Source organism: Gopherus evgoodei, chromosome 17 (genome assembly GCF_007399415.2).
Source record: "Gopherus evgoodei ecotype Sinaloan lineage chromosome 17, rGopEvg1_v1.p, whole genome shotgun sequence".
Lineage (NCBI taxonomy): Eukaryota > Metazoa > Chordata > Testudines > Testudinidae > Gopherus > Gopherus evgoodei.
The window spans coordinates 19,658,905-19,776,199 of NC_044338.1; the positions used below are offsets into that span (position 1 = coordinate 19,658,905).

Here is a 117,295-nt window from a genome sequence, read left to right on the forward strand (position 1 = left end):
GGCAGATTATCAAAGTGCTGAGCATCTGCAGCTCCCATTGAAGCCAGTAGGGGCTGCTGGTGAGCAGCATCATTGAAAACCCATCCATGGATCTCTACCCTTGCATGGTAAATAGGTACTTTACCAGACACACAGTTTCAATAGATAAATATGTGATACAGAATTTCAGCAGTTCAGGAATTCATCCATTACAAATCCATTCTCTCAGATGTACTGTCCAATACCAAGATGGAGTTATGCCTTCACACATGCATGTATCTCCCATTGATTTATTTGGACCCAGGCTCTCCAGCCTGCCTCCTACTTGCATCCTCATATTGCAACAGTCAGACTTCTTTGAAGTTCTATTTGACGCTCCAGTCCCATTATATTAAGCCAAATTAAACTCCTGCCCATCACCAGAATAGCAGTAAGATGGACATCTGAAGGCAAGCGAAAACAAGGCCACCTGAAAACAACACGGCAAAGAGCTATGGAAGCCGAGCTGAAAAACCTGGGGCACAGCTGGAGAACCATTGAAAGCCTTGCCAGAAACAGACAGGAGTGGAGGAGCTTCATCACTGCCCTAAACACCAGAGGTGTAATGAGAATATGATGATGATGAAGCGCAGTACCATCTATCCCCTTATAGCATTGTAAATTCTATACATTAGCATCAGAGTATAAGAGCTTATAGAAATGTTATGTAGGCCTTACACCAAATATTGACCTCCCTTCCCAACAGTTATAATATGTCCTTCATTTTAAATCTTCATCCTAGAGCTGAACCTTCAAAGGTTTTTTGACAGGTTTGTACCAAAACGTTACAGCCTCAATAACTCTAGCCTGGGACAGAATTACTCAACCTAGACATTCTTGCTAATGAATTTAGACAACTAACTACTGCTGAGTGCTGAAATGTGTATGCTTTGCGGAAATTGGATGACCAGAACTAAACAGCAGTGCTGTAAATTGGCAATCAGAGTAAATTTTCTGTTCTAATGTCTTTTCACTGCAGTGAGATCTATAAATGGGTCTATCGGTTTTGTACATTGCTTCAGAACCATTTTTTAAGAAAATACTGTGTACTTATGTGGCACCTTATGGTCCAGATCTTCAGCTGATGTGTATCAGCAGAACTCCATTGACTTCCAGGGAATTATGCCAGTTTACACCAGCTGAGGATCTGCCCTTACTTCCCGGATTTCCCGAGCAATTTATAAGGTGGATCTCATTCTACTCATTTTGCATAGGGGAAGCAGAAGCACAGAGTGGTTGTGACTTGTTTAAGATCACTCTGTGAGTGAGGGTATGGCTACACTGCAGTATGTCAGCTGACTTGGACTCACAGCACTTGGGCTGCAGGGCTGTTTAACTGCGATGTAGATATTCAGGTTCAGGCTGGAGCTTGAGCTCTGGGAACCCTCCCGCCTCACTAGGCCCCAGAGCTCCAAACTCTACATCTACAGAACAGTTTTCCAGCACCACAGCCTGAGCAAGCCCAAGTCAGCTGACACGGGCCAGCTGTGGAGGTTTAATTGCTGTTTATACCCTCAGTGACAGGTGGAACTAGGACTCAGGCTTCCTGATATTCAGTTCCAAGCGCTAACCACTTGGTGGCACTTTTCAGTAAAGGACTTACAATTCTTTCCTTTCCTTAAAGGGCCACAAGGCTTGTGCAGTCTTCCAGTTTGCCCTGGAGCGAATGTATAGACTGGATTTTCAAAGGGGCCCCAGGGATTTAGACACTCTTCTCTCATTGTATTTCAATGGCGTTTGGATGCCTAACTCTCTTAGACTCCTTTGAATATTCCTAAGTCTTTTTGCATTAGTATCTCAAATGTTCTGATTCCAGTGTCCCTCCAGAAGGATTTCCAGAAGTGAGTACTGTATGCAATGCCGAAGGCACGTGCTGATTTACAATGAAAGGGAAAACAGTCGATGAAGTTAGCACCCTATGAGGAAAATACGCAAGGAAAGAACATCCAGGATCCTCCCAAACACTGCACAGGGATCTGAACAGTTTCCTCACATTAAAAAATAACTCTAATCGAACAAGAACATCAAAATAACACATTGTGGGGGAAGGGGGGCTGAAGACGGACTTCACAGTATTGCAGATATAGCCACAGCCACAAGGAAACAACAGGGAAAGGAAAGAAGGCAGATGATGGAGGAAGAATACAAAAATCCCCAGCAGGCTCAGAGGAAGAAGGGGAAGAATATAGACCACATGTGACCTATAAAATGATGATTTTGTTGATTTTGAAATTGATGTGAGTTAAGTGCTTAAATACATCTGAGGATCTGGGCCTCAGACACTGTGGTGATAAGTGTGGTATAAGGAAACTGGGCCAAAGCCCATTGAGATCAATGGGAAGATTTCCACTGGTTCAGCATACTTTGGGTCTGGCCCTAGAGATAAATACCCCACCACCCCTTGTGCCTCACAGATTGTATTACTGTTCAATACAAGGCAAATCTTTTATGGATGGGTCACGGTCAACTCTCTGTCAAAAATCAGGAAGGTCTGTAACAGTTGGAGGTACAAAGTCTACTGTTAAACTGGTGCCTTGCGGTCTCTACATGAGGAGGAGCAGAACTCAGGTTTCATCTGTTGGATTCATAGGGAGGTTATTTGTCTTTTTATAATATTTGTTTATTTTAAGAACAGTACTTAAGAGTAGTCAATGCACTTTGGGGTTTGCTCTCATGGGGTCTCCCAAGGTCAGGCCAGGCTAGTACTTCACAGGAACAAGTAGAAAGGAAAACCCAAGATACTAAGAAGAGGTTGCTTCTGTGGTGCTGTGTACCGTCTGCGTCTGTACTATGCCAAAGCCCAAGTTAGGGGCACTGTGCGGCTGGAGATGCCATCTGGGATGTGAAATCAGAGGCCAACCACCTGCAGCCTGAGACCTGTGTCAGTTCTGTTCTTCCAGTTCAGACTTATCAGCATCGATCACTTCAGACTGATTAGAACTGATGAGACTTCTCATTGAACTGCAGTGAGAAAATCTGTGACTGACCATAAGGGAAAGGAAGGAAATATCCCCATAGATACGCCCCCATCCAGGCTACTCCCCCAGCTCCCCACCACCACCAGCCACCCCCTGGGCTGCCCAGTCACCTCCCACAACACCACCCCCCGGGCTTCTCCCCCAGGTTCCCCCCCCAGTGCCACCCCCCGGGCTGCTCCCCCAGGTCACCCCCCCAGCGACACCCCCCCCGGGCTGCTCCCCCACGTCCCCACCGCCACCCCCTGGGCTGCCCAGTGACCTCCCGCAACAATGCCACCCCAGGCTGCCCCCCCAGGCTGCTCTCCCAGGTCCCCCCCACCAACGCCAGCCCCATAGGCTGCCCAGTCACCTCCCGCAACACCACCACCCCCGAGCTGCTCCCCCAGGTTCCCCCCCACCAACGCCAGCCCTGGGCTGCCCAGTCACCTCCCCCAACACGCCCCCCGGGCTGCTCCCCCAGGTCCTCCCCACCAACGCCACCCCCTGGGCTGCCCAGTCACCTCCCCCAACACCACCCCCCGGGCTGCTCCCCCAAGGTTCCCCCCGCTGCGCCACCCCCCAGGCTGCTCCCCCAGGTCACCCCCCCAGCACCACCGCCCCGAGCTGTTCCCCCCGAGCGCCACCCCCCTCAGACTGCTCCCCCAGGTCACCCGTCGAGCTGTTCCCCCCCAGCGCCACCCACCGGGCTGTTCCCCAGGTCACCCCCCCAACGCCATCCCCCGGGCTGTTCCCCCAGGTCACCCCCTAGCGCCCTCCCCCGGGCTGCTTCCCCAGGTCACCCCCCAACGCCATCCCCCGGGCTGTTCCCCCAGGTCACCCCCTAGCGCCCTCCCCGGGCTGCTCCCCACGTTCCCCCCCAGCGCCACCCCCGGGCAGCTCCCCCGCGCCACCCCCTCCCCCGGGCTGCTCCCCAGGTCCACCCCCGCGCCACCCCCCGGGCTGCTCCCCCAGGTTCCCCCCTCAGTGCCACCCCCCGGGCTGCTCCCCCAGGTTACCCCCCCACGCCACCCCCTCCCCAGGTCCCCCCCGGGCTGCTCCCCCAGGTTCCCCCCTCAGCGCCACCACCCGGGCTGCTCCCCCAGGTCCCCCCCGTAACCTTCCAGGCAGTTGTTGCCGCAACCTTCCCCCAGCGGCACGTGGCGTTCGGAAGCACCACCCCGAGCGCCGATTGGTTGTGACGTCAGGACGGCGCTGGCCGCACCCCCGTGACGATTGGTCGCGGCGGGCCCCGGAAGTGCCCCTGCCCGGAGGCCGCTGAGAGCGGAGCGGCGCTGCCGGTTTGTGGCGCCCGGTCACCGCCATGAGCCTCCGGGCCTCGGTCAGCGAGTGTCTGCGGGACTGGGAGGAGCTGCAGGGCGGCTTCCAGCACGTGCAGGTGCCAGGGGGGCAGGTGCCGGGGAGCTAGGGGGGGCAGGCAGGTACCTGGGCGGCGGGGGCTTGCAGGGGAGCTATGGGGGGGAGGCAGGTACCTGGGGGCGGGGGCTTGCCGGGGAGCTATGGGGGGGCGGGCAGGTACCTGGGGGGCGGGCAGGTACCTGGGGGGCGGGGGCTTGCCGGGAGCTATGGGGGGGGAGGCAGGTACCTGGGGGGGGGGGGCTTGCCGGGGAGCTATGGGGGGGCGGGCAGGTACTGGGGGGCGGGGGCTTGCGGGGAGCTAGGGGGGGAGGCAGGTGCCGGGGGCGGGGGCTTGCAGGGGAGCTATGGGGGGGCGGGCAGGTACCTGGGGGGCGGGGGCTTGCAGGGGAGCTATAGGGGGAGGCAGGTACCTGGGGGGCGGGGGCTTGCCGGGAGCTATGGGGGGGGAGGCAGGTACCTGGGGGGCGGGGGCTTGCAGGGGAGCTATGGGGGGGGAGGCAGGTACCGGGGCGGGGGCTTGCCGGGGAGCTATGGGGGGCGGGCAGGTACTGGGGGGGGGGGCTTGCCGGGGAGCTATGGGGGGGAGGCAGGTGCCGGGGAGCTATGGGGGGGAGGCAGGTGCGGGGAGCTATGGGGGGCGGGCAGGTACCTGGGGGGCGGGGGCGTGCCGGGGAGCTATGGGGGGGAGGCAGGTACCTGGGGGGCGGGGGCGTGCCGGGGAGCTATGGGGGAGGCAGGTACCTGGGGGGGGGAGCTTGCAGGGGAGCTAGGGGGGGGAGGCAGGTGCCGGGGAGCTATGGGGTGGCGGGCAGGTACCTGGGGGGCGGGGGCTTGCCGGGGAGCTATGGGGGGGCGGGCAGGTACTTGGGGGCGGGGAGCTTGCGGGGGGGGGGCTATGGGGGGGAGGCAGGTGCCGGGGAGCTATGGGGGGGGCGGGCAGGTACCTGGGGGGCGGGGGCTTGCCGGGGAGCTATGGGGGGGGGGCAGGTACCTGGGGGGCGGGGGCTTGCCGGGGAGCTATGGGGGGGAGGCAGGTACCTGGGGGGCGGGGGCTTGCCGGGGAGCTATGGGGGGGGGAGGCAGGTACCTGGGGGGCGGGGGCTTGCCGGGGAGCTATGGGGGGGAGGCAGGTACTGGGGGGGGGGGCTTGCAGGGGAGCTCTGGGGGGGAGGCAGGTACCGGGGGCGGGGGCGTGGGGGAGCTAGGGGGGGGCAGGTACCGGGGGGGGGGGGCTTGCAGGGGAGCTATGGGGAGGCAGGCAGGTACCTGGGGGGGGGGGCTTGCAGGGGAGCTATGGGGGGGAGGCAGGTGCCGGGGAGCTATGGGGTGGCGGGCAGGTACCTGGGGGGCGGGGGCTTGCCGGGGAGCTATGGGGGGGCGGGCAGGTACTTGGGGGGCGGGAGCTTGCCGGGGAGCTCGGGGGGGGAGGCAGGTGCCGGGGAGCTATGGGGGGGGCGGGCAGGTACCTGGGGGGCGGGGGCTTGCCGGGGAGCTATGGGGGGGGGCGGGCAGGTACCTGGGCGGCGGGGGCTTGCCGGGGAGCGGGGGGGAGGCAGGTACCTGGGGGGGGGGGCTTGCCGGGGAGCTATGGGGGGGGGAGGCAGGTACCTGGGGGGGGGGGCTTGCCGGGGAGCTATGGGGGGGAGGCAGGTACTGGGGGGCGGGGGCTTGCAGGGGAGCTCTGGGGGGGAGGCAGGTACCGGGGGCGGGGGCTTGCCGGGGAGCTATGGGGGGGGCAGGTACCTGGGGGGCGGGGGCTTGCAGGGGAGCTATGGGGGAGGCAGGCAGGTACCTGGGGGGCGGGGGCTTGCAGGGGAGCTATGGAGGGGGAGGCAGGTACCTGGGGGGCGGAGGCTTGCCGGGGAGCTATGGGGGAGGCAGGCAGGTACCTGGGGTGCGGGGGCTTGCAGGGGAGCTATGGGGGGGGAGGCAGGTACCTGGGGAGCGGGGGCTTGCAGGGGAGCTATGGGGGGGCAGGCAGGTACCTGGGGGGCGGGGGCTTGCCGGGGAGCTATGAGGGGGCGGGCAGGTACCTGGGGGCGGGGGCTTGCAGGGGAGCTATGGGGGGGGAGGCAGGTACCTGGGGGCGGGGGCTTGCAGGGGAGCTATGGGGGGGCGGGCAGGTACCTGGGGGGCGGGGGCTTGCAGGGGAGCTATGGGGGGGCGGGCAGGTACCTGGGGGGCGGGGGCTTGCAGGGGAACTATGGGGGGGCGGGCAGGTACCTGGGGGGCGGGGGCTTGCAGGGGAGCTATGGGGGGGAGGCAGGTACCTGGGGGCGGGGGCTTGCAGGGGAGCTATGGGGGGGGAGGCAGGTACCTGGGGGCGGGGGCTTGCAGGGGGGCAGGTACCAGGGGCGGGGGCTTGCCGGGGAGCTATGGGGGGGGAGGCAGGTACCTGGGGGTCGGGGGCTTGCAGGGGAGCTATGGGGGGGAGGCAGGTACCTGGGGGGCGGGGGCTTGCAGGGGAGCTATGGGGGGGAGGCAGGTACCGGGGGCAGGGGCTTGCCGGGGAGCTATGGGGGGGAGGCAGGTACCTGGGGGCGGGGGCTTGCAGGGGAGCAATGGGGGGAGGCAGGTACCTGGGGGGCGGGGGCTTGCAGGGGAGCTATGGGGGGGGAGGCAGGTACCGGGGGCGGGGTCTTGCCGGGGAGCTATGGGGGGGGGCAGGTACCTGGGGGGCGGGGGCTTGCAGGGGAGCTATGGGGGAGGCAGGCAGGTACCTGGGGGGGGGGCTTGCAGGGGAGCTATGAGGGGGCAGGCAGGTACCTGGGGGGCGGGGGCTTGCCGGGGAGCTATGGGGGGGGCAGGCAGGTACCTGGGGGGCTGGGGCTTGCCGGGGAGCTATGGGGGGGCAGGTACCGGGGGCGGGGGCTTGCCGGGGAGCTATGGGGGGGCAGGTACCGGGGGCGGGGGCTTGCCGGGGGCAGGTACCGGGGAGCTATAGTGGGTAGTTCCCGGGGTAGGGCTGCATGTGCAATGAAGTTGCGGGGCTGGGAGGTGGTGCACTGGCCCGCAGGGGCTGGATAATGTCTCGGCTCCCTCAGGCTCAGACCTGGTTTTTTATCTGCCTCCCCCCGCCCCCCTCCCGATTGTCCTGGCGCGGTGCTGCGTGGTGCTGAGGGAGGGTCTTGTGCCTCTGCTTGGGGTGGCCACAGGCTGCCTGTCTCCAGGCCTGCCCTCCCCACCCCCCGTCAGTGATGGGCTGGGAGGACACAGTGCTGGGCTCCATGCTGCAGGCCCAGCTGGGGGGGGGGAGGCGACCAGAGTGTGGCCTCTCCCTGCCATGGGGCAGGTGCATGTGGGAAGCAGCCACGAGGCCCCAGCAGCGAACCCAGCAGCCTCTCCAAGCTCTGAGGGCTTCACGCACCTTCAAACTTACTGTCTGGGTAAGACACTAACTGATCCCTGACCTATATGTGGGACACAAGATGTGACTTTCTAATGGTTTGAGCATTGGTCTGTTCAACCCAGGGTTGTGAGTTCAGTCCTTGCGGGGCCATTTAGAGATTTGGGGATTTAGCTGGGGATTGGTCCTGCTTTGAACAGGGAATTGGACTAAATGACCTCCTGAGGTCCCTTCCAACCCTGATATTCTATGATCTGTGAACCCAGCGATTGTGCTGCCACCCACAGCCTCTCAACTGTACCCTACATCCCTGCAGAAGGCTGACCCTTGCACTGTGCCCAGAAGGGTGGTACACCCAAGCTCTGGTGGACAGAGGGGGACATACATCTTGGAGTTGAGGACCCATCAAAAATACCGTACTGGCACCCCCATCCTGTCTGAGTCCCAGGGGACTCCAGCGCTTCCACTGATCACAACCATTGGGCTGTGTAGGGGCAGAGGCAGTAAGGCAACCAGATGACCAACAATTAACGGTTTCATAGGATAGTTCCCAGCACCGTACAGTCCCCTCAACAGGCAGTCACTACAGGCTGGCACTGCCTTGGGAGAGGCATTCATCCAGTCCCGTATTGTTCAGGGTGGATGTGATGCACGAGTAGCCACTGGTTTTGGAATATCTCTCGTCTCCATTATTTTATATGTTGCCAAAGGTTCTTGCCACAACAGATCCAAATATTTGCAAAAGAAATGTCTTATAAGAACAATCTGTAATCTCTGGCTCTGGAAGAAAGCGGATATTCAAGACATGCAAGAGTGGCCATTTGGAGCCTCTATTCTCATTTATTTTCATATCGAATATTAATCATTCTACCTCAGCCACCCATCGGGATCAGGGCTCTGCTGTGCTGGGGACTATATAGATCCATAGTGAGAAATGGTCCTGCTGTGGCCAGCCAAGCTTCTAGCCTGGAGGGAATTTTGATCTTGACTTTATTAATGCCATGGCAGGGGGTGAGGGGAATGGTGACCTTTAATGGAAGTGTAATGCTGCTGCTCCAGCGATGTCCTTACTCTGCCTCCATTGGCTGCTGAGTGAAGTATGACTCTGTGACTCTTATAATCTGTTGTCAAAACACCCACTGGAGGTGTGATCTCAGGCAAGGGGAGAAGAAAAAATTAATGGAGGTGAAATAGCAGAGAGCCGTTCAGCCCCCATGTTGTAACCCTGTCTATGGGAAGCAGGAGGATTTCATTGCTGCTGGGCTTCTCATTCAGTAACTGAGTCTACCGTGTTTGGCCGTCAGTTTCCCTCACGTACACTTTGTCAGTCAGTGATCAGTGGAGTGCTGGGTGACCTTCCCCATCCCTGTTCACGCTTCCTTTACTCTCTCTCCTGCGTTGGCACATACTGGTTAGTGGGTGTCCTTGGCAACCAGGACTAAACAGTTTCATTGGCTGAGGAAGCCCTCCTGTCTTTTTGGGCTGAGCTGTTTGGGATTTACATCGTGTGCGGCTGCAGCTGGAAAGGAAACAGCCTCATTTTAAGGTCTGTTTCCGAAGGCTGTTATCTGTGGACAGGTTCAAAGATGCATCTGTTTTACTGGTAGGCTCCTGCCTCGTGACTGTTTTCCTTTCGATAAATGATTGAATGCTTTAACGTGTTCACTATGGAGTGAATACACTACAGTGTGTTTGTCCCACTGCCTGGTGTGACTTATATTACACATACTGTCTTGTACGTTGTTCTCCAAAGCATTTTGTGATCTACATTGTATGAATACTTGTCACCTTAACTCCCTCCTCTCCACTTGGTTCTTGTCCATGGTACTTGGGTGGTTCCTGTGTCACTTAGATTGGAGACCTACCAGTTGACATGCTTCATGGGAGAAGATTCCTCTATCCATGTCCTTTTGATGGAGACCATGGGTGTAGCGTATACTCAGGACAGCCTTTCTTCACTGGCTCCTCTCAGATGCTGATGGCTTTTTCCCTCTTGGGACAGTCTGTGAAATTCCTAATCAGTCACTCTAGTGCCCTTGACAGAATAAGATTTATTAAGACTAGAAAGAGATCAGATTCAAGGAGGGCTTCTCAAAGTCATCTCAGTGACAGAGCAACACGTCCTGCTTTTAGAAATCCCACCTAGAACAATAAAGCCGGTTTGTGTGACACATGTAGCGCTGTGCTCTACAGGAGGGATGTGGTATAAGAACACTGGACGAGGACTCGGGAGACCTGGGTGGGGTTTTGGCTCAGCTGCGGGCTACCTGTGTGTCCTGGGGTAAGTCAGTGTGTTCTGTGCGAAATGAGATACAATTTCCTTGCCTTACAGCTAGTAGCAGATATGTTCTACCAAATAGTAGATGAAATGGCATATTTATGCCAAGGTTCTATCTATTTTAGGTCCCTATTTGGCCCCTGTCACTCTAGCATCTGAGTACCTCGTAATATTTAATCTTCAGCAGCCCTGTGAGGTAGAGAAGTACCACATCACGCATGGGAAACTGAGGCATAGCAAGACTAACTGACTTGCCCAGGGCCACACACAAGTCTGTGGCATAGCGGGGAAGTGAACCTGAGCTTCCCGAGTCCTAGCTAGTGCCCTAACCCCTAGGACTATCCTGCCCCTTAATAGTTGCAATTAGTGACAGTAAAAATTTGCTTCTGCTGCGACTACACGGAGGAGTTAGACGTTGTGCCTCCTGCTAGGAATCCCCAGTACAAAGTGCAGTGAACCTTACCACAGATTGCCCAATGTTCCCGGTCCTGGCAGGGCGCACAGGGCTGAAGTCAGAGCTGTTGTCAGCGGAGCTGTACTTTATTACACGGACTCAACCTTGTTCTGGAGCTGTGACCACAAATGACTAACCCCTATCAGGGCCGTGATTACAGGCTGGGCATCCGTTGCTGCAGGGGAAGAGGTTACACTCTAGGACAGTGGTTTTCAAACTGCAGGTCACGACCCAGTACTGGGTCGCAGAATGTAAGGCACTGGGTCATGGCGGCTCTGGTCAGCACCACTGACCGGGCCATTAAAAATCCCATCAGCGGTGCTGCCTGGCTAAGGCAGGCTAGTCCCTACCTTTTCTGACACCACGCTGCACCCTGGAAGCAGCCAGCAGCAGGTCCGGCTCCTAGGCGGGGGGCCACGGGGCTCTGCATACTGCCCCCGCCCAAGCACTTGCTCTACACTCCCATTAGCCGGCTAATGGGAACTGGGAGTGGTGGTGCCTGTGGGCGAGAGTCACACAGAGCTGCTTGCGTGCCTCTGCCTAGGAGCTGGACCTACTGCTGGCTGCTTCTGAGGTGCAGCGTGGTCCGCAGTGCCAGGACAGGTAGGAATCCTGCCTTAGCATCCCCACTGCTCCGCTGAGTGGGAGCTGCCCAAAGTAAGCTTGTGCCCCAATCTCCTGCCCCAGCCCTGAGACCCCCCCTCAAACCCAGAGCCCCTTCCTGCACCCCAAACCCCTTATCCCCAGCCCCACTCCAGAGCCTGCACCCAGAGCCCTGACCCCTTCCTGCACTCCAGCCCTAGCCCTGAGCCCTCGCAAACCCAGAGCCCCCTCCTGCACCCCAAACCCCTCACCCTAACCCTGAGCCCCTTCCACAACCCAAACCCCTCATCCCAGCTCTGTTGGGTTGTGGGCATCAACAATTTTCTTTAACTGGGTCACCAAAAAAAGTTTGAAAAGCACTGCTCTAGGAAGACACTCAGCCTGGGGGAGGGGCCGTGAATGGAATTGCAGCATGGGGCCACACTAGGCGTCAGTGAGGGGCATTTGCATTTCCCCTGTGTAATAGCGGGAAGTCAGGAAAGCTGCGGGTGTCCTGGCTCAGAAACAGCTGTCTCTGGTACTGTCAGTGTTTCCTGGACATCCGGCTGCTGATGCATCTGCTTTGAAGGACTGCGGTTCTTGCCAAGTACTGTGTTCACTTGTACTGGCTCCTGCGAAGGCTCTCACAGCTGCTCCTAACTTCTGAGTGTTGTGGCCAGGTCCCACTAACACACCCCCAGAGCACATAGGAGTTCTCCAGGAGTTAGTCATAGAGTGGGGGGTTTTCCAGCCCCATTGGTTGTTCATATTCCCATTCAGAGGCTCGCTGCCAGAGCCGAGGGGGAAGCAAGCTGCTCGGAGAAGCTCTCCAGAAATCAGCATGGCTGTATTGCTTGGCACAGGTTACAGCCAAGAATGAACTGCTGCAAACTTTCCTGTGTGGTTACAGCAATTCACCTCTGGCCTACCCCCCAGCATTCGAAGACCAGGGACTCTCGAGCACAGACTGCCTGATGGCCTCTTGATTGGGGCAAATAGGGGCACCTGAGTGACACCAGCCAACTCGTTCCACTGGCATCTCAAGATGTGCTGGACTCCAAGCCCCCTGCTTGGTTGAGGCCCTTCTGATTACCAAGCGCATGTGTGCGCTCTCTCCTGTGCTGCTACCCAGACTCAGAACTACGCCTCCCATCCACTGATTCCCACGGCCTGTCAACGAGAAACTCTCCTGCTCGTTCTCCTGCGCAGAGTTGCTGCCCGGCGAGCACTGACATTTCAATCCCTTGTCCACACATTGCGGCAGGGGTGTGATTGGTAGAGTGCTCTAACTGCCCGCTGTAGGCTCTGCTGGTGGGAACTAAATGGCAGCTGGTTTGCGTTAGGACTGCTTTAGAAGGCCCTACAAATCCCCCACCTGCAGCCTGCTGTAGACAAGCCCTTAGTCTATCCTGGAGCCAGATTCCTCCCAGTCGCTGTGGGGAAAGGGACGGGTGTGTGGCAAGCTACCATCTGTGTCTCAGAACTTTCTCAAACCCTGTTTTATTTAACTCCCTGGATATCTCCTGTCCTGGAGAAGGCTTGGTGAAGCAGGCTCAGTTAAGAGAGACAGATCACTTGGCGAAAAACTCCTTAAACTCCTCTACTGGCTCGGATCCCACATTAAATCAACTGCATCTACTCTGCTCTCCTGGTGCTGACCCACAATTAGGTGTGGGGAGTGGGAACGGAGGGGAGCCTGGTGCAGAGACCTTGAGGAAAAACTTCATCTTGGCCCAGAAGAGTTAAGTGAACTGTACCAGAGTTGCTGTGTGAAGAGTTGAGGAGGCGGCGTGAGAAAGTGATGTAATCTGCTCTCTTCCTTCACCCTCGGAATAGAAGGGACACTCTCGTGCTTGGGAAAGCGACCTGCTCCTGCGAGACCTATCCTCGTTTTGCTCATGATCTGGCCATCTGTGAAAAGTGGGCAAAGGGCTAATCTAACATCTTAACAGATTCAGCTCCTTCCTCTTCCCTGCTACAAGCAGTGGGGTAAAGAACATGCGGTTTAAGGAGCAACTTGCGAAATAACAGTGCACTCAAAGCTGGTCTGCTTGCACCACAATGGGCAGATTAAAAGGCAGCAAATTTAAATTGGGTGGAGAATTGTTTTTAGCCATGTAGAACTAACCTGAGGGACTCCCTGCTGCAGGACACAGAGAAAAGTAATTTTAAAAGGGAGTGGCTAGAACACTGGGCTAGGGCTCAGACTTTGGTTCTGTCACTGACCTGCTAGGTGACCTTGGCCAAGTCATTGCGCCATCTGTGCCTTGGCTTCTCCAGCTGTAAATGAGGCTAATGATACTGACCTACTTCCTAAAGTGTTTTGAGAGCTGCTGATAAACGCTGTAGAAGAGCTTGGGATTCTAGATCTGCAACTGACAGGTCATTATAAGCCTAACTGTGAGCTCGGCTTTAATTCCGTAGCTGAAGGTGCTATTCTGAATTGTTCATCAATGTCAAAAGTAGCATCTCTCAGCAGGCTTTGAGGAGAAGGGTGAGCATTGACTTGGCAAGGGCTACCACTGATTTTCCAACCCTAAAATGAGACTGGCACCTACACAAGGCAGGGCAGCATCTCAGAGACAATCGGGGCCATGCTGCAAGGCATCACCCATGATCACCAGCTGGGGGAAGGCAGGGGCTCCTTCCTCTCCCAGGCCATGTCAGTCAACACAGTACTGGACCAGTCGTATTACAGGGACACCTTCCCCTGAACCACCTGCCACTGCTGGAAGCTGGGCTCTTCCCGCATGCCTGGTCTCTAGGGCAGCTTTTAGTTCAGCAGTTTCCCCTCTGTCACAGTCAGGTCCCCGCTGAGTGAACTTCCTCTTGGTCTGGATGGGAGGCTGCTGGGGAATGCTGAGCCAGCTCGTCCCTTCTGGTTCCTGGGGTCTGGAAGCTCAGCTGTCTGTCTGAAATGGAGGCGCAGGGCAGGGTGCGGGAGGGAGATGCCGTAGGTCACCCAGCAGGTCAGTGACATGCTGGGAAAAGAAGCCAGGGTCTGAGGCCTAGTCTTGGCTTTGGCGAGAGGTGGCTTCTTGCCAGCCATTCGTTCCCCCTTCAGCATGGTGAGGCGCAATGGAACAATGGGCAAGCTTATTCCAGCCGAACAGCACCCCCTACGGTGTGCGTGAGAACCAGTCTCTAAGGAAGCTGAATCCCAGTTTGGGACTGCACGACGTGTGGGGTGAGACTCTTGGCTCTGGGCTCACCTACCACTGCTTGTAAAGGCTGCATCAGGCCAGGGAAGCAAACCCCACTTCTCCGGTCTCAAAGCATTTACCCAGTGAGTTTCCCAGGCCCCTCCTGAGGTGGGGGTACCAACCCCATATGGAGGGGCAAATACGCTTCCCAAGCGGATGCCACGAGTCAGCGGTGAAGTTGGGGATAGTTCTCAAAGGTCCTGCCTCCTGTTCCTCTGCTTAAATCCCCAGCCCAGCCTCCGAGAATTAACGGGCTCCCAGCTGAGGCACCTGGGCTCACCCCTGGTCTGTCCTTTCCATTGCCAGGAGGCCCATAAGCTGTACAAGCAGAAGCTGGAAGAACTAACCAAGCTGCAGGATGGGATCTCCAGTTCCATTGCACGGCAGAAGAAGCAGCTGAAGGAGCTGTCTCTCGCCTTCAAAAAGTAAGGAGCTACATGGGGCAACATAAGGAGATCCTTGCGGAGTCCTGCTCAGAGGGAGTGTGGGAGTTTAGTGAGGAGCATTCCTATGCCGTGGAGTGCTAATCAGGGGAATGGTTTGGGTGGGTGAACCATGGGGGCGGGGTAGGATGAAGGAGCTATTGCTTCTCTCATACCCTCCTTTTCCAGTAGTTCCTTCGTCCCCTGCCCACGTTAGACATCAGCCCCCCGTGCTGACTTCCTGGGCTTAGAAAATTGGTAGTTGCTCGTTCATGTTGGTTTCCCCCCTGCTGCCTCTTAGCCAGGTCCCATTCTGAAACTATGGGGCAGACCCAGGAATTTGCTCGCAGGTTTCATCCCCCTGTTAGTTCTGAATTAATGTCTCAGTTCCTGCTGTCCTGCGGTGGGACAATGTCAGCAGCAGAAGCTGCTGGTCCATCTTGTCAGACTGAGTCACGTTCCTTTCCCCAGCTACAAGTCCTCCATAACCGCCGAACAGGAAGTCCATTCGGGAGATCCAGAGCCTCATCAAAGAGAGGCAGAGCATCTTCTTTGAAATGGAGGCGTATTTGCCAAAGAAGAATGGGTAAGAAGCCGTTCCATGGTCTTGGGGTCTTAGCCAGCAGTAAAAGGACTGAAGCTATTGACTTCTATGCAGCAGTTACCAGAGATTGCTTGGGTTACCAGCCAAAAAACTGCCCAGACTCGATCAGCTTTGACTCTGGCAGGATGTCAGTGAAAGACCTGATACACAGCTGGTGCTAGTTAATTTCTCATCGCTTCTTTTCAGTCTCCATCCTCCTGATTCAAATTCCAAGACCCCATTTCCACTGGGCTTGGGAAAATCTTGCAGTGACCAGCCAGAGACAGATTAGGGTAGGGGCCTTGGCACAGTGAGTTGCCAATTCAGAGCAGAGTATAACCAGGGGACTGGTTCCTTGGAGCAACAGTGTCTTTGGACATGAAGCTCACTCTCCAGCGTGCACTGGTGTTGCCCCATGGCCAGCAGCTTGACCTCCTGCTGCTGGGCAAGAGGCCCATTAGTGCAGTGTTTGAACAGATGTTTATTCTAGGGTAACAATCTTCCATTAATGCAGTAAAGTCGGGGTGAACAGTGGCAAGTGCTGCTTAGTATCAGATGAAGGTGAAAGCTGGGGGTGGAGTTAAGGTCCCACACAGGATGTTTTGGGTGTGTTACCAGGCAGCAGAGCACAGGCCTGCCTATGTTCCTGGTTCCCCGCACAGCATCAGTAATGTGCTGAATGGAAGGCTCCTTGCAGGCTGGCAGAGCGGGAGTAACCATCCCAGTCCCGGGGCGGGAACTGCCCCATATTTTCCCTGATGTGCTGTGTAGGGTTCCCCTTTCCATAACCCCACTAGTGCTAATGGCTGCCATTTACTTGGTTGTGACAGTGGTGGCCCCTCTATGGTCCAGTTGTCAGCAAACGCTACTCACTATCCGGGGACCCTCGTGAGCATTGGGGGGGTCCTAGGGAGCACAGGTTCTGTGCTTGGCCATACTTCTCCCAACTGCTGCAGGTGCCTGAGGCAGCCTTGGGCAGAAGCCGCCTTCCACTGTGTTAGTGACAGAGCTGCGTCTGCGTCATTGACAAGTGAAGGATGGGCCTGTCACAGCCGGCGTTCCCGCAAAGGGACCAACAGAAGGAATGAGGCTATGTACCTGCGCAGTAGAGCGTGAGCGTAGCAAAGCGTGGGCGTTGAAGCCCATACGATGCGTGTGAGATAGCTACACGTTAGCCATGCAGCAGGAGCCGATTCAATCTCAAGTACTGCCACGGTCAGAGCGGTGCAGCTGGCCCCTGCCCCTGCGGCAGCGGAGGGGCTGGATGCCTCCTGTGTATGTTCTCACTTCTCCTTCCATTCTTGTCTAGGTTGTACCTGAGTCTGGTGCTTGGGAACGTGAATGTGACTCTACTCAGCAAGCAGGCTAAGTAATGCCCCTCTGCTGTCCAAGGGCTGTAGAATTCCCTTTACTCTTGGAGAGGAAGGTCGTCTTCTGCTGGCATATCTGGCACTGACCCTTGCCAAAGTCTTCCCAATCTCAGCATCCGCAGAGACCCTCTTCCACCGGCAGACTGATCGTCACATTGACCCTCCCCAGGGCTGGGTTTAGGACACTCCCTTCCCCAGAGTTAATCTCTGATACCTGACCTTCTCTTGCATGTTCTTGCAACTGTCCTGCCTCTGGCCGGGGTCTTTAGGTCAAGCCTTGATGGGAGACCTACCAGGAAAGCACAGGCTTGTTAGTGGTTCAGTAGGTGGTGGTCTTCCTCCCAGTTAGGGTTGGTGGATTTGGGCTGGTCTAAGGGCAGGCGGAGCCTCTGGCAGCACAGAGCCCCTAATGCCATGTTGGGACATCATCCAAGACTTGCTCCACCAATAGCCCCAGCACCCTTCCCTACAGCATCTTGGGTCTCCTGTCTAAAACCCAGTAGCTCATGGTCCAAGCTGGTATGGCCGCAGAGTCTCTCAGGTTTACCCGCTTGGAGATGGCCCTTGTCCACTGATGGTTGCCTGAAGACTTTGGGATTATTCTCTGTACACCATGACCCTTCGCTGTGCTTCCCTGCAGGTTTGCTTATAAAGATGAGTACGAGAAGTTCAAGCTCTACCTCACCATCATCCTGCTCATCATCTCCTTCTCCTGCAGGTTCCTTCTCAACTCCAGGTGAGTCTGTAGCGCAGCAAGATGCTGACCCAGCCATGTGGGCAGCCTGACAAGAGACCATCTCCTGGGCTGGAAACCAGGGTCTGCTAACACCGCTTAGGTGATATGCATGGGATCTGCGTGGAAGGTGTCGGGTTGAGTAGCTTCTGACTTAGGCTGCCATCGCCAATGATGGGAATGAAACTGCAGACTGGTGCCTCTATTAGGATCCTTCAAGGACTGTGGGGCTACGATAGGATTGCTGGAGGTAACCAGATCTTGAGCTGAAACGTTCTGGTGGGCTGGAGATGGGACCCTGGATAGTGGACTGAGCCGATCACGTCTCACCAGCTTGGATCCGGTTTTCAGGTGTGCAGCATCGCTGCTGCTAGCCCACTGGGTTCTGATGTGGTTGAGGCTGGCCGGCCATGGGGAATGGTACCCACCTGGGTGAGCAGTCAGGTGCTGAACAAGGCTCTTCCACAAGTTGCCCCTACTGTCCCCCCCGCAGTAGGGTGGGATTTTCCTGGGGCCTGTCCTGCAGTAAATTTCTATCTCATTGAAGGAGTGAGGAATGTAGCATCCAAAGGGCAGCATAGCTGGCCTGCGCCAAAGGCTTATGGTCTGTAACTGACTTGGGGATCAGGACTCTCCAAACAGCCGGTGACCCTTCTGCGCGCACACATCGTGGCTGCTCAGTGTTGCTGTACCTGTCTCAGCATCTGGGTTTCTATACAAGAGGCTTCCACTCCTCTCCATGTGGCTGGAGCAGCTCCTGACTGAGACCAGAGCTGGTGGCCCCTGCTGAAATAACAGCAGACTTGGAAATGCCCATTTAGGGGTGCGGTCAGTCCCCTGGCTTCTCAGGAGTGTGCTCCTCTTTTATTGCAGAGCCACGCCATCGCTTTCACGTCCTTCCCAAGGAGCTTGACCTTACGTGAGCAGGACAGGTGGCTTCATGGTTTGGGTTGTTTCAATGCCACACTCTTACATTCCCTGCCCTTGTTTCTGCAGGCTGGGCAGGCTTCGCCTGTCGTGAGCCCCCCCATGCCATGCCCCTAGAGGCTATCCCAGAGCTTGCCTCCCAGCAGCAGGGGAATGCACCAGAAAGCTTGCGTTGCATTGCATCCCTTCCTCCCCGCAGCGCTGGGGTGGCTGTTCCCAGCAGTTCTAGGGTAGCAGGAAGCTGCTTCATGGGCCAGACCCTCAGCCCAATCGGTTGCTCTGCATGAGGGCTGAAGGAGAAGCAGCACTGCGGCTGAACTCTCCTGCAGGGGGACATTCAGAGCCGCCCTGCAGTGAGCTCTGCCTGGTTCCTGGGGGAGCTGCAAAGGCCCTGCTCTGCTCCCCGTCTTCACCGTCCGCTTTGGTGTGACAGGGTGACGGACGCTGTCTTCAACTTCCTGCTTGTCTGGTACTACTGCACCTCACCATCCGTGAGTGCATCCTAATCACCAACGGGTCCAGGTGAGCAGGGCCCCGCCCTCCCACTGCCACAGCCTCGCCCAGGCCGAGCAGACTGCCCCTGACCTGCTGCATTAGCCTCTGCTCCCTGGGCTCCAGGGGAGCCCCCCACTCAAGGTCGCCTCTGCTAACTGGGGGAACAGCTTGCTCAGTATTGTGACGCGCCCCTGGGGAGGGGCCATAGGAGGAGATCCAACAGCTGCTCGCTGATTACCGCAGTCCCTGCTTTGTGCCACGGTGCCAGCTGAGCCTCTGTCCTGGCTGTTTTCCTCTCACTCCTTGTGAGCACTGGGGTGCTGCTGGCCTGTCTTCCTTGGCTGGAGGGCCAGCCTGGCCTTCGCCTCCCTTGCAAGCCTAGCCCCACCTGTGTGGAGGTCTAATTCTAGCTCCCTCTTCTCTGCTCCCCCAGAATCAAAGGTTGGTGGGTTTTCCATCACTACGTCTCTACCTTCCTCTCAGGCGTCATGCTGACTTGGTGAGTCTCCATCTCTGCCCATCGCTGGGGATCCCGCATCATCCTGTTTCCCTGTCCTCTCCTCCCTGGCTCGCAAGTTGGGCTGTGAGAATGTTAGAGGACAGATTTCACCTGGGTGGGCTCGTGCCAGCCTCCCCCTAAATTGGGTCCCTGCAGCCCTGGGGGCCTCACAGGGAGTAGCCAGGGAATCTCTGACATCACCCGGGGCTTTGGGACACTCGCAAATAAAACCCATAGAGCAGGCTGGTGCCCTGAGCGTCTCCCGCTGTCTCTTCTCTCCTGCAGGCCGGATGGGCTCATGTACCAGATGTTCCGAAACCAGTTCCTCTCCTTCTCCATGTATCAGAGTGAGTGTCCCTGTGTGGGCGGGGGGCGAGCCTGGGTGGTGGGCTTTGGAAACCCAGCAGGAGCCTCCGGAGCCACGAGCTCCGACGAAGTGGGTATTCACCCACGAAAGCTCATGCTCCAAAATGTCCGTTAGTTTATAAGGTACCACAGGACTGTAAGCTGGCGGCTGCCTCCCTCTCCTGTTAGCCTGTTTCAGCCGTGCCCTCTGGGTCCACAGCGCTTACAGGGGGATTCTTTGATGGGCTGGCAAGATCCCCAGTAGCCATGAGACGGTTTCTCCTCCCTAGTGCTCTGCGAAGCTGCAGGCTTGAGAAGCGGTGACAGAGCACTGGCCTGGCCTGCATAGGGCACTGCCCGGAGCTGGAGGGCCTGCGTGGGGAAACACTGCAGGCCAGTGGCTCGCACACTGGCAGTTGTGCAGGAAGCTCTCCTCTCCTTGCAGGCTTCGTGCAGTTTCTCCAGTATTACTATCAGAGCGGGTGCCTGTACCGGCTGAGGGCGCTGGGGGAGAGGCACAACATGGATCTCACTGTGGGTAAGTTGTCTCCTGTCTCCCTGCCCGTGGCCAAAGCCGAAACAGACCCCACCACAGTCTGCCCTGGCAGAAGCTGCAATCTACCACTCAGCTGCTGGTGTAGCAGCAGAGACACTGGCTTGGAAATGATCAGGCCCTGAGCCTGACTTCATGCCCATGGGGCAGCTTGGCCCATCTCCAAACTCAATGCAGACAGTCGGGAATCGGGGGGCCGGAGCAGCCCCATGCTCTCTCCCTGAAGCTCAGTTGACTCGGGGCTGGTTGCATGGTTGGTGTTCCCCTTGCTGGCGTTACGGCAGGGCATGGGCTGGGTCGTCCCACCAATGCCTAGCTCCCTTGGGGCCGCTGGGCATGTCTCTAGGGTACTTGGCTCGGTCGCTCTCGGCACACCGCTTCTCCCCTCTGAGTGCCGGGAGGGCACGTGTCAGGGGTTGTGCAGGTCAGTTGTGCATCAAGGGAGATGTAGTCCGGCCAGAGGTCCCAGCCCCTAGAGGAGAAAGGGAGTGCAGAGCATCTGAACTACACTCCCATGAGGCATTGGCACCAACTGGAGTGGGAAGATTTTGGTTCCTTATAAAATTTTCTGCAATCAAGTTTTCTTGTGGATAGAAACTTTCCACCAGCCCTCCCATTCACCCCCCGTGTGCCACATGCACCCCTCCTTGCTTTCCAGCACTCTTCCCTGGCTCTCAAAGCTGCTGCTCACCCAATCTCCTACAGCGGGCAGCCCTGCCTGGCCAGCCACCTGGGAGCAAAAGCCTGTCTCGGAGCTGTAGGATCCTTTAGGACACCAGGGTTTTCCCTGATGTCTGCGTCCCTTGTGTGTCCAAGGCTGCATGGCTGAATCCAGCCCCGTATTCACAGCGGTAAGGCACAGAACCCCCCTGTTGCACTGGGTTCTAAGGCTCCCTTCATATGTCCCGTCTCTGCAGAGGGCTTCCAGTCGTGGATGTGGAGAGGCCTCACTTTCTTGCTGCCGTTCCTCTTCTTTGGCCAGGTGAGTCCGCACCATCCGCCCTGGGCGTCTCTGGCATGGGGGCTGTGCCTGAGGATTCGAATGGATTTTGTGGTGCTCGCTCGCAGCCTTGGAGATGGACGAGAGGGAGGGGGAGCTATCACCCATGTGCCTGTGGAGGAGAGAGTCTAGGCTGCGTTTGTGAGAGCAGAGTGCCTGGGAGGTGCAGGAAGCTGGGGAGTGAGAGTCTGGATGGCTTCTCCTGATAGAGGCCTGCATAAAACAAGACCCCTTAAATACTTAAATCGGTGTCTCTGCTGAGCAACACCTGCTCTTGCCTTGTGAGTTGGGCTTTTCAGAGGCGGAGCTGCCCCAAATCCCAGCAACACCCAGAAGAGCTGCTGGGTGCCTCGGGCTGGGTATTTGGGTAGCAGGCGGCAAGACCCATGGTGCTGGGTTTGCTGGGGACCACCTTACATGAGTCTCCAGGAAAACTCCCCCTTAACCCCGTGTCTCCTTCAGTTCTGGCAGCTTTACAATGCGGTCACCCTCTTCCGTCTGGCCAGACATCCGCAGTGCAAGGAGTGGCAGGTGAGCCAGCGGCTTGGGCAAGCGTATCCTGGGCAAGCGTATCCTGTATCCCAGCCCCTAGAGGAGAAAGGGGTGGGGTGGGGTGGAGCAGAGCATGCAGCTTGAGAGAGAGAGAGAAAAGTGTGTGTGTGGCCGGCCATTCTGCTGTGTAAGGATCGCAGCCTCTGGCAATTTCTCCTCCTCCATTTCCTGCTGCTGAATGTGCAGTTTGGGGCTGGGTGCCAGATTGCAGGGGTGTCAGAAGAGGGGGGAAGGGCCCACCTGTGCCCCCCTCCCCCCCGCAAAGGCAGAGAGCCATGGGGCTGGCTAGGAGCTCAGGTCTAGTCCCTCCCCCTGCGCTGAGGCAGGAAAACGTCTACATGCAGCAGCGAGGTCTGAGTCTGGCTGCTGGGAAGCGACACAGCTGAGGGTGACTGACTGGGCTGTGGCCCCTCCTAGTGGCTAGGAGATCCCAGCCCAATACAGCCTCTCGGGCTCCTGCTGGTGGGTTAATTCTAGTGTCTCCTGTCTAACTCTCAGGTTCTCATGTGCGGGCTCCCCTTCTTCGTGCTCTTCGTGGGGAACTTCACCACCACCCTGCGGGTCGTCCAGCAGAAGTTCCAGAACCAGAACCAAGAGGCTAAGGCCAAGTGAGAAGAGGAGCTGATGCTGAGACTGGGCGGGAGAGGGGCTCTCCTGCCCCCCCTCCCCAGCCTTCAGTCTCCTAGCCATGCTCCAGGCTGTGCTATCCGACCCTTCTCACCCCTTGACGTGTGCCCTTTCCTCAGGGGCAGGCCCACAGGGACCTGACTTGGTGCTGAGCTCTGGGGCCTGTCCGGGGAACCTCAGGGGAATGTGTGTGATCTAGTAAACCAAGCTGCTGAAATCTAATGCACCTGCCTGGGGCGAGGCTCCCTCACAATCCTGGCCCTGGGAAATGCTGCCTTTGGCTGAGCTGCTGTGCACGTGCTGCCATCTCCCCAGAGGGCACCCTGGCCAGCCAGGTAGCCATCCCACTCTGCCTTAGAGGGCATTCCCCTCCCTTTGCTCCAGAAGTGGGTGACTAGGGCAGGTACTCAGATGTTAATGTGACCCCTTCCTTGGGGGTCAGGCTAAAGCACTACCATGAACAGCAGCTAGCGCCAAGCAACCAGAGCACTGAATTGCCCATGACAGCTGGTGGGGCAAAGCCTCTTACCTGGCTTCTGCTCTGAACCCTCCAGTGCGGCCAGCTTGGCTTATTTGAAGCTCCCCTCCCCCTGGACAGTGCTGCTGAGACAAGGGGCAAATAGCTCAGCAACTCTTGCTTAGAAACCCAGCCCACTGCATGGAAACAGGCTCCTTGCTTATTTGCTACTGAGTCCCTGCTGGAAGCCCTCCGGCTGGGAGAACCAGCTGCAAAACTCTCCCAGGCCCATCATGGGTGTGGATTCCCCAGGCCTGACTCTTGTGCAAATCACCTTCTAGGGATGGAAACGCATGCTTTAAAAGTGTCTGACCTCTTTACTACAGTGCTCTGCATCCTGGGGCCACTATGCAGCCTCTGCTCCAGCAGGATGCTTTAAGGGGACTCTGGAGCATGATCCTGGAACTGGGGCAGCCTAATGTCCTAACCTTCCCCCAGATCAATTCATTGGGCAGCAGAGGGAGAGAAGAGATGCCAAAAACTGTAAAGGAAGCAGTGGGTGTAGCTGGTGCTAGAAAGTTGCTTGGGGACTTGAGCTCTGACTTCCTAGCCAGCAGGTTCCCTGTCTCCTGCTGGAGCAGCTGTGCTTGGCTGGCTTGTGAGCTGCTGGGGGAAGTCTGAGCAGTTACCAAGCTTTGGTTCGGGGAAGACGTGTCACGGAGGGAGTTGTCGTAGCTGTATTAATGTCTGTGCCTCCTTTGATAGGAAGCTCACCCATAATAAAGGGAAGAAGGGGCGATCCCTTCCCATGACAGAGCTGTCTCTGACCCCAACTGCTCTTAATCCACTGGTGGGATGTTTTGATGGAAGGAAGAGGGCTGGGGGAGAAGAGTCCATTCTCACTGCCTAGGCCCTGAGCTCTGCTGCTGAGGGAGATAACTTGGCAGGGGTAAGTGTTGCAGTGAGGCTCTTAACTAGCAGGAGCAGTTTGTCCTCCCCTCTGCTAGCTTGCAGCAGGCAGGATATTCCTGTGACAGGGAGGGAGCTGCACAGACCTGAGCTAGCACCTGCCGCAGAGCCTGACTTCTAGCTGAGGGAGGGGGCTAGGTCCTTGCTCTGTACTGGAAACAGAGCTGGCTCTGTTTATCCCTTTTAGTGATGACGTACCTGGCATTTGTTCAGCTGCCACTTCCCTGCTAGTGTTGAAGCTAGCCCAGGTGGGTCTGCACTTGGGGCAGTTGCACCTCGAGCGGCAGCAAAGCTGTACCAGAACCTGCCTTGGTGCCAGCCCACCTTTCCTTCTGCCAGGGGAAGTTAGTGTTAATCATACTGCTGAACATGTGACCTTTGTTTTCCATCAACTCTCCCCTGGAAGCCTGTTTGGAAAGAGAGTGGAGCTCTGGGCCTGCCTGAGAATGAAAAGAGGTGGGGCTAGAGGGAAGGAGAGAGGCCTAAAGTCAGCAAATGAAGTGAGAAACTGCCTCAGTTCAAACTCAGGGGGGCTGGCTGTGCTGCAAGCAGACCTGAGCTAGCTCGGATCACAGCAGTGAGCTGCACATGTGAGACTAGCCCAGGTTGCTGAGGGTTCACAGCTACTGGAAAATGAGATCAGGTGGAGCCTGCATGCGCAGCTACCAAGGAAGTGCAGCCACTTTGGGAAGTAAGCTTTAAACACACCACAGCCAGGATGTGTTTCGGCTCCCTCCCCACATCTCTGCAGCACAGCCAGAGTCTAAGTGACTTGCCCAAGATCTCCTAGGAAAGGCTGTGGCAAAGCAGGGAACGGAAGCTGGGGCTCTTGGTCTCAGATTAGCACCCAAAGCGCAGGCAGGTCACCTGTAAAGCTGGTCTCATAAGGAAGTTGAACCTTGTGACCTTGGCTTTGGGGGGTGAAGGTGACACCCAAGCCAAGAGGAAGTTACTGGCTGGCAGCAGCCCCCAGCTCTTGGGTCTGTTTCTCACTGAAATGAAGCAGGAGGCAACTGATCTCACGAGGCAAAACAAAGACCCTGTTTTATTCCAAGGGGACAGTATCTTTAAAATTATTTACATTCAGGGGACAGGCTGAGCTTTTCCACGAGCTGGTCTCAAGCAGGGTGAACAGGAAACACAGATACCAGAACTGTGCGTGGAGATGCTGCGAATGGGGTTCAGTTCACGTAACCAAGCACAGGGGGCCCCAGTCATTCTCCTGGCTCCCCAGGCTGACTGCAGCTGCACCTTCGTGACCCTGCAGGCCAGTATCGAATTCCTCCCCTCTCACAGGAGGCAGCTTCAGCCATCTCCTGTCCCCTCTGCCTAAGGAAACAAGGTTCAGTGCAGGCAAGCCCTGCAGTTCAGTCCCTGACCCACACTGACCTCTTGGCACATGACTCAAGGCCCAGGCAGCAGCCTTGCTAGTCCCTGGAGGCTAGTGACAGCTGGGAGCAAGCCGTCCTCGGGCCCAGGCTTCCAGAGGGATTGTCTGGCGTTGGGCTGGGAAGTTACATAGCCAGTCACCACATTGCTGAGACCTGAGCATTAAGCCACTGGGTGTCAGCTCCCCACCCCCACTAGCCAACTTCCCTAGGCCCATGGGCCAGAGTGGAAGTCAGGGCTGGCCCCGGTGGCAGCAGTTACTGGCATAACTCTCACTAGGCGCTAACAGGTTGAGAGAGCAGGTCTCTAGCCAGCCCCAAGCCCCCCTCACAGCCTGGCCAGGAATTTACAGCAGTGCGGCCTAGCCTAGGTCTCGCAGGCTCTCAGCTGGCCAGGGCTGGTTTCAGGCCACAGAAGAATTTCTTAGGGCACTGACTCTGGTGTGCAAAGCCCAGGCTGCCCCGGCACAGTGCCTATGAAACAAGCAGGAAGTGCTGCAAGTCTCATGGGGCAAGGGAGACATGGGCTCAGCATCCTGGCCTTGGCCAGCAGAGATCTCCTGATGCCCTGTGAGGGAGCCAGGCAGTCTCTCCAATTTGCTGCCTCAGCCCTGGGTCTTTCCACACCAGCATGCTCCAGGCTGGATCTGTTAAAGCTGGCCAGGACTGCAGCACTGCTGCTGCCCGCTCATCACCAGGCCATGCCTGAGCTGGGGGCGCACCTCTGCTTGAACTAGTTAAAAACCAAGGCAGCTCCCTGGGAGAGGAGGCGGCCTTGGGGCCTACGTGACTAGGCCGGGGGTACAGGAAGAGCATCCTCATGTCACAGTTTCCACCAGAACACAAAGCAGCTCTGGAGGAGGACGGGGTGAGTGTCCTGCAGCTGGTTCGCTGCACAGACAGCAAAGCAGAGCAGGCAGCCCCACCAGCTAATGGCTTTGCCCTGTGCTGCAGGAGAGGGGAACCCAGGGGGGTTCATCAAACCCTGGCTCCTGTTGGTTCAGGGCCGAGCCCAGCCATCCCACTGGAGACGCGTGTTCCCCCAGAAAACCCAGGGGGATTCCAGCAGTCCCTGCCCTGCCCTTTGCAGGGCTCTCAGGAGCAATCTAGCAAAGGGGGAAGAGGTGGGTACAAAAGGGCAATTACCAGGTGAGGGGATCTAAGATTAGGTTTGTTTCAGTGGCATGTTCTTGCAATGGCTGGGGCAGGTGCCGTTCATCTCCCGTCCAGCAGCCGTCTGGGAATCCTTCCCTCTCTCGTGCCCAGAAGCCCGGCTTAGCTCCAGACATCCAGGGAGTAGCGGCCCTTGGTCATCAGTTTCTTCACATAGTCCACAGCCTGGGGCTGGGTCATGCTCCCGAACTCTGCCACATTTCATAGAAGGTGTTCTGCACTCCCGCGCCATGCTGCGAGCATCACTGGAATGACAAGGACGTGAGTGAGGGCAGGCATCACTCCTCCACCTTTTTGGGGAAGGGGAGACTGCAGAGGCCAGGCTGGCCTGGCCAGGATTAGCCCCAGTCTAAAGAGCTAGGCTACTGGATCAGAGGGACACTGAGCAGGGAAACTCCACATTATGGAGTGTGGGCAACAATCCCCGGGGGCCAGCGGCCTGCACTGCCTGTTGGCCTCGCACCCGCAAATCTGCACAGCACCCCTGCGATACAAGGAGCTAGGAAATCAGCAGAGGGGAGATGTCAAGCCAAAGGCTATTTGACAAGTCCGTGGCAGAGCTCAGGGAGACCAAGTAAATCAAGGTGCAAGGTCCTTGTAAAGCCACATGCCAACCCCCCTCAGCCGCCCCAAGAATAGGGGCCAGCAATGGGGAACTCCAGATTATCCCACAATCCAGCCAAGGGCCTCGGTGCAATTCAGCCTGCGAGGACCCTAGGCTGGCCTTACCCCCACGTAGATGTGAGCATTCCCCTCGTGGATCAACTTCCAGACCCCCTCTTTGTTCTTCTTCAGCAAGTGCTGAACGTAGACCTGGCAGAACAAAGGCAGTTGGGTTTAGAAGAGCAGGGAAGGCAGCAACGTGGATTCCATGTGCCAAACTCAGCCAGCAGCCGAGTTGGCTGCTTCGTCCCGGAGCTGCTGCATGTCCCTCCAGGAGGGAACCAAAGGTTCAGAGGGGACATCAATGGGCCTGACCCTCTCCAGCAACAGCCCAGGGGGTGGGAGACATTAGGGCAGGCTCTCAAGCCAAGCTGGAGTGCAGACTGGCACTCCCCACTCATGCCCAGCCAGGTGCACTCTGCAGGGCATGAAGCCGCCTTGCTCTGAAGCACGGGGTACAGGCCGATGCTGCCAGGATGCGGTTGGAGCCGTAGCCTGGGCTGGGGCTGGCAGCTCCCAGGGCCTCTCCTCCTGCAGCACCCTGACTGCAAGAGTCCAGCCACCCGCACCGGGCTGGAGGGAGGGAGGGACTGGAGCCTCTTTGCTGGGCTTTACCTTCTGGGCTTGGTCCCTGGAGAAGGCGACATTGAGCTGGGTGAGGGCTCCCTCCTTGTGGAACTGGGCGAGCTCCTCTCGGTACAGGTAGTCCTCGTTCTCATGGCGACAGCCGTAGTACAGCACCGTCTCGCCAACATCCTTCCCTGGGACCCAACGTGACAGCTGTCAGCCCAGGCCCACTACCTCCACGTGGCTAGCTGGCCAGCTACTGACGGGACTTCATGGCAGCCTAACTTCCATTGCTTTCAAAGGGATGTGGGCCTAAGTGACTTGGACAAGGTCTGTGCCAGAGAGGGATTCGAAGCCAGGTCAATGGCCATCCTTCCACCCTACCAGGGCTAGCAGAAGGCAGCAACCTTCCCCATCCACAGCCACATAACACCTGCTCCGAAGCGGGCCAGGTCTCTAAGGCACTGTTACCTAGCTCCACCTGTCACTGATTCCGCAAGCGTGAGCCAGTTCGGTGAAAGCAGCAGAGCAGCATCTAGTCACAGGAGGTTGAGTTGAAAACCTCTTCCCTGCTACTGACCACGACCAGGTGCTCTCATCCTTTTCTGGGTGGGGGCCCCTCCAGACACAGCCACAATGGTCTTTAAATCCAACCTTCCCCAGCTCCCCAGCGCTGCCATACCCACCATGCTGCCTGCACCCCCACGGTGGAAAGGGAAGCGACGCTCCCTCCTGCTTTCCTGGCACTGAATGGCCCGGCTGTGGGTGCTGGACCGAAGTGCTGCCCAGCGGCTGGGCCCACATAGGAAAAGGGACCTGCTCCCCTCCAGCAGTGTGTGCTGGGTAGGAAAAAGGGCACCATTTAAGTAGGGCAAGGGAGCAGTTACGCCTCATTATCCCAGTGACTCCGGCCCTCGTGTCGTGCAGCTTTCCCGGGCTGCAAATGAAACACAGAGGAGGGCTGCCACTGGTGGCCTTGAGAGGCACCCCAGGGTTGCTCCATAGAGCCCCACTATCATGAGAGAGTCGTGATTGGCCCACGGTGCTGTCAGTCACCACCAGGTCTGGGTGGGAGGAGGGTGCCCCCTACAAGCCTGCAAACTGCTGACCTAGGTGACTGGGGGTGCACGGAGTAGGGGGGTTTACAGGAAATCATCAGAACGATGCTCCCCTAACAGACGGACTTTTACATTCTAACCTTCAAAAACTCCAAACCCTTAACGGGTGCTGAAAGTCTCTCCCCTCTCACTCCCCCACACGTACTTCTGAAGCCCCCTCAGGAACGAGCCACAGCTGTACGGGAGGGGGCCCACCTCTGGCAGCCACTGGATACTGGCACTATAGCCAAGAGGCAGCACATCCAGCCGATGGCTACTCCCGGGACCAGCTGATCTGGCACCGCTGCTGCACACTCACCTTGCGGCTTCAGCCAGGCTCGTTCTTGAATGAAGCCAACGAACGGGGCGATGCAGTCCCGGGCCCGATCATGATGATAGGTGTGCTGGGTTTGAAAGGCAACCGGAACTGTGACTTCCTGACGTACATAGGCACCATCACCTTGTGCCCGTTTTCATTGGGCACCTTGTTCTTCAGCCAGGTAGTGGCCACTCCTTTGTTCACCCGGCCTGTCTTGGTCTCGTATTCCACAACCACAGCGCAGATGTGGATAGAGTGAGGGTGACCTGGAGCAATACCAAAATTGGCAGCAGCTTTAGAGAAATGCAGTCACCCGTTTGGCTTCAGGGCAGCCCCTGTGGGGTAATGAGTCCCATGGGCTGTCCATAGACAAGAACCAGCAGCCACTGGAGCGGGAAAGCTAACGAGAACAGTTACTGCAAGCCGCTCTTTCCTGCAGCTCTCAGGATCTCAGAGGACAACCCAAGTGGACCTCCTCCTAAAGACACAATTTATACCCCGTCTATCTCACACGGCTCCACAGGAACAATACATATTCCATGCAGGATACATCTCCATTGCCTCAGAGGTGTGACTGCAGCACCAGCTTTGCTCTAGCTAGCAGTGAAGTCATGCAGCATGGGCTATGCAGCCCATTTGGACCTTGGGTTTGTACGTGAGCCACCTGCCAATGGTGTCTCAGCTTCCCTGCTGCTATTTGTTCAGGCTCCTTAGATCAAAGCTACAGATGCTGTCACACCTCTGAGTGCAGAGCAGACATGCCACAGGCCATGCTAATTAGAAGCACCAGGACAAGATGCTATCAGGGGTAATCAATTACTTTTTGTCAAGGTCCAAATTTCTTGGTCAAGATCTAGTCAAGGTCCAGACTCCAGAGAAGAAGAAATAAAAAAAACCAACACATTACAAAATTTCAGGGTCTGTGCAAAAGCATCTGGGGGTCTGGATTTGGCCCATGGTCCACCTACACTGACTACCCCTGTGCTAGAGTCTGTCATCAAGGGAGTTGTCCTTTAGTGCCCTGCTTGCAGGAATGCCAGAGCCGTGGTGAGCGGATCCCCGTATCTCCCGTCCCCTGAGCAGATGCTGCACTAGTGGGGTTAGTTGCCCAGCAGGAGAGGGAGGAGGCAGAGTGCTGCTATGATGATCTCTACTGAATCCAGTGCCAATCCCATCTCTCTGCATTGTAATGTAATATAAATATATGGAGATATACCTATCGCACAGAACTGGAAGGGACCTCAAAAGGTCCTCAAGTTCAGCCCCCTGCCTTCATTAGCAGGACCAAGTACTGATTTGCTCCAGATCCCTCAAGTGGCCCCCTCAAGGACTGAAATCACAACCCTGGGCTTAGCAGGCTAATGCTCAAACCAGAGCTATCCCTCCCCCCATTGCAGGAAGAGTTGAGCGTTAGAGATGAGACAAGGTTTTGCTGCACCCCAAATTATCTCTGTTAGAGCTAGGGCTCCAGCCGGAGGTCAGCAGGGGCTATTTGGTGGGACGCAGGATGCGCGGGGGACGTGTAACTGTGAAAGGATGCTGTGATCTGCACCGTGAGTTCCAGAGGATGCACCTCTCATGCGAAACCATGTCAGATCCCTGGGCTGAGCTATTCCTCTGCTTCTCTCCAAATTACAGCTGAGGACATTTTAGATTCAGTATCCCATTATCCTGAGCTAGCTCGCAGGACACTGATTACTGCAGCAGGACTACAGCCAGTCATCTCAGCTATGGCTTCGGCCTAGAGCATGCTCAGAGTGGAGGTATTTTGAGTTCCTGGTACAAAATGTGAATGAAAACAATCCCAAGGCCCGGAGTATTTACCTCCAGAACCCACCTTGCTACCATGCCATGGAAGCAGGGCCATACAGCAGCGAGAGCGGAGCGAGGCAGCCTTAGGGCACCAGAGTGGTAGCCGTGATGGAGACACTGATTCTGCATCCCATGTGTGAAAGACCAAGTACTGTTTGCCTTTGTGACCAGGAATAACAGGGAGTCACCTGTGCACAGGATGTGTTTCCTTAAAGGGTAAATCTCTGCATTCCCGTCCCAGCCCCCAGATGCCCACCCATGGAGGGATGTGTCAGGATGGCTGGGGGGGTTGGAAAGGGAGAGGACTCTCTCAGGGTGCTCAGTGGCCTAGGTCACGCCAGAAACAAAGTCCTTCACCAGGGCTGATAGACCTGCCCCGCTCCTGGAGACAGGGAAAGGACTCACCTTGGAAGAGGAGGCATCGAGTAGTAACGGGCCTGCAGGCGAGGCAGCAGCTCACAGAGGTGGTCGATGGGTGGTCGGAGAGAAGATACATCCTGCAGGATGGCTAATATGTTCCTTCTGGCCTCCAAAACCCAGCTGTGATACAGCGTCTAGGTGCACAGAGGGTGTAGACAGGAGCACAAGGCAAAGGTGAAACCCTATGGCCTGTGTGACACAGGTAGTCAGACTACAGGCTCACAGCCATCCCTCGTGGACTTAAAATTGGTGACTATTGGACATGAGTCACCAGGTTTCCTTGCACTCATCCCTTCCTTCGGCGCAACGAAGGAGCAGCTCTGTCGGGGAGCTCAGCAACATGAGAGGACATTGTAGCAGAAACTTAGGGACTTGCACCGAGATGGATGGCGCTGAGGGAAGTTATTTCTGCAGGGCAGGTGGGAGCCCTCTGCCTGCCATCAACAGGGATACCTGCACTCACAGCCTTTAACTTCTTCCCCAGAACACCCCTCCACCCACCCTGCAAGGTGCTACCTCCCTGCCCGGTCACGTGGCACAGACCAAGCATGATAGGACTCATGGGGTTCATCCAGCCTCCCTTCTAATAACCAAGGCAGGCCACCGCTAATGCTTCTGTTCATTCTCTCCACTGGCACCTGGACACTTGGCACCGACAAAAATTATGGGCAAAATTTTCAAAAATGCCTACTCCAAAATCCCATGTTCAGAAGTGACTGAGACACGTGGGTGCCTGAGTCTCACTGGAGGTCAGTGAGATTTAGGCTCCTAATGCCGACATTTTGGGAAAGAACAGAAAACACACACCCGTCAAAACTTTCCTTGTCTTTTTCTCCGGTCGACCTGCTGCTGCCCAAGGCTCGACAAGGATTCTGAATACAACTGGCTGTCTCTGGTGGATATTCAGGGGTTTAACTACTCATGACACCTAGTTAACCTTTTCCCAGTGGCAAAGCCAATTACAAGGTTTGTGGGCTGTTATTTACTTTAAATACGATCTTCCCCCTCCATGTTTTCCCTTAACACATCAGCAGCCTTGGAAGGAACTTCTACAAACAAGATACTCCCTTGTTATCCACCCACGTGTGCAGGGTTTCCTCAGACCGTCCTGTGAAGGATCCAGTAGCAGCCAGAGTCAGAAAGAGGACATTGAGCTGGACAACCCGCCACCAGCCCACGCAGAGAATCCCCGTTAAACAGCCTCCTCGCCCGCCGAAGCAGAGGCGTGCTCACCTTCCCCTCAGCAGCGGAAGACGCCATCTTGCGGAGGTGCTCCTGCTCGTTGAGGTCTGTGGCATACTGAGCCAGCTCGTACAGGACGTTGGTGCGCGGCGGGTTGGTGATGTCCAGGTAATAGGTCAGGGCTGTCCGGTACGTGGTGGGGCAGGGGAACGGATGCTTCTTATTGGATTCCTCTGGGGAAGGGAAAAGAGGTTGAAATTCAGCGACACTGCTGAGACGCTGAGGCTGTTAGAAAGGAAGTTCGCAAGGAAGACCACATTTATGGGGAAACAGACACAGAAAGGGGAATTGACTTCATGGAAGGCAGTGTGGCCTTGTGGATCAAGCAGCCTCAGAACCAAAGTGTAGTTCACTCTAATCACCAGCACAAATGCTCCGTGACTGCCCCGATGAGCAGCCATGTAAGCTGGAGTTAATTCAGGTTAGCGAGCTAGGAACGAGCCCAAGGTACGCTGCCTGTGGCTGTAACAGACAGAGAGGGCACTGCAGGCCGGGATCTTGTCATCAGTACCTGCATGTTAAAGAAGTGGACAAGCTGCTTCACTTTCTGGAACCTGGGGCACTGGTTCTCGGCCATCAGGAAGTTTGGGTGTCCCTGCCCTATAACAACCTGTTTTCAAGGAGTCCAGGCTAGGCTACTGCCTAATACAAAAGAACAGAACGATAAGTGGGAAGGCCGCACGCCCCACACGGTGTCCTCTCATAGCTTTTACATGCTGTCCTGCCAGAGCGCTGTCGAGGAGGGTCAGCAACCTTGACTGACTCTGCTGAGAATGTGTGTAAGTGCTGTGCTGTGCCGTGCCGCGGGCGTTATCACTGCAAAGTTCAATACACTGCAAGTCAGAGACGAACCCTTTGATTAAATCATGGTGCTAGGGCACAAGGGCTGTTCTGGCGCTGCAGAGCATCAGCTAACGTATAGGAAGGACACAGCAGACACGCTCTGGTATCCTATAAGTAGGGGCATGTCAGTTGCCTCACTTGTACATACATCTGCGTAGCACATTCACAACAGAGCTACTGCATTCTGTAACAGCACTCAAACTGGGCAGTAGTAATGCCAGTTACCCTTAATCCTGCCTCAGTGCAGGGGGACTGAACTGATGACCTCCTGAGGTCCCTTTGGGCCCTACGTTTCTATGACAAATTACTTGTATTTTTGTGGCACTAAAAGCCACGGTCTCAGACCAAAACTCAACAGTATTAGATGCTGGACAAACAGAACAAAAACATGGTCCCCGCCCCACAGAGACAGCAGGATCTGACATTCTTCCTAATCTGGGTCCTGACGGAAAGACAGAAGGAGCAAAGCCACGGCCCTGACTCGGAGAGCCTCAGGCCAAGTATGATCCCAACCAAAAGATCCTTCCCTGCCAAAATACTGATCGCATGATCAAAAGCAGTTCTTCAGTTCGTCTCATCTAGGAATAACCCCACTCTGCATAAGTAACACACAAAAACTCAGACACACAAAATTAAAAGGAGCGATTTTCCACTTGGCTGCTGGAAAGATGGCTCTTGTTTGGACTACTAACCATCCAGGTTGTTTAAGGACATGATTATATCCAGATCTACGCCCAGAATCTCGCCGATCTGGTTCACTAGTGATGTGTCGTTGGCTGGGTACACAGCAACATGGTCCCCAGACTCGTACCTAGGGAGAGGAAAAGGATGTCAACATGCAAGACCAGCAGTGATTCACGTCCGTCAAACAGGTGCAAGCACACCAGCTAGAAGTGCAGCACGAAGTGGAACATGCAAAAAGCATCTCCTTTACAATCTGCACTGAATTATTATCTGTGTTAATCTGCAGGGGTCAGGGAGATTCTTGGTGCTTGTTTAATCTAAAAGCCCAATACTAGTCATAACAGGGAGGCAAAAGCTATTTTATTACATGTGTTTGCATGACGTGGCCCCTTTGGAATAACCATTTTTAAAAGGTGTCTTTTCAGGCAGATGGACAGACACCTCACACCCCCTCGGCAATAGCTTAGCTTCCGAGTTAATTCAGTGAAATATCATTACTGCTTGATGTCAGATCCTATCTAGCACGTTTGCAAGCAGATGACAGAGCTAACGCAGCTAGAAACTGATGAGTGTGAGGCAACGTTCTGAAGTTATAATGAACATATCCATGTTTCCTCATTTCCCCACTCTCCAGAGCACAACACTATTCCATATGAAAGCATCAGCTTCCAGGAACGTTTGGCTCATCAGAACTCAATCAGGGTTAAGGAACCAAGAGGGATTGGGAATAAAAACGTTTGGTCCAGGTTAATTTCCTCTTGAGACTCAGCCTCCCCCCACCCAGCAATCTCAAAAGCATAGGGCCAAATTCTATCCCTTGATATCCAGAGTGAAAAGGGAGCCATGTATGGTCCTTTGTGAATGAGCCATCAGCACTGCCATACACCTAGAAACTAGGCTTAACAGCACCAGGTTGATCAGCCTACATTCTTGAAGACTCCCTAAACTTAAGTTTAGGGGTGAAATCCTGGCCCTATTCAAGTTTCGTCACCGACTTCAATAGGGCTAGGATTTCACCCCAGAAAAGATGCCCTTTGCCTCAGAATCCAAAAGGACCCTAAGGCCTCTGGCAGCTTCCTCTGCTTTAAGAGTCCACCAGCTAAGTTCTTGCACCCTCTTCTACAGGCCTCAGCCTTCCAGACACCAGACCTAGCAAAGCCATTTACTACTATTACAGAGGTTTAAGTATAAGGTTGCCTGTTTCAATCTCAAAAACAACAAGGAGTCCGGTGGCACCTTAAAGACTAACAGATTTATTTGGGCATAAGCTTTCATGGGTAAAAACCCTACTTCTTCAGATGCATGGAGCGAAAAGGACTGGAACTGAAAGGGTGTGGGTGGAAGAACTGGTGGACCCAGGCTAGGAAAAAAGATACCTCTGGCCTGTGAAGGACTCTACCTGAACCAATATCTAGGGTGAGGAATTATTATTTGTAACCAGTTTCTTTAGTGAATCTAGCTTAGTTTGTGTGCTTTGTATAATTTTCTTAGTAATCTGCTTTGCTCTGTTTGCCACCTCTTTATCCACTTAAAATACACCCTTTTGTAGTTAATAGGACTATCTATTGTTTATAACAGGGATAGGCAACCTATAGCATGTGTGCCAAAGGCGGCAAGTGAGCTGATTTTCAGTGGCACTCACACTGCCCGGGTTCTGGCCACTGGTCCGGGGGCTCTGTATTTAATTTAATTTTAAATGAAGCTTCTTAAACATTTTAGGAACCTTATTTGCTTTACATACAACAATAGTTAAGTTATATATTATAGACTTCTAGAAAGAGACCTTCTAATATGTATTACTGGCACGTGAAACCTTAAATTACAGTGAATAAATGAAGACTCAGCACAGCACTTCTGACCCCTGGTTTATTGTATAACTCAGTTTATACAATTTCTAAGCTGGGGGACGAGGAGCTGTGCATACCTTCCTCCACTTCAAGGGAGAGGGTGAACTTTATATAACTTTGGCCTTGTACCCCAAAGGGGGGTGAACATCTGGGTGCTGTAGTGTCCCTTAAACTGAGTCCTCCCAGAGCTGATCTCAGTGTCTGTAACTTCTGCAGCTGGGGTGGGCCCAGCCTGTGCGCTTTGCTGGAGGAGGCGTAAGAGCCAGGCTCAGCAAGAAAGGTTCAAGGGGGCCCAGGCTGGCAGAAAAAGGCAGCACAGGGATATCTTCAGCACCTCAGGTAATATCTCAGGGGGTTCAGCCCATCACAGAGGCATGCCTGACCAGCACTGTTTGAACTGAGGCCTAAAAGATTAGTGAACTGGTCCCATTATGATGCTCTCTTCTTCTAGCGTATTTACTGAAGAAGGAGCCCAAAGAACACCAGACTGCAGCTTTAGGGATTCCTCAGCTGTTACCAACCCATACAGCCACCTCTGGGGTGGAACACGGCAGCCGTTCTGTGATGAAACAACACAGTATTTAAGACAGGAGGAAATAACTGCAAGGAGAGAGAGAGAAATTCATCAGAGTTATCCTGATCCAAACCACGAAGGAATCTCGGGGCCAGAAAGCACAATAGTGAGCCTCCGTTCTAAGCTCTGGACGAGTCAGGCACGTGAATTCCCAAGCTTCACTTATGGTCCCCTCCCCCCCCCCCCACCTTGTCCCAGGATAAGGAAAATACCCCCCAGTGGAGGGGTACCTGATTTTGGAGCCAGAGATGTCCAATTCCAAGTGCATGAGGTGCCTCTCTCCGCCCTGGTTTAGCTTTCGGTTCAGGGTAACAGGTGCCAAGAAAGGGTTCTTTGCATCGAAAGGGCTGGAGGGAACAACAAGCACTCCGTTTACAGCCGGACTTCACAGTACCCTTGTTCTGTGCAACCTAACACACTATTCATTTCACCCCACTGCACTGATCTTCTGCTTTGTTTTCTTCCTTTTGCTAATGGAGCCTCTTTTTTTTGATAGGTCAGTAATTGACTTTACACAGAGTAACCACTGGCTGGCTTGGAAGCATGAAAACATTAATGGAGAAGACCTTCCCTGTCCAGGTCCTTCTACTTATGGGTCTCCCCATCTATAAAATGGGGATCCTGTCTCTTTTGTAAAGTGCTTTGAGATCTACAGATGAAATGCACTATATTGAGGTATTAATATTACTGTTCCCACCAGAATCGGACACTCCCACTTCCCTGTACGACAGGAATACACTTTATCCCACTTTGCACCACTTGGTTCTAGAAGATTCCCAGGTCAACACCAACAGCCTGACTGCTGACCCATGGGGACGAATGCAGAGCTCCCTGCATTAAGTCTACAAGCAGGTGCCTGGGAAATTACAAAATTAGTCTCTTTCTACTTACAATTATAGATGTGATGGTCCAGGTTCTTTTGATAAACTTTAAAACAGTCCACACAAAAATAATAAAACCAAGCAGCGAATCTTCGCCAACAGCATGAAAGTAGCCAAACCAAAGAGAGGAGAGATCCCCAACTCCCTCCCAATCTTACTCACCCTCATGCATCTCCCACCTCCCCAAAAGTCCAAGGAAAATCAATAGGTTTTGCAGAATGCCCACCCAATCCAAGTTGCTAACAGGTGCTGCTTTTAATCAAGGTTACAAAGGAAGTGCTTCAAATCCAGCCTCTAAGGTTGTTCCTGCCCAGGGGCAGATGCCAGCACATAACATTTTAACTACCTAGTATGAAGATGCAACAAGCACATAGGCACTAAAAGGCTAATTATTTATAGGCTTTTCTAGACCACATATCATCATAGTGTCTGAGCAGCTCATATGCACTAATGGATTTAACCCAAATGCCCAGGTAAGATAAGGAAGGATTATAAACCCCCTCGTACTGATAGAGGAAATTGCTTCCACACTCAGTTTTCTCCATGGCCATCCAGCAAGTCAGTGGCCTGCAATGTGCAGGTCACACTAGATGATCATGATGGTCCCTTCTGACCTTAGAGTCTAGGATTAGCAAAGCCAAGAACAGACCCCTGATCTCCTGACTGGACTTGTGTTTGAGATGCTAAATTTGCATTCAGCCTCTCAAATCTGCACACTGTTAAAAAGCCCTGGTTAAAAACATGGCCTCTAGCGTTTAGAGCAAGTACCAGTCCCTCCTGCCAGAAAGGGTTTTTGTTTTGTTTTTTTGTTACGGCCTGTTCTAAGTGCTGCAATTCCCCTGTAGCTCCCAAGAGGGAAAGCCGCTCCTGTGACCTGAACACAGTTCACATTTCTTCCACCAACAGCATTCCGGTTTCATACATGCCAGAGTCATGTTACCAAATGCAGCGCTGCTCATGAGCCAGCGCAAAGGATCATTGCCTAAGGGAAAGAACAACCAGTGTCCTTACTGAGAGGACCTTGCACCTGGTATCTGATGACTTTCTGTTGGATCGCAGCGTCGCGGCTTTACAGAGCCAAACCTCTGAAGGTTAAACAGACACCGCAGGGAAAATGCAATGGACTTTTCATGGGGTTTCATCCTCCCAGGTTCTGTGCTAAGCGCCGGTCTCTGTCTGCAAATTGGAGACGCTGTCCCCACCCTCTCTGGAGCATGTTTCAATAGACATTGCAACATGTGCATGGGGCTTCCGAGAGTCGCATGGTTTTTCCTCACTGGCCTTCTACACTCAAGAGAACAGAGGGTATTTCACAACACACTGAGTTCTGAATCCCTCAGTGCTGCTACTTGGGACTTCCTTTCAGGAACAGCCATTCCAGAAGGGCAGCTAAGAGAGGGCTATGGCTTGGAAGCTCCTTCCACCCCCTCCATCTATCTATCTATTGTACTTATATGGCCCCCATTACTGTAGTGTAATGTATTTACCCTCACCACATCCCAATTATAATGGCAGTGCCATTATCCCAATTATAAAGGTGGCAAACTGCGGCACAGAAAGACAAAGTGACTTGCCCCAGGTCACACACACAGGCTGTGGCAAAGCAAGGAATTGACCCCTGATCTCCCAAGTGACAGTCTAGTGCCTAACCCACTGCACCACCCTTCTTCTCTTCTTCCACTCCCCTAAATGAGTTGAAAGTTAGTATGATGCAATCTCGTAAGCTGGCAAAGCGTTGTAAGATGCATCAATGCTCTCTCTCTCACCAGCCCAAAATGGCTCCTCCGGGCAGCATGGAAAAACGGATCATCAGATCGCTTGGATCTGAAGAGGCCCTCTAGTGGGACATTTCCTGGTCCGTCACGCCGCAGCTCAATAGGCCTGATCTCATTGTCTTTACACCATCCCTAAGGAATGGGTGTCTAGCCTTGACTATCCGGGCACAGCCTCCATTGGCAGCTTATTCCTTATGGTTATTCCTGATACTTAACCTGAGTTTACCCTGCTGCAAGTGATCTCTTTCTTCCTCCTTCTGTCCTACATGAAACTGATGCCTTTCCTCTGCAGAAGACAGCTGGCTTCCCCCTTAGACTTCCTCCCAGGCCTCAATCTTTCATTACAACAATATTTGTGGCTCTTTTCTGACCTTGCCAATGCATCTGTCTCATGAGAAAGTGTTAAATAAAGATGAATAAAGCTGCAATACCTAAACCAATGTCACAAGTGCAGTGCTGAAGCTACCGGATCATTTTAAACTCAGGGCCTCTGATTACTGCCTGCTTCTCTCATTCCAGCAGAGCTGGTATCAGGACAGTCTCAGGAATAAAATGAAATGGTCAGATCTTCACCTGCAGAATGCTCTCTCTTGGAAACTAAATCAGAGCTCAGGAATGAGACAGGCCAGAACACAGTTCTAAGTGAAAGTTAGTAGCAGCATTTCTGTCAAGTCACTGTGGGACACCACTTCTGTTTTTCAATCTCGACCCCGGTATTTTACAGCCACACGTTCAAATAATGTGGCTTTTAGGAGGCCATGTTAGGGACATGACAACTTCCAGCAGAGCATTTAATATCAGGCTTTGAAGGACATGCCCCTTGACTTTTCTGCACTGACCACTCTCAGCCAAAGTTACCTGGGATAATCTGGTACTTACGGTTTCTGGCTTTCATAGCTCTTCAGCCGGCCCACCTCGCCAGTGTAGACCTTGTTCATATTGATGTCTGTGTGGACCACCAGTTCATACTGACGGATGCTGGAGAAAGAGAGAAAGGAGGCAGCAGTGCCCCACTGAAAACGGCTTGGACAATGTCTAACATCTGGTTTGCTGGGTGTAATCAACAACCCTCTTTTCCCAGTCAACGTCCCTGTGCAGAGAAAGCACTTTTGGAAGCGGTGGGAAGTAGTGGCACGATGGGGTATTTTGGCATTTTAAACTTCAAAAACACTACTCAGAGCTGCTTGGGTCACACATGACACAAGTCTGGAAGTCTCCGTCTAATGGCCCAGAGACCACAGGCCTCATCGCAAAAAACACTTAGTAATTTGGAACAACCCTCAGCTTACTCAGAAGAGACCAGGGCCAGAGCTACCTGGGGAAGCTTCCACAGGAACAACAAAGTTCACCAAGTGCTGAACTTCGCTGAACCCTTTACAACTGATTGGAAAACAGTCTTTGTGGGACTTTGCTCCCGAGCTGTTAATCGACACAAAGTTCGTCAGCTTCAGGCTGTCGGACAAACGTTCCCCGTTTATGAACTACAGGGACAGGCGAGAGAAAAGGAAGCCAGTTCCCTCTGTCTTGTGGAAATGAGCGTGCCAGGAATTCACACCTACTGTGGATTCGCTCATGAAACAACGCTAAATCTCCCAATGGCAAAGAACAGTTACAGCCCTGGGGAAATGATGGATTTATTATCTGTCCTGCAGCTCAAAATCTGAATATTAATACTCCTAAAAACCCCAAAGCATTAAACGTTCGGTTCCCAAGCATTTTATCTGCTCTGTATACATTAATTTAGAGCAGATAGGAAAGAGCCAGGCTGACAGCTTTGGAGACCAATGGCCACCGCTCTACACTGCAGCCACTGCCTGGGGAAAGCTCATCCATGCCCTCCCCAGGGTCTCTCATAACTGACCACGCCCAGGGAGGAGAGCTAGCTCCTTCTCCACACGCATCCACACCCTGGCTTCTCTGCTGGGCCTGCTGACAAGAGTTAGGCATGAGCGAGAATGTGCTGAATGAGTTTCTCGCTGGGTCTGGGCCCTTGGGCTGCACTGGGGTTGGGCGAGGAGAGCGCGCTGGCTCTGTTTGATGTGCTGTCTCTCAGCGGGGTTCCCTGTACCTACAGTGGGTTCCACTTGCTACGCCAAAGATATCACACGTCACTCCCGCAGAGCTCTGAGGGGCCCATGCAGTGCCAGAGTTTACACTGCTCTATCCGTGATCCAGCTGGCTAAGAATAACCCCCCCAAGTTACGCCACTGGGGTCAACGGGGAGCTATGGGGAGACACTGACATTTCCCTGGGTCTCTCCAGCTGTTAATGGGGAGCGGCTGCAGAGCTTTGCCCTGGCCCAGGAGCAGGTTCCGATGGCTCAGGTGCAAGCTGTGGCAAGGACAGGTTTTCAGCCAGACTTCATCCCTCTCTCAGGGTAGTGTGGGGGTGAAGTGTGGGGGTACCACGTAGGAAATCTGCTTCCCTCTGGCCACCCCCTGGTACGGAAAGCTGCTGCTGTGTTCTAGCTGCCTCGGGTGGATGGAGTTCAAGGTTTGGGCTTTTGAAGCCCGTACTGGATACTCCTCCTCCCTGCACAACTTCACTGTCCTGTGCTGGCTGGAAGCAGGGGCTTATTGAGGCAGACAGGTATTGCCCATGTAAGTGCCTCCAAGGCCTTGAGCTTTTGCAGTGTGCTGCCTGCAGATCTCAGGGAGGTGTGAGGCCTTCAGCAAGGGGCACTGGAGACTTCAGCTTTCATCTGACTGGCTCTGGCTCTAGATTGCATTCAATCAGTGTTCAGTGTGACGTGTTGGTGCCCAGGCTTGCTATGGCAGATGATCTAAGTATCTTATCAGACCATGATAAATGGGGTAGGGTAGTGCCTGGGAGATGGCCCAGTGAGAGGCACAAGAGGGAGACCAGAGAAACAGAAGCAGCATCGCTGGACTCATCGCCAGGTTATTGAGTTGACAGCTATTTATAAAGGGTTTTGTGCCACGGAGCAGTGAACTCAACAAATGGAGCCAAAGTTTTGATCCGGAGTCAAACTCACCCCAGGACATAGGGATGTTTGGACTGGACCCTCTCGCCTTTACAAGGGTGAATCTACTTAAGGTTTCTCGCTACTTTTAAGTCTCAATGGGGTGAGTCTTTGCTCAAGCCTGGATGGGGACTGGATGCCAAAATGCCACTTTTCACTTGGGATTTCTGCAAAAAAATCCACGCTGGTATTTCCTCTGCTCGCACACTTACCTGGACTCCTCTCCTGTAGCTTCCACACCGAAGTGCTCGCACACTGCCGGCCAGAACTGCTCACGCCAAGTGATGAAGTCCTCCTCCAGGCTGTTCAAGGCAGGAGAGAAGCAGCAGCATCAATGCCGTGTCCTGGACAGCCAGAGGGGTGCTCCAGAAGCAAACTGCAGTGAGGCCCCAATGCCATATCTCCTCCCAAAGCCTGTGCTCCCCTCCATACGTGCCCTCCTCTAGTTCATGCACCAAATAACTAATTTTAGCTGGACCCCAGGGAACTAGGATGACAAATTCACATTCAGATCCGGGCCATGTTTCCACTTCCGCAATATCGTCAGTGATTCAGGCAGCAGCCATGCAAGAGGGTACTAGTGCAGAACTGGTGGCCCCATGCAGGGCCGGCTCCAGGCCCCAGCATGCCAAGCGCGTGCTTGGGGCAGCATGCAGCGGGGGACGCTCTGCCGGTTGCCAGGAGGGTGGCAGGCAGCTCCAGTGGACCTCCCGCAGGCGTCCCTGCGGAGGGTCCGCTGGTCCTGCAGCTCCGGTGGAGCATCCGCAGGGACGCCTGCGGGAGGTCCACCAGAGCCGCGGGACCAGCAGACCCTCCGCTCCGCAGGGACGCCTGCGGGAGCTCCACCGGAGCCGCGGGACCAGCAGACCCTCCGCTCCGCAGGGACGCCTGCGGGAGGTCCACCGGAGCCACGGGACCAGCAGACCCTCCGCTCCGCAGGGACGCCTGCGGGAGGTCCACCGGAGCCACGGGACCAGCAGACCCTCCGCTCCGCAGGGACGCCTGCGGGAGGTCCACCGGAGCCGCGGGACCAGCAGACCCTCCGCAGGGACGCCTGCGGGAGGTCCACTGGAGCCGCGGGACTGGCGAGTAGCAAAGCACCCCCCAACGGCATGCCGCTGTGCTTGGGGCGGTGAAATGGCTAGAGCCAGCCCTGGCCCCATGTTCACTGGTGAACTCCAGTTCACACAGAAGAATGTGCAGCAATGCTTTCTGCACTTCTGGGTGTTTCCTCTCCACACCTGACTCTCACTAAAGATCAGAGCCCCAGGTGGTGAGTCTACAGGCAACATTACCTAGAAAGCTCAATGGAGGTTTCAGAAGGCCTTTGTTTTACTGAACAGGTTTAACTTCAGAGTGAGAACACTTAAGGCAGGCTCTGGGCTAATGCAAGTTTCCATTTGCTGGGACAATCACAGGAGTGATCACACACGGGCATGTAAAAGTGTCAGGCAGATCTGGACGGGGGAGTTGAGAGACACAGAGGGGTCCCACTAGTTTATACACTTGAAAGTTAAAGAATTTAAGCTACACCCCAGCGCCTCTATGAAAAGAGCTCCTGATGCACAAGGGATCTGGCAAACTAAGTGACTCCAAACCAAACAGCAATCCCACAGGTCTCTGTCCCAGTGCGGATGTAAAGCCCCCAACCAACCCCTGCCAGGTACATATGCTACCTAGCAGAAAGTTAGCTCCACTACACAACGCACGCTCTCATACGTTTTATATAGACGTGCACACACAATATGATCTGTTCTGCTTGCTCTGAGCCAGCCAATGCTCAAACCATACATCCAACTCTACTCACTTCCCATCATCATCTCCCATGCCGAGCTCAAATATCCGCTGGGCTCCAAGCTGCTCCAGCCTCTTGTCCACGTATTTCCCCATCGCGTTGAAGTGCTCGTATGTCTTGTTGCCCAGCCCGAACACCTGGAAGGGAATGACAGTCAGTCAATCAGACGAAGCCAATGCATTAATTCAAAAACCTCATGCCAAAGAGGATTGGCTGTAAACATATTAAGTCTCTATCAAAAGGACTCGGGGAGTCCATTTGGAGGGCTCCAGCTGGCTAAGGAGGGAGGTTTTCTGTGGCTATAAACTTTCACCACTATTGTAGGTCATCGGTTCAAATTCAGGCCAGATCCACAGTGATCAAAAGCTGTCCCCATCTGCCAACTATTCGGTGCTCTCTGAAGTGAGCTGGGGGGGGTTCAGTTCCCGGGGAACAGAACCGCACTAACCACAACTGGCTCCTTTTTAGAAGCCTCAGGAAAGAGGCCCACATGTCCTCTCCCCCATTATAAACAACATGAATACCACCCACTTTGCTCTTTCGTAGCACTTTTCAGCAGTACATTTCAAAAGTGGTCATTTTACAGAGGGGGAGACTGAGGTATGTTGCAGGGAAGTGACTCGCCCAAGGTCACCCCACAGGCCAGTCAAGCCAGCGATGGAACCCAGGTCTCCTGAGCGCTATCCACCAGGCCACAGGGGTTGAGGCACATGAGTGGGACAATGTGAGGGATGTGGCACCTCTTCTGGGGCTGAACAAAGCACTTGGCCCTACATCTCCCCCTACTATCAGTATCCAGAGCTCTCTAAATCTACCATCCCTTCCATTCCATTGCCCAGTGTTTGTATCGAATGTTATACCCCCACTGGGGTGAAACTACCTAATTTGGAGACCAAGCAATGGATTCTCTCATGTTTTGCAATTCTGGGTACCACCCAGTCCAGGAAATCTGCAGGGGAGGTAGGTAAGGCAGTTCCATCTCAGCCATTATTAAAATTTAAGTACAGGAAAGAGATAATACATTTCTTGGAATATCTAATTTGCAGGAGAATATCTGGCCTAAGGCTGTCCAGTTAGCCTGCTAAACAATAACAGTGGCCTGTAATTTAGTTACAGCCTTCGCATTCAAGTGTGTGTTAGACGCCGTCTGCAGCAATATGATCCAATGACCCTTCATGATGTAGAGGGGAAGGAGGGAGACATGAGTCATTTTTAAAAGCACACAGACCCATGTCTGCAAACATGTGCGGCACACAATACTGTGCACCTGACATAGATGTGCACATCATGGGTGCAAGGCATGCAAACTGAGATTGCATGCTCACTTGTAAATTCATGTCTGATTCGGGCATATGCATGGGGGACTTTCATGCCTAAATCAGGCATAAGCAGTAACACAGAGCTGGCTTACTTACTGCAAATCTGAGACCAGTCAGGTCAGTATCAGTCTCCTGCAGCCAGTCATAGAAATCCTGGGCATTGTCCGTGGGATCACCCTCTCCGTACGTAGCCATGCAGAACACGGCCAAGGAATTGTCAATCTCAGAGAGGCGGCTCAGATCAGACTAGAAACAAGGCAGAGAGATTACATTCCTTACATTTTATAGCACTTTTCATCTTTGAGGGTCCCAAAGCAATTATTGTGAAAGTTATTTCGGGGGAGGATGAGGGGGGAAAAGAGGTTTCACATCACTACCACTGAAATGCAACTGCCTCTGGTGTGCAACGTGGCAACTGTTTGGTGTTACTTCGCATTGTTAACCAACAGGATTGCGGCTAGGACACTGCGGTTAACACTCTTACTCTGCAGGAAAGCACCAAGGAATATTCTGAACTGGCTACAAGTGGTCAGGTCAAATGTTTAAATTGAAGAGATGGCATCTCAGAACCCTTCAGGTTGCCTGGCGACAGATTCCCAGGGTAAAGGTGACCTATCAAATCACCACAACCGAGATGTTCTCTGCGATACGGAGGTGGTGGAACATCTGCAAGGACTTCAGAGCACTGGTTCTGGTCCCAAAGGAGAGATTTTTTCTCACCCATTGGTTCTCAGAGTATGGGGTCCAATTCCTCCTCAGAGTGAAGTTGCTGTCTGATTCAGATCCCAGATCAAGGTGGCATCCCACCCAGCCAGGCCTCAGAAGAGGGCTTCTGGCTCACTTCACTGTGTAAGCAGCTATTATTTTCTACACTCTTCAGCAGCACATCTGACTGTCATGCCAAGGTCACAGAGGCCTCACTTCAGCGGGCTGAGGTTAGCTAATGGAGGAACCCAGACCAGAGCGGGCAAGCTCCCCATAGGCGGTTGGCTCATTATTTCCAAACGGCCCACACCAGCTTCCTGCTTGTTCCCACCCTTTCACTGCACGGCATGATCTGCCCTGTTCAGCTCCTGCCTCCAGCACAATCAAGCGAAGCAGCTGCTTGAAGCCCCAGAGCATGCCCAAGCTCTGCAGCTCACAGCACTGCCCCATTCCCCCTTCAGTCCCACTGCCAGAAAGGGAGAAATCCATTGGCCCAATCTCCCCTCCCAGCTTACGGGAAGGTCTGGCTCTTTGGGGGAGCCTAAAAATGGTTGGTTCAGTTCACGATTACTCCCCTTTTTGGAATAACCCTGTAAAGCAGGTGGTGACCCCTCCTCAGTCCCACAGCAAGCAGCACATCACTTTGCAGGGGCTAAGGCCCTTGATTTTGCTAGCACTAAATGGCTCAAGGACACATTCCTCATCTCGCTGTGCCGTATCTTACTGGGCCCACAGTTACTTAATAATGGCTGCAAGCAGCCAATGCTAACAGCTCATCTCCTTCTTCATTAATTAATAACACGTCCCTTCAGCATGCCAGCATCAGAGCTGGTTGCAGGCACCACTTATGTGCTCTTCACACGCATGGAATTCGATAATGGAGTAAAGATGCTGTATGCACCGAAGTTTAACTTACCAAATCATACTCCTCCGGGTCCGCTGACATGCCTCGCATGCCGTAACGATGGGCATCTTTGGACAGGCGGTTGGCAAACTCCTCTGCTGTACCAGTCTGGGAACCATAAAACACCACGATGTTTCGCCCCTGGAAAGACAGAGACCCAATTACACGAGTTGCTAATCTTGCCAGTCACTGGAGTTCAGGGGAGAGGAGGGTGTTGTCATGGTTAAAGGAAAGGACCGGGAGTCAGGAGTCCTGATTCTATTCCTGGCTCTGACACAAATTTGGACAAAATCACATCTCTGGGCTTCTGTGTAAACTACTGCTCGTACAGTGCTTTGAGATCCACCCTGGAAACCTGCTAAGATGTGACACGTGATTATTCTGTGGAGGGGGTTGGGGGAGCGATGAACAGTGTGTGATTGGAGAACAGCTCCTTCAAGTAAGAACTCCTTGGAGAAGGAACTGGTCATTCTGAAGCATTTGGGAAGCACGTTGTGGGTGCTACCATAAATAACGACCAGCCAGAGAGTTTAAGGACTTGCACCATTTTCCTCCTGACCCCAACCTCACATTACACTTTCCTTTACTGCTGAGCCCTACCCGAATTAGCAATCGATAAACTCGGGGGTTGTGCCGTACGACTGGAGAATTGCTAATGTAGTTCCTATTTTTAAGAAAGGGAATAAAAGTGATCCGGGTAATTATAGGCCTGTTAGCTTGACGTCTGTAGTATGTAAGGTCTTGGAAAAAATTTTAAGGGAGAAAGTAGTTAAGGACATAGAGGTCAATGGTAATTGGGACGAATTGCAACATGGATTTACTAAAGGTAGATCGTGCCAAACCAATCTGATCTCCTTCTTTGAGAAGGTGACGGATTACTTAGATAAAGGAAATGCGGTAGATCTAATTTACCTCGATTTCAGTAAGGCGTTCGACACGGTTCCACATGGGGAACTGTTAGTTAAACTGGAAAAGATGGGGATGAATATGAAAGTTGTAAGGTGGATAAGGAACTGGTTAAAGGGGAGACTCCAGCGGGTTGTATTGAAGGGTGAACTGTCAGGCTGGAAGGAGGTTACTAGTGGAGTCCCTCAAGGATCGGTTTTGGGACTGATCTTATTTAACCTTTTTATTACTGACCTTGGCACAAAGAGCGGGAATGTGCTAATAAAGTTTGCGGATGACACAAAGCTGGGGGGTATTGCTAACACGGAGAAGGACAGGGATACTATTCAGGAAGATCTGCACAACCTTGTAAACTGGAGTAATAGTAATAGGATGAAATACAATAGTGAAAAGTGCAAGGTCATGCACTTAGGGATTAATAATAAGAATTTTAGATATACGTTGGAGACGCATCAGTTGGAAGCGACAGAGGAGGAGAAGGACCTTGGGGTATTGGTTGATAGCAGGAAGACTATGAGCCGCCAATGTGATACAGCTGTTAAAAAAGCAAATGCGATTTTAGGATGCATCAGGCGAGGTATTTCCAGCAAGGATAAGGAGGTGTTAGTACCGTTATATAAGGCGCTGGTGAGACCCCATCTGGAATATTGTGTGCAGTTCTGGTGTCCCATGTTCAAGAAGGATGAATTCAAACTGGAACAGGTCCAGAGACGGGCTACTAGGATGATCCGAGGAATGGAAAACCTGCCTTATGAAAGGAGACTCAAAGAGCTTGGCTTGTTTAGCCTGGCCAAAAGAAGGCTGCGGGGGGATATGCTTGCTCTATATAAATATATCGGGGGGGTTAACATTAGGGAGGGAGAGGAATTATTTAAGTTTAGTACTAATGTAGGCACGAGGACGAATGGGTACAAACTGGATATTAGGAAGTTTAGACTTGAAATTAGACGAAGGTTTCTAACCATTAGGGGAGTGAAGTTCTGGAACAGCCTTCCGAGGGAAGTAGTGGGGGCAAAAGACTTATCTGGCTTTAAGACTAAGCTTGATAAGTATATGGAGGGGATGTTATGATAGGATAGTTTAATTTGGGCAACTGATCTTGGATTATCACCAAATAAGTCTGCTCAATGGTCTGCGGGGAGATGTTGGATGGAATAGGAACTGAGTTACTGCAGAGAATTCCTTCTTGGGTGCTGGCTAGTGAGTCTTGCCCACATGCTCAGGATTTAGCTGATCGCCATATTTGGGGTCGGGAAGGAATTTTCCTCCAGGGCGGATTGGCAGGGGCCCTGGAGGTTTTTCGCCTTCCCCTGCAGCGTGGGGCATGGGTCGCTTGCTGGTGGATTCTCTGCAGCTTGAGGTCTTCAAACCAATTTTGAGGATTTCAATAACTCAGTCCTGGGTTAGGGGTTGTTATAAAAGTGGACGGGTAGGGTTCTGTGGCCTGCCTTGTGCAGGAGGTCAGACTAGATGATCATATTGGTCCCTTCTGACCTATGAGTCTATGAATTCTCTCTCCCCTCAAAGAGGCAGATTTAATCTGTCCAGTACAAAAGGATATCTGCAGAGTGCTCTAGAAACAGCCCTGATCTCCCCTCACCCCAACATGCCCCTCCTTTTATTTAATTTTACTGGCCTTCCAGAACTCAGCTACTGCACAGAGATGCTCATTACTCACAGGACTGAATCCATCTCCCAGCAGCTCCCTGCTGATGTTAGCTAGACAGCTCAGTTGCTAAGCAGCTCCTGCTTCTTCAGCGCTGGAGGGGTCCAGTACCTCACACAAGAAGCTGCCCGCCTGCTGCCAGAGTGCCATGAACAGTGGCAGGAATTGGAAAGGAAGGGAAGGAAGAGGCCTCCATCCCCTCCACGCCAGCTGAACAGGAAGTCCCTGCTCCTTCCACAGCCTCAGAAAGGAGAAAGAAAAACTTACCGTTTTCTTCATCTTCTCAACAAAGCTGCTCTCTCTCACCGAGGATGTTCTGAAAGACAGCAAAGGCCTCCCTTTCAATGGATGTGTAATCCGAAGAGAGGGGGAATGGGGCAGTCGGTGAGCATGGAGCAGGTTGGTGAGGAGCCGAGAGGATTGCTACACATGGCTAGGGAAAAGACCTGCTTCATAGAGGTGGGATAAGGCTACAGAGGAGAGTGGTCTGGTGAACATGTCCTGCTGCCATTCACAAGGGCTCAGATGCATTAACAACCCTGAGATTCTACTTACATGGAACTTGGAGCAGGACGGGAGTGATGGGGCAGAGAGGACTTTCCCTCCCCACCCTGACAGATGAGATCAGCCCACTCCAAGAGCACTAGCAGTTGGATGGTCCGCAAAATGACACATGCAGGGGAGACCAATGGGTGAGGAAAGATGGGGAGGGGAAATTCAGCCCCAAAAGGAGATGGGTAGTAACTTACACTCATACACGCACACCTGTTTCCCCTCTCCTAAGCTCCCCACCCTGAAATGCAGACAAGACTCAGGATTACAAAGATCTATTGAACTAGCTGCACATACATGAACATTCTGCTCCCCGGTGCCTCCCCTAGACTGGGGAACACTGAGCTATGGATTGAGACTGAAACACTTATATTAGAAGCATAAACCTCTTCATGGTGGTAGGGCCTGACTATTTCTGTTCCCTCCTTGATCTTCACAAGCCATGGTCACTGGAAACCGAGAACACACAGTGAACAGTGATGCTCCCTCTCTCCCAGACACTGATTCTTGGTTTAATTGCCATAGCCACTGAGATTATATCAATGCTTTATGGATCCATGAGTACACCCTCACCTTGAGCAGTGATGCTAGACAGACAGACAAGGACAGCAGAAATAATCAATCACGGGGGTTGGGGTGCCCATGGGAGTCAGGTGCCTAACGCACTTCAGCACTTTTAAAAATCCCTCTAGGCGCCCATCTGCGTCTTCAAGCACCTAAATCCCTTTGTAAATCTAGCCCAAGGACTATTTAATCGAGCAAGCAGAGCTCTGATAGACGTCTGTAAGCACAGCAAGTCACACAGAGATACTCAATCAAATGCTTTTATTTAACCAGTCCCAGAAGGCGCTCAATGAAGTTCTACAAAGGAAACAATTGAAATGCTTTTATCCAACATCAACCACTGAACTCACTGCAACGGGAAGAAAGTGCTTGAGTGGAGGAAGAATTAAAAAACAATTAGTCACCTATATGAATAAAAGCAACATCAGCACTTAAGCTAGCTAGGATACAAACTACAAGGGGCTGCTACTCCTCATGCTTCTAAATCCATAGCCACGACACCAGCGTTGGATGGCCTAGCTAGATCATTCAGAGGTGTGATGGGGAGACATCACTGACCGACACAGCTGTGCCGGGCAAACCCCACAGAGTGGACACAGTTCTATCGATCACACTGTGCTTCTGCTAGCATAGCTTGCTTCGCTCAGCAAGGATGGGGGCCTGGGATAAGCTGCATCCACACTACAAGTGCTTTGCCAGTATAGCTGTACCAGCAAAGCGCTCCTAGTATAGACCTGGCCTGAGTAAAAGCTGATCCCCAGTCTGGGATCGGGAATAAGCCCTCCTTCTCCCACCAGTGCTGCAGTGTTGGCCGGCAGGCAATGACCACTGCTGGAGACATGCTACCCAACTAGATGTGCAGTCCCTACGTTCAGGAAGCCTCAAGGACCCCGACTGGTCAGTCACAGGGCTTCTTCATCTCAACATCCAGCCAACAAGCTGCTCACTATTCCAAACAGACGTTCCAATTTGCACAGCTCCCCGGAATTCCTTCCCCGTCTCAGGCAAACTTCAACGTGACGTGAGCTTGGAACCTTGCGGCTCAACACAGGCCTCCAATTCAGATGGATTTCCACCCGAGTCCCTTCAAACGTCCTCTCTCGCCTCTTGGCTGAAATGATCCATTCTGAGATTCATTATCCGACGAGGTTCTCATGACTGCCCTGCACCGACATCCCCTTCCTGGCGCTGTCCATGGGGCAGGGCTGAGGAAAACGCAGGGGAAGAGAAGGGAAGGATGAAGTTCTTGCCTCTCTCCAGGGGCAGTAAAGGGATGCTCTTTCATCAGTTTAGGCTTAGAGCAAAGTATGTTTTAAACACAACATCTAACTCAGAGGGCAGGCACATCAGCCCACAGGCGCAGCTGCCCCTCATTACAAAGCTTCCAGGACAAGCCTGTGTCCTTCTGTGGTTGCCACTTGACCCAGGGACTGGATGTGCAGGAACACGGCTGCTCCGCTCACAGAATGAGCCAGCGCCACAGGTCTCCAGGGGTATGACACTGCTGTGATTAAAAAACCCATGGCAGAAAGTGTCAGAGCCTGGGCCAGATGATTACAGTTCGCAGGGTCGAATGGCTATGTTGTAATTTTGCAGTCCTGCAGCCCAAGCCCGAGTCACCTGACCCAAGCCAACTGCAGGTCTTTGGTCACCATGTAGACGCACCTTAAGAACCAAACACCTGGAGACCTCCTTGGAATAGAGCTGTGCTTCCATGAAGGCTGATTACTGATCAGAGCTACCAAAAATCCCTTGCAAGCAGGCTGCTGCCACCTCAGGGCTAAAGTCTCCTCTCAGGCCTTGTATACAGAGGGATTTCAGCCCCAGGTATAGACACAATGTACACTAGTATTGTGCAGTTTCTATCAGTGCAGCTTGCTCCACTTTGAAACAGGGACAACTTGCCCCAGTCCAAATAGTGTCTACACTAGGGACATTAGTGGCTAGAAAGGCAGTATAAACAAGGTCTCAGTCACACCAGTGCAATTGCACTGGCCTCCCAAGGGTGACACTGGTGTAAGCGACCCAGATGACTCTGGAAGTGAACAGAAATAGACTATATGAGAATGCAATCCAGACCTGGGAACCCCAGGAGAGGCGGGGGCTTTCTAGCTATAGTCATATTAGACACTGGGGTCTTTTCCCAGACAGCAGGATGAGTGCCAGCCAATTGCTCACTCTCATTCACCGCCTGGGGCTTTAGCTGCATGCAGGAAGCGAGGAACATGGGACGTGTTCCCATTTCCCTTTCACAGTGGAAGAATGCGAGGCTGGGTCTCCCGTGGGAAGAGAGGAGCCTCTGGGCAAAAACAAGAGGCTTTGGCTTCTGACCGTGTGAGAATGTGCAGAGTTCGCTAACAGTTTCCTAACCCACATGGCCCCGAGGGAGGGATCCTAGAGAAGGTTTCTAAAGCCCTCTTTGCACTGGTGATGTGCTCAAATGCATCTCTCTCCAGGCCTCCTCTCCCCACCCCAAAATAATGAACTGCCACAGCTCCCTTCACTAGGATCTGACTGGACCCTGTTCTCTTTACAAGAAATAAGTCCCTGGCAGCTACAGGTTAGGTGTCAGGGGAGAGAGAACTGTGCAGGGAGGTCTAAGCTATTAGAAGAAACCAGCATCAGACAATGATTAGATCCATGTAGACATTGTAACGTACACAGCAGCCACACTAGACCAATTTTAAGGGAAAGCCATCAGAGGATTAGGTTGTTAGAAGCTGTTACACAACTTAAGACCAAAAGAAAATATGTTTCCATACACAGTATGTAGATTGTGTATCTTATCTGGATACACACTAATCTAGCATTTAGCTATTGTGGTGATGGGCGCTCCATAAACACCAAACAAACTGCAGACAACAGGTTTTGGTTTTTACAACCCACTGCAGCACCCTGACCGAGCACAAGAACCTGAATGTGAAAATGAACAGAAACGGATGATAAAAGCCATACCAGAAGTCTATTTTCATTGCCCCAAAAGGAGACAGAACCAAACCAGTAAACCTAAGGAGTGAAAAGTACCATCAATATGTACAATGCTCTTTTCTTTCTAATAGTCTATGGTATGGTTTGTACCACAAGCGAGAAACCAGGCAGAGGGAGGGGGTGTAAACTCAGTTTAACCTACATCTTTAAAATATACAACTATACAGACTGTGCTTCTCTCGCTCTTCCGACCAAGATCCAAAAATGCAGAGAACCTCCCTGAGACTCTGCCTCTGGTTTGAGTTCAAAGCCAACAGTTCAAAAGAGAGAAACGCCAGCGCAGCCTGATGAGGGTCTGGAAGTCTCCAGATCATAACCATCCACATCCCATCAGAAAGCTCCCTAGGCAGCAGCCTGGTTTAGTCACCCACTTGCAAGCTAGCAAGCTAGCACTAGGCATAAGCAGATTTAGCAACTGCTTAGGCCTGGAACAGCTCATGGGGTCCCCCTATTATGGCATATATTGGGGGGGGGGGGGAGCAAAATATTCCTCCTTAGGATCCCCCAATGGCACTAACTTGTACGTATTTTTCAGCACAAGATCCTAGGTCCAGATGTCGCTCTGAGTCAGAAAAAGACAAGAAAACCCTCCGCCCCGCTGGACAGAGAGCGAGCAGTCTCTTGTACTTCTCTGTCCGAGTAGCATACCTTAGGCAGAACCTCCTTTCCCCTTCTCTTCCTGCCCTCAGAGTTCAGCAGGGAGATCAACATACAATTACATGCAGTTCTTAAGAGAGATACGGTCCTGGGAGTAAGAGCTACAGTTTGCTTGATATGGAAGTTTGACTCACCTCCCCAGAGCCAGGTCCTCTTGCGGGACCGAATACAGACATCCCATGGTTAAGGTGGAAGAAAGGCAAACAAAAAGAATCCCACCACTTTTGTATCCGTCAGAGAAGGGAGAGATTTTAACTTAGCTGTTGAAAAATGTGCACACAGGCCTTTCCATTCTGCACCTCTCGGAGCTTAAAGCCAAATCGCCAGTTGCCTTTTGTTACGGAGAACAGAGCCTGCACGCCAAGTCCCTGCACAGGTCATGGTTGGAGCAGTTCAGTTCACTAGGATTCTCGCCGGACGCTTTGAAAGTTACCAAGCAGATCCACACAACCCTGAGAAACTGCAACATCTGGCAGCAGTGGCAGAAAGGAATTAGGAGTCGAGAATGAAACCTCCCATGATTCTCTGCAGCACACTCCCCCCTACCCCCCCCCCGCAACTTCCCTTCTTCTGTATGGAAGGGGGGCATAAAACTCCCTCCAATGTACTCTTGTTACCTCAGCAACAGTTTATATCATAGCTGCTTTTTTCCTTTTTTTTTTAAAAAGGAAACCATGTAGGGTGAATGAAGCGATTCCAGACACCAGAGAGGCAGCGCTGAATGTTACTATGGTAGTGCCATCCATTAGGAAGAAAGGCTGCATTGATCATAGAGAGTTTGTTCCCTTTGGGGTCACATTAAATTAAATTAGAGATGGTCTCGCTCTCTCGTCCTCTCTCACCGCCCCCAGTAAGTTAACTAATCAAGCTAAGAAACTGGAACAATTCCTAAAACCAGGAAGCCCTTTAAATACAGGGAATGAATCTTGCTAACATTTGAGGATACAGATAAGCCAGTTTCCGTCCCAAATAATGCTGCAGGACAGATGGAAAATAATTACATACCATCTAACCTGTCTCAACGTATTCTCTGTCTCACAAATACCACAGCAGAGAAATGCACTAGGGCATGGCGAGAAATCTAAGATCATGAAAAATGCATATGCTGCCTTGCAAAGAGCTAGTTCTCCAATAATTCCACCCAAAGGCAAGTTGCATACTCACTGGTCCCTGAGCCCATGGAGATCAAAGGGACATTCCTCTCTAATGACATCTGCAGAGCAGGCGCTCTAAGATTGCTACCCTAACGGTTTCAGTTAAGTCTGTGAATGGTCAAAATGCAAGCACACTTCTCTAGGTTTCACTGTGCTAGCCTGCCATGAACGGCCAACTATACTGTGCATTTATACACGGTCTTTTGCACAAAGTCTCAAGCATTTTACAAACATTAAGCCTCACATCCCCTCCTGGGAGGAAATTACCTCCATTCTGCATAGGGAAAGCCAAGGCATGGAGGAGTCAAGTGACCTGCCCAAGTCAAGAGAGAAAGTCAGCGACTGAGCTTTGAAGTCCTGATTTCTATCTCTGTGACCCAGCCATGACAGAATGCTGCCATTCCTACCGGGGCACATCGCATATATTGCTGGATGCTCTCCATCCAATTCAGACTGTCCAGAACAGGATCTTTGGCTCAAGCACTGTTTCCCTAGTGATCATCATAATCTCAACAGCAGCATTTGGTGTCAGAAACACAGCAGTAGACTCCCACCACACATGGCCCAAGGAACCATCACATCCTATTCTGCATTATCACAATCAAGAGAACATTTTCTGACTAACAAATCTAAACATCCCAGCAGCAGCTCATACTAAATAAATCCTTCTGGGAAGTAACAGTGCACAGATACCTCCAGTCTCCCTCCCAACTCCTGGTTTCCACTGCTCAGTTTGTTCTGCCTGGAGATCTGGGCAGGCTGTAACCTCTAGCCCAATGCAATTAGAAAAGAGTCTTGATCTGCAGCATTTTCTCCAGCAGGGCATCTAGGGATTAGCCCCTTTGAAATCTGGATAACTACTCAAATTCTTCACTTACTGACAACATCATCTCAATTTGGGATTTAATCCACCTCTCTAGTAGCAGCATGTTCATATCCAATGTGTCTTTTGGACTAATCTATAGCTCTCTCCTTTCACGGGCAGAGGTGAGGTCTTTTTATCTGGCCTCTTCCATCCATCATTGCAACTGATTAAATTCCATCCCATGAGTTTAGGCTACACATTAAATTGCTCCATAATCAGACAGACAGACAGACAGACAGACACTGCAACAAGAGAGAGCCAGCAACCTAATTCAATGCTTACTGCCCTGACACACCCAGTGGATGCTGAGCAAATAGCTAATACCCAGGAAGACGACAAGCAACTGGTTTTTCTTCTCTTTAAATGGACACAGCCCTGTTGCAAATGTCTAGCGCCAGTGAAGGGTTAGATTAGTTAGTGACATGTGAATCAAAGCATAGTGAAGAAATCTACCAAGGAAAACAACAAGTGTAATGTGCCTACATTGATTTTCATGACTTTAAAAAACAAAAGAATGGCACTGCTGTGGTTACAGGTTGAACTGAGAGAGGTAGGAAACAAACAGCAACTTTATACCATCATAGGACAAACATGCCCACAACAGTCTGAGGAATGGTATTAAGACAATGCAACCTGGGAAGCCTTCTGCCAGCCATGACGTCTGCCACCACCAGAGAGAGATGACAGAGCCTCTTTGAGCCAGGGTTACAAGAGGAGAAGGCAGAAAATCCAAGCCCTGAATAAACCCAACACACTGTAACGATAAAGGTCTCGGCTTACGTCACTGGTAGCCTCAGCCAAGAGCCAACTGCCCTTGTGGGTCTGATTCTCAGAGGCACTGAGCAATTGCAGCTTGCTCTGAAATCCAAGTGAGTTGAGAGTGCTGAGCATTTACTAGGATCAGGCCTTCTGAGTCCTGCCTGGTTAATATACCAGCTGAGGATGGCTGACTAGTCAATCCATTGTCAAGGTAACTCATCAAGAGGGCTAGGCTAGTTGCCAGAGTTAGCAGTAACTGATAGACTGATTCTGCAGTGCACTGATTTTGCATATTTATCAAGTAGGAAACCCCACCCTGGGCTAGAGGATGGGAGGGAAATAAATCCCCAGATAAAACAGCCTTGCTCATTCGTTTCCCTCCAGGTTTCAACCATCCTAAAAATGGAGCTGCAACCACAAGCACAGGGCCCCAATCCAGCTGCAGCCTCTAGTTTTGCCTTTGGTGGCATGCATACGGCTTCTGGTGCCACTGGCTTACGGCTCGGGCAACTAGTAAAACCATCCAGGCAATTTGCTAACACGCCTTACGAAGCCTCAGCCAGTCACTGCAGCAGAGCGGACTCTGGACTGCATGGGAAGAAGCCACTTAGAGGCTCATTTTCCAGCCCCCTTTACTATCAAAATAGATAAAAAACTTACTGAAGTCACAACATACAGTTGTGCCAGCCACACCAATCACGGAGCAACCTTCCGAGCTGCATTCATTCAGCTGTTGGAAACGGGCAGTGTCCCAGTGGGCAGGAGATGTTCCCACTTCAAGGGAAGACAGGAGGTACTGCTCTTCCACAGCCCCAATGAAGCCCGCTGGGGAGCACCAGTGCAGCCACACAAGGACGACAGCATGGTACGAACGGTGCAAAACTGCTAGAACGAGAATAAGTGACAGTGCAGGATAAAGGGGTGAAAACCCCGTGAACCGACTCCCACTGGCCCTAAACCTCAAGCCACATTCTGAGCTAAAAGCCCACCTGCCTTGCCCAGGTTTAGCGGGGAAAAGAATGGAAAGTGTGTGGCTGAAACCTTCCGCCATACAGAGCAGCCAGACAGGCCTGGCGTTCAGTGTGGAATGGATGGCGTGTTCTGCTGGGAGACACAGAAGGGCTGCTAGGACATGAGTTCCTCTCATCTCAGAGACGGTCCTGATGAGATCTGGAGCCTGATTCTTCCCAGCCTTGCAACTAGTGTAGTCACAGGCACTTGTGCAAAGTGAGTGTGAAAAGTTGCCACCCAGATGACAGTGTTTTACACAGATGTAAATGACGACACAAGGCACAGGACGGGGCGAAGGTAGGGGGAAAACCAGGCCCTACAAGATGGCCAGTGGCTCTCAGCCCCAGAAAAGAGTTGGCCAACGTCACAAAAATAAATAAAAAGCCTCACAATGCCAGCAGTCTCTGCTTATGGGCAGGACAGAGGCTCACTGCACTAACCACCCGCCTCAGTAAGTGATTCGTGCCTTCACTTTCATAAACACCAAATCATCTTTTCCAAACAAAAATATAAAACCAGGGGCAACAAGACTCTTGCAGATAAAAGGGAGGGGGCTTTGGGATGCTCCTTTCAGCCAAGGGGCCATGATCTTACAGTTAAAGCCTTAATACAGGACCAAGCTATCTGAGAAGCCATCACTGCCCTCTGTCTTATTGCAGTGCCTGAGATGAATCGGGTTAATACTGCTGGCCACCCCATGATATGCAACAGAGGATGGGAGACAGGTTTCTCCTATGACCCTGGCATGCCCTCTTCCTTCAGTGCACATCAAATCGGATGTGCCAGAGACTCCGTGAAGTCCTTTAGGGATGCTGCTAATTGCTACCGATTTTACATGGAAGATGGTCACATACTGGACAGGCAGGAGCAAACAGCCCAAAGCAAGCTAGAAGAATCTCAGTGTTCCTCTAGAGCATGTTTCTCTGCAAAGTGCAGGACCATCTCCTTTGAAGCTGTGTACGATTCGCATTCATAAGAGCTGTCCCTGGGAGTTTTGGCAGATGAGGAGACAGGAATCTAGTTCAGCATCCCAGTTTGAGTTCCCTGGCTACTCCAGCTCCCATCATGATAGATCGGTTCTTATTAAACTCCCCAGAGATGAAGGCTGGCACAGATAAATACACCAAGGATGACCAGATAGCAAGTGTGAAAAATCAGGCTGGCGCGCGCGCATGTGTGTGTGTGTAAGTAATAGGGGCCTATATAAGACAAAGCCCTGAATATCAGGCTGGTCTCTATAAAAATGGGGACATCTGGTCACCCTAAATACACCATTCAAAATGAAGCCCATTGGTAGGGGGAACGCGTGTTTGAATGGTCCAAAGAAACTCACAGGTTAGGACTGAAGTTAGGACAGATGACAATTAGCGAATAATGACCATGCATAGTATCAGCTGCTTCTTTCTCTCTTACACACACACGCACGCAGGGCCAGTGCAACCATTTAGGCGACCTAGGCAGTCGCCTAGGGCGCTAGGATTTGGGGGGTGCCATTTTCTTTGACAGCGACCGCAGCAGGATCTTCGGCCGCCCCAGTCGCCACCGATATTTAGGTGGAGGGAGCTGGGGCACGGGAGCACGAGGGCGGCCACCTGTAGCAAGTAAGGAGGGTGGGGGAGGCACGCAAGGGAACTCCCTGCCCCAGCTCACCCCTGCATTGCCTCCTCCCTGAGCACGCAGTCGCTGCTTCACTTCTCCCACCTCCCAGGCTTGTGGCACCTAAGCTGATTGGCACCGCAAGCCTGGGAGGTGGGAGAAGTGAAGCAGCGATTGCGTGCTTGGGGAGGAAGTGGGGCAGGGATGAGCTGCTTCACTTCTGCCACCTCCCAGGCTTGCGGCTCCAATCAGCTTAGGCACCGCAAGCCTGAGAGGAGGGACAAGTGAAGCAGCGACGGTATACTCGGGGTGGAGACGGAGCAGGGGTGAGCTGGGGCAAGGAGCGGGTGCCTCAGGGCGGAGGGTGGGGAGCTGCCACGAGGGGAGCGCCTCAGAGTGTGGGCAGGGAGGGCGCAAGGTGGAAGTTTCGCCTAGGGTGTGAAACATCCTTGCACTGGCCCTGCACACACACCTCTTTGCCCCATACGGTGACTTCATTGCAAGATGCCTGCGAACAATGTGGGTTCCTTCCTTTAAACTTCTAGCCACAGAATGAACTTTCCTCCTCCCAACGAGATCCATTTTCCTAGGGTTTGTGTTACTAAGCCATGCTGTTTCCTCTCTGTTAGCGTGTGACATTTCGCACCAGGGATTTCACAATCCACCTTGCTCCCGGCCTCAGGGCTTGTCTACGCTGCTGCGATGGAGTGCTGTGCTGTAACTCCCCGGTGCAGCTGCTGTAGGCACGAACTGAAAGATTTCTAATCCACGTTACCATCGTCCTCTTCAGACAGGATTACATGAATGAGAACTAGGAACCTTTCAGTTCATGCTCACAGCATCCACACGAGGGAGTTACAGCCCAGCAACTGCAGGGCACGGCCTCAGTTATGCCTAACACCAAGGCGAGATTAAAGCAGTGGCAGAAGAGAGACTACCATGAAGCCCAATGCACTCATTTTCACCTGGGACCCACATAAGAGCACAGAAGTGAAACACCAGCCTCACTCAGAACCCCTGTCCTTCAGTTAACTCACTCTGCAGCAGATCCAGGAGTTTGGGAAAGAAACAGAGGCCAACATTCATTTCTAGTGCCTAAAGCAGAGTTGGTGTTACATTCACAGTAACAGAAGCATGGCACCCTTGCTGAAATTCACCTCTGTGCAGAGGGCCAACACAAGGCATCTATGGACCACTTACATCTTGTGTCAAGGGTACTCATTTGACTATGCTATGCACCTCTCTTTCCACAGGCATTCGGCAATAAACTGTAATTCTTGCAGTAGTGAAAGGATGCTTCAAAGGAAAACACACCACTCATCACCAGCACGGGACCTCCTAAGAAGTGGTGCATGGTAGACAAGGAGAGGAACCCATTCCACCCAGACTAATGCATCATCACATTTGAGATCTTAACACCACTCGAAGGCAGGAACCTGGGCAGAAACCAAGGTTCAGCCTCCTTGTCTGTATGCATTCTGTGACTGCATGACAGACCCCACCAGAAAACTGGGGACCTGCAATTTACAAAATATTTACCTTGCAAATAATTGCTATTTCACAAATAAGGTGAAATTCATTCCAAAACAGAGGCCAAGTCAAAGCAACTCTTATGAAAAGGTCTTGGTACACCCTGTAGTCATCCTGGACCAGTGAAGTGTCTCTAGGAGCTACAGTCTCACCAGGTGAGGTCAAAGGCAAAGGAGATTGAGGCTGATCCTCCTGCTGTGTAGTGGGTGGACGTTCCAAAGCTTGCAGGCCTTGAGCGTTTTGCTCGGTACCAAAAACATCCTCCTGGGACTCCTCATGGAGCGTGGTAGGAGATCTAGGAGGCTGAGGAATCAGGATCTGGAAACTAGAAACATGCCCCATGGGTTCCGGTAACGCCGCTGGTACAGCATAGGACCCCAACCATGAGTAAGGTTTCCTTTCTCTGGAGTGTCTCTGTACCTCCGGTGGGTACCAGCAACAAACTGCCTCGACAGAGGAGAGTGTTGTCATCTGTTTCAACAGCAAGAGGCATAAATGCCTTCCTCGGGCTCTGAGCAAGACTCCTGAGTCAGACGATCACAGTGGTGCCATACCAAGCGGTGCTGAGGTCGAGATGCACTGTTCTGGAGCTACTGGTACATAGCTCTGAGATATCCAAGTAGGTTTATCCCAGGACTGCACCGCTTGAGAAAATGCCAGGAGGTTGGAGGCTTTGTCCCCTGGCAGTGCCAACTCACTAGCTTCAGGCAAGTCCAGAGCTGGGGCCTGAGGATGCACCATCACCAAGTGAGCTGCCTCCTGTACCATCAGTGAGTCTGGCACCCAAAGGCAGAGTAGATCTCGTACAGCCACATGTGCCTCTGGCATCGTTGGTACAGAGATACTTTCCTGCTGTGGATTATGTTGCCCAGAAGTAGTTGGTACCATGGTAGGGATCAGTTACCAGCCCCTGATGCGAACAGGTCGGCACGGGTAGTGTCTCTTGCCAAAGGGCCCCTTCCTCTGTCCTCCTGAGCACTTACTGGTGGACAGCACAAGGGAACCATGTCTTTTAGCTGAGCTAAGTCTCAGCTCCGTGGACAAATCAGCTCCTTGGCATGGGGAAGGGGACTGGTGCCGATGTCCCAAGAGAGTGTCTGGAGAGGCATTCCGCACCCACGCAGACGCACCCTGTGCTGCATGCCCCAAGTGGTAAGGCTCGGAAGGCGGATGCAGGCCAGCCTCCATCTCAGGCTCTCTTTGTTTGAGGTTGAAAGTCCCTGCAAATTTGGCAGCAGTCCCTAATGTGACCCTTGCTGAGACGCTTTAGGCAGGTGAAATGAGGGTAACTTACCGGCACAGATCTTTTGCAGCCATCACAAGGCTTAAACACTGGAGACTGCGGCATACCCTAGTATTGAGGGTCTGCGCCCGGTACAAAAGGGGAACTGATGCGCCAATAAAACAATCCAAGCAACAAATGCAACATACATTAATCTAAACAACTAGCAAGTGCCAACTATTTACAATAAAGCTGAGAGATTCCCCAGAAGGGGATAAACTGGCAGAAGGAAGCCAACACACTCCGATTACCGATCACAGGCAATAAGAAAGAACTGAGGGGGACCAGGGCAGCTCCACCCTTTATACCATCATGCGGCAGTATGAGGCAACAGAGGCCGCATGTGCGGCCCCAACGGGTAACGTTAAGAGGGAAATCCCTGATTCTGGGGCACTGGGCACGTACATACCTGAAGGGGAATGGACATGAGATTCAGGGGCCTGCACTGTGCAGGAGGTCGGACTAGATGATCATAATGGTCCCTTCTGACCTTAAAGTCTATGAATCTATGTGCACTCGAAGAACTCTGAACTTCTTAGCTTTTGTGGGTCTGACACCTTGATTTTAAGGTTGCATTAATGAAGCTGGGCTTTGTTTATAAAGGAGAAAATAAAAGGACAATGACTAAAAGTGCTGATGGGGAGAACTAAGGAACTGGCTGGAGGGGCTGAGACCCAGCCCCAGCTAACACTGGGGAATACTGTGCCCAGGGCGAGCACTCTCAATACGTTCCCTGATCTAGAAGAGTTATAACACTGTAGGGCAGATATCTGAGGCCCAAGAAAGTCAGGCACAAAGACAAGTCACGGTTAAACCCCTGAATGCTTGGAGTGCTTTTTGGATTCAGCAAGTAATAAAGGAACTTTCCCAGATGTGATGCTCATGTTGCCAGAGACAGAAGCGATTGCTAAGCAATGCAAGGTACAGCCTGATACTTTCAGATAGGCTGCTCCTGTCTGGCTGGAGGTTGGCACCAGAAAGGGGAGTAACAGCCAGGATGTGGGCCATTGTGATTCATTGGCCAGCACTGCCACCTTGCTCTTATGAGGTGTTACAGAGACAGGCAAGTGTAACACAAGGAGAGGGTGAAAGGGCCCACAAATAAATAAAGGAGACGATCATTAACTCTCCTCCTCCCGCTAATACCTGTCAAGAGCAGAGAGATGTGGGGCAGCTCTCTAAGCATGCACAACTGACATCGCAAGCACTTGCAAGAGCATGAATTTGGCTCTTTGGGTTTCAAAAGCACTCAGTTAATCCAGCTCTATATTCCGGTCACAGGCCCGTGGGTCATCTGATTAGTTCTGTTAATGATTCCTCTATGCTGGCAACTATAAAGAAAAGTGTCCTGATGTTACCCCACCATGCCAATCCTTTTGTGAGGTGCTCTTTGCCCCAAAGAAAGAACTAAGTGATCATTGCTTCTCCGACCTTCCCTCCCCTCTCCCCCCCCCATTGTTAGAGAGCCTCCTTCCACCCATACGGCCCCACATCCCAGTTCTTCTGGAGGAGGATCCCTTTGGAGACATCAACCCCACTCCTTAGTGGATGGAGTCAATACCATTGCTGCTGCGTGGGAAGGAGTCTACAGAATCTACACTGCCACCCAGAAAATTCATTTGATTCCTGGTGTCTCACCTTCCTGGCTGGCAGAAATCAAAGCAGTGGATGACAGTGAAGAGAATAACCAAACAGGGCAGCCTTTCTCAGCTCACTCTGGAAGAATGTTTAAAGCAGAGGCCAGGTACAATGGCTGGCACCGAGGCTAACTTTATTCCTGTTCTACATGGCACAGTTATGAGTGGCAAGCCTCCCCATCCCACCCTACAACTCAGTGGGACAAGGTAAAGACAAGCATTGATGGTACCAACTAACTACTCTCTGGTAGCGGGGAATGCCAGCTCTTCCCCTCCTGGAATCCCAGAGGTGTGAGGCCAGCCTGGTTTTCCCACCTTGGTTGGTAAGAATAGGATGTACATGCTAATCTAACTTCACATAGAAGTTAGAGAGGAGTGTGAGGCGGGGAAAAGGAGGGGAACTGGAGAAACTTTATAACTGTATGTGATGGGGCACACAAACCCCACGCTGGAGAAGAAAGGGTTAAGGAGCTTCTCTGGGCCCAGGCAGCCCCCACATCCACACACCTGCAAAGCCTGCACAAGCTGGTAAAAAGGAAAGACAAGTAACTCCGTGGCAGAGACACAGCAAAGGTGAGCTGACCTGTGCTCTGAACTCCCAGGAAGGAACACCACTGGGGCACCTGCTGACTGAAGCCAGGTGATACTGACCTGATTCGGCCTGCAAAGCAGGGACTGGTGACTTTTTGAAGGTCAGAAACTTTATCTGTGTGTTCAGTTATTTACTCTATCCTATGGAAAGAGAGGGCACTGGCAGGAAGTGATCCAGGGAGGCAGCTGCAGAGCACCCCAATGTGCAGGGCTTAGCTGCCAATCACTGGGGCCCCACATTGGTGCCCAGTGGATGGGGTGGGCCCAAGCTCCCCTACCAGCCCCTAAAAAGGAGACAACAACAGAAGTCTATCGCTCCCCAAGAAACCAAGTTGGGAAGACCCTGCAGGTAAGAGAGTCCACTCCCAAGACCCTGATGCAAGGGGGAAAGCCCTGAAGCTCTCACTGACTTCTGAAGACTTCATCATTGGACTCTGTGTAACCCAAAAAAATTAGACTTGAACATGTGACCCGGCCAGAGTGCTGAGACACTGAAAGGACATATCACCACAGGGCGATTATGTAATGAGAAAGGGGATTACCCAGGAGGAAGACAACCTCGCACACCCCTGCCTGACCACTAGGTGTGACTGGCGGTGAGCATTCCCCTTCACAACATACCAATGCAATTTAGAAGCACATTCATCCCAAGTTCATCAGGACAGTCACTTACGTTGGCTGGATTTTGGTGAATTCGGGGATTTCTTCCTTTTTCTTGCGGAAGAGGAACCAGTAGGAAAGGAGGCCAACGATGACCGAGAAGAGGAACACATCAGTCATGCTAAAGAGAGTGCCCTCCGGGACAGCGCTCTCAGGAGGGGGGAGAGTGGAGTCCATGGCAGAATCCCCCATGGCAACCAGCAACACTAGAAAGGGGAAAGAGAAAAAAAATAAATTACATGTAATGAAAGTGCAAACAGTGCCAGAGCATCATGGAATGAGATGGGAGAGACCCAGGAGAAGGAGGAGACCAATCAGTACACGCTGAATCCAGTATCGCTTTCAATGTCCCGATAGCTAGCCCGTCCTTTAGGAGATCATTCCACACCCTAACGCATCTCACTGTGAAAAAGCAGCTTTCTGCTATATTCAGCCACAATTCCTGCTTTCCAGTTGTTTCAATCCCAGCCAGCCTGCACTCCATCCTTGGCGCAAGCACATTTCAAACAGCTGTAGCCTTGTGCCTCTCCCAGAGGTCCTGATCTGGTTCCCGTCTACATCAGCAGCAAAGCTTGTGACGGGAGCCAGATCAAACTCACCTCACCTGAGGCCCTTGCCTCAGTAATACATATTTTGGAGGAGTCAATTCCTCCAGCCACCCTGATTGTTTTTGTTGCCCTTCTCTCTTGTATCTTTCTGGGCCAGACTTTACTGCCATCTGACTCAACCACACCAAAGCCACAGAGAGCCTGTTACCTTCCTCCACAGTGGTGCGATGCCTCGTTGGATGTACCCCCAAGCTGCGTTCATTTTTGGTTTGCTTCAAATCCATGTCTAATTTGCCTCCAGTAGCACCTCTAGATCCTTGTTGGCACTACAGCATTCGCATTCTCGTTCCAGATGAATCCCAGTTTGTTCATTTTTGTCCACTTTTCTATTCTCTCTAGTAAATCCTAGGTCCATTTACAGTATTGCCTTTGCACTCATTTAGTATCTGTCAGTTTTATTAATACCTAGTCCAGGGGTAGGCAACCTATGGCAGGTATGCCGAAGGCGGCACACGAGCTGATTTTCAGTGGCACTCACTGCCCAGCTCCTGGCCACCAGTCCACGGGGCTCTGCATTTAAATGAAGCTTCTTAAACATTTTAAAAAGTTTATTTACTTTACATACAATAGTTTAGTTATATATTATAGACTTATAGAAAGAGACCTTCTAAAAACATTAAAATGCATCACTGGCACGCGAAACCTTAAATTACAGTGAATAAATGAAGACTCGGCACAGCACTTCTGAAAGGTTGCCGACCCCCGTTCTAGATCTTTAAAGTAGTTAGATGAAGACAGATTTCTGAAATGACAAAGAGCAATGTAATGGATTGGATGGGACTGTTCAAGGAACACCTCTATGTTGATTTGCATGCAATTGTGTGTTACTGATCTCTTATCAATTATTCTTATTTCAGCCACCCACCCACCCCTGAAATGCGTCAAAAGAAGAGCTGATTGTTGTGAGCGCAGTCAGACTAGCAGTTCCCCCAATCCATCTGGCTAAGGTACTTATTTGGCCTTCATTACCTCATTAGTTCAGTGCCTCACAATCTTTAATGTATTTATCCTCACAACACCTCTGTGAAGTAGGGCAGCGCTATTATCCCCATTGTACAGGTGAGGAACTGAGGCTCAGAGAGGTTAAGTGACTTGCCCAAGGTCACACAGGGAGAGTGTGGCAGAGCAGGGACTTGAACCCGGGTCTCATGAGTCCCAGGCTGCTGCCTGAACTACTGCCATCCTGCCCTTCGAGAATAAAGAGCTACTGTTTTTCCTCCTCCATTGCTTCCCCAAGCTGCCAGCTCCTCTTAATCCAGTTCCACATTGGAAGACTAGTTTCATGATGGGCAAAACAGATTTCTTAGTAGCCAAGCAGATGATTAACTTGAACCAGGATCCATGGGAACAGAGTATCTCCTTCCCTTGTGATCAGGCACTCTGCCAATCCAAACGACTATGGACATTTGAACATGTTGTGTACAGAGTAGTGACAAAGTTGACAGAGGGGAAGAATAGGCAGCAGAGGCCTTTGCAATGGTGGCGTCACATTAGGAAACTGGCAGAGTGGTGATTCATAGATCTCAAGGGAACACTGTAATCAACTCGTCTGACCTGCTGTATGACCCAGGCCAGAGACCTGCCCTAGAATTATTCCTAGAGCAGATCCTTTGGAAAAACATCCCATCTTGATTTAAAAACAGTCAGTGATGGAGAACCCATCATAACCCTTGGGAAATTGTTAGTCATTCTCACAATTAAAAATGTACACCTTATTTCCAGCCTGACTTTATCTAGCTTCAACTTCCAGACTTCGGCTCATGTTAGACTTTTCTCTGCTGGACTGAAGAGCCCATTATTCAATACTTGTTGCCCACGTAGGTACTTGAAGACAGTAATCACGTCACCCTTTAACCTTCTCTTTGCTAAGCTAAACAGATTGCACTCCTTGAGTCTATCATTGTAAGGCAGGTTTTCTAATCCTTTAATCATCTCAGGGCTCTTCTCTGAACCCCCTATCACCATCCTTCCTGAATTGCTGGCACCAGAACTGGATAGAGGATCCCTGCAGCAGTTGCACGAGTGCCAAATACAGCAGTAAAATAACCTCTCTGCTCCTACTTATTATACATCTCAGGATCACATTAGCTCTTTTGGCCCCAGCGTCTCGCTGGGAGCTCCTGTTCAGATGATTATTCACCACAGCCCCAAACTGTTTGCAGAGTTGCTGTTTCCCAGGATAGAGCCATGGAAGTACGGCCGACATTCTGTGTTCTTAGATGCAGAAATGATGTGATTAAATTAACTCCCCCCCACCCCACATGCCAATGGACTGGCTATATCTACATTGCAATTAAACACCCATCACTTGCCCACGTCAGCTAACTTGGGCTCACCAGGCTCAGACTATGGGGCTGTTTAACGGAGGTGTAGACATTTGAACTCAGGTTGGAGCCTGGGTTCCGGGACCCTTCCTCTTCGTTCGCAGGCTCTGAAGCCTAAGAAAGGGGGTGGGCCTCAGAGCCTGAGCTGCAACTTCAAAGCACTGTCTGTACAGCTGTTTTAAAGAGGTAGCACAAGCCCCGCTCTTCCAAGTCTGTCGACCCAGGCTGGTAGGCTTGCTCCAAAATGCTGTGTAGACACACACTCCCAGAAGCAGGGGGCTGAGTGATCCCTCTATTGTGTTTATTATCAAAAAACATACTAGGAAATGTTACTGTAAGTAACAAAGATCAGCTCCTGCTGAAAAAAGCCCAGCCGATTCATGTAGTCTCCCCACCAGCTTACTACAGCTCACCACTTCCACTCTCTGCATCCAAAGAGCTCTCATTCAAATGCCAGAGCCTTAGGAGTAATGATGCTATGGCACATAAGGATAATCAGAATGCTCACTCTACTCCTTCCCAAGCAATGCAAATAAGCACCATCTGTTTTGAAGTTTAGGCAAAGTCACTGCCTCGCGTTAAAGAGACAAATGCCAAGCGATAGCACAACCAAGAGCAATTACAGCACAGAGCCCTGCCTGAGACCAAGAAGCCAAGTTCAGTTCCAGATCTTTAGCTACAGCTGGCTTCTGTCCAGGTATTTGTAGGAGGCGTCGATCACAGTGCAATCTGGGCTTCAATCGCAAACCTCACTGCACGGCTGGAAGTTTAGAAGGAAAACTGTCAAGTGCAATAGGTGGTGAATTTCAGAAGCCACTTGCCCTGTCCCAAAGGGAGAGGGAGCAGCCACTGGACACAAGCTTCCACAATACTGTTTCCACCTTCTTGCACCAGCTCCAACCCCTAAAAAGTGAGGAGAGATTTATTCTGCGTCTTTGGAAAATACAGTACCATTCATCCTGAAGGATTTCAAAATGTTTTAATCACTATGAGAGAGACAGGCCCACTCACCGACCCATGATCCTCGATCTCCCACTGCAATTTATAGTCACCAGCTGTTCAATAATGCAGAGCAGGGCAGTAAGGGGAACACTACTGGAAGTACAACCACCAGGCAAATTGAGGTAGGCAGACGTCAATCACCCAAGCTGAAATCTCGCCAGGGCGGAGGTTAACAAGCTTGCAAGAAGTGTAGAAAACGTAAAAGTCAAAAGGAATCAAACGCTTTATTTTATATCTTGTCTGGAAGATGGTGCCACCACAAGAACAGAGTCCCTGCACACCATATGGGGAAGCTGGTCCAGCACTGAATGACAGGGAAGTGTGCCACGTATATTGAATCATCAATACCACTCCAGGCGGCCCCTGGAGCTTGTCTCCTGTTACAAGTACCAGACCAGTGTAAGTAACCATAGCTCACAAGATCACAGCCTGAGGCAGCATGGTTTTTGCATGACATCCTCCAGAAAAAATGGGATGTGTATGTTAGCATAAAACTCACTCACTTGGAGGCTCTCTGAATTGCCAGAGATTACAGTCCAACTGCTCATGGACCCAAGCCCTGACAAAGCCTGTCCATTCACGCTCAGCTCATGTGCCCTAGATTCTCAAAAGAGCTCACTCTCTCTCACACAAACACATGCTTCTAAACAAGAGGTTCTCTCTCACTGAGGTGGGGGGGGGCACATGCAGACATCTGAAGGGAAAAGTACCTATTGGTACCAGTGACTTGGATTGGCACAGCTTTGTTAGGGCAGGATGAAATGGCTTCTTCTAGTGCAGCGTTTCTCAGACAGGGACACAAGGGGCTTTTCTTGCGGCTAGAGCTTCCCGAGTGGTGATGGGGGAGGCCAAGGCAGCGGCCCCTCCTCCTGGGGCCACCAGCAGGCTCTGCCCCTCTCTGGAGAGAGGAACACTGGAGGAGCAGGCAGCCACTGAGTTCCTGGAGGCAGTGGGGTCAGACTTCAGCCCTGGGGTGACAGGCAGCAGGCTCAGGTTGCAAGAGCTCCCACTCCCGCCAGGCCCAGGGCTTCAGTCCCTAGGCTCTCATCCCAGGGCTCATACCCCTCCTATCGTCTCTGGCCCCCGCTGCCACCTCCTCATCCAGGGCTTAATTTGTGCCTGGTCTTGCCAAGGCTAAGTAAAGCTGCTGTGAAAAGTGATCTTTGTATGTTTGTTAATATCACTTTTCACAGCAGACTTAGTAGCTAACTGGAAGGCTGTGAAAAGTGATATTAACATATCAATTAAATTAATTACACTTTTCACAGCAGCAGGCTTACTAGCTAGACCATTAAAAAAAACAACCATGAAAGCAAAAGAAACAACAAAAAATACACGAACATGCAAAGCACCTTATTTGTGTTTCTATTCTGTTTAGGTCCAATAAAGAATAGACAATTTTACATTATTTTGCTTATTGTGACTGCAAAAACAAACCAAAAAAACCCCTATATAAATAAATTACAATGACATGGACGTGTATATGTCCGTATTTATTTGTTTTTCCTAAAGTTAATTACTGCACACACTCATTCATAAGCCGAATATCTTTGGTAAAAATGTGATGCATCAAAGAGTGGGGGTCGGTTTATAAATGGGTCGACACCAAAATCTGATGATTTTAAAACTCTGTGGAATCATTGGATTGTTGTTTTGTTTACCTGGAGAGTCTGCAGGTGTGAAGCCCCTCAGCTCCCTGTCACCATGGTTTGCCATTCCAGCCAATGGGAGCTGCGGGAACGGCAAACCGCGGACACTGGGAGCTGAGGGGCTCCGGGGCCTGAGAACACTCCAGGTAAACAAAACGTCCAGGACCGCTAGCGGCTTACCCTGACGGGCCAGGAGCCCAAGTCTGCCAACCCCTGAAATATAGGGTCGGTTTATGAAAGGGCCATACAGTTTTTGCTATTTTTACCTAACCGCCTTGGGGGGGGGGGTCGGCTTATAAACAAACAGGCCAACGAATGAGTATGTACACTTTGAGGCCACCAATAACTGTTGTGAGCACCCTTCTTGTGGGAGGTTGCTGTGGGACTATGGCCAATCACTGAACAGCACTGCTGTAGAAAGTTACAAATCAGCACTTCAGCAGAGCATGTAGAGAAGCACATATACACTTTGCAGTGACATTTGACAGGCCTTTCAGGTGCACCACTCAAGGAGCTTTGCCCTTCCAACTTCGCAAGGCTAGTGCAGGAATCAAAACAGAACAATTGATTCTCAGACCTGCTCAGAGTTTTAGTTGACTCCCTTTAAGAATGCAACTCTACTCTGAGGAGTGATTGAAAGCGACATCACTGTCTATTGCAGGGGTCGGCAACCTTTCAGAAGTGGTGGGCCGAGTCTTCATTTATTCATTCTGAGGGGACGGCTACACTTCCAGCCGTACAGCGCTGCTGCGGGAGTGCTGCCGCGGCAGTGTTTTGAAGCGCAAGTGTGGTCGCAGCACCAGCGTTGGGAGAGAGCTCTCCCAGTGCTGCAGGTACTCCACCTCCCCGTGGGGATTAGCTTGCAGTGCTGGGGCACTGTTTACACTGGTGCTTTGCAGCGCTGTAACTTGCTGCGCTCAGGGGTGTGTTTTTTCACACCCCTGAGCAAGAAAGTTGCAGCGCTGTAAAGCGCCAGTGTAGCCAAGACCTGATTTAAGGTTTTGCATGTCAGTAATACATTGTAACATTTTTAGAAGGTCTCTTTCCATAAGTCTATAATATGTAACTAAACTATTGTTGTATGTAAACAAAATGAGGTTTTAAAAAATGTTTAAGAAGCTCCATTTAAAATTAAATTAAAATGCAGAGGCCCCCCTGGACTGGTGGCCAGGACCCAGGCAGCGTGAGTGCCACTGAAAATCAGCTCATGTGCTGCCTTCGGCACCCGTGCCATAGATACCCCTGGTCTATTGCCTGGATTTCCGAAAAGAGAAGAGTTTTTTCTAGCCACTGGCCCTGCAAACTAACTCTGAGACCTGAGTGTTAATCGTGAGGTAAGGTTTGGCTTTATGCATCACCACAGGTTGCCCTGAACCAACTGAGGTAGTCATACCATAGATGCAATTGCAGAGTATGCTTTATGATAAAGCCTCTGTAAATGGAACCTCGTTGTCAGAACGATGCATGAGTCAGGGAAAAATCCAGCTCTCTCACACTGCTGTACTTGTTCTTCAGTATTAATTGGCCCAAACAAACTTATCTGTAAGCAAATGAGACACAGTCACCTACAGCTGACTAGAGCTAACAAGTTTTACTTCTGACCCCACCTGGTCTCTTGTTCCCAAGGAAAGCCCTGCCTTTAACACCTTGAGTTACTATTTGGATAAGATACATTCTCATACACACTTCTGTTTTCTTTAATTCTTCCTGCCTTATGCCCCATTTAGTCTCAACTTCTCTTTAAAGGTCTCAGCAAAAAGTACATATGGAAGTTACTGACTCCTACATGGGAAATTGAACATGGCAGCTGCTTGTTTTAAAGCCCCGATCTGCCCAAGAAAGGAGGAAGTGGAAGGCCTACTAACAAGTAGGCAGCTGATTAGATAAAAATGCACCTTGTGGAAATATCTGCCAGTCCATGAAGAAAATAAAGAGAGTCCCCAATCCTGCAACCCCAGCTCATATTGGAGTAGCTTCACGGGCATCGGTGGGGTTACACATGAGGAAGGACTGCAAGACCAAGCACTAGATGTCTCACCCACCCTTCTTTAACATCCACTGTCCCTTTGCACAAAGCCAAACCAGCATTTCTACTTCAGAGACTCCCATCACTTGTGTCTTTCAGCAGGGATTTCAAATAGGCACAACCTGAGACACCTTCAAAGGCCTGATTTACAGAGGGTGGACACTTAGAACTCTGAGCCCCTCCGAGGTGACTGAAGGCATGAGGCACCCAAAAATAACCAATCACTTCTGAAAACTAGGCCTTAAATCTCCGTGAGCCTCTGTTCCCATTGGTCAAGTGGGGTCTATTTCCTTTTCTGCCTTGTCTGTTTAGACTGTCAGCAAAATGGGGACTCCCTGCACCTCACCTGGGACCTCGAGGCAGTAATAGACTACAAATAAGTTACTAATGGAGGGATATGTTAGGCAAGGTTATATTTTAGCCCATTCAGCTTTGAAATCGTCCCTTTTCAGGCTTAGAGCTCTGTATTGCGTTAGATTTAGAAGGTCTGGTCTCTAAACACCATGTATAGTTCAGGTCATTGTGAAGTCACGCAGAGACGTTCTACAGCAGTGAACTCATGCACATTTAAATTTGTCTTTTAATTAAAAGTCATCTAACTTCAGTGCTAGACATTTCATGAAATCGGGAGCATCAAAGGGCCCGATTCTGAAAGGCGCTGAGCACCCTCCACCTTTGAATTCAGAGTCAGTGGAAGGTGCTCAACACATCACAGGACCAGGCCCTAACACTAGTAAATTACTGACAATTAAGTCATTAGTACAAACACAGTCCTTGGCAGAAAGTGTCCTGAAAAGTTGCGGGCAGTGTAAAACGTCTGGCAACTCTGGCACACAGCACACATCAACGATAAATGGAGATGCACAGACATCCTTGAGAACAAGAGAGCCCTCAAACTCAGGTTGCTTGGCACAGGTACAGAAGCCTACCGCCAGGAAGCAAAGGAGTTTCCTTGTCCCTATTTCAAGGATTTCTCTATCACAATTGTTTTGTTCTCTATCTGCAAGGAAAGTTTCACTCCCCAAAGCAGACTTTGGGACTGATCAGACTTTAACAGCAATTGTGGATGTATAAGAATACAGGTTTAAGCTACTCATCCTGTCGCCATAGTGGGGCTTAGACTGTGGTATTGAGCCCTTGCTATGCAGTTACTAGAAAAGAATCAAATCTCAGAACAAGCCCCAAAAGCCCAGAGATGTGAAAACCAGACCAACTTTCTAAAAAAATAAAAAATAAATGTTGTGGCTTTTTGCAGTGTAAACAAAGAGGCCTTTTATTTATACAAACATCTGTGACCAAACATTAATGGAAACCGACAGAGACGTTGCTGAAATCACTTATATTAAGTTAGTTTCACTTCCAGGTTATATAATCATTTGACTGAAGAGCCAGAAGGGACCTGGAGAGGTCATCTAGTCCAGCCCCCTGTGCTTGGGCAGGACCAAGTACACCTAGACCGTCCCTGACAGGTGTTTGTCCAACCCGACCTCTTCTCACTTGCACTGGTGTAAATCGGGTGTAGCTTCACTGACACCAAGTTACATGCATGCGTGAGAAGATTCAGGACCACTGCACAAAGCAAAGCTCCAAGCTCCTCTTCTGGGTTTTCCCTCCTTTTCCCTAACTGGACAACTCAAGCTCTGCTCATTTCCGTCTCAGAGTTTTCAGGCACTGGATCATTCAAGATACGTTGCCCTCAGGTCTGCAACTCTGCCCACCCCATCGACTAGCCATGTAAGGTAGAAAGTGCTGCAGTTCCATTCACAACCACAGTGCACCAACACAATGTCTCTCCAGAATCTGGTTCTATATAATCACTGCCTTTGGCACCTTTGGTCCAGGGCTATAAATGCAGAAGACAGAAGAAAAGAGATCCAGAGTGAGGTTTTCTGCACCATTACTCTTCTCCCCTGAACTTTTATTCTAAGCAACAAGCCAAGCTACTTATTGTTTCCAAACATGAGAAATCCGTGGCAGCAGCCACCTGTAGGAGGTTGAGATGGAGGATTAACCTAGGAGGCTGTTGGCGGACATGTTTGGTAACACGTACACAGAGGCCTGCAAATTAGGAATTTAAGAGAATAGTTTCAGTTACCCAAGATGTACATTCCAATCATAGACAAGAGTCGGAGAACTGGATCCCACCACGCAAATATTACGTGAAAGTCTTCACTAGTTGAGTGCCGTGCTATTCTTTGTGGAAAGGTGGTCAGAGAACAAAAACCATCACCACATCTAGCAGTGGCTTCAACAGCATAAGGGCAAACACTAACAGCCCCCAAGTCCCTGTTCAAAGCTTTAAGCAAAGTTCAATTTGCTTGAAAACATTTATTTTAAAGATTGAGTTGTTGAAGCAGAAGTTCCAGTCAGAGCAACACATGATGGCTACAGAGAAAACGCTAACGCAAGTAACCAAAGAAAAGGGAAGGCGAAAAAAGTGTGCTGCCCGATATAGAGAATCACAGCTAAATATTTGTGGCAACAGACAGGATGACTTGGCAGATCCACACTCTGTGGCACATTTCTGCAGCCACATGACGCTCCTGAATCAGAATGACTCAACACATCAATACCATTAATAAAAAGGAAGTTGAAACACAAGGCTGCAATGATTCCCCATCCCAGGAACCTTGGCGTTGCTAAGAACATGAAGGATTACACCATCATTGCAGAAATCATCTCCTCTCCCAGTTAGGATACAACTGAACTTTTCCCTAGTGTGCAGCTGAGGAGCAGAAATGAACACAAAGATAAGGGCCAGCAGAACCACTTGTTCCTATTTACAACTTAACTGGAAATACCAATAAAAATATCGGGGCGAGGGGAGCAGGGTAAAGTGCTTGGTCAAATACATCAGCCATGAGAGCATTTTACAAACTGTACACAAACAGCACCACTGAAATGCAACCACTTCTAGAGTGGAGGGCAGCAGCCTAGATGAAGAACTGACACACACCTGGTTCTTATGAATAGGGCAGGAGGTGACCTTTAACAGGCAATATATATGAAGGAAGGTGTTCATTTTGAAATATAGGGCAGGGACTCAGTTCTTTCAGCTATCAAAGTTACAAGAGAGATGTTATTAAAAACATATTTATTAGAGAGGCATTAAAGTGAGCACAGCTGTTAGCCAACTAGTGTCATAATAAGCAGTGAGGAGACAAACACACATCTGGCACAATATATAACCTAAGGCTACTTAAGGGATGTGTTGTGGCCTAGAGGATAATGCACTAGACTAGGACTCAGGAGACCTGGGTTCTGTTCCAGACTCTGCCATAGGCCTGCTGTTGACTTTAGGCAAATCATGTCCCCATTCTGTGTCTCAATTTCCCCATCTGTAAAAAGGGGATAATGACACTGACCTCCTTTGTGAAGCTTGCTAAGATTTAATGATGAATAATGCTATACAACGTTTAGGTATTCATTATTAATACTACACTGAGCCTTAAAAATCAGTGCCCTCTGTTCCAGGATACTCAGCACAGAAACCCATCTCACAGCCTTTGTGGTAAATGGCATTTATACATCACAACATTAGACTGAAAGCAGCTTGGGTCCTTCTCCATGTCTTTTCAGCACCATTTTCCTAAACAAACACAATTCACTAGAATGACAGCTCTGATGTGGATCGTTTACTATTCCTCACTTCTTGAATTCAGGGCAGTTCAGTCGATTTTTTTCACTCTGCACCTTCGCAGTCCCCAGCACACGGCCTACCCTGATAATACTCCCTCACTTGCCCAGATAAAACAGGGAGATGGGCTGCTGAGTGTCTCACGCAGGGTGGCTTGCTATAAGTATTACCATTTCCTTCCCACTTTACCCACCGGGACTTTAAAGTACCAGCTATTCTGTGTTTTCTTGGTTGGTACCGGACATATTCTCTGGTATCTAGACAAAAACACAACAGAGGGAAGCCCAAAGCGACCTCTGCTTCGGGGTGCTTGTCACACTCACCTCAGCAGTGGTGACTGAAGATGAGCTCTGTGTAGCTTGAAAGCTTGTTTCTCCCACCGACAGAAGCTAGATCAATACAAGCCCTCACCCATCTTCTCTCACAGCTTCAATGGCATTTCTGTGAGCATGGCACTACCTCAGCCTGTGAAAGCCAAAGGGCCTGGTTTTATATTCCTTACGCAGACAGAACCCCCACTGTAGGCAGTGGGAATAAGGACAGCGATCCAACATACAACTTCCAGTAGGAAAATGGGATTTCTCCAGTAGGAAGACAGAAAAGGTGTCAAGATTCTGTCAGTAAAATTAATCCCTGGCGGAAACTACAGAGAAATCTACAGAGGGGATGCTGAAACATACAAGGATAACTTTGCATGCAGCTATTTGATTCAATGATAGAAGACAATATCCAGTTATAGAAGAAAAACTACTATGCCAAAACCTCTTTTAACCAGCCTTACACAACATCCATGAAGGTGCATCAGCCCAGGCACAGAGTCTATTTGCCTGCCATCTACCTACGTGGTTAGTTTTTCCTCCTCATTATCAAGAATATTTTGCCCATTTGTTCTTGGCCCCTTCCCCACAAAGAAAAAAGTTCTATTTGCTCTGGGTGAAAAGAATTTTTCCTAACTTCCCACAATTGGCATGATGAGGTTCCCAAGCCTTGACAAAAGAAATCCTCTCTTCTCTCGCAGATCTCAATGAAGAGGGTAATTGATGATTATACAGACAAGGCACATTCCCAGTCCAGTTCCTACCCTGACTGCAAATGTTTCAGTGCACTCGAGCCCAGCCCTGACTGATGTTCAGCTCCACCAATTCTTGACGAAATTCAGGTCAGTTAGGATTGCTCAGCACTAACCAAGATCAGGCACCTACTCCACCGTTTTTATGTGCGCTAGATTTTTTAAAATCTTCTGTTCCTCCTGTAAAAGTTTTGGGGAAAAGCTCAAATAAATCTCTTCTTGCTTTGCATAAATATTTATTTTACCATTGCTTGGCACTTCTACAACTCCTTCCAACCAATGACAGAAGCATCACAACCAGGAATAGGTACTATTTTTCTGATAAGGAAATTAGGACATGGAGCAATGAGGTACAGCCCCACCAAAAAGCACTTTTGTTGTCCTCCCTTGCAAGACACCGGTTTCTCGACAATTTTCAACAGCTCAGAATTTCCAGTCTAAGCAGATGGTTTGGCTCTAGGAGCAAGTGAAGCAGAAATAAAAAAAACATGTTGCATAATGCATAACTGTGAAGGGTATTTTTTTATGTACACAGAGTAAACAAAAAAGCTACTCAACAATGCATTCCCTGCTAATCAAACCCTGATGCTGCAACTCACAAGATGGAGACTGGCGCAGATTCCATTCTAAGTACAATATAGAACCCAAGTGTTTTTCTTCCTAGCAGATTTTTTAAACATGATCTCAGCTTCAAGCATTGTACATCTGGGCTTTCATTAGCAATCAAAAACAAAAAAAACTGGCAGCAGCCCTCACCTGAGATGAGCAGAATGACTGTAAAAGCTAGAAGACAGAGCATCAGAAAGAAGAGGATGGTTTCACAGGGAACCGAGAGAGAATTTTGTCCTTGGGGCTGACAAAGATGTATACTGGGTACCAATTCAGGTTAACGTATTTTTGTAGTTTGATGCCTCTTGTATTTAATTTGGTTTTATTAGCTACTGTGAGTTTAGAGAACAGCTGTTTTCAATGGCCCTGAATCATTTCCCTTGCAAGCTTCCAGCCTTGAAAAGCTTGTGTTTTTGACTGTAAGCACCAATCGTTGCGAGGTCAATGTCAAACAACTCTACCAAGAACTCCACAGTTCCTTATACACAGATTAACATGTGTAAGCATGGAGGTTTTTGTTTCTGATCCCTAGATAAACTGAAACAAAGAGGGCAGGAGGTAAAAGAACACCTTCTTCCAACCAAAACCATCGACCAGTTTGATTTCCCAGTGGAAAACAAGTTCAGATTGTAAACAGCAGCGTGGTAAAGGGCAAAACCAACATTGTAAAAAAAGTCCATGTATCCAGACAGGGCAGGAGATGGTTAACTTCAAACACGCACACAGTATTGTGGGACATTGTTTACACAGGCAACACCTCAACACAGGCTTATGCAGCAGAATTTTAAGAAACCCCATGTAAATCTGAATATTGTGGAGGGTTCAAAACTTTATCTGCAGTTAGCTGTGTTTGGAGACTTGGATATGATTAAAAGGATACCGCTAATTTACATATCACACACTTGTCTGAAAATGTTACAAATAATACCTACAATCACTGTATCTTCTCCTTCTATCAATTTCTTTACTCTGGGCACTTGACAGCACTTTGTGCAGAGTCATCTTCACCGAGCCCCCTCGTACTCATAGTTGACCCACACAAATGGGAAATAGGCCTTTCATACAGCAAGTCGAGAGAGGTGGGGAAAGATACATTGATGAACATGTGGTTGTAAAGCCACCAGAACTGGGCAGCAGATTTGTTAGGTGTCTGATAAATGTAAAGTCCCATCATCCCCCACACTATGGCTTCTGGTAAGGAGGGAAAGCACTTCTCTCTCAGCACATAGTTTCCTGGCTGTTGCAAGGGCAGGTTCCCAGCCTCCAAATCCTGCTCTCCAGTGAGTAACTCCAGTGTCTGCCTCTGCTGCTGCTCTTAGATTTCCCAACCAGCAGAGGCAACTGACTTAATTTTTGTCAGTTTCACTGTTTCCCCAATGATTCCAGCAGCAGTCCTGACAATGGACAAGACTGAATTTTCACTCTGATGCTCCCTGGCAAAGCACTGAGCAGCACCAGAGGCTCTACAACAGTCTGGCTGCAGAATCAGGCAGACAGCCCTGCAGCAGTTCCTCTGTTCTTATTTTGACAATTTCCTTTGCAACCATATGCGATTTAAAAAAAGAGAATGTGGGTGATGGAGGAGGGATGTTAAATGAAAGCTTAAATTCTGCAAAGTTTAAGAATTGCAAATATGTATTAGTAACCCAAAGTAGCAAATATCAGTATGATTTTTTTAAAACTCAAGATTTCATCATTAGCCTATTATTGCACTATTTCTTCAAAGCACTCTGCATACATTAAATGTTTGTCTCTACACCCTCGCAAGGGTGGGAAGTATTATTACCCTCATTTTACACGAGAGAGAAAAAAGATGCTGTGTCTTGCCCATGTCCCACACTACAGTGGTAGTGCACAAAACAGAACCCAGATCCCCAGACTCCCAGTCCTGTGTTTTTAATACAATATTGTGTTTTAAATACAACCACCCTATGCAAAATGTGCAAGAACATGATAGTGGCTGAAGGTTAAGAAATCTGAGTTAAAGAGCTTTATTTTACCAGGAAACATTTGGGGGAACCGTTATAATTCAGTGCCCTCTGACAGAGTCTTTGCAGTTGGGGTTTAGTGAGCATGAAATATTTCATGTGTATTTGTTTTCTCTTTCTATACTTGAGAATTATTGGAGCGTTTTTCTTGGTTTCAGTGTGAGCAGCTTATCGTTTGCCTCACACAGTTACGTATATGCCACTCCAATATTATAGAATCATTGCACAAGTCATGATTATATCTTGCACTTTACCGCGTGATACCCCAACATAGTGGCTGACCAGAAACTGCAATAAACCCTAGTCATGTTCCATGAGAGGTGATCAATAGTTGCATTTTAGAAGTGACTTGCATGGTATCTGGATATTACACTGAGAGATAGTGTGGTTGTCAGTGCAGAAAAGTGAGATCAAGGACCTCTGGTTTCTATTTCCAGCTCTGCTACCAACTTACAGTGAGTTAAGCATGGCAGTTCGGGGCAGATTTTTTTTAAAATTTCAACACCTCAATTAAGGCCAGATTTTCAGAGCTGAAAATGTGACTCACTTCCCTATACAATTCCAATCCATCTCCTCTTCTGATCTGTAAAACAGAAACATTTACCTGCCTCACAAGAGGTGATGAAGTTGACCTGCTAGCAAAGTGCTTCGAAATTTTCAGAACCGTACAGGTACTGTACAAATGTAAAAGAACAATTAGGTTGTTAGCACTCCTTGGAACACTCCAAAGAAACTATGTAAGTATCATTTAAAAAAAAAACAACCCACAGTTAGGAAAACTCCCTTAGTTGCTAACTAAGCAAGAACATTAAAACAATATGCAGCTAAACGTCAAACCAACTGTCCCCCTACGTGTCAGTTTGGACTGTCATGGTTCTTAGGAGTAGTCTTCAGTACTACAGAGACTTCTTTCTGCAGACTTTGTGGCCCAGAAGCAGCTCACAAATGGATTTTGGTGTTTAACCGAGTAAGCGGGAACCACAGATTATTAAATTTCAGACTGTCCATGTTGCACACAATAGAGTAGGTAATTAAGCTTATAAAAGACTCTTTAAATATTCATCTTTTGAATAGGTACACGAATACAGTAGACCATGTGACACACCTTTTACAATACCTTGTGAAGCATAATCCTAGCACTAGATCAAGTTATACTGGGAAAGCAACTTTTACGTAAGATATTAACCGTGTTTTTTTAGTTAAGAAAGCAGAACAAAGTTCATTCACAGTAGATAACATTCTCTTGGTAGTTTTTTTACATAAGAGAACTATAAACGCTTGGTAGTTTTTTTATAAAAGAGAAAAAGTGAGAGAACAGGAGAAGTATGGCACTGAACAAGGTAACAACCTTTGGTGTGTGGCTAAGAGTAACTAAAAAAATTACCCCACGGAATTCTATAGTTACTCTTTATCTGTAACTTATGAAGCAAATTTGCTTCATTCACATGTCTGAAGTTCAGAGGGCACTGTTAATCTGAACTCTAGTCAATTTAAAAAAAAAAAGTTAAAAGTCATTTAGGTCTTACACCTGCCCCTGAGGCCCCCCAATCACTTTGGTGGTTTTCACAACAAGTTCTCCTGCTTATAACTTTTTCTCTCATTCCTGTTGCCACAAATGGGGGAAACTGATCAAATGAATAACAGAGGAAAAGTGAGAAACCAACTATTCAGTAACAGACCGCTCTGTCAATGAAATTATTGTAGATACAAGTTAATTGCTTAAAGAGACATCAACACACAAAGCCCAGCAGCCTCAATTTTTCCCCCTATTGTTCAAATTTTGTACTTCAAAATAATAGGTAAGCTTAGTATGAACATAAGAGATTGGAAGAGTTTATTTGCTTTTGTTAGAGCTCCATGGTGTTTCCCTCCTACCAGTGAGAATATATGTAAACAACTAGCTTGGTCAGATCCTCCCCTAATAGTTGGCTTAGTTGACAACTTCTCAAAGCACATTTCAAGAGAGGGGTTCTATTTGTTGTTGTTTTTAAACACTTTCAGGAGAACATCAATGTTCAAAATACATATTTAAGGGCCTGAAGGAAAAACGAAAGACCTATTTATACAGTCTTGCTATTGCCCCCTCACAGGCACAGAACAGAACTGTTCAAGACAAAAATGCTGTGGAATTCTGCACCCATGCCATCCTCAGCTAACATGGCAGGAGGTCTGCAGTTAAACCTATTACTGTGGTACACAGGTGAGAGACTGCCAATGAAATGAATGAAAAAGTGGTGTTGGCAACCCAGTCGGTGGTGCTCTTCCCTCTGAATGAATGCCCTGGCATGGTGCTAAAAGGACAAAGATATGTCTTAATTGCAAGTCTGACCTGTTCCAGTGTCAGTGTGCATTACTGAAAGTGGTTACTCTATTTCGCTTCAAGGTGGCTACATTTCAGTGGTGGATGAAGTGACCACTATGAAGAATGCATCAAGCTTGAAACATTTTGAAGTTAAAGGCTCCAGATAAGTGAAAATATTGTTATTTCATATTCAGAACTGGGAAATATTTTAAGAGACTGGACTGAAGGAGCCTCAGTTCTTTTTGGCTTCTGGCCTGAGAGTTAGCTGTTGAACAAATTCTGATTTTAAAAAAATCATAAAGATGAACGTGCAGAAGAACTTCAGTTATACAATAATTCACCCTGTTCAGATGAAATGAACAAACTATAAAATGAATTCTCCTCTCTATATCTTGTCCACTCTTCTGGTAGCTTATTTTTGCTTCAATGGCTCCTTTCAGCCAAGGTTGCATAAAACGTTTGGCCAAAACCCAGTCTAAGTGCCGCAGGATGGGTCACTTACTCTTATGAATGAGGAAACCTGATAAATGATGGCATCCACTCCTCTGATTAATTTTGGCCATTATGTTCCCTGCAGTTCGTCCCATCAGTTTTAAATCTCCACCACCTCCTTTGAGGAGATTGTTCTTCAGTCTATCCAACTTACATTTTTCTTTTCTTTTTTTTTTTAAACTTCACCCCACTACTCCTAGCGATGTCCCTTTGGCTATAGATATTTGAAAGATGGAAAAAGATTTCCAGGGCCAAACTGCCTACATGGCAAGAAAAACAGCTGCGGAGCTAACACAGGAGTTTGAGTAGCCAAGTCAGAGCTCTACCCCAGCACAGGAGTTGGACGGGAACAGACATCACTGGACTGCAGGGCCTACCACTAGGCTATAGAGTATCCTGGGGGAGGTCTCCTCCAGCTCTCCTGTTGAAGCTGTTCCATTTTATATTAAAATACCTGAGCAGTCATTGAGCCAGAAGTAGAGCTTGAGGTGAACTCTACAACCTGGTGATTAGGACACTCACCAGGGAAACCTGGGTTCCAGTCCTTGTGCCAATGAATACAGAGGGTATGGCTACACTTGCACTTCAAAGCACTGCCACGGCAGCGCTTTGAAGTTTCGAGTGTGGTCGCAGCGCCAGCGCTGGGAGAGAGCTCTCCCAGCGCTGCACGTACTCCACATCCTCTACGGGTGTAGCATGCAGCGCTGGGAGCTGCGCTCCCAGCGCTGCGGCACTGTTTACACTGGCGCTTTACAGCACTGTATCTTGCAGTGCACAGGGGGGTGTTTTTTTTCACACCCCTGAGCGCGAAAGTTGCAGCGCTGTAAAGTGCCAGTGTAGCCATGGCCTTAGTTATGTACACAAAGTGGAACAGCTTCAATGGGTGAGACTGAGAAAGGCATAGCCCAGGGGTAGGCAACCTACGGCACGCGTGCCAAGGGCGGCACACAAACTGATTTTCTGTGGCACTCACACTGCCCAGGTCCTGGCCACCAGTCCAGGGGGGCTCTGCATTTTAATTTAATTTTAAATGAAGCTTCTTAAACATTTTAAAAACCTTATTTACTTTACATACATCAATAGTTCAGTTATACATTAAAGACTTATAGAAAAGGACCTTCTAAAAACATTAAAATGTATTACTGGCACGTGAAACCTTAAATTAGAGTGAATAAATGAAGACGCGGCACACCACTTCTGAAAGGTTGCCGACCCTTGGCATTGCCTATAGCTTTGTGGCTAGGGCATTCTGGAAGAAAAGAAACCTGGACTCAAATCCCTGCTCCAGAATGGGGATCTGACTCTGGGTCCCCACAGACCAGGTGAAGATCCTAACCACCACTATAAAAGATAGGCAGTGGCACTACCCCCAATTACCTCCTCCCCAGTTTTGTGACTCTAGCCTGCCTTTCTTCTTCTGACCAAACTGCGTTTTTGACGGACTCCTGTCAAATTTGCCAATAGTTTCAAGTCAATTAAAACAGGCACTTCCCAACAAATGAATTATTCATCTGAAGAGTTTCACCCAGCTCTTCTGTGGGGCACATGGCAGACCAGGCTAGCCAGCACCAGGAGCCACACAGCTCTAAGAGACTTCTGTCAGCATTTAAACAGAGCCAAGGACAGAATCCAGAGTCCTGATTCCCTGGCTCAAACCCACCAGAGCCAGAAACAGAACCTAAGAGTTCTAATTCCCCTGCTTGAATCCGCTAGACCCCACCCCCCACCCAACGGTGGGGAAAGAAACCAGGAGTCCTGGCTCCCAATCCCCTGCCCACCGCTCTAACCCACTAGACCCCTTCACTCCCCTCCCTGAGCAGGGAGAGAACCCAGGAGTCCTAGCTTCCAGCCCTCCACCCCCATGTACCCCACTAGACACACACACACCCCAGCACTGGGGAAAGAAACCAGGAGTCCTGGCTCCCAATCCCCTGCCCACCGCTCTAACCCACTAGACACTCCCCCCTACTCCTCTCCCTGAGCAGGGAGAGAACCCAGGAGTACTGGCTTCCAGCCCCACCCCCATGTACCCCACTAGACACACACACACTCCAGCACTGGGGAAAGAACCCAGGAGTCCTGGCTCCCAGCCCCCCCCACGTACCCCACTAGACACACACCCCAGCACTGGGGAAAGAACCCAGGAGTCCTGGCTCCCAACCTCCCCCCCACGTACCCCACTAGACACACACCCCAGCACTGGGGAAAGAACCCAGGAGTCCTGGCTCCCAGCCCCCCCCACGTACCCCACTAGATACACACCCCAGCACTGGGGAAAGAACCCAGGAGTCCTGGCTCCCACCCCCCCCCACGTACCCCACTAGATACACACCCCAGCACTGGGGAAAGAACCCAGGAGTCCTGGCTCCCAGCCCCCCCCACGTACCCCACTAGACACACACCCACCCCCAGCACTGGGGAAAGAACCCAGGAGTCCTGGCTCCCAATCTCCCCCCACGTACCCCACTAGACACACACCCCAGCACTGGAGAAAGAACCCAGGAGTCCTGGCTCCCAGCCCCCCCCCCACGTACCCCACTAGACACACACCCCAGCACTGGGGAAAGAACCCAGGAGTCCTGGCTCCCAGCCCCCCCCACGTACCCCACTAGACACACACCCCAGCACTGGGGAAAGAACCCAGGAGTCCTGGCTCCCAGCCCCCCCCACGTACCCCACTAGACACGCACCCCAGCACTGGGGAAAGAACCCAGGAGTCCTGGCTCCCAGCCCCCCCCATGTACCCCACTAGACACACACCCCAGCACTGGAGAAAGAACCCAGGAGTCCTGGCTCCCAGCCCCCCCCACGTACCCCACTAGACACACACCCACCCCCAGCACTGGGGAAAGAACCCAGGAGTCCTGGCTCCCAGCCCCCCCCACCTACCCCACTAGACACACACCCCAGCACTGGGGAAAGAACCCAGGAGTCCTGGCTCCCAATCTCCCGCCACGTACCCCACTAGACACACACCCCAGCACTGGGGAAAGAACCCAGGAGTCCTGGCTCCCAACCTCCCCCCCACGTACCCCACTAGACACACACCCCAGCACTGGGGAAAGAACCCAGGAGTCCTGGCTCCCAGCCCCCCCCACGTACCCCACTAGACACACACCCCAGCACTGGGGAAAGAACCCAGGAGTCCTGGCTCCCAGCCCCCCCGCCACGTACCCCACTAGACACACACCCCAGCACTGGGGAAAGAACCCAGGAGTCCTGGCTCCCAGCCTCCCCCATGTACCCCACTAGACACGCACCCCAGCACTGGGGAAAGAACCCAGGAGTCCTGGCTCCCAGCCCCCCACATGTACCCCACTAGACACACACCCCAGCACTGGAGAAAGAACCCAGGAGTCCTGGCTCCCAGCCCCCCCCACGTACCCCACTAGACACACACCCACCCCCAGCACTGGGGAAAGAACCCAGGAGTCCTGGCTCCCAGCCCCCCACCCCCCACGTACCCCACTAGACACACACCCCAGCACTGGGGAAAGAACCCAGGAGTCCTGGCTCCCAGCCCCCCCCCACCTACCCCACTAGACACACACCCCAGCACTGGGGAAAGAACCCAGGAGTCCTGGCTCCCAATCTCCCGCCACGTACCCCACTAGACACACACCCCAGCACTGGGGAAAGAACCCAGGAGTCCTGGCTCCCAACCTCCCCCCCACGTACCCCACTAGACACACACCCCAGCACTGGGGAAAGAACCCAGGAGTCCTGGCTCCCAGCCCCCCCCCACGTACCCCACTAGACACACACCCCAGCACTGGGGAAAGAACCCAGGAGTCCTGGCTCCCAATCTCCCGCCACGTACCCCACTAGACACACACCCCAGCACTGGGGAAAGAACCCAGGAGTCCTGGCTCCCAACCTCCCCCCCACGTACCCCACTAGACACACACCCCAGCACTGGGGAAAGAACCCAGGAGTCCTGGCTCCCAGCCCCCCCCACGTACCCCACTAGACACACACCCACCCCCAGCACTGGGGAAAGAACCCAGGAGTCCTGGCTCCCAATCTCCCCCCACGTACCCCACTAGACACACACCCCAGCACTGGAGAAAGAACCCAGGAGTCCTGGCTCCCAGCCCCCCCCCACGTACCCCACTAGACACACACCCCAGCACTGGGGAAAGAACCCAGGAGTCCTGGCTCCCAGCCCCCCCCACGTACCCCACTAGACACACACCCCAGCACTGGGGAAAGAACCCAGGAGTCCTGGCTCCCAGCCCCCCCGCCACGTACCCCACTAGACACACACCCCAGCACTGGGGAAAGAACCCAGGAGTCCTGGCTCCCAGCCTCCCCCATGTACCCCACTAGACACGCACCCCAGCACTGGGGAAAGAACCCAGGAGTCCTGGCTCCCAGCCCCCCCCATGTACCCCACTAGACACACACCCCAGCACTGGAGAAAGAACCCAGGAGTCCTGGCTCCCAGCCCCCCCCACGTACCCCACTAGACACACACCCACCCCCAGCACTGGGGAAAGAACCCAGGAGTCCTGGCTCCCAGCCCCCCACCCCCCACGTACCCCACTAGACACACACCCCAGCACTGGGGAAAGAACCCAGGAGTCCTGGCTCCCAGCCCCCCCCACCTACCCCACTAGACACACACCCCAGCACTGGGGAAAGAACCCAGGAGTCCTGGCTCCCAATCTCCCGCCACGTACCCCACTAGACACACACCCCAGCACTGGGGAAAGAACCCAGGAGTCCTGGCTCCCAACCTCCCCCCCACGTACCCCACTAGACACACACCCCAGCACTGGGGAAAGAACCCAGGAGTCCTGGCTCCCAGCCCCCCCCACGTACCCCACTAGACACACACCTCAGCACTGGAGAAAGAACCCAGGAGTCCTGGCTCCCAGCCCCCCCCCACCTACCCCACTAGACACACACCTCAGCACTGGGGAAAGAACCCAGGAGTCCTGGCTCCCAGCCCCCCCTCACGTACCCCACTAGACACACACCCCAGCACTGGGGAAAGAACCCAGGAGTCCTGGCTCCCAGCCCCCCCCCACGTACCCCACTAGACACACACCCACCCCCAGCACTGGGGAAAGAACCCAGGAGTCCTGGCTCCCAGCCCCCCCACCCCCCACTAGACACACACCCCAGCACTGGGGAAAGAACCCAGGAGTCCTGGCTCCCAGCCCCCCCCACCTACCCCACTAGACACACACCCCAGCACTGGGGAAAGAACCCAGGAGTCCTGGCTCCCAGCCCCCCCCCCACGTACCCCACTAGACACACACCCCAGCACTGGGGAAAGAACCCAGGAGTCCTGGCTCCCAGCCCCCCCCCCACGTACCCCACTAGACACACACCCCAGCACTGGGGAAAGAACCCAGGAGTCCTGGCTCCCAGCCCCCCCGCCACGTACCCCACTAGACACACACCCCAGCACTGGGGAAAGAACCCAGGAGTCCTGGCTCCCAGCCCCCCCCACGTACCCCACTAGACACACACCCCAGCACTGGGGAAAGAACCCAGGAGTCCTGGCTCCCAGCCCCCCCCACGTACCCCACTAGACACACACCCCAGCACTGGGGAAAGAACCCAGGAGTCCTGGCTCCCAGCCCCCCCCACGTACCCCACTAGACACACACCCACCCCCAGCACTGGGGAAAGAACCCAGGAGTCCTGGCTCCCAGCCCCCCCCACCTACCCCACTAGATACACACCCCAGCACTGGGGAAAGAACCCAGGAGTCCTGGCTCCCAGCCCCCCCCACGTACCCCACTAGACACACACCCCAGCACTGGGGAAAGAACCCAGGAGTCCTGGCTCCCAGCCCCCCCCACCTACCCCACTAGACACACACCCCAGCACTGGGGAAAGAACCCAGGAGTCCTGGCTCCCAGCCCCCCCCACCTACCCCACTAGACACACACCCCAGCACTGGGGAAAGAACCCAGGAGTCCTGGCTCCCAGCCCCCGCTGCTCCCACTCAATAGCCCCCCGCCCCGCACTCACCATGCGGCTCCTCCTCGGCGGCTGCAGCTGCCCCCGGTACAGCCAGGCCGGTACGCCCGGCGGCACCTACCACCTCGGGACGGGGGACGGGGGACGGGGGGCGAGGGCCTGGCCCCGCCGCCGAGACCTCCTGATCCGCCGCCGCCCGGACCTCGGAGCGGCCGAGACCTCGGCGCCCCTCGGAGCTCCCCTGAGAGCCCCCCGGCCGCCTCCCGGAGCTGTGAGCGGCGCGGACAACCCCTCCCCCCGCAGCCCCGTTTGGTACAGTCCGCGCGAGCGCCCGGCGTGGGGGCGGGGGGTTAAAGCGACAGCGCCGCCCAGGGAGGCCCGGTTGGGGGCAGGGGGAAGATGGGGGGGATTGGGGTGTAGGGCCAGTTGGGGGCAGGGGGAAGATGGGGGGGATTGGGGTGTAGGGCCAGTTGGGGGCAGGGGGAAGATGGGGGGGATTGGGGTGTAGGGCCAGTTGGGGGCAGGGGGAAGATGGGGGGATTGGGGTGTAGGGCCAGTTGGGGGCAGGGGGAAGATGGGGGAGTTGGGGTGTAGGGCCAGTTGGGGGCAGGGGGAAGATGGGGGGATTGGGGTGTAGGGCCAGTTGGGGGCAGAGGGAAGATGGGGGGATTGGGGTGTAGGGCCAGTTGGGGGCAGGGGGAAGATGGGGGGATTGGGGTGTAGGGCCAGTTGGGGGCATGGGGGTTGGGGATGTAGGGCCAGTTGGGGGCAGGGGGAAGATGGGGGAGTTGGGGTGTAGGGCCAGTTGGGGGGCAGGGAGCGGGTTGCCGGGGGCTCAGGATGCAAGGCCCAGTTGAGGGGTGGGGAAGGATGGGGTGCTGGCGCCCCATGGGACTGGAAGCCGTACAAGAGACAGTCACTGGAGGGCTTACAGTCTATCTATCTACACAAGATACAGTATTATCCCCATTTTACAGCTGGGTGCTGAGGCATGGAGAAATTAAGATCCAGATCCTCATAGGTATTTGAAATCAATAGGCGTTAGGCACCTGAATACCTCTGAAGACATGAGCCTAAGGTTGAGTCAACACTTAACAATTAGATCAACCTAGCTACTTTGCACAGGGTGATGAAAAACTTCATACCCTCAACAACACAGGCAACTAACCCCAGTACAGATGCAACTATGTTGACAGAAGATCAATCTAGCTACCGCCTTTCAATGAAGTGGATTGACTACATCGATGGAAAAACCTCTACTGTCGATATAGAAAGTGTCCACTGGGCTGTTGTAGCAGCTACAGTGTACACCTGGCCTAAATGACTTGTCCAGTGTCAAACAGGGACGGGGTGGCAGAGTTGGTGACAAAAAGATTTTCTGCAAGAGCATCTTTCCTAAGAAAAAGTCATGGGTGAGTCACTTAATATCCATGTTACATACTCTTAGATTTGATTTTAAAACCTATTGTTCCTGGAAAGATAATTCACTATCTAACGCTGAAGGAAAACCTGTTTTAATACCGTCAGATTTTGGTCTTGGGGCTTGTCTACAAGGTAACTAAAACCAAAATAACTAAATCTTCAGTGCAAGTGCCTGTGGGGACAATTATTTAAAATTAAGAATGTCTGATTTATATATAATTTTACATTGATTTTTAATTATTTAAGTTATATCAAAGTAGAGCGCTTTTATTTTGATTCCAGTTACCGTTCAGACAATTCCTTGGATTTCCTGTGTCTGATTCCCCACTGCAACCCTCCATCTTTACATTGGTGTAAATCCAGCTAGTGATTTCAGCAGTTACATCATCATCAAGGTGAAGTAACAGTGGTGACTTAGGCCCCTTGCCTCTGTTATACAATCAATATTCATTCAAGAGCAAACCGGTGACCGCCAGAGCAGAAGCCAGACCAGTCAAACATGCTATAAAGATTTCCTGGGCTCGTCCTCAAGCACAAGTTGTACTGCTTTAAGTGGTCTAGTTAAAGAAGTAAAAGCCCCCTAGGCTGGACCAAGTTATAGTAATATAAAAAGTGTTTATACTCGTATAGTATAGAAGAGGAATTAGCTCTTACATAGATGTTTTCATCCATAGATCTCAAAGTACTTTACAAGAGGGCAGTATTATTATCCCCATTTTACAGATGGATAAACTGAGGCATAGGATGGTGACGTGACTTGCCCAAGGTCACCCTACAGGACAAACCCAGGACTAGAGCCTAGGTCTCCTGAGTCCCCTCCTGAGTCCCAGTCTAGTGCTCTATCCACAAAGCACCCTTACACCCATATAACCGTGTGCACACAAGGAGTTGTACCAGTAAAAATCACCCCCCTAACTGCGAGTTTTACTGGCACAACAACTGTGGGTACTAGTCAAAGTGAATGCAGCAGGTAGGAACTAAGACCACCAACCTTCTCAAAGGTAGATCTGCCCAGTGTCACTAGCTTTGGCTCTTTTCTTGTCCTGGTTCGTTGATTATTTTGATCAACTGATTTTTACAATCCAGTTGGTATCATATGATGTTGCCTGAGGTGGAAAAGCCTGCTGCATTTAAGCGTCCACAGGCAGGGTCCTTTTCTGGGGTCCGTATTCCACATAAAGCAGAGTAGTTCTGCTGGAGAGTTGACTGTATCTGCAAAAGGAAGAGCTGCCTGCACAGACGTGCCTCTGATTTCCTTTTTATCTCCAGGGCTGACCCTGCGTGATTTGAGCTGAGGGGAAAGTCAGATATGGAAAGGGCGGAGATAACAGGGAGGAGGGGTTATGCTAAACCCGGTTGTGGGGGCTCTGTTGCTTTGTTCCGTGGCCCAGCCCCTTAGAATCAGAAATGCAATAATTCATATGTAGTGGGAAATGTCCTAGGGACGCTCTGTACTTTCCTGTCCATACACTACAGTATGGAATCTGCACGGTTCTGTGGAGGAGGCCAGTGTTCTCCTTTAAATGATAGCTGGATACACAATTCACTTTTTGACTGCTGGCCCTCTACCACGCCTGCTGGGCTGCTCTCATTCCTCAGGATTTCACTGGACTCAACAGAGCATTAAGGTGCACGTGGAGAGATTCAACTCCACAGCAGGAGCACTACCTGCGCACTTCAGTCATTCAAGAGCACAGCTGGGGCAGCCAGACAGGATGCAACCAGGGTACTGAGCAGCATGGCAGTCTCCTTCTGCCTGGACCTAACTAGGACATAGATTCCCAGGCCGGAAAGGACCATTGTGATGAACTAATCTGACCTCCTGCATAACACAGGCCAGAGAACTTCCCTAAAATAATTCCTAGAACAGATCTTTTACAGCTAGCCATATTAAAATGCATATTGTGTGCTTGTGCCCTGCTTGCCAGCAAGCCAGATCACTCCGTATCAGTGACTAGTCCTCTCCATTACTTACCACTGCCTGCCATGTTTGTGTCATCTGCAAACTTTATCGGTGATGATTTTCTGTTTTCTTCCAGGTCATTAACAGAAGTGTTGCCTAGCGCAGGGCCAAGAACCCTTTTGCCTCATGCACCAGTCCAAGTGTGGGACACGAGGCAAAAGACACTTTCCCCTCTGCCTCCTCATCAGCCTATGCTTCAAGTATGCACCACGGCAGGTCACTTCTGGAGAGCCTGGGAGCAAAAGAGTTAATTCCTCCATAATGATGGCAACTGCTCCTGCTGGCATTTTTGTTAGGCCAGTGGTTTTCAACCTGTGGCCTACGGACCCCTGGGGGTCCGCAGCCTATGTCTGAGATTTCCAAAGGGATTTCCCTTCAACATCTTTCCAGGGTCCACGAACGAGAAAGGATTGAAAAGCACTCTGTTAGGCCTGTTGGGGGCCTGCTTTAATATATATCACAGGTATAGATGAATACAAGGATAAAGATTTCCTTTGACTAGGGTGGCCAGATGTCCCGATTTTATAGGGACAGTCTCGATATTTGAGGTTTTTTCTTATATAGGCTCCTATTACCCCCAACCCCCATCCCGATTTTTCATACTTTGTATCTGATCAACCTACCTTTGGCAGAAGCAGCTGGCAATGAAAGCAATGATAGTTCCATGAACAACTATATACCTTGTATAAACAACAGCACAACTGGCCAATAAAAGCATCACACTCCTCCCCAGAGCTATTGCAGCATCGTATTCCTCCAGCGTATGACACAGCACAGGATGCTAGGGTTACAGCCACAGCTGTGTAGCACAATGGGACCCTGATCTTTACTGGGGTGTCTGGCCGGTACTGCAGCATAAACGATAAATTAGCTACCAAAAAAAAAAACTGTTAAAAAAGAATGTTAAGGTGTAAAGTCAAGCACCCTAAAGTTGCCTGTGTAATCTCACTTTGGACTCCTGGTGTGTCTGCATTATGATACAGTTTTTAACTACGTGCTCATGCTCACATACTATTATTCCACGGCTACCGGCTCCACCTGTAGTAATAATAATGTTTAATAAATCAGTCACATCAACACGTCAGAGCCACGCCCAAGCCAGGTGCAAATACCTCAACATTCCTCCTGGGTGACCCCAACCACTTCACATTCCAGCAGTTCTGCCATTAGCACCAACAAAGTACCCTTCTGTGATGCAGACGTGCCCAAAATATGCCTAGGTGGGTATATTACACCTGCGTCCGGACGTCGTCTTGATGTTACATGAAATGGGATTGTGTGGTGTCCCTGCTGAGAGCTAAAAACTAGCTGATTGTCATGGGTGTTGCAAAATGTTTTATGGGAAAGAACAGATAACGAATGTAAAACGATAGAATGTTTAGGTTGCAAAACTGTTGCCGTCAGACGTCTTGTCTCCTGAAGTGAGGGGCGGTCTCAGGACTACTTCAATCAACTTCAGGAACAGTGGACATCCATGGAGACAGCCCCTTGTTTACTGTCTGGGCCAGGTGGAGATTTGAACATCCACAAAGACAAAGGAAGCCTGGGAGGGTGCTCTGAAGAGGGGAGTGCCCTGAGCTAAGAAACAGTGGCCTGTAGCTATATAAGAGCAGGAGAAATGGCCCAAGTTGTGATCCATTACAGGAGGACACCCTTTGCCAGTGGGGATATCTTGTGAAAAGCAGATCCCAGCTCATTGGACTGGGTTAGGGCTGCAAGCGATCATGTTTGGATGAGGAATACATTATTAGCCAGGAAAAAGTAGCCTGTTAATAAGTCTAGACTATGGATTGCATTTTAAGGCACTGGCACTTGAGTGTAACAAAATGCAGAATATAAATTGCTAGCCTGCAGGGGAAAAGTGGGGGGCTTGCAGAGCCTGGAGTGAAAGGCCATCAGCTGGGGAAATTCCCCTGGTGAACGCAGACAGGGCTCCCTCCTACAGTAAGCAGGTGATAGTGATTCACCCAGACAGCTTGGGCAATCCTGAAATAATAACAGGAGATATACCTATCTCCTAGAGCTGGAAGGGACCTTCAAAAGTCATTGAGTCCAGCCCCCTGCCTTCACTAGTAGGACCAAGTACTGATTTTTGCCCCAGATCCCTGGGTGGCCCCCTCAAGGATTAAACTCACAACTGCAGGTTTAGGAGGCCAATACTCTAACCACTGAGCTATCCCTCCCACCTTTGCCATATGGCAGAGTGTTGATCTGCCACCTCAAATGGGAATGCTAAGCCAGACGCATATTTGGTTTAAAGCAGAAGCTTAAATTCTGCAGAAACTATTGGGCCTATCTGGGAAGTGCTAGTACTGTTACCATCAGCTCAGTGTGACTGTAGAAAGAGGTCAACTGAGTTGATAAAGGGAGTCAGTAGCGGGGCCAAGACTAGAAATCAGCAGCTTCTGGCTGCCAGTCTGCTGTTTAGACTAGTGTTTCTCAACCAGTGGGACATGACCCGGGGGGGGAGGGGCACTGATTACAAAAGACAATCGGGGTAGGAGATCGTGAAGCACTGAACATTTTGTTACAAACTAAAGAAAAGAAAATGTTGCTCCACACTCTCCTCCCTGCATACCCTGACTCTTTAGAGACACATCAGTCTCTCGGAACACAGGTACAAATAAGTGATACCTGCTTAATGTTATTATCATTGATGCATTTGTTTTTCACTCTTGTAGTAAATGTGGGGGAGGAGAGGTGTGAAAAATTTTGATTTTTCCCAGCTTGGGAAACACTGCAGTAGATCTCCGTATCGTGCTGCTTCTCTTGCGCACTAGGAAAGGCCTGTGAACAAGAGAAGCCCTCACTGTTTTGCCAGCCAGGGCGGAAAACGTTTTCAATGCACATGCCCCTCCCCACCCCTCAAGTGGACTAGTTGGCCAATCAGAGAGGAGCAAAAAAAGCTGAGTAGCATGGCACCCTTTAGAAGTTGACACCCAGGGAAGCGGCCCCGCTCACCCACCCTCGAACCAGCCCTACCAGTGAGTGCAGGACATGCTGGAGAATGGCACCTGCAGGGCAGAGCCCAGCTATCTTTGGCTGGTTGCTTTGCAGGCTGATGTCATGCAGCAAACTGGCTCTTCTCATTTTCCTCCCCCCCTCCAGCCTTATTGTAGGAGCACAGGACTATAAGGGACTTCTGGGTCATTGAGTCCAGTCCCCTGCTCACCCAGGCAGCCCCGTCACACAATCTCGTTCATCAATTTACCAGGCTCCATCTTAAAGCTAGTTAGGCTGTTTACTTCCCCCAGCTCCTACCGGGAGCCTGCTTCAGAATCTCCTGCCACTGATGGTTAGAAATCTTTTCATTTCCACCCTAAACTTGTTCAGGGCCAGTGTATCCCTGTTTCCATTGTCCCATAGCTTCAATAGCTCTCCACTCTGGTGTTTGCCCTCCTCGCCAGGTATTCATAGAGAACAATCAGATCACCTCATGGCCTCCGCTTTGCCAAGCTAGACAGGGGAAGCTTTTTAGCCTCCTCTCCACACCCCGATCATTTTGAAGTTACACTGTGTAACAGAGGGCTGCAGCCTGGGTCATACAATATGCCCTCAGGGCTGGGCCCGAGATGCACCATTCAGAGCCAAACCAGAGCTGCCTTTCCCCAGAGTGCACGGCATTTAAATCCAGAGGCTTGGTTTGGCCTATTATATAGATAGGAGACAGCTTTGAAATCTGGATTGACCTTCACCTGAGTTTGATTGGGCTGGCAGGTTGACTTGGGCCCATCTCCAGTGTCAATTATTGCATATTGCATGGTGCATCCACTGAGGCAGCCTGCACCTGCTGGACTGATAAGGCTACGCAAAGCAGCTGTCTTTGCTAGCACCGGTGATGTGTCAAGCTGCCATCTGTAGAGGGTGGATGGGCAGGGCCAGTTCTCCAGTGACAGGTTAGAGCCATCCCTGGGCATTGTCCTGGGATGGTACTGAAGCAGGGTAAACATCCCTGCCATGCAGCTGGAGGAAGCGAAGCTGCGGAGGCTGAAAGCCCTTCAATCTTGCTACAGGAGGATCTGGGAATCCTTTAGTGACTGTGGGTTCCCAGCCCAGCAGCAGGGTTGTCTGAGAGGTAACAGCAAGGGGGAGGATAAGGTGGGGAGAACTGATGCAGCAAAGGGCTACCCGGTTCAGGGAGGAGCTCCCAGACGCCTTAGGGGAAATCTTTTAGGGTTCACCAGCCATTTCTACCTTCCCCTCCATGCTAGGCATTCAGTGTGGCCCCCTCCCTCCATACTATGGTCCCCCCTTCTCCTCCCATGCCAGGGGCTTTCAACACATTCCCATTCCCTCTCCCTCCACCACCATTATTGTTCGCCTTAGAGGTAGGGTGACCAGGCAGCAAGTGTGAAAAATCAGGACAGGAGGTGGGGGTTAATAGGAGCCTATATAAGAAAAAGACCCAAAAATCAGGACTGTCCCTATAAAATTGGGACATCTGGTCACCCTACTTTGAGGTTAGTCCTTCAGGGTGTCAGCATGCTGAATTCTATTGGCAGGGCATGCAGGAAAGAGATACTGGGATTGTTTTGCTGGGAGGCATAAACAGGTGCCACCAGCCAGTTGTTTGATGCATAGACACTTGCTTGAAGCTGTGGCTGTGTTAAATAGATGGCAGAGGATTCATGTTCCTGCCACCCCAGTTTTTCCCCTTTTGGTTTTCCAGTTACCCCCCCCCCCCAGATCAGTAGGGTTCTGGCCACCGACGCCTAGAACATTCCCAGAAATTTTGGAACTGATCATATGTGGCATTCCAAAGTTATCATGTTACAGACAGACCAAGGAATGTTGAACGCAAAGCTTCTGCAAGCTCAGTCCTGAAGCTCACGCTTCCTAACCCAGACCCTCGTTCTGAGCACCACCGTTTCCAGGCCTCCAGTTGTAGAAACTGTGGTCCTGATTTCCGGAGAGGCTGAACTCCCCAAACTCCAGGCTTCTAAAACTGGGCACCCCAAACTAGTGGCCACTTTGGAAAATGTCAGCATTAGGGTTGATAATAGAACCCAAAAGTACTGGCAGCATGGGCATGAATCCATGCACCTATGGTGGGTCTATATTATAAGTACATATTCATGTACTACTACTTTCCTCTATATAAGGCCCAGACGCGCTGTGGTCCTTAGTCAAGTGCTTGAACATCAAGATGATGGGCAAGGGATAGCTCAGGAGAGGGGGAACGGATATCTCAGGGGTTTGCACAGGGGGCCTGATAAACCCAGAGTTGTGAGTTCAATCCTTGAGGGGGCCATTTAGGGCTCTAGGGCAAAAATCTGTCTGGGGATTAATCCTGCTTTAAGCAGGGGGTTGGATTAGGTGACCTCCTGAGGTCCCTTCCAACCCTGATATTCTATGATTCTAGAAATTCCATAGACAAACAGGTACTCTTCCATTGATTTCAACAGGAGTTTGCCTACAGGCAGTAGAAACTGTCTCTGGTCAGTGACTACAGTGTATGCCCTATAATCTAATCTGGCTGTCAATGGGTATTTTAAACAAAGATCAATAGCAGACTCTAGTCTGACTCAGTTGTCCATGCCAGCTTCTCCCTGGCAGTCCCCCTTTCACATGGGGTGCAGCTGTTTGTCTGGGAAGATCAGCTGCTTTCCTGGACCAGAATGGAACATGCTAGTGGCGGCTGTGATGATGATGATGATAAATAACTAGTGAAGATGCACAATAGGTCATCTTACGCAAGAGACAATAAACTACCCAGGGAAGAAACCGGAAGCCACCAATGGCTGAGATAGAAAGAAAGCACTGAATGATGCATCTAAAATTAGATTGGCCAAATCTATCCCTCTGTTCAGATGTTTATGCACCCATTGAAGTCAAAGACAACATTCCCATTGATTTGAATGATAAAGGGCCAGACTCATCACCAAGGTATCTCAAGGTGTCTACACTGCAGTGTAAGCCCAGAGTTAGTAGATCTCGAGTTAGCAAACCCTGGGGTGGTTAACCCAGGACTGGAGCATCTACACTCATTTGTAACCTCAGGTTAGGAATTGTTGAAGCCTGGGGCTCCAGCATCTGCATTGCATAATGTGGACCCGTGTCCAGCCACCCATCTCCCAGACTTCCTAACACCCTCCCAGAAGGTGGCCACTCTAGCCTTTTGTTCATGGTGCAGTTTGGGAAAACTTGACTATCCACCAAACTTGACTGTCCAGAGGACAAAGGAAGTCAGCCCATGGGATTGTGAGATACTTTTGGAGGACTCTCAGAGCATGAGTCTATACTGCAGTGCAATAGGGATTGAACTCTGGGTCCTGGCTTTATTCAGGCTTGGACCCTTCACCCCCATGGGGTCTTGGTAGCCTGGGTCAAAGCCCTGAGATCTATGTATAGACAGAAGCGGGATTAGGCTTGAGCCTGAGTTCAAACCCTGGGTTTACATTGCTGTGTAGACATACCCTGAGTGCCACAGACAATACTCTGGAGAAAAGACTCTATAGGACTCTAGGGGATGGACCCTGATATAGACCACGTGCCTCCCACCCTATGATCTCACTTCTGTGTAAGAAACTTGCTACCCAATGACTGTTAACTCTTTGCAGGCTGTTTGCTGTGGTTAAGTCCCCAGTTCAGGGCAGGATTGTCTGCATTGCATGGGTAAGTGAATGTCACACTGAGGAAACGTGCCTGCTTAACAGCTCTGGTGGAAACTGTCATCCTCTCACTAGTCACAGCATGGGTACAACGCAGGCCGCAGCAGTGCAGGCTTTGCCCATGGCACTCCCTGCTAGTGTGCATCAACCGCAGCAGAGCCCTGTCAGTTCTCGGCCTCCAATACCCAGCTGTATGGGATTATATGCTCCAGCGCAGATCTGTACCCCATGCACTGAGGAATGTCCCTTCGCCCCCTACACCAGGGTATGGTCATGTGCCCCATGCCCTGGGGTGTGGAACCATGATTAGATCAGGGATCCGCTCTCTGTGCTGTGCTGGGCGCATTGCACAGTTTTCACCTCCTGGCTTGCTACCATTTTTGGCCTGCCTTGGCGTTCTCAGCATTTCAGTGTGTGCCTGTATAAATGCCAAGACACAAACAAGCAGTTCCTAAGCCTCTTATGTAATGAGCTGGCTGGGAGTCTGGTCAGGGAAGGTCTGGCAAGGCTGGAGGGAAGGGGAAAGGGGCTGTGGGGATAAGGGAAAAGTGGCCAAGAAGCATAAAGTGATAGACGTGGATGGCAAAGCTTTCGTAATAAAGCTTTATGGCTCCGTGCTTCCCTGCTGATGAGTCCGGAGCTCAGAGTTCCCTGTCCTGCTGCCCACCCCTACTGAGCCCAGAGGCGAGGGGGAAATCCTAGCCCCACTGAAGTCCATGACAAAACTCCCATTGGCTTCAGCAGGCTCTGGATTTCACCACATGTTCCCCCTCCCTCATGCTGACTCCTGGGCTCCGAGCTGTGCGTTCCACCCCTACCCCCATGAAGCAGGGCTCCACAGCTCCCCTGGTTACATGCTGATTTGGGGGCTCAAGCTTTACCCCGCTGACTCCTGTATTTCCCCACCATTCATCTGGCCTCTATTTCACCCCTGCCAAGCAGAGCCGGGTGACATTTTTCAGATTAAACTTTTTCTGCTGAACGATGCAGAGTCGGGTCAAGAATTGGGGTTGAATCCACCAAATTATTTCAGTGAGAAAAAAACCCCCACCCCAAACCAAAATGGGAATGGTTTGTTTCGACCTTTTCCAAATGCAACATTTTGAATTTTTTGTTGGCAAGAACTTTTCATTTCAAATTTGACTTCAGTTTCATTAAAACAAAAAAAGTTTAAAAAAAATAACCCTCGAAAATGAAATGAATCGTGTCGTTTCAGGTCAAACAAACCACATTTTTTGACCCTTGCAGTGTGCCAAAAAAACAGATTTTGTTTTCATTTTGGGTCAATCTGAAACGAAATTATTATTTTTTTTTAGTTTAGTTTTTACTTCAGCCACCGAGCCAAAAAATAAGTTTTGCTGGTGCGTCCTTGGTTCAGGAGAAGAGGTAAAGAAGATGTGGGCTCTGAAGCTGCATGGGAATGAGTAACAGCAGCCAGATAAGCTAGAGGACTCTGAGACATGTCAGATCAGATAGCCTGGGGCAGATGGGAGCCTACAGCCCTCCAGGTGTTGGAATACAAATGTGGGACACATGCAAAGTTTCAGAGCTGGAGCTCAGGGGTGTCTGCAGTGAAATAAACCCCATTGTTTCTGATCTCAGCTTCATTACTCAGAATTCCTGGTACAAATAGTTTACTGTAATGGGAAAAAATCCCTTGTGTGGGGTGCAGGCTGAGTGGAGTCAGCAGTGAGGGAGTAGTTCTGGGGCTGGTAATGATGTATATTCCAAATGAAAAGGCAGGGAAGAGGCTCACCTGCATTCCTGCTGTCAAGGGGCTGTGCCATCCTTCCAAACACCCGCCCCGCTCACGATGCCAAGTTCAGTGGGTTATCTGCCTCCCACAGATGCCAGGAAAGCAACTTCTCTGTTTTAAGGTCCCAATCTAGTAGCTGGATCCACACGGGAGCCATGGTCCATGCACCGAGACCCAGCTATGGGATCGGGGCCTCTGGGCAAATTTGCAATTTTGCTTGTGTATCTTTTTACACCACTCACAGTTTTGGACTGCAGGAGCCACTCGCTCCTGGGGAAGCAGCCAAATCCAGAGGGATTGTGTAAGGCTGGGTAAATTACACTCATAATCAGATTCCCTTAAACCTGCTTCCACCTACTTCCAGATGAGTAAGAGTGTAATATACCTGCTGAGAAGCCAGAGGAGGTAGAAGTTTAAGCAGTGTGGGAGCTACTTTACCTTGCACCTGGTCTCACCTCTTTGTAGTTGCTTTTCTTACACCTACTTCACTTTCTTTATATTCAGCTAGACTCTGGGCCAAGTTCCGAGGGATTGCGTAATAACGGAGTGTAAATTAAGGCCTGTTCTGTGCCTAAAACGTTGGTTGACCTAAATTTGTCACTGAGGGCTGTGAAAAATTCACACACACACACACACCCCCCGTGAGACTCAGTTAAGCTGACCTCAACTCCACTGCAGACAACGCTAGGCTGATGCGGCCGGATAGAACCCTCAGTCTACACATCCTCCCCCCTCTGAGACGCTTAGTTAAATCAGACCTCCTCCTTCTCTGCCGTTGTCACTGTATCAGAGAATTCTTCCCTTGACCTAGCTACCTGCCTTTTGATGGGGTGTGTTTCCCACAGCAAAGAACTCCTTCTGTGCCTGTAGCAAGTGTTTACATGACAGCAGCGTGGGTGCACTGGGGTTTAGTGCTTGTAGTGCAGATGTGCCCTACAGGTAGCAATGTGGGGGTGTAAGTCTAGACAAGGAAGCTTTTAGAGACAAAGCAATCTAAGTCGGTGTAACATACATGGGACCAGATTGTGCCCCTTGCAATCTATCCCTACCCTCTTGGGATCTTATACTCTTCAATGAGTTCTAGAGGAAGAACAGTCTTGTGGTTAAAGCCCTGGACCAGGACTCAGGACAGAGATCTGGCTCCAATTCCTTAGCCTACCACAGACTCGCTGTGCGATTTTGGGCAAGTCTCTACGGCTATGTCTGCACTGATTGTAAACCCAGGTTTGTGGACTCAGTGTTTCCAAGCCCACACTTGCGCGTTCACACTGCATTGTAAACCTGGGCTTACAGTTGATGGACCCAGCTCTCACAGCAGTGCTAACACGTCCACATTGCACTATGCAGACCTTCTGACTGAGGTCTGTGGCTTGACTTGCATTCACCCTGCAAAATGACAGGGCTTGGACCCGAGTTACAGTGAGACTCAGGCTCTGACCCATTTCCCAGCAGGGTCGATAGGACCCAGTTCCTGAGCGTTTGCTGACTCAAGTCAGACTGATTTGTGGGCGGACATACCCTCAGTCTGTAAAATGGGAATAACGATACTTCCTTTTTCTGTTTTGTCCATTTAGACCAGGGGTAGGCAACCTATGGCACCGCTGATTTTCAGTGGTACTCGCACTGCCATCAGTCCAGTGGGCTCTGCATTTTAATTTAATTTTAAGTGAAGTTTCTTAAACATTTTAAAAAACTTATTTACTTTACATACAACAATAGTTTAGTTATACATTATAGACTTATAGAAAGATCTTCTAAAAACATTAAAATGTATTACTGGCACGCGAAACCTTAAATCAGAGTGAATAAATGAAGACTCAGCACACAACTTCTGAAAGGTTGCCGACCCCTGATTTAGACTGTACACTCTTTAGGACAGTGCCTGTCTCACAATGGGAGACACTAGCCATGACTTTAATATCAATCACAACACTTGTCAGTTGTACTTTAGTGCTGTGATTCATAGTAACATGAAGGATTTGTATTTTATTAAACATACAATAACTTAAAATTAGGTGATAAATGTAACCCTTAGGCAAAACATTCTGCATCATTACCATTCAAAAAAATCTTCAGCACTTGAAAGGATAGGCAATGACTTTGACTTGTTAAGTATACCATTATCTTTGTAGTAGATACAGTCATTCAATGCCACTACTGGCATGTGAAAATCCAACTTACTCCTGCTAATAATACCCATTAGCAGAGATACTTACGAACTCTTACAGGACATATGTTACTAATTACATCCTTCATATATTCAAATACACACACATATTGATGACACATAGTTGAAAGAATTCATAAATTCACCTTGTTGGTCAGAGGTAAGGTTGAGACCAGACAAGATCAGGGAGGTAATATCCTGTATTGGGCCAACTTCTTTTGATGAGAGATGAGCTTTTGAGTCCCATAGAGCTCTTCGTCTGGTTGAGGTTGTTATTAGCATGTTTAAGATGAATTTTCATGGTCAGAGAGGTGTCCAGCAAGTTATGTCAATATTGTCACTGAGCAAACATTTGAACTGTAAAAGTAAAAGTAGTAACAGCATATGTATGTAGATTACCTTAACTGCTGTACCTGCCTTTATTTATACATCCCCAAGACATTTCCCACCTTTTCATTGTACTTTTAAATGAGTAGAGTTATCCCCATTTTGGGCACAGGGACATTGAGGCACAGAGCAAAAGGCAGTGACTTGGGCAAGGTCACACAGGAATGCTGTGGCAAAGCCAGACTTTGAACCCAGATTGGCCAAGTCTCAACCCCAAGCTCTAAGCACCAGCTCACCCTCCTGAGCTAGTTTTCCCAGCTAGTTTGTGAAGCCCAGTGCATGCTCAGACATGCTGTTGTGTTACTTAGCTGGCAGTGGGTGGGCATCCAGCCTGGCTGTGATGTTTTCTCCATCAGTGTCTGGGGCAAGGTTCTTATCTGGAGCATGAACAAACCAGATTGTTCTGGTGATTATTTCCGTAGTCCAAGAGGAGGTCCACGCTTTGCTGCTACTACTGCATCAAGGTGGTCGGTGGATTCATCCTGCTCATCCTGATAGCATCAGTCTTCACGGTGCTGTGGTATTTTCTAGGTAAGGCCTCACTCCACAGAGAAGCAGGCTTTCAGACACACCAAGGGGAATCAGCATTTCCAAAGGTGACCAGCGATTTGAGGGCCTCTCAAGCCAGATCGGACACTTGCAGTGGAGTCCTGACGGGTTCAGGTCAGGTTTTCGGGCATTGCCTAAGACCCTTAGAAGGGGATTTTCAGAAAATCAGGACACTTTGAGGCATCTCACTTTGGTCACCTGAAAACAGAGCCCCAACCGTCCCCCCCCCCCCCCAAAATCACCAGTCACATCTGGAAATTGGCCAATGGGATTGCTCACTTGAGTCTGGCTTACAGGATCAGACCCATAGTTTGTATAGCCTTGAACTAGGACCTCATCTTCATGAGGATATCATAGTGTATTCTTGCTCTCCATTCCCTTCACCTTCGTATCAATTTTAAACTGGTCCATAGCCCCACTGATGTCAGTGGCACTCCTCCAGCCCCATATCCTTGCCCTCACGGCACTGCATGCCTCCATTCTAGTCTGCCCCTCGGCTCTCCTCTCTTATCGTGCCCCTTGCTCACCAAGCTGCCAGCAATGCCACTTCAGTAGCCTATTTGTTTCCTTTCTTCTGCAACACCCACAGACCCTTGCCCATGTCAAAAGCCTTCTCCACCCAACCACTCCTATGGAAAGAGAGAAGAGAATGAGGTTAGTCAGACAAAAATATGCCAAATCTTGCTTTCAGGCTCCCAGTCTTACCACTTTGGGCTAGATGCTGATGCCCTTACACCAGTTGAATAGGAGCCCACTGACACCAGTGGGACAGATGCTTCAGCTGAAGTAAAATGGCATCGTTCCACTACCTGGGGGTGTACCTGCTGGGAGATTTGGCCTTTTGAGCAGAGTATGATATTACCCAACGGGAGTAAAGCCCTTAGGTTATGTAAGCTCCTCAGAGCAAAGACTGTCTTTATCTGTATGTCTGCACTGCAGTTAGCCCAGTCCCAGTGAATTGTGGGATATTCTGTCTGTCCTTCTGGGCACACTGGGAAAATTGTGGGAAGGCAGTGCAGGACTGTCAGCACTTGAGTGGTTTAGCCTGCGTCATCACTGCCTAGTGAACGGGTTACAAGCCCAAGTGAAAGCCTCACTCGGGTTTTAGCCTGTACCCCAGGATGGGTCAGCCAACCTGGGTTGAAAAGCACCACTAAACTCAGGAGAGAGGGGTTCATGTGTGCACAGGATGGGGCGAAGGACAACACACGAGTAAGAACCCACGTTAACTCTGCAGTGAAGACAGATCCTAACATGGTGTTGAGCACATCATCAGTGCTTAAATAATAACAATAAGGAAATTTCAGTAATTAGGCGGCAGATCCTCAGGTAGTGTAAACGGATGAAGCTCCATTCCTATATATTTAAAATAAGAAATGGCTGTGCAGAAGAGCAGGCCAGATTGTCTATAAGAATACTATTCAATGATGATGTAAGTGATACATGACAATTAATGAAGTCACTTCCCTTGGAGTATATAGTAAAGCTTTTCAGGAGTTTGGAGTAGCTTTAATTCAAGGGCTACATTGTGTAATGAAGCATGGGGGGGGAGCAGTGTGAATCAGATCTAAGCTAAGCTAGTACAAAGCTGCTGTGAGAGCAGAATCATGTCCAAAAGCCCCGATTCCCCTCTCTGCTACACTGATATAAATCAGGACTGACTCCAGTGAAGTGAATGGAGTTACCCCCGTGTCAAACTGGGTGAAGGGAGAGAAGAATCAGGCCCTGGAGATTGGGAGCAAAACTGAAAGGCAAAAGTTACAAACATCTACCACTTGAAGAAGTTTGAGGAAACAGTCTTGGGGAGAGATGCTGCAGAGTTGGGAACAGCCTGGCTGAGGCAGTGAAAGAGCCACAGGCAGGCTGCTTCTCGGCCCACACCACCACGTGTGCCTGCAGTAACTTAAACAGGTGTAACCTGGGCAGTGAAACAGATGCAGAGCAGAAATGGGCTCAAGCCAAAACCAGATCCAAAGTCAGAGCACACCAAAGCTCAGGTTTGGGTTCAGTCCATTACAAAGAAAGGAGTCAGACGTTCAGTGAGCGTGGCACGGTAGTTTGATGACCAGATGTAGCAGGACTAGTTACAAAGGGTTATCATAAGGATGTCCCAATCTCCATACCTCTCCAGCCTCAGCCCCTCTGCAGACCTTCCTGGGCCTTGTCTCCCCCAACTGACCTCTTCACTCCACCTGCTACAAAGATTTTCTCCTTCCCTCCCATCTAGAGAAGTCACCCCAGGATCTTGCAAGACTTATCTTCAGCACCTCATACAGATGCCCCCTGCCCACCGCACACAGACCTCCCAGACTCCCTCAAAATCCCTGCACTCTTATTTAGGGTTGCCACCTGTCCAGATTTTCTCAGGATCATCCCTCTTTGAGGTAGCTGTCCTGGGAAATCTGTCAGGGGGCTCAGCACACCCTGCCAGCTGTCCAGTTGATAGACTCAGCATCATCCCTGCTATGTTCCATTTTTTTAACTCTCAGAAGTGGCAACCCTAGTCCTATCGTACCTACCTCTGTCTTCTGCCCCTGCTCAGACCTCTCCCAGGCCTCTGGCTGAGAACTTGGCAGCTCTGCAGGGTAATTGACACAGCATTTATCTAAATTACTGCTTTTCCTAATCCTTGCTCTGTGCAGACTTCCTGCTCCGAAGCCCAGGCTTACACATGGCACGTTGACTGAGCCGGGTTATTGGGCCTGCAGTTCAAGCAACACATTAAATCTGCGGGGGTGGAGGGTAACTTTGTCACTCAACAGGATGCGTGGGCTATGTGAGCTCTGCCAGAGGAGGCACTGGAATGAAGCAGGGCACCAAGGCCAGTCACCTGCCTGTGCAGCACGTTGAGAGGGTTCTCGGGTTTCCTACCTGGCCAGTTAACAGCGTATGGGGGCTGTGCAGCACCCACTCACGTGGGGACCGGGATGGGAATGGAATACACTGAGCTAAATCTGCCCCTGGGGCCACAGTTATGTCACCATGGCTCTGTCTCCTTGTGCACCTCAGGCCAGCCCTGGAATAGCACACGGGGGAAGGCGTGAGGGGCGGGAATATCTGAGAACCTCCTTGTGATCATGAGCACCTTGCCTTTCTTCCTTCCCCGAGTGGGGGAGAGGGGATCCCATTGCACCCTCATCAGTGCCTTGATGGCTTCCCCTCACCCCGTTACTCCTCCTCACTGGCTGAAGATGCAACAGGCTCCCTTCTAAACCCACCCCTCAACGAGTCATTGCTGAGGACCATGTGGCTTTTCGTCCCAGGGCTCAGTGCCATCCCCAGCCTTTGCACTCACAGCTTCTGATCACTTGTGGACAGAAGAGTGGGATGATGGTTCAAACCTGGGTCTCCTACATGCCCACTTGACTATCCAAATGGCTCTTTCCCTCCCACTTGTAACTAGCTGTGCAATAGGCACATTTCCCTTATGTGCCTCCATCAGTGGCTCCCTCCGTGGGCCAGCAGGGGGTGCTTTAGCGAAGGAGTAGTCCTGACCCTCAGCTGCATCTTGTATCACCTTGGCAATGCGTCTGATCATTACCAAGAAGAGATTTGGGGTCCCCAGTCAGGGCTGGTGCAAGGAAGTTTTGTGCCCTAGGCGAAACTTCCACCTTGCACCCCTCCCCTGCTCTGAGGTGCCCCCCCGTGGCAGCTCCCTCCCTGCCCTGAGGCGCCCCCCTCACCCCTCTGCTCTGCATCCTCGCCGAGCACGCCGCCCCCGCTCTAATTCTCCTGCCTCCCAGGCTTGCGGCGCCAAACAGCTGATTGGCGCTGCAAGCCTGGGAGGCCGGAGAAGTGGAGCAGCGACTGCACTCTGGGAGGAACCGCTGTAAAAAAAATTGGGGGCACTGCTTTTTGGTGCCCCCAAATCTTGGTGCCCTAGGCAACTGCCTAGTTTGCCTTAATGGTAGCACCGGCCCTGTCCCCAGTCCCTTCTGCACTCGAGCCTTCCTCGGGGCTGAGTTTCATGCTGTTGCCATTGAGCTTTGCACTGTTCAAGAGGAGCAGCACAACTCCTTGAACAATTCTCTCCTAAACACTAGCTAGCCCAGCGTAAACGTGGGTTGAGAGGGGAGGCCTCAATCCAGACCCCAGGGAGACCAACAGTGATGGCAGTCACCTCAGTTGGCACTAATTGGCTCCCTTGCTACCTTCCTCTTACTCTTGTGGTGACAGCACAGAGAGCTGGGATTGTCAGAAGCCACAGGAGCCTGGGGGGACATTTCCTACAGTGTAATGTGAGGGCACAAATGCTCCTGGGCTAAGGACACTGTTCCCCACATTGCACTGGGGGGAATAGAGAGCCCCTGAAGGCTGGGGAAACATTTCCCACAATGCATTGGGGGGAAAAGAGACCCCTGAGGCTGGGGGAATGTTTCCCATAATGCATTAGGGGAACAGAGAGCCCCCAGGAAAACATTTCCCATAATGCATAGAGGGGAGGGAACAAGACCTTTGGACGCCTCCCATAATGCACTGGGGAGAAGAGAGATCCCTGCAGAAACATGGCCCATGGGACAGAGGGAAGGGACAGACCTGGGTTAATTGGCTGAATAACCATCTTGTTTCCAGACCACGAGGTGTAGCTTGGGGAGGAGGGAATCACCCTCAAGGGCTGCTCTGTGCTGCTGACTCCCTGCCAGCGGGCGGGGGTCGGGGTGAAGGGCACCGGAACCACCAGGGGGATAAATCTGGCTGCCAGCAGGAACCTTGAGGAGTGAAGGCCTCTGAACACAGATATCCATCTCAGCCTGTGCCCCAGGCATATACGCACGGGCCCTGACATCAGCAAGGACAAGGCACGTCCAGCACCTCCCTTCTCCAGTGCCAGCCCACAGGGCTATTTCCAGAGTTGGGTGGAGAAGTGGTATCAGATTCCTGCCCTGAACCAGCTGGGTTCAGCTCGGCTCCCTCCAGCACCAATGCAGTGCCTCCCGCTGGGCACATGCCAGGCGGATGTCTGTGCTCAGTGGCCGAACCCAGTTCCCCACAGTCCCTCTAACTCTGCCTTCCTCCTTTAGTCCATAGCAGGGCTGCTGGCATTAGTATAGCTTTGTACGCCCCGTGTGTCAACCACTCGCTGCCCTGGCCAACTCGGGACCTCACAGATCTAGCCTGAGAGGGGCTTTGGAGCAGCTGGTGTCTGTCACTTCACCTTCCAGCAGGACTGACCTGCCCCACCCAGCAATTTGGGCAGGGGCTGGGGTCACATGTTCATTCTGGGGCTTGCATGTGCCATTGCAACACTCATGGTAGTGCTGAACCCCCAACCATGTGCCCATGCAATGGGCTGGGCAACAATTCCCATGAACCCAGCAGCGGAATGCAAGCTTCTTGCCCAAACTCTCCCTCAACTTTAGGCAGGAATGATATTTCCAAGGCCCCATCTCTCCTTCTCCCTCTGGCTGCGAAGCTCGGTTCAGCTGCGTTCGTTCCCAAGGGCTGGGAGGCCTGCCCAGGCTGCATGTGCATGACTGAGCACTTACGCTCTTGGACGGGCTCCCTTCTCCCCTCTGTGCCCGTGACAACTGTGGCTGTCTCAGCACGGCCGGTCATTCCAGTGCATGGTGTGTGTCGGGGGGGAGCAAACATACATCCAAGTTGTTGGCAAAGGGAACACTGTGTTGAGGAGAGAATGGGGTGCAAGGTCTGGCGAGATCCAGCAAGTGTTGGGGAAGCTGGGAAAGACCTTCCATCTGGTGATCTCAAAGCACTTCACTAGTTAACTGTGACAGAGGGTCCATCAGTGAGGCTTAGACAGAGTCAGAGTGAGAACCCAGGAGTCCTGCTTCCCTGTGCTCTGCCACTAGTCAACTTCCCCAGGCAGGGAGTGGCCAAGCAACTGCACCATTGCTCCTCCAGACCCCAGTTTGGATTATGAGCTGCAAACCATTAGGCAATGACTTAATATCCTCTCTGGCTCTCACCCTGACAGAATCCTCTGTGTGTTTTCTGGCGTTCCCACTGTTCCATGAGGTCAGCAAATCACTCTCCCTTTTCTTTGTGTGAAATGTGTTTAGCTCACGCCTGGGGAGAGGTTTTAACCTCCCCATTCAGCACCAAAGTCCATGCTCACTCTTCTGGGTGCCAGCCACCTGGCCCAGATGATCACCAGGGAGTGGGGTTATGCCTGTGTCTGGGCAGAGACTGGGGGAGAGGAGTGCTTTTAAATGGAACATTCACAAATTCAGTCTGGGATGGGACGAGAAACCCTCCCTTCATGAAGTCTATAGGTGCCAATGAGACCGGCGCATGGGGTGATTTGATAGCAGATAAATCCCAAGATGTCATTTCAGTGCCATGTCACTCCTACAGTCCAAACTCCATTGTACCTCGTGATACATCAAATGTATAGTCGTTTGTTTTTCCTGCTGCCAGCAGAGCTCGGGGTACCTGACTCTCCTCTCACTCCTGCTGGTGCAGATGCAGAAGGCTTCTCCCTTGCACGCTCATTGGAACATCCTTCTAGAGGAGGCTCAGAAAGCTTTGGGGGTGAACACAAGAGCTGCCAGACTGGCTTAGAACCGAGGACCATCCTTTCCAGTGGCCTGTCTCTGACAGTGGTAGCACCAGATGCTTCAGAGGATGGTGTAAGAACCCCTCCCCACACGGCAGCAGATGGGGGAGAATCTGCCCCCTACATTAGCTCTCACCCTGGTCTCTAATAGTTAGAAGTTAATTAATTAATCACTTGGCGATTGCCTGTTCTGTTCATTCCGTCTGGGACACCTGGCATTGGTGACTGTGAGAAGACAGGATAGTGGACTAGATGGACCTTTGGTCTGACCCAGTATGGCCATTCCTATATTCTTATGCTGCCTAGTGGGACTCAGGAAAACTTGGTTCAGTTCCCAGCTCTGACACTGCTATGCTGGGTGACCTTGGGCAAGTCACTTTCCTCCTTGTATCTGTTTCCCCACCTGTAAAATGGAGATAATGATACCCACCTCCTTTGAGATCTATGGCTCAAAAGTGCTATAGACACCATAGATGGTATTAAGATTTAATATCCCTGCCAAAGTTGTTGTAATCATTAGTTATGATAATGGTGTTTAGTCTTGGTAAGTGTTCATTTGGGTTCATTGCCAAGAGTTTTATTTATTGTGATACAGGGGGTGGCTGAGAATAGGATGCGTGGCGGGATGTTGGAGGACTGATGAGGGGACGTTAGGGATATGCATATCAGGGGATCGGGCGTCTGGAGCAGGGATGCTGCATGGGGCTTAGGCAGTTTCACACGCAGATGGCAAGTTGTGTGTCTAACTGGCAAGGGCCATGCCTGGCATTGCAAGATTTGCATGCACAGCTGGGGCAGATGCACGTGCAAATCTCATGCGCCGTTGCACATGCCCAGGGTAGAAAAGCTCCTTTTACAATCATTAAATCGTTATCACAGGAGTTCTACGCCTTGCTCCAGGTGTGCCACGATGAAGTCTAGCAGGCCACCACCAGCTCAGAAATGCTAACTGTCATTAACACATTCTGAGCAAGAGTCTCCTAAATCAGTGGGAGCCCCAGCTGTGCATCCCATGAAGAGAAGGGGACCCTTAATGTGTCTACACATCATGATTTCTCTTTGGTCAGAAAGTGGATGCACTTCTATTGGAGCACTGGAATACTGCCAAACTCAGGAGTGCCAAAATCTGGAGCCAGGCCCCAGAAAATCACGAGATTGACCTAAAATTCGTGAGATTTTTTTTTTTAAATAGTAAATTTTGGGGTCTCTTATTTGCCTTCTGGATTCTCAGTCTTCTAGGATCCACTTGCTTCACACTTCCAACCTTCTCTTTGCAGCCATGGGGGTTAAACACGTGCTTACGGCACAGAATATGGCAAGCTGAGCTATAACTCTACAGCATACGAGGGTGCCATACGCTAACTGTCTGGGTGGACCCTGTTGCTGCACACTAAAAGTTCCCTAGCGCACTTTGACCTACTGCTGTTTGCTGGTGGGGGGGGTGAGTAAATAAAAACAGATTCCCCTGCAATCTCTTAAATCCAGCAGCTGGGGGCGGGGGGAGAGGAGGTAGTTAAAAACACCAAACATTGCAAAACTTGTGATCAAACCGCAAGAGTTGACAACACTGCATTTCTCTATCTGTTCATTCATCTGAGCTTTGAATGCAGAGAGAAGTACCCCACTCTTCCCACTGACATAAAAGAGGAACATAACAAATGGGCGTTGCACACATGAATGTCAAGGAGAACCCGCCAGTTATGGTAATTCCCATGTCAGCGTTATGGTACAAGGTCTGCCTGACATGTGCCATGGCAGAAGAATCTGCCGAGGGAAAGCAGAACGGTAGTTCTAGGAACCAGTCATTTCGCTGTTCCTAATTTTTCAGAATGACTTGTCCGAGATAATCTCTGAGCGATAACATGGCTCGGAGCAGAGGTCAAAGCTAGCACCATTTTAGCTCACTCTGATTTATTGTGAATGAATTATTGTTGTTTATTTGTATTATTGGAGAGCCGAGGAGCCCCTTTCCTGGACAAAGACCCCATGGTGCTGTCCAAACATACAGCAAAAAGGCAGTCTCTGCCCCAAAGAGCTGGCAATCTGAGTATAAGAGCCAACAAATGGATACAGACAGAAGGAGGAATATAGGGAAACATTGGTCAGCCTGACAGGCAGCGGGTTTGAAAATTCTGACTAATCTTCCAGGGCTTTGTCAGTAAATAAAGGCTAATAAGAGACAGGAAAAGTCAGTACTAAGTCTCAGCTTCATTTCCCAAGAACACTGATCCTTCGCTGATCCCACTGATGCTGGGAGGAGCATCAGCAGAAATCCTCCGTTACATACCTGTTCATAGCGTCTGAACGTGGCAAGGATTGAAGGCAAGAGACAGCTTTCTAGTCCCCTTGAAAGGACAGGGGGTATAAAGCCAAACACTGGATTCTCCACTGAATGTAGGTGGGCTCAAGTGACCGGGTCTCTCACACCTCGTGTGTCAGGGCATGAGGTGGGGTGCAGACAGAACTTCCCCTCTGGCATGTCGCAGAATTAGGTGCCTTGTGCGTGTTTTACATCTTCCCCTCCAGCACCCAAACCTGGCCGCTGTCAGAGAGCAGAGCTGAGTCTGAGCAGCAAAGCTCAGCTCCAGAGTAGTAGCCCCTCAAAAGCGGGGAGGTTTGGATCCAGTTTGGGCCCATCACTAAAGATGGGAATAAGGACACTTCTGCCCTCCCCATGGGGGGTTGTGAGGCTCAGCTCCGCTGTGTTTGTAGATGGCTTTGCACAGGGCTGCTCAGAGGATTCAGGGGGCCTGGGGCAAAGCGGGGGAGCTGCGGCGCTTGTACTCACCCGACGGCGGTCTGGGTCTTCGGCGGCATTTCGGTGGAGGGGAGCCCTTCAGACACTCCGTGTCTTCAGCAGCACTGAAGGGTCCCCCGCCACCAAAATGCTGCTGAAGACCCGGACTGCCGCCGGGCCAGGGCTCGCGGAGCCCCTGCAGGGCCTGGGGCCTGAGGCAAATTGCCCCACTTGCTCACCCCCCCTCCAGGCAGCCCTGGCTTTGCAACCCTCAGATTGCAGGCCCAGCGAAGGCACCGAGCAGGATTAATTTCTTGTTAAGTTCTCTATAAGCTCAGTTCTGCAGCCAGCATAGGTGATGCCTGCAAGTGGCAGTAATAAACAGGGTCTGAAATGAATGACACAACTTGTAGCTGGGGCCGGGGGAAATGGATGTCTGGCCTTAGGGCAGCATGGATGGAAACACTCCTCTCCCCACCGCCAGCTAATCCACGGCAAGGTGGGTGAGTGCTGCCCTCCAAAAGGGACTGTCAGTTTGCTGTCTGGAGAGCAGACCCAGCGAGGCAAGAGGCGTTACAGACAGTGATGAAATGGAGCCGGTTCCCACCGATTCGCGGGAACCGGTTGTTCAATTTAGAAGCCCTTTTAGAACTGGTTGTCCCAGTTCTAAAAAGGCTTTAAAATTTAATAAAATCTGTGGTAGCTCCCTGCCCTGCCTCTGTCCCCAGCTCATCTAGCTCCCCCTCCTCCCCCTCCCATGCTTCCTGCAAAAGCAGGACTTCCTGCAGGTGAACTGGGGCAGGGATAGGGCACGAGGAGAGCTCCAGGCGCTGCGCGGCCCGACTCTGGTCGCGCGGCACAGCTCCGGGCCAGGCCCCGACTCTGGCTCCGGGCTCGGCCCCAGGCCTGACTCCGGCCGTGCGGCTCCGGCTCGGGCCAGGCCCCGACTGCTGTCACACGGCGTGGCACCGGCCCGGGCCCCATCCCAGGCCCTGACTCCAGCCATGTGGCATGGCTCCGGCCTGGCCCCAGCGGGGGTAAGAGGCCGGGGTTGGGGGGGTTGGATAAAGCAGGGACAGGGACAGGGAGTGGGGTTGTTGGATGGGGCAGAGGCTCTTGGGGGGTGGTCAGGAGATGAGGAAGGGGGGAGTTGGCTAGGTGCCGCATGGGAGTTCTGGGGGTCTGTTGGGGTGTTGGTGGATGGGGTCGGGGCAGTCAGGGGACAGGGATCAGGGCGACTTGGGCAGGGGGTGGAGTCCTGGGGGACAGTTAGGGTTGGGGGTCTTGGGAAGGAGTGGTCAGGGGACAAGGAGTGGGGGGGCGGTTATGGGTTGCAGTTTCTGAGGAGGACAGTTGGGGGCAGGACATGGGTGGGAGGTGTGCTCACTGGGCGGTTCCCTACCGGGTCTTCGGTGGCGGGTCCTTCACCTGCCAGAGCCGTGCTGCCGAAGACCCGGTAGGGAACTGGTTCCTAAGATTTCGGCAGCTCATCGCTGGTTACAGCTAAACACGCAGCCCCGATGGAGGTGCTGGGATGTGGAGTGGGGTAAAGCTCCTTCGGGCCTCCAATTTCCAGAGTGAGGAAAGGGAAAAGGATTGAGTCCTTCCAGGCGGTTCACAAACTGGGGTTAAGTGTTGATACAAGTCTGGGGCGATATCTTCCCAGCACAAAATGGGTGGTTGTGCATGAAGATAGCTGTCTTGCTGTGAAATCCCAGAGGCATGGCACAGGGCATTTTACTCCGTGCAGCTAGTTGAGGTCAACACTAGGTTGACTGTGTAGCGGGAGGGGGCTTGTAGGGCTGACCTCAGCTAGCCAGATGACCTTAAACTGTTGCGCGGTTTCTAAACTCAGTTGACATTCACTGCAAAGTCAATAAAGTTCTTGCGGAAAGTACAAAGTGTGTTAGATTCTGATCAGGAGTCAGCATGGACAAGAGTGAAATTCTGCTGTCTCGGTTCACCAGAGTTCAGCAGTTGCTCGGGTTAAAGATCTCAATTGCTGAGTGGGAGGAGGCGGTTTAGAGCTCAGCAGAGCACAAACCAAGAGTGATAAGGAGAAGAAAAGTCATGGAGGTGTAGAGTCATACAGAAATCTGGCTGGAAAGACCAGTTGGCAGGGATTGGCTTTCAGATGTGCTCCCACCCCCAGTTCCGAATGGACCTGCATGTCCACATCACAAAACCCAGCCTCCCTATTGGCTCTCACTGGGATTCCCGTTGGTGGCTTAGCGGAGAGGTCACGAACTGATGGGCTGTGGTGAATGAACTCTTACCACAAGTTGCCATGTAGTCCTGGCACATCAGCGGGGACACCATGTGGAAAGGTAGCCTTGCTGCTGCCCACGCTTTGGATAAATCAAGGACGCTGGTTTCCAGGGCTGTTAAGGCAGCATCAAAATACATTTTATTTTTAAGATAAAGCCCAACCTTGTTCTGAGCGCAGGGGTAATCCACCCCCAACCCACCAGAGGGAGGACCAGTCTGGAACTCATTCTGTTCCCTCTCTGTTGCATGCGTTTCGTAGGAGTGCCCCGAGCAAGGGCTACCAGGGCTTGGCTGTGCTGGCATTGAGGTAGGTAGTAGCCTGGTGTATTTCACAATGCTGGCTCATCACACAACCGCAGTCCCGCCGCTGTGCTGACAGTAGTGGCGGGCAGATTGTCCAATTTTGGGAAGCTCAATCAATTTGGCCGCAAATCTTCTGAGAGCCCCAGGCTCAGAAATGCTGTAGGAGTTGTGATCTGGAAAGAATCCCAGGGCTTCTACTTTGTAAGGTGCAGAAAGGCAGGAAAATGACCCAAACAAACCCAAAGCTCAAACAAGCTTCTTTGATCGAGTGTCCAGTCAGGTTCGTATTTGATCAGAACCAGTGCAACATCCTTAGTGGACACAGCCACCTTTCCTGAACACACAATGTATGGACATTCATCTACACAAAGCTTCACCATCACTGAAGTCTACAGGCATGGTCTGGTTCTGCGCAAGCTCTCTTTCTCTTGTGATCTGCACTGACAATGCATACACACTGGTCAACCAGCCTCTGCCCTGAAGACCTTATACTGGCAAACAGAAGACAGGCTACGCTAGGAAAATTAGAGGTGGGAATAACGTGGTGTGTATTCTTCTCTCTCCTTTCCTACTCCCCTTCCTCTTAACCAGCTGCATGGATCTGAGATTTAGCCATGTGGCTTAAATGGATTAAAAAGTAGTAACGCTGCATCACAAAGGTCACATCTGGACTTTCCCAGAGTTTGGGCCAAGGCTTTGATTTGGCTGATTATTGACGAAAGCTGTGAAGGCTGGAGCCTGATCTAAACTTTCCCCAGGTCACAGGGCAAAATCTGGGTCCAGGGCTTTGGTTAGTGCCCTTCGCTGGAAAATATCCCCCACCCCACCAGGAACCTCATTCGCATAGAGTTAAGGAATCACAAGTCTATTACCTCAGAACACCACAGTCACTAAAAAAACAAGGAAACCCCAGAGCAGCTGTCTCACCCAGCACAATGCCAGACCCAGAGCGTCTGCCCACGACCATCAACACACTTAGCACTCCTAACAAATTCACTGTCACTCTCTGCACCCTCAGCGCACACCGCAAAGAAATGACAAGGCAAACTATTACCCCTCCTAGGACTGAGTACATTTCATAGCTTGATTATGATTAAAAGTACTGTACCGATAAATAAAAAATGACCATATAAATTAATTCATATTAGTGATGCCTTAGATTTTGCTACAGGATAAAACTTTCAGAGGCGCCTAAATGACATAGGAGAATTTCACCAAGACTTAGACTCCTATGTGCAAAGTGACAGACACCAGGGGCCAGATTTTTAAAGGTAATTAGGCACCTAAAGATGGAGATAGGCACCTAGCAAGGTGTTCAAAACCCTCATTGATTTCAAGCCCAGGTGCTTAGGCACTTTTGAAAATTCTACTAGGTGCCTATTTGACAGAGGTATTTAGGCACCCAACAATGCAATCTGGCCCTAAGAAGCCAAAGTCTCAGTAAAAGTCAATGGGACGTAACAGGCCCTAAGTGACTTAGGCCACTCACACTCTAGGAGTATATTTTGAGGCATTTATCTGCCAGAGGGATCGGAATAAAAGGCCAGAGCCATATGGCACATTACAGGAGAAGATGACGAAAGGGATAAAAATCACCATAGCCTCCCCACACACCACGTCCCCTCCTCCCCCTTTATTGGCCTGACTCATTCAAACCGGCTCTGAGAGGTCCTGTGGGTGCCGTTGTCTGTCGCTATCTGTCCAGTGGTCTGACGGGCCTGGGGCTGAGAGGTGCCGAGTGCTGCCGGTGTTGTGAGCACTCAGCACTCCGGCGGCCCGGTTCGCAGTTTGCATTTCACGGTGCTGTCAGGGGAAT

At 51.3% G+C, this 117,295-nt stretch overlaps 2 protein-coding genes across 2 annotated transcripts; one reads left to right on the forward strand and one right to left on the reverse strand.

The window, feature by feature from the left end:
* Positions 1 to 4,219: 4,219 nt before the first annotated feature.
* On the forward strand, positions 4,220 to 23,598 carry TMEM120A (transmembrane protein 120A). The gene is given in 13 exon segments (XM_030537120.1): positions 4,220 to 4,371; positions 14,522 to 14,697; positions 15,137 to 15,223; positions 16,530 to 16,589; positions 17,231 to 17,326; positions 18,684 to 18,730; positions 18,733 to 18,772; positions 19,179 to 19,244; positions 19,530 to 19,591; positions 20,035 to 20,127; positions 21,060 to 21,124; positions 21,605 to 21,673; positions 22,193 to 23,598. Coding segments are annotated over 13 exon segments (1,050 nt in total). The 5' UTR covers positions 4,220 to 4,296; the 3' UTR covers positions 22,307 to 23,598.
* Positions 23,599 to 26,314: 2,716 nt separating this feature from the next.
* LOC115636702 (NADPH--cytochrome P450 reductase) lies at positions 26,315 to 88,979 on the reverse strand. Its single transcript, XM_030537119.1, is given in 21 exon segments — positions 26,315 to 26,508; positions 26,511 to 26,531; positions 26,534 to 26,553; positions 26,772 to 26,779; positions 27,044 to 27,121; positions 27,587 to 27,732; positions 28,955 to 29,008; positions 29,011 to 29,220; positions 29,366 to 29,382; positions 31,187 to 31,320; positions 32,420 to 32,601; positions 33,964 to 34,082; positions 36,607 to 36,723; positions 39,912 to 40,010; positions 42,228 to 42,317; positions 43,823 to 43,947; positions 45,226 to 45,375; positions 46,751 to 46,879; positions 49,578 to 49,626; positions 65,170 to 65,362; positions 88,851 to 88,979. Coding segments are annotated over 20 exon segments (2,025 nt in total). The 5' UTR covers positions 65,349 to 65,362; positions 88,851 to 88,979; the 3' UTR covers positions 26,315 to 26,410.
* Positions 88,980 to 117,295: the final 28,316 nt, after the last annotated feature.